The sequence below is a fragment of the Pelodiscus sinensis genome, chromosome 30, assembly GCF_049634645.1.
Source record: "Pelodiscus sinensis isolate JC-2024 chromosome 30, ASM4963464v1, whole genome shotgun sequence".
Classification (NCBI taxonomy): Eukaryota; Metazoa; Chordata; order Testudines; family Trionychidae; genus Pelodiscus; species Pelodiscus sinensis.
Genome location: NC_134740.1, coordinates 13,688,587 through 13,797,439, shown reverse-complemented (window position 1 = coordinate 13,797,439; position 108,853 = coordinate 13,688,587). Strand labels below are relative to the sequence as shown.

The 108,853-nt window shown below is 49.0% G+C and overlaps 9 protein-coding genes and 2 pseudogenes across 9 annotated transcripts; 7 read left to right on the top strand and 4 right to left on the bottom strand.

Annotated features, from left to right (window-relative positions):
• Positions 1-1,271: 1,271 nt before the first annotated feature.
• On the bottom strand, positions 1,272-11,390 carry LOC102463427 (olfactory receptor 10A4-like; annotated as a pseudogene).
• A 4,631-nt stretch (positions 11,391-16,021) lies between these two features.
• Positions 16,022-43,412, bottom strand: LOC102463195 (olfactory receptor 14A16-like). Its single transcript, XM_075912229.1, has 2 exons — positions 43,319-43,412; positions 16,022-17,856 (listed from the first exon to the last, which is right to left on the bottom strand). Exon 2 carries the CDS (start codon positions 17,828-17,830, stop codon positions 16,895-16,897), a length of 936 nt encoding a protein of 311 aa, XP_075768344.1. The 5' UTR covers positions 17,831-17,856; positions 43,319-43,412; the 3' UTR covers positions 16,022-16,894.
• On the top strand, positions 29,569-30,513 carry LOC142821312 (olfactory receptor 5AR1-like). Its single transcript, XM_075912187.1, has one exon. The coding sequence runs from the start codon at positions 29,569-29,571 to the stop codon at positions 30,511-30,513; it is 945 nt and encodes a 314-aa protein (XP_075768302.1).
• On the top strand, positions 33,373-34,317 carry LOC102447285 (olfactory receptor 5AP2-like). The gene has a single exon (XM_025189435.2). The coding sequence runs from the start codon at positions 33,373-33,375 to the stop codon at positions 34,315-34,317; it is 945 nt and encodes a 314-aa protein (XP_025045220.2).
• Positions 43,413-48,901: 5,489 nt separating the features above from the next.
• On the bottom strand, positions 48,902-52,456 carry LOC142821311 (histo-blood group ABO system transferase 1-like; annotated as a pseudogene).
• A 3,715-nt stretch (positions 52,457-56,171) lies between these two features.
• Positions 56,172-57,134, top strand: LOC102448276 (olfactory receptor 1f45-like). The gene has a single exon (XM_006132662.2). It carries the CDS (start codon positions 56,172-56,174, stop codon positions 57,132-57,134), a length of 963 nt encoding a protein of 320 aa, XP_006132724.2.
• A 7,992-nt stretch (positions 57,135-65,126) lies between these two features.
• Positions 65,127-66,089, top strand: LOC102448509 (olfactory receptor 1M1-like). The gene has a single exon (XM_006132663.2). The coding sequence runs from the start codon at positions 65,127-65,129 to the stop codon at positions 66,087-66,089; it is 963 nt and encodes a 320-aa protein (XP_006132725.2).
• Positions 66,090-74,087: 7,998 nt separating this feature from the next.
• LOC106732668 (olfactory receptor 1M1-like) lies at positions 74,088-75,050 on the top strand. Its single transcript, XM_014578337.2, has one exon. The coding sequence runs from the start codon at positions 74,088-74,090 to the stop codon at positions 75,048-75,050; it is 963 nt and encodes a 320-aa protein (XP_014433823.2).
• Positions 75,051-81,415: 6,365 nt separating this feature from the next.
• On the top strand, positions 81,416-82,396 carry LOC102448751 (olfactory receptor 1M1-like). The gene has a single exon (XM_014578338.3). It carries the CDS (start codon positions 81,416-81,418, stop codon positions 82,394-82,396), a length of 981 nt encoding a protein of 326 aa, XP_014433824.3.
• A 5,573-nt stretch (positions 82,397-87,969) lies between these two features.
• LOC102448992 (olfactory receptor 6C75-like) lies at positions 87,970-88,947 on the bottom strand. The gene has a single exon (XM_075911771.1). It carries the CDS (start codon positions 88,945-88,947, stop codon positions 87,970-87,972), a length of 978 nt encoding a protein of 325 aa, XP_075767886.1.
• A 15,563-nt stretch (positions 88,948-104,510) lies between these two features.
• On the top strand, positions 104,511-105,476 carry LOC102449233 (olfactory receptor 6B1-like). The gene has a single exon (XM_006132666.2). The coding sequence runs from the start codon at positions 104,511-104,513 to the stop codon at positions 105,474-105,476; it is 966 nt and encodes a 321-aa protein (XP_006132728.1).
• Positions 105,477-108,853: the final 3,377 nt, after the last annotated feature.

Sequence of the window (108,853 nt, the reverse complement as noted above, 5' to 3'; positions counted from 1 at the left end):
ATGATTCTATGATCCCATTCCATGCACTTCCCATTGTCCTGCTGCAACCAAACCCCGGCCTTGGTTTAAGTTAGGGTAAGACGAAGATGCCTCCGACAGTTGGTGGCTCCAGCTCTTACTGTTTAAGAGGATTTATTGAAGAAATAGACTCACAGATACACAAATACACAGAGTGAGAGAGATTATAGGGTTATTCAGGGAAAGAGGGCATATCATCATGAAAATGCTGACCTAGAGACCCAGGGTTTACAATGGGTATTTATTATATAGAGGCAGGAAGATAGGTAGACAAGCAAACAAAGTCATATTTGTCATGACCAGAATATAGAAATGTGTTTTATCATTATATAGTCAGACAGTTATGTACCATACACAAATGCATCACATGCAGTGTTGTCATAGATGGAAGGAACCTATCATTGTGATATGAATCCTTAATACAATATTTATTTTACAGATGTCATCTAAAATTTGCCCCATGTTTCTATGACTCAAGAGTCACCAGGTGAAATTTTCTGCCCTGTGTTAAGCTGGATAATCAGACTGGTCCCTTATGGCCTTTTAATCAATGACTAAGAACATAAGAATTGCTGTATTGGGTCAGACCAAAGATCCATCTAGCCCACGGTCCTGGCTTCTGAATGTGGCCAATGCCAGGTGCTTCAGAGAGAGGCCATATGATGCACCTTTATCTGTTAGCATAAGGCTCCGCACCTGCGCAAAATGCCATGGTAGCAAAAAACAATTTCCCAGAGTTGGGGCATGACCAGATGAGGCATTAAAGGTTTGTCCAATTCTGACATAGGAAGGTGTTCCAAAGTGCTGAGGAACGTTATAAATAGTTAAGCCAGAGAAAGTGCTTAGATAAAGCAATGAAGAGACAGCCCCCAAAAATCCAAACCAGTCAACATCAAACCTAAAATGCTGCCCTGGACAGCCAGATGAGAAGAAGGAAACACCCAAGTGGACTTTTATGTAGAGTTGGCATTTTTCAAGTTTAAAACTGTTGGCAAAAACTGTTAAATTTCCACAGACCATGGTGAACTTTCTATGCGATGTTTCTCATCCTGAGCTCTGTTTTGGCTTTGAAATTACAAATTTGAAAACTATAGAAACAGGACACTACTTCTAATCAATGAACTTTCTATCTGCTCAAAAGATATGTAACATTTGGGTTATTTTGGAACCAGAAGTTTCTCGTTTCCATTTTCCCAATCACTTTCCAGCAAGTCAAAGGGTAATTGAATCAATAAAAAGTTTATGAATTTACCTCACGTTCCACACTCCCTCCGCCCCGCTTTAACTAATGCTACTTTTTCATTCCTCCTTCAGCTGCTGGAAAATATATTTTTCTCCATGGTTTTCCTAAAGGCTCCCTTCACCTCCTTGTTCCTCAGAGTGTATATTATGGGATTTGACAGCGGTGTCACAGTTATGTGAATTAGGACAAGAACTTGACCTGTCTCTGGGCTAGAACTTGACCTGAGTCCCAGGTAGGTAATAAGGGTCAGTCCATAGAACAAAGTCACCACAATGAGGTGGGAGGAGCAGGTGGAGAAGGCTTTACGCCTCCCCTCCGCCGACGGCAGCTTGATTATGGTAGAGATAATGAGGACGTAGGACAGGATTATCAATAAAAAAGGACCCAATATGAACAGAAATGACACGGTGAAGACCATGATCTCATTTTTGGATGTGTCAGCACAGGCCATCTTCAGCACGGGTGGGATGTCGCAGAAGAAGTGGTGGACGTGGTTGGAACCACAGAAGGGCAGGCTGAAGATCCATGTGGTTTGAGCTACTTCCACCGAGATGCTGATGAGCCATGACACCCCCGCGAGCTGTGTACATGCCTGGCTGCTCATGATGGTCGTGTAGTGCAAAGGGTGGCAGATGGCTACGTAGCGGTCATAGGCCATGGCCGCAAGGAGGAGGCATTCTGTGAGGCCCATAATGGTCATGACATACATCTGGGCCGCGCAGCCAGCAAGGGAGATAAACTTTTCCTCCACCAGGAGGTGAACTAGCAGCTGCGGGAAAATACTGGTGGTGAAGCAAATTCCCACGCAGGACAGGTTCACCAGGAAGAAATACATGGGGGTGTGGAGGGAGGGGCTGCGCTTTATCAGGAGGATAACGAGCAGGTTCCCTATCAGGATGGCCAGATAGAGGACCAGAAGCACCAGAAATAGAAGGACTTGTAGCTCGTTCAGGTAGGAAAATCCCACCAGGATGAATCCATTAGAGACAGTCTGATTCTCACCAGGTTTGCTCTCAGAATAGGTTGTCTGTAGGGTGACAAAGAAAGAGACGATGGAGTTGAGTCTAAGTAATACGGAACAGGAACATGTGAACCAATCAATCCACACCAATACGGAACAGGAGCATGTGAACCAATCAGTCCACACTGGTTTCCTCTCTGTTCCCACACGTCTTACTAAAACCTGCTGACAATTCTGTATATAAATAGGTAACTGCACCCAATCTATATATCATGTGCACACTGGTGTAGAATTTTAGACTTCAAATAAGCTTTGCCAAAGTCAATCTGCTGGAGATATGAACTATCATTGATTTATTACAGATGGGGATCTGATGAATTCACTCAAAGGGCTTGTCCATGCCACGGAGAAGATCTAAGGCTGCCACAGTCGATCTTCCGGGGTTCGAATTAGCAGGCCTAGGGAAGACATGCTAATTTGAACTGAGAGGGCATGCCTGTTGGTGCCAGTATTCCTGCTCCTCATGAGGAGGAAGGGAATCGATGGGAGTGTGTGCTCCCCAAGATCTGCTGTGTGAATGGCACCAAAACAAGATTTAAGATATTTCGACTCCAGCTATGTAATTAATGTATCTGGAGTTGTTTTGTCCTGCTGGGAGGGCAGGGGACTGGATTCAATGAACGCTCAAGGTCCCTTCCAGTTCTAGTGTTCTATGATCTTAAGTTGACTTTCCCCTGTAGTGTAGACCAGGCCTAAGGGAATTATATCCACTTATACCAATGATAGAGGTCCACCAGTTTCCCATATCAAGGGTTGTATTCATGCTCCTCAAACACATTTTCCTTCTGTCTACATGAAAATCTTTTCCTTTCCTTTCCTTTCCTTTCGATAATGTATAGTCACATTCACAACACAGGAGACATTTTCTACAAAGAAAGTATTACTTCAAGGTCATTTGCCAAGGAAGAATTTCATAATAACGGGCATGACAGTGAAGTGACAGCATTGAAACAAAAATCAGCAACAACAAATATTGTATTTTGGACACCTTCAGCTCCTTCAGTGTGGGGCTCCCAATGCAAAGCATCAACTAATATTGAGCTACTGAGTGGGAACATGGGAATAATGGAGAGAAAATACATATTAAGCCAGCATTTCCAGACATGGAACCTGAGATCGCCTGCTATCTGAAACCCTGTCAGAACCAAAGGACATTTCTTCTCTCAATCTCAATCTCTCACACACACACACACACACACACACATTCCAATACGATCAAAGCAAAAAACCTACATGAAACAGTCAAAGCGAACTCTGCAGATGCAGCTTGCAAAGTGTGGTGTATAGAACAAAGGAAAACAAAAGGGAATTATGTAACTCCAGAGACCAGCAGAAGGGGTGTGAATTCTTCTTCCCCTCAGAAGAGCTCCTTTGAGGACCCCTTATTGACATTTGTGAACACTTTTCTCAACATGACCAGTGAAGTGAAGAGCTGTCCAGGAAACAGAATTTCCACTCACAAGCTCCAATATCTGTTTCCACCCTGAAGCGCTGTGCAAAGTGGAAACAGGGAACAACCCTCATTTTGATTCAGTAGTGTTAATAAAAAAATCAACTGGTTCAGTGAAAGCTGCCATCAGCATCCATGTTCTCTCATGGAAAATATTCACATTTTTCTGAATGGATTTTGGTTTATTTCTTCATCCATTGGCTGACATTTCGACCAGCTCCGAATAAATGGAGAAATTTGCTCACCATTAGCACGTGATGACTGTCTTGACTCCAGGGATATTTTCAGAGCTCTTCAAAGCCACAGGATACTCTGTGTATGAACAGGAACATGGGACAGGAAGTTAAAAAGCACACATTCTATGGTAAATTCCGGAGATGACATTTAACACTTGGGACAGAGAATGTGCATGGTTGGATTGTAGGTGGGGACACTCCTATTAGAAAAGATCAGACTGAGTGCACCCAGCCGAGTGTCTTCGGGTCCAAATACAGGACCCAGCTCAAGAAACAGCATTCCTGCTCAGAGTCAACAGATGAGGAGGAGGGTTGAGGAATAGGGGGTGGGGAGTAAAAAGAGATGAGGGAGAACCAAGAAACACCACCACCACCACCACAATCAGGAAAATAACAAAAAAAAAGAAGCATCTCATAACGAGAAGCACAGGCTTATGGCTCCTCTATCATGCTGTGGGGGGGGGGGGGGGGGCGCACCATGGAATGATGGGAACTAAACTTCCAGGAGACTAAATTAGCATAAGACCTCCAAAGTCAAGCCCTTGACCTGACCCATGGTTGTTACAGGACTTGAACGGAGAATGAGAATTTCAGAGGCCAAGAGATTAGTAGATATACTAATGGACAGATTGTCAAGTGGATCAGACAGACAGATATTGACAGACAGACAGACAGACAGATGGGGTGTGGGGGTATATACAGATAGATAGATAGAAAGACAAAGTCATGTGAACACACACAACCCCTGTGCTCACACTCACACAGATGAAAGATGATAGAGGGGTGTGTGTAGATAGACGGTCGGGCAGACAGACACAGACAGATGGATGGATAGACAGATAAACGGGCAAACAGATAGATAGACACTCAGACAGATGGATAGACAGAGAGATAGATAGACAGACAGACAGACAGATGTGAACACACACAGCCCATGACATCAAACCCAAACTCAGGTTCTCTGTGCATGTACGGAAAATTCAGATGAAGAAGCCAATGACATGACCTGACTCCCTTTCGAGAAGGGGAGCCCAATGCCAATCGGTGTCTCTTGGCGAATGGCTGGGGGGTTTCGTTGCTCATCCGTGGCCTACCTTGTTTGAGAAGAGCAGCTCCATCTCCTTGCTGCAGGCGCTGGACGTGCTGAAGGGAACAGAGGGGCTTTTATTGCATTCAAGGCCTTCTGGAACCTAGTCCCAACGGGATGTTTCTCATAACTTTCCTCGGAGGAGGAAGCACACGGCCTGAAACGGCAACAAAGCACAACTCCCCACGGTCTGTCATGTCACAGGGAGTTGTTCCACCAGCATAATCCTCATGCGTGTTTCCTGGATCAAAATCGTGAAGGGATTTACCGAATGTTCAACTGGATGACATTCTTTTCTTTAGGAGGAGGAATGATTGATCCAAGGCAACAAAACACAGAAGCAGAGGCAAGAACAACCCCCGAGGCTGATGGCTCTAGATCCCTGTGTCTCAGACTCTGGGCCCCCTCTTACTTAAGAGCCACAATAGGAACCTAGAAGCTGTGACTTTGCCAATGCTCTTGGGAATGCCCCACCCTGGCAGTAAGGGGCGCTGAGGGGCAGGGCTGGTCTGGTCAGTGCTGACCCACAGCAACCCACCACCAGTGGAGGGAACACTGGCTCTGGTGGGAGTGATATGTTTTATATTTGCTGCAAACAGACGTTCTGTTCCTCCTATCCGTGGTGGTGAACCAGTTCACAAGCAGCAGCAATGGTAAATCTACAAACACATTTAGAGTGACTTGTTCCCTCCAACAGGGGGTGACAGGCACAAACATGTACACACACACACACACACACACACACAGACAAACATAGAAACATATACACATACACACACGCTCAAATGCACTCAGCAGGGATCATTCTCTCCATGGGTACGTCTAGACTACATCCAGTTCTGTCGACAAAGCAAGCCGCTTTCTCGACATAACAGTGTGGACGCAAAGGACAGTGTAGATGCAATAACGCCTTCTATCGACAGAACTCTGTCAACAAAAGGCGTTATTCCTCATAGAATGAGGTTTACATACGTCGACAAAACTGCTGAGTTTTGTCGACGTTATGTCGACATACCTCAAAGGCAGTGTGGACGCAGGTATAGTTTTGTCAACAAAAGTCCACTTTTGTCGACAAAACCTTGTAGTCTAGACACACCCTAGGACTGGAAGGGACCGCGAGAGGTCATGGCAGGATGCAGCACTGTCTAGACCATGGGTTCCCAAACTGGGGGGCATGAAGAAATTCCAGGGGGGGCACGATGCAACCCGTCCCCTGCCCCCTGTCAATGCCCCCCCACTGGTCATGCTGCTATTTTTGTTTTTTGTCCCCGGTCAGTTCCTTCTTTTTTTGCTTAACAAGTTTTGCTGCTATTTGGGGTGTGTGTGAGGGTCTCTCAATAATCAAAAAGGGGGGTGTGATGCTGAAAAGTTTGGGAACCACTGGTCTAGACCATCCCCAATAGACATTTATCTAACCTACTCTTAAATATCTCCAGAGATGGAGATTCCACACTCTCCCTAAGTTACAGGTTCAATTACAGAACCCTAGAATGGGAAGGGACCTTGAGAGGTCACCAAGTCCAGTCCCCTGCCCTTAAGGCAGGAACAAGCACCATCTAGATCATCCCAACCTGCTCTTAAGTATCTCGAGAGATGGAGATTCCACAACCTCCCTAGGCAACTTATCCCAGTGTTTTACCACCCTGACAGGTAGGAAGTTTTCCCTATTGTCCAACCTAAACTTCCCTTGCTGCAGTTTAAGCCCATTGCTTCTTGTCCTGTCCTCAGAGGCCAAGGAGAACAATGCTTCACCCTCCTCCTGGTAGCACCCTTTTAGATACTTGAAAACTGCTACTATGCCCCCTCTCAGTCTTCTATTTTCCAAACTAAACAAGCCCAGTTCTTTCATTCTTCCCTCATAGGTCATGTTCTCTAGACCTTTCATCATTGTTGCTCTTCTCTGGACCCTCTCCAATTTCTCCACATCTTTCCTGAAATGTGGTGCCCAGAACTGGACACAAGACTCCAGCTGAGCCCTAACCAGCGTGTGCTGCTGGACCCATCTTTATACCCATATGGGCCTGTATCCTTTTTCTTATCTAAGATGCCAAATTGTACTGGTCTGTCTTTGTGGTGCCAGTACTTACAAGCAAGTTTCAATTTAATTTACACTTGCAAGAGAGAGAACTAAATTGTGAGCACTAGACATTTTTTACTGGGCGAGTAATTCCTCCCCCCGTGGACGGCTGTGTGTGCGTATCAATATGGGTTTCAGCCAAGGGCTCTCCTCGGCAGCCTCTTGGTCAGCAATTGGCATATCTCTGTTTACAGCCATTCAGGGTCACAGCATCCTGCCATATCCGGGCCCTCTGTTCAAGGCTTATTGCTCTGTGTGCCGTGTATGCTCCAGCCAAGCAAAGATGGATGTTACAGGGGGGTTCCTGTCTGGCGACAGGGAGGGAACAGAACAGGGAACCATCCAGTGACCCCTCCCTGGTCGCCCAAAGGTGGTGGGGCCTGGCAGAGCTTGACTGTGCACTGTGTGAAGAAAAACGTCCTTGTGTTTGCTTTAAACCTGCTGCCGATTCATTTAATTTGATGGCCCTTTTTTTGGGGGGGGGGGGAGCCCAGCGCTAGCATAGCTGCACTTTGTACCGATAAATTGTGTATCCGTTTATCCATAACTACCTCAGCACCAAGCAGTGTTAGAACCTAACTTGGCCTCTCATTTTTACCAGCAGAGAACTGTGTTCGTTGGTCTCTGCAAAACCAACGAGGAGCCCTGAGACACCTTAGAGATTCACCCATTTCTTTGAGTACAAGGTTCCATGCATAACAATCCACCTGGGCAGATGCATCTGATAAAGTGCCGTATTTACCCATGAAAGCTCAAGCCAAAGAAATCGGTTCATCTTTGAGGAGCTCCAGGACTCCTTATGATTTTCATGGCAGGTGCGGAGAAAGTGAATAAGGAAAAGTTATTTACTGGTTCCCAGAACGTAAGAACTAGGGCCCATCAAATGAAATGAATAGGCAGCAGGTTTAAAAACAAACCAAAGGAAGTTTTTCTTTACACAGTGCAAAGTCAACCTGCGGAACTCCTTGCCGGAGGATGTGGTGGAGACCAGGACTTTAACAAGGTTCAAAAAAGAGCTAAAGTCATGGAGGCTCCATCAATGACTATTAGCCAGGATGGGTAGCAATGGTGTCCCTGGCCTCTATTTGTACGGCACCAAAGTGGGGCAGTATCACTGACTGCCCTATGGACCCCGAGGCTCTGGTGGAGCAGGAGGGCGTGGGGTGTGGGGTGGGGCTGGGCCAGTCTGGGTCTGGGGGAGGGGATGGATGGACAGCAGCAGAGCTGTGTGTGGTGTGGGTGTGGGCCCAGAAAGGGGGTGCAAGGCAGGAGCTGCAAGTCAGGATGAATGGGTTGTTAGGGGGCAGGGAGGACCCCAGGGCTGGGATAAGAGGACGCTGTGGGTCGAGCTCTGTGTGTGGGGAAGGGCAGAGATGGCAGGGCAGTGTGGGGCGGAGCTGTGGGGCAGGCCTATGGGGCACTGGCAGGGCTCTGTGTGGGGAGGGGGCAGAGATGGCAGGGCACTGTGGGGAGGAGCTGTGGGGCAGGGCCTAGGGCAGAACTGGGGGCCGGGGACAGCACAGAAAAGCCTGTCACAGCCTAAGCACGTTGGCTGATCCCTGCCTCTCTCCCTGCAGCCGGGCTGCCTGGCGGACCCGGGGGACTCTCCGGTGTGTTTACAATTTGTTTTCCCACAATCCACCCCCCTCGCTAGGCCGGGCCGGGGGGGAGCGAAGGAATCGCCTCCCAAAGGGCCTCGCAGGCCTGACCCCGTCACTGCCCACAGCCGGGGCGACTGGCCACCGAAACCAACCGTCCCCTTCCCCGGCCTAACTCCGCTCAGCTCCTCTGACTCTCCTCTCTGATCAGCCCCCTGGGCCTGCCCCCCGCATCGCCCAGCAACGCTCCCGGCTAACGACCCCCCATGGGACCCACTTAAACACCCGGCAACTTTGCTTCTTAATTGCGGGCGAGGTTTGTCGGCTCCCCGGCCGGGCGCGGCTCCCAGCCGAGCGCGACTCTCCTCAGAGCGCTGATTAAGGCCGGCGGCGTTCTAACGACTTGTGCATCCTCCCGTCAATCCCTACAGAGTCCCGCTCGTTAGCCGGGCTACTTGGAGAGATTTCGTTTGCGTAAGTGTGTTGCTCAGAGGGATGGTTTTAACGAGCCCCTCACGAAGCAAGGAGTTCCTATTTGTTATCGGTGTCCTTCAGGAGAGACAATGAAATTAATGTTTCCATTACACGGAGCAGGGTGCCGTCATGTGGGACAGCCGCCCTGCCAGATCTGGAGTCAGATCTATAGAAATGTCTGTGCCTGTCAAGTCAAGCACTTATCCACCACTGAAAGACGGGCCCTTGTTATCTCATCATAAAACATTGAGGACTAGAACTGGAAGGGACCTCGCGAGGTCATCAAGTCCCGTCCCCTACCCTCATGGCAGGACCAAGCACCATCTAGACCATCCCTGAGAGGTGTCTGTCCAACCTGATCTTAAATATCTCCACAGATGGGGATTCCACAACCTCCCTGGGCAATTTATTCCAGGGTTTCACCACCCTGACTGGCAGGAAGTTTTTCCTAATGTTCAACCTAAATCAGTTGAAGCCCATTGCTCCTTGTCCTGTCCTCAGAGGCCAAAGAGAACAAGTTTTCTCCTTCCTCCTTGTAACACCCTTTTAAATACTTGAAAACTGCTCTCATGTCCCCTCTCAATCTTCTCCTTTCCAAACTAAACAAGCCCAATTCAGTCTTCCCTCCTCGCTCATGTTCTCCAGACCTTTCATCATTCTTGTTGCTTTTCTCCGGACCATCTCCAATTTCTCCACAGCTTTCCTGAAATGCGGTGCCCAGAACTGGACACAATACTCCAACTGAGGCCTAACCAGTGCCGAGTAGAGCGGAAGAATGACTTCGTGTCTTGCTCACAACACACCTGTCAATGCAGCCCAGAATCATGTGTGGATTTTTTTTTTAAAAAAATTTTGTAACAGCATTGCACTGTTGACTCGTATTTAGCTTGTGGTCCACTCCGACACCTCGATCTCTTTTTGCAGGACTCCTTCCTAGACAGTCACTTCCCATTCTCTGTGTGTGACAAGAGTGTAGCTGAGTTGGTTTAAGAGAACGTGTCTCCACCTGGCTTTCACTGCCCGTGCTACACAACAGGTCACAATTCTCACACAAAGAGAGGGGAAAGGTACTCATTCACATACACACACTCACCAAGCATTTGTTCACTTACAGGGATGGACACCAGCATGGGCACACACACACACGGAGCACACCTACACAATGCAAGCACTGCAGATACACACAGAGGCACCATGTTGAAATGTCCCACGTTGAAATGCATGCGCTCAAATACAGCCATACAAACCCACCGCACACACACATTTGCTCTCAAGCATAAGGCCACACACATATAAACCGCGATTTGAACCCTCCAAGTCACACCTGGCCTTTAAACTACACACAAAATGTCTGGTTCTCTGACCCACACATCATGTCAAATCACAGATGTAGTATGAGCATTTCATTCTCCATTCAGAGTAGTTAACAGCATTGTAACAGTACTCATACCGACATAATTGCACCAACACAACCGCACCGATACAACCACACCGACACAACCATTCTACCACTTCCACATTGCTACATCCACAATGCCACAACCGCACAGACACATCTGCACCTGTCACAACCGCACCACCACATCTGCACCGACACAACCACACTGCCACTTCTGCATTGCCACATCTGCAATGCCACAACTGCACCGACACATCCGCAGCGCCACTTCTGCACCGACACATCCGAACCAACACAACCGCACCGCCACAACTGCACAATTAAATTCTCCCAGATACTGACAACTGAACAAAAGGGACATCACATAAGCATGCGCTCAAACACAGCTGTACAAACCACTCGGCTATTTGAACCCTCCAAGTCACACCTGGCCTTTAAACCACACACACACACACACACACACACACACACACGCGTCTGGTTCTCTGACCCGCACATCATGTCAAATCGCAGATGTAGTATGAGCATTTCATTCTCCATTCAGAGTAGTTAACAGTATTGTAACGGTACTCATACCGACACATCCGCACTGTCACTTCCGCATTGCCACATCTGCAATGCCACTGCCGCACCAACACAACTGCACCGCAACTTCTGCACTGCCACAACCACACGGACACATCCACACTGACACATCCACACTGACACAACTGTACTGCCGCTTCCGCAATGCGACATCCTCAATGCCACAGCCATACTGACACAACTGCAGCTGCCACAACCTCATCGACACTTGCGCACCGCCACAACTGCACCGGCACATCCGCACAACTAAATTCTCCCAGATACTGACATCTGAACCAAAGGGACATCACGGAAGCTTCCATCCTGACCCACAACCTCGGCTACCCCGTTGCCCATTTCACCTGCTCCTTTCCCACCCCCATCCTCTGCTTCCCCTAGTGCCCTTTCCCCAGCTCGGGGGCTCCCGCCAACCCCATCACTCTCTCCACTTTCCCGAGGACGGGTCCTTGTCTTGTCATTCTGGGGGGTGGCAGGTCAGTGCAGAGTGACGAGTTACTGTCCCACTCCGCCCCCCTTGCACCCGGGCCCACTCCGTGCTGCTGCTGGCCTGTCGCTGTCCCTGGTGAGGAGCCCAGCCGAGGCGGATCGGCTCCACGTGACGACCCGGCGGCCAGGTGTTTGCGCCGGGGGGAGGGGAGGAGAACCACGGGTCTGGGGCCACGTCGGCTGCCCTGCACGTTTTGTGGCCCAGAAGGCACTTCGCTGTGTCCACAAACGGCGGCATCTGTGCCCCCCACCGACGTCAATCTGAAATGCTCCAGTGAAGCCGCTGAGACCCCCCACCCCGCCCAGTGCAAATAGGGACAGTGACGCTGCAGAGGTGGGCTGATCCTGGGCAGGGGATGTGAATGGACACAGCCCAGGGGACCTCAGGGGACTCTGATCCTGGGCGGGGGACGGGGCCAGGGGAAGGACACAGCTCAGGGGAGGTCAGTGGGGTCCGACCCTGGGGGGGATGGAGACAGCTCAGGGGACGTCAGTGGAGTACCACCCTTGCATTGGTGCCTGCGTCTCCCTTTGCATCTGAGTGTAACTTAGCCAAGGTACAGGCACTCGCACCTCGCCTATCGGTCATCGTTCAGGCCAATCCCAGCGTCTCGGAGCTGCGGCCCAACACAAAATTCGCCAGCCATGTCCGACCACTGGCACCCCGCAGCTCAGCGCCGGGGCTGGGCTCCCATCGTGCAGCTCAACTGGCTTGTAGGCCAGCGCTGGCCCATCCATGCGCAAGCCCGCTCCGTCCCCATGTCCACGGCCGTGAAACCTGCCAACCCCTTGGTTTCGCTCTGCAGGGCCTGCCTGTCTGCCCCACACTCCCCATGGGGGATTGGCAGCTCAGGAAGAAGCAGTCAAGTTAGCAAACCCATCAGGGGCAGCCACTGCAGGGAGGAGCCAAAGGACTTCCAGGCGCCTCTTGGTCGCTTTATTATTGCAATGGCTCCATCCATGGGCCATCGGCTGCCAAGTGCCAGACACTCAGCTCTTCTCTAGAGTAGAATAGAACTGGAAGGGCTGTCGAGAGTCATCGAGTCCCGCCCCCGGCCTTCACAGCAGGACCAAGCACCATCTAGACCAGCCCTGACAGGCGTGTGTCCAACCTGCTCTTACATAACTCTGGGGATGGAGATTCCACAACCTCCCTGGGCAATTTATTCCAGTGTTTCCCCACCCTGACAAGCAGGAAGTTTTTCCTAATGTCCAACCTCTACTTCCCTTGCTGCAGTTTAAGCCCATTGCTTCTTGTCCTGTCCTCAGAGGCCAAGGAGAACAGTTTGTCTCCCTTTGCCTTGTAACACCTTTTTTAGATACCTGAAAACTGCTCTGTTCCCTCATACAAACACAGAGTTGGAAGAGCCCTCAGGAGTCACTGAGTCCAGCCCCCTGCCCAAGGCAGGACCAACCCCGACTCAACCACCCCAGCCAGGGCTTGGTCAAGCCAAGACTTAAAAACCTCTAGGGATGGAGATTCCATCCCCTCCCTAGGGAACCCAGCCCAGCGCTTCCCACCCGCCTAGGGAAAGAGTTTTTCCTAATGTCCAACCTAGACCTCCCCCACTGCAACTTGAGCCCATTGCTCCTTGTTCTGCCACCTGCCCCCACTGAGACCAGCCTCTCTGGAACCCCCCTTCAGGAAGTTGAAGGCTGCTCTCAAATCCCCCCTCATACTTCTTTTCTGCAGACAGAACAAGCCCAAATCCCTCAGTCTCTCCTCGTAGGTCATATGCTCCAGCCCATTTTGGTCGCCCTCCGCTGGCCCCTCTCCAATGCATCCACATCCTTCTGTAGTGGGGGGCCCAGAACTGGACACAACACTCCAGATGTGGCCTCCCCAGTGCTGAATAAAAGGGAATAATCACTGCCCCAGATCTGCTGGCAATGCTCCTCTTAATGCACCCCAATGTGCCATTAGCCTTCTTGGCTACAAGGGCGCCCTGCTGACATCTCCAGCTTCTCATCCACTGGAACCCCCAGGGCCTTCTCTGCTGAAGTGCTGCTTAGCCGGTCGGTCCCCAGCCTGTAACAATGCTTGGGATTCTTCCCTTGTTGACAAATCCTCAGATTTTTCTGCACTTGTCCTTGTTGAATCTCCTCAGATTTCTTTTGGCCCAACCCTCCAGCTTGTCTAGGTCACTCTGGACCCTATCCCCTCCCCCCAACTCCTGGATCCAAAAGCTGTGGTAAAAATGGCTTTGGAGCTATCAGGGTTGAAAATAAACTCTGAAAACGTAGCAATGAACACGGCCTTCCCAAGAGACTGCGCCAAAGAATTTGACTTGACCCTGCAAGACTTTTTGATTAGGAAAAACCAAAGCACCACGTAACCGCCTCTTTCCTTGTGGGGTTACTCGGGAGCAGGCCGCACACCCCCTTGCGCCCGGGTTAACATCAAAGGGGATCCCGAGTATCCCAGTGCGGGGTGCAGGATAGGCGGGGCCCCCTCTTCACACCCTTGCTCCTAAAGCAAGGCTGGGGCAACTTTTTTGGGTCCGGAGGCTGCTGACTCTCAGAAAAATCAGTTGGGGGCTGCACACAAGTGAGAAGCAAAAACCAACCAAACACACAAACAAAAAAGCCTTTTGCTGCCATGGCCCCGACTGACCAGGAGAAAGCCGCTCCCCACATTCCCCTCCCACACTGGAGCCGAGGGGTCCCAGGCTAGTAGATTTTGTGGGCTCCAGCCCCAATGCTGTGGGGGGAGGGGGAGGCTTTGAGCATTAAGGGCCACATCCAGACAAGCCAGGGGCCACATTCAGCCCTAAGGTTCCCCACCCCTGTTCTAAAGGAATACACAATGGCGGGGCTTCCACCGGGCTGGCCCTGCGCACACTGACAGCTGTGCCTTGGGCGCCTCCGGGAAAAACCTTCTTCCCGTCATAATCCGGATCTGACTCCAAAACAACCTTCATCGAACTGAGTCAAGTAGAATCCACCTGCCTTGACTTACCCACTTCCTGAAGCAGGGTGGAACAGATCGAAAGTGAATAAAACCCGTTCACCGAGCACCCAGAACTAAAGGAAACGTCTCTCTCTGGCCTCCGTTTAGCCCAGAGTCCCAGCACATGTGTGCGTGTGCGTGCATGCTTGTGCGTACGTGTGTTTGTCCATGTGCGTGCATGTTTGTGTACACGATTGTGCATGTGCGTGCAAGTTTGTGTGTGCGTGCGTGCATGTGCGTGTTTGTGCATGTGCGTTCAAGTTTGTGTGCGCGCATGCATGTGTGTGTTTGTGCATGTGCGTGCAAGTTTGTGTGTGCGCATGCATGTGTGTGTTTGTGCATGTGCGTGCAAGTTTGTGTGCATGTTTGTCTAGGTGTGTGTTTGTGTGTCCATCCAGGCAAAGCAACAACTGCCCAATCCCTCTGCCACTGGGGCAGGCCCCCCCAAACACCAGCAGCTCTGCTTCCCTGGGCAGCTCACTCAGCCGCTCGTCAGCCCCTGAGGCCGTCTGGCTTCTGGGCTCCGTCCCAGGTGGCACATCCCCAAAAAGCCCCAGGTACTCACCGCACCTTCTCTGCGGGCTCGGCACCGCCCCAGGCACCACCCAGGCCTCTCCCAGCGAGATCCAAGCCGCAACAGGCTCCGGCTCCCAGTCGCAGCCCCTGGCTCCACCCGGCTCCTCTCTCCAAAATGGAGCCTCCAGCTCCCACCCTGCACTGCCTGGGAGAGAGCAACAGTTTCCCTCCCTTTTCCCAAGGGCTCATGGGAGTTGTAGTCTCCAGGGCTAGACTGCAGCACCCAGGATCCTCCCAGTCAAAGTATGACATCAGCATGACACTCTGATGCAAAGAAAATCTTGTAAGCGACGTGCATTGAAACGGGCAAAGGACGCTTTCAAGTATGTAGGAATTTAAAAAGAGCTGGAGGAATTAAATGAAAATGAACTCACGTTGGAAATGAAGACTGCTTCCCATAAGGTGGTACTTTTGTGGAGGCGAGTTGCTGTCGGGAGGCCCGGCGTGATGAGAAACAGAATGCAGGAAATGCTATTAAAATTCAGCTGGAAACATAATAGACAGTTCTCAAGTGTGACTAAGTGTGGTGGATTCTTTTCCCTAATTTGGCTGATGATTACTATTATGCTGCACAATTTAAAGATGTGATCAGCCAAGGAAGCAATAGACCAGCCAAACACTGGGTGAAAACTGGAACCCGGCTGGAATACAAATATAGCTGCTTAGCATAATCGGGGCGATGAAAAGAAATTTAAGACACCAATTTTTTTTTTTAAATCATGCATTCATCCAGACAGCCTTCACAAATTCCAGATTTCTTTTCCATTTGTTGCCACTGAAGGCTCTAGATGGCCTATTGCATTATTATTATTCTAGGCAATTCCCAATTTCATCAGAATTATCATCAGAATTGGAACTCAGTCATTGTCAAACTCACAGTAACTCTTTTCCACCCTTTGTCATTATGGAAATTTTGGTTCTCTAAGAAAATAAAATCATCCAAGAGGTGATGAAATTGACACCCAAGATTCATGCCCCCTCCCCTCCGAAAATGGCACAGTTATCTAATCCTAGACAGTATGTCGACTCTATGCATTTATTTCAAAATAAGTGTTATTCCTTGTGAAATTAGGGTTTACTCTTTTGGAATGGGAAGTCCGTTATTTCGAAATATTTTCGGAATAACGCGCTTGCTGTGTGGACGCTCGCCTCGTTATTTTGAAATAACTCTGGGGTATAGACCCGCCCATATCCCCCACCTTCCAAAAACCAATCCAGATATAGAAAAAGGAGGCAGATCCAACCAACAAATGAACTGAACATAAATACGAGAAAAGACGGCCATGCGAATCAGCCCGATCATTCATACCCCATGTAAAATGTTTACCTTAAAGTAGGAGGAGGGGCAGACAATACATCATGTACACTAGGAATTCTTGTGTAGCTAATAATTCGACATGCACGGTGATAGTGGCAGTATAGATCCCTCAGTTGGATACATGTGTATAAGGAGACAGCTCTTCCATTCTTACTTTCATCAACCTAGCCCTAAAGAAAGTCCATTGTCTTGACTGGACACAGTCTGGATTTAGTCTATTGCTCAAAGAAGAGCCCACTCATTGTCCTCGCACAGACAATTACAAGACTGGCTGCTTATCTCTCTCAGGAAACTCTGGATAAAATCACAGACCAGTTGTTTCTCTCTCCCAAGAAACATTGGATGAAATCCCAGCCAAGGGAGGAAGACAGACATTTCAATTCTTGGTCAGTAACCTTGACCTTGTGAGTTTCCGCAGGGCAACTTGGATCTCCTTGTTCCTCATGCTGTAGATAACCGGATTCAGCATGGGCGGCAGTACAGAATAGAGGACAGCTGCAGCAAGATCTGGGATAGATGTGGATCCAGAGCTGGGTTTTAGGTAGGTAAAGAACACGGTGGAAACGAACAAGGAGACCACAGTGAGGTGGGGGAGGCAGGTGGAGAAGGCTTTGCGCCGGCCCTGCTGCGAGGGGATTCTCAGCACAGCTCTGAAGATCAGAACATAGGATATAATTATAAAAACAAAGCAGCTAAAGACTAAGCAGGCACTAAAGACAATAACCCCATTTTCACTGACGTCGGAATCGGTGCAAGCCAGCTTGAGCAGCTGGGGGATTTCACAGAAGAACTGGGCCACCGCGTGGCTCCCACAGAAGGAGACGGCAAACGTATTCCCGGTGTGCAGGGCAGAATAGAGAAGACCGCTTGCCCCCGCGCCGGCAGCCATGTGGACACAAGCTCCCCGGTTCATCACGCGCTCGTAGTGCAGCGGTCGGCAGATGGCCACATACCGGTCGTAAGCCATGATGGTGAGCAAGGCAACATCCCCCGAGACGAAGAAGACGAAGAGAAAGACTTGGGCGACACATCCGGAATAAGAGATGGATCTGACATCCAGGAGGGAGTTGGCCATGGATTTGGGGATGGTGACGGAGATGGAGCCGAGGTCTAGAAGGGACAGGTTCACCAGGAAGAAGTACATGGGGGTGTGGAGATGGTGGTCAATGGCGATGGCTGAGATGATGAGAAGATTCCCCAACAGAGCAACTAGGTAAAGCACCAGAAACACCACAAAGTGCAGAATCTGCAGCTCCCGAACATCGGAGAACCCCAAGAGAAGGAACTCGGTCACGATGCTTCCGTTGGACATTGTCTTCCTCAGCACATTCCAGCTGCCTGCGGAGGGAAAGAGAAGGCGAATGGATTAGAGGGACCAGAGGAAAGGGGCCCGATTCGCTCAGGAACATCCCACAACACAACAGCAATTGTCACTTCCAGAGACTAGGGGCGGTCGGCGCTCCTGACCGCACATGAGCAGCTCTCTTAAGGTTTAGGGGGTTGCTGTCCCACCTGCCCCACGACAGGGCTTGATAAAATGCAGAATGCAGGACAACCCCAATCCACCAGTTTGAGCCAAGATGGCTCCTCATCGCTATAAAAAGCTGGCTCCTCATCTGGGTGTGAAACTGAAATTCTCAAACGCTGACACAGCCAGCATCCCAGGAAAATGTAACCAACTCACCCAGTTGTCCTACGGGTAGAGCATCTGGAATGGGTCCTCCTTAATACCTCAGAACGCATGCTACCTGGCTACTCACTGACCTACGGCCCCCCAGTCCCGTTTCCACTCCAGCTCCACTTTGGGATCTAAGAACAGAGGTCAGACCTCCAGATCAGGGGAGTCCAACCTGGGTCTCTCAAAAGACACGGGGGTTGTGATGAATGCTCATAAGAGCGGCCAGACTGGGTCAGACCAACGATCCATCCAGCCCAGGGTCCTGTCTTCCAACAGTGGCCAATGCCAGATGCCCCGGAGGGAGGGAACAGAAAAGGAAATCTTCACGGGATCCCTCCCCTATCATCCATTTCTAGAGAAACAGAGGCCAGGGACACCCTTCCTATCCATCCTGGCTAATAGACATCGATGGACCTAACCTCCATGAATCTATCTAGCTCTTTTTTGAGCCCTGTTAATGTCCTGATCTTCACCACATCCTGTGGCAAGGAGTTCCACAGGTTGACTATTGTGGGGAAAATCAAATAACTCCAATTGTGTCTAAGGGGGGACTGTGCAGAAAAAATAACTTTCTAAAAGAAAACTGCTGTAAGGGTTAAAAGTTTTCCAGGCCTCTCTCCTTGTATGACAGTGAAATCAAATTAACTGTAATCAAAGACCCTTACAAATGCCTCTCTCAAATTCATGGATACTCCTAGTCTGTCACAAATTATCATGTATACTCTTATCTTTGTCACAATTGCCTTGTAAGACTACTACTCCACATTCTCATGTGCCTTTGTTTTGTAAAACTTACTTCTAGCACTCCTGGGCTGTGTCCAGACTCAGGGGTTTTTCCGGGAAAAGTAGCCTTTTCCCGAAAAAACTTCCCCTGCGTCCAGACTCAAGCCACGTTCTTTCGAAATTATTTCGAAAGAACGCGGCTTTTCTTTCGATGGCGGTAAACCTCGTTTCACGAGGAAGAACGCCTTCTTTCGAAAGTTCCTCTTTCGAAAGAAGGCGTTCTTCAATGTAAATAGGGCTTCCTCGAAAGAGAGCATCCAGACTCGCTGGGTGCTCTCTTTCGAAAAAGCGGATTTCCTCTATCGAAAGATCCGCCTGCAGTCTAGACGCGATCTTTCGAAAGAGCCTCTTTCGAAAGAAGCCTGCAGTCTAGACATAGCCCTGGGGGGAACAGAAGTCTCAGAGTACTTCTGCTGAGACTTTGATATGTTAAAGAATAACAATCCACAACTGAACTGTCTAAGCATTCTGTATAAAGGATCCAAAACCCTGTAACTCAGGGCTGACTGCTACGGCTGCCAGCCTGCATGCATGCATCATAAAGTTTTTCCTTCTAGATTTCTCTCCTGCCTCACTGATTTGATTTGACCTCCGGCCTCGGACCCTTCTGGGGGCTCTGTACCCCAGGGGAGCGAGATTTACCCCTCACTATGCACCGAGTGAAGAAAAATTTCCTTTCGTTTGTTTTAAACCTGCTGCCTATTCATTTCATTCGCTGACCCCTCATTCTTACCTTGTGGGAATAAGTAAATATCTTATTCACTTTTTCCATTCCAGTTGTGATTTTATAGACCTCTATCCTGTCCCGTTTAGTCTCCTCTTTTCTCAGCTGAAAAGTCCAACTCTTTTTAATCTCGTTTCATATGGGACTCGTTCCAAACCCCTCAGCATTATTGTTGGCCTTTTCTGAACCTTTTTCAATGCCAATAGATCTTTTTGGAGATGAGGTGACCACATTTCTATGCAGGATTCAAGATATGGGCGTCCCATGGATTTATATAGAGGCAGTCAGATATTCTCTGTCTTATTCTCGATTCCTTTTTTAATGATTCTTAACATTCTGTTTGCTTTTTTTGACTGCCGCTGCACACTGAGTGGATGTTTTCAGAGACCTGTCCACAATGACTCCTAGATCTCTTGAGTGATTGTAGCTTATCTGAACATGAGCTCCCACGGTGGCCGGCAGAGCTAACAGGAAGCAAGAAGAAGGGGATCTCAAGCAGAATAGAGAAGTTCTAGCATGGGACACGGGTGCTACCACAGCTAGAATGCTGTGTCCCGTTCTGGGATCCGCAGTGCAAGAAGGATGCTGGTAAATTGGGGCGGATTCAGACAGAAGCCGTCAGAATCAAAGAAGGATTCAAAAACATGCTACACAGTGTTACACACAAGGCGCTCAATATATTTCTGCTACTGAAGCAACAGTTAACAGTGGTTCTCAACTGAAAACACATTGTCATTGCACAAGGAATAAGGGATGGCTCGAAATAACTCTTTATTTCAAAATTTGGTGCCATGTAGGTGTGCCAAATTGCAAATAAGCTATTTTGAAATAAAATCAAAATAAGATATTCAATTTGCAAAGTGAAATTGCATATCATATTGAGAGTTTAGGGTGCAGCATAGATGCACCCCTATAGGGCAAGCCAGATGGCTTGGGCCGTGGGAACATTCACACACAACTGCTTAGGCCCTGAGAGACAGCTACAGAAATTCAGACTGGAATAAAAAGGGGTAAACTTGTAACAAGATACGTGTGAAACCTTTTCTGTGAAATCACCGTTGCTGGTTGGTCTGTGGTATTTTCCTCTGAAATCTAGATAAGCAAAGAGATCATAGGATTAACGAGACACTCATTTTTAGACAGGGTGAATTGCCCGCACCTTTGTCTATTGTTGAAAACAGGTTGGAAGTTTTGGGTTGGTTTTGAATGGAAATTAGTTGTTTAAAGAACTTTCTTTTTTAGGTATCTGCTCTTCTCAAAAACTCTGTGGTGTTCTCCTGTAAACCTCATTACTCGGGAAGCAACCTTCCTTAAATACGACACCTTGAAATTGATCATTTTGGGTCATCCTACCCTAAAACAAAATTGGGTTGAGGGATGAAAATGTTTAATTTTCTGCAGGCAATTTTTTAAAATTTTATTTCCTGGCTAGCTGTAGAGGAGAAATTTGATAGTAAAAACATAAAAGAATTCAGATTATATTACTTATCCCTGCTCTTAAATTCACCCTCGATATTAAGCCTGAAATATATTAGATTAAATTTGCAAACGTACGGTACCTGTCTCGGTGGCTATGTTCCCAGCATGTAATTCATTCCGTCGAGCCGCTGTAGGATTATTCTGAGACTGAATTAACCGGATTTTATTCGAACCTGTGGCTCTCTGCAAATGCACAGTGAGTCACTGGCTTTGAATGTCACAATCGGGGCTGCCGGAAAGGGATTTATCTATTTCTGTTGCCTGAGCCCTTGTGTGGCTCCCTCCCCGGAGCCCTGCACAACTTAGGAGCAGGGACACCAAGGGAAAAAAAAGTTCAACAATGTGTGAACTTGAAAGTGAAAAACGACCTTTCCAATGTTCAAGTCTTCCTGCTTTCGTGGCATGAGCTTACCTCATTCCAGCCCAGCTCCTATGCTGTCTGTTGGCCAGAATTACAAAGGCAATTAGCCACCTTGGGTATGTCTAGACTACATGCCTCTGCCGACAGAGGCATGTAAGATAGGCTACCCGACATAGTCAATGAAGCGGGGATTTAAAAATGGCCGCCGCACTATGCCGGCTCAGCTGATCATCGGCACAGCGCGCGAGTCAAGATGCGGATCGGTCGACAGGGGAAGCCTTTGTCGACTGCTCCCTTATGCCTCGTGGAACGAGGTTTACAAACAGAAAGGGGGCCCGGCAGCCGTGTTTCTGAGTTGAGTGTGGAGTGGCAGGCCAGATGTGGACCGCAGGCCGTATTTTGCCCAGGCCTGACCTATCACCATCTGGGGGTTCCTACAGTCTTTCAGTTCTGACCGCGGGGCTAGCTTTTTATTTTACGAGTTGTGGGCCTCTGTTGAATTTCAGAAAAAAAAAAATATCAGCCTGGAATTTGCAAAACCCAGGCCTCATGGAAGCCGTATTCCCTTGAACAGCCCAGGTTAAAATAATAATAAGTATGGACCTAGGCAGCGGGGTGACACAGTTGCTGAGGCCCTGGGCAAGATGGGAGGGGTGGTGGCTCCATGCTCCTAGAGGAGGCGGGGCCTCAGATAGAAGGGGTAGGGCCTGGGGAAGGTACCCCCTTCGTCCCCACTTGTCGGCAGGCCGGGACATGGAGGGTGTCTCTAGACTACACCTCTCTATCAACAGAGAGATGTAGATTAGGCATGTCAAAATTGCTAATAAAGCCAGGATTTAAATATCCCATGCCTCATTAGCATAAACATGGCCGCCGCTTTTTTCGAAACTGAGGTTTTTTGGAAAAAACCCGGCAGTCTAGACGCGCAGCTGTCAAAAATAAAGCCGTTTTCGACAGATCCCATAAACCTCATTTTTTGAGGAATTAACATGGCCGCATCTTTATGCTAACGAGGTGTGGGATATTTAAATCCTGGTTTCATTAGCAATTTCAACGTGCTTGATTTGCATCACTCTGATGACAGAGGGATGCAGTCTAGACATAGCTGGAGAGAAAGTCAAGACACTTGGAGCTCCCGAGAAACAGGCCTGCATGTGTGGCTTGGGGCAGGTGCACATTACCACTTCCTTTGACGTAACGAGGATCAAGAGGGGAGCCCCCATGCTCCAGGGGGTGTAAGCAGCTCGGACTCCTAAAGCCCCTTCCCTACGGAAGCTACTCATGTTTCCAGACCATGCTTGCCGACCAAGCTGAGGGGAAACATGGCCACCTTCTTCACCTCCATGGGAATAATGGGATTTGTCTATGTGATGAAGGCCAGAAAAGGTTCAGAAAAGGGCAACAAAAACGATGAGGGGTTTGAAACGGGTCCCCTATGAAGAGAGATGAAAAGGACTGGGACTTTTCAGCTTAGAAAAGAGGAGACTAAGGGGGGATAGGAGAGAGGTCTGTAACATCATGACTGGGGCGGAAAAAGTGAATAAGGAAAAATTACATACTTGTTCTCATAGCACAAGAACTAGGGGACACCAAATGAAATGAATAGGCAGCAGGTTTCAAACAAGCAAAAGGAACCAAAAAACAGGACCATGTAGCACTTTAAAGACTAACAAGATGGTTTATTAGGTGATGAGCTTTCGTGGGCCAGACCCACTTCCTCAGATCAAACAGGGGATCTGAGGAAGTGGGTCTGGCCCACGAAAGCTCATCATCTAATAAACCATCTTGTTAGTCTTTAAAGTGCTACATAGTCCTGTTTTTTGATTCAGCTGCACCAGACTAACATGGCTACATTTCTATCACTAAGCAAAAGGACGTTTTTCTTCATGCAGCGCACAGTCAACCTGTGGAACTCCTTGCCAGAGGATGTGGTGAAGGCCAGGACTTGAACAGGGTTAAAAAAAAGAGTGAGATAGATTCATGGAGATTAGGTCCATCGATGGCTATTAGCCAGGATGGGTAGGAATGGTGTCCCTTGCCCCTGTTTGTCTGGAGGTGGGTGATGGGAGAATTCCCTGTTGTGTTCCCTCCCTCTGGGGCATCTAGTATTGGCCATTGTTGGCAGACAGGATACTGGGTTGGATGGACCATTGACTGATGGACCCGTCTGGCTGCTGTCATGTTCTTAACACGCTGGTAGCTCCAGGGAACTGAGCAGGGGACTTGGGTAAGTTTCCATCTCCTAGGTGGGTTGCAGGTGGTCAAACATTCTTGGGCATCCCAAGAATCATCCCAGTTACTGACGCAACAGCAGTCACCTCTCCCTGCAAATGGTGCCTTCCATCGGGGACAGCTGGCCCCAAGGTGAGGTTTGTGGGATGGGGGAGGAACAGCTCCGTGGCGGGACGTGCCATCTTGCCCTGGTTGCTGGGTGGCTACTGGATAATGTCGGTGGGCTGAATGGCCAACCAAGTGGGAAGAGCTTAGAATGGCACAGGGCAACCACTCGAGGACTGTGAAGGGACCATGCCGAGGCTGTTGGCTGTGAAGGTTTGGCCTCCCTGGCCAACTCGTGTCCAGCACAGCTGAAACCCAGGAAGGCAACAGCACCGAAGGACTGGAGGAGATTTGAAAGAGGCCCCCCTCAAGATCCACATTTGGCGGAACCAGACGGACATACCATCAGAGGGATTCCGAACAACTGGAAAGCTTCTCTCTTTTACCAGCCCAAAACAACCTATCACTTCACCTGCCTCGTCTCCCTCGTTTTCCCATTTCTGTTTTGGATGAACCCCCTCGTGGCCACAAAGACGCGGTGCATTAAAAACTAATTTCTCCGCATCTTCCTTGAAACGTGGTGCCCAGAGCTAGACACAATCCTCCAGTTGAGACCTAACCGGTGCAGAGCAGAGTAGAAGAATGACTTCTCGTGTCTTGCTCACAACACTCCTGCGAATGCAGCCCAGAGTCATGTTGGCTTTTTTTGCAACAGTGTCACACAGTTGATTCATATTTAACTGTAACATTTCCAGTTTTAATGAACTCCCTCTTGTCACAAAAGTAGTTTGTCCAAAAAAAATCAGCTTATGAGAAAGTTTAGTTTTGCTAAACGGGCTTGATTTAGGCCAGGTGAGGTTTTTCAGAGTTGCCTTATCTAGTTCCCATGGGTGTGTCTAGACTCCAGGGTTTTGTCACCCAAGAGGACTTTGGTCGACAAAACTATACCTGCATCTACACTGCCTCTGGGTTTTGTTCACGGCTGTAAACCTCATTCTGCAAGGAATAATGCGTTTTGTCGACAGAGTTCTGTTGACAGAAGAAGACATTGCATCTACACTGTCCTCTGCATCTTCACTGTCATGTCGACAAAGCAGCTTGCTTCTGTCAACAAAACTTCTGTCGACAAAAGCCTGTAGTCTAGATGTACCCCATTGATTTAATTGAAATGACATTGATTTTATCAGTGGACGATCTGACCCTATGAATTATGAATGGCCCTAAAACTTGGCTTATGGGGAAGCTAGGATTTCCAATTCTGCCTTGTGCCCTTCCACGCTGGAAATCACTGAAATTAAACCCTTGGGCTTCGTCTAGACTGGCATGATTTTCCACAAATGCTTTTAACGGAAAACTTTTCCGTTAAAAGCATTTGCGGAAAAGAGTGTCTAGATTGGCATGGACGCTTTTCTGCAAAAACATTTTTTGTGGAAAAGTGTCTGTACCAATCTGGACGCAGTTTTGCGCAAGAAAGCCCCTATCGCCGTTTTCACCATCAGGGCTTATTGGCGCAAAACAGTTTTTAGCTGTCTACACTGGCCCTCTTGCGCAAAAAGATTTCCAGAAAAGGGCTTTTGCCCGAATGAGAACGTCAAAGCATTTGCGCAAGTAGAACGTCAGTGCTTTTGCGCAAAATAAAGTGGCCAGTGTAGATAACTGGCAAGTTTTTGCGCAAAAGCAGATGCTTTTGCAGAAAAACTTGCCAGTCTAGACGCATCCCTGGCGTCTTCATTTACACCAGCTGAGGATGAAGGTGGAATTCTAAAGCATTTTCCTAAGTGCTCTGAAATCCCGCTGGTGAATCGTAGTGTCTTGGAAATTGCCATGTCTCCTTGGTGTCTCGCTTAGTCACGCGAGAGTCACTTAGAACAGGGGGTCCTGAAATGGGACAGACCTAAAGAGAGGAACTCAGAATGAGACCATGTGGTTCCTTTTGGCTCGACTCCTGGTCAGCTGTGGCTGTCTTTGCCCCAGGGTGCAGGTTGGAAGAGGCGGATTGATGCATGCAGGACTAGCCTGAGGCGATGTTTGCAGGCTCTCAACAAGGATTCCTGTGGGAGACAGCTCTGGAATAACTTGCCAGCCCCACGTCTCCGCTGCAGGGCTTGGTGGGGCGGGGGCAAGGAGATGGTTGCTTTCCAAAGCGCACATCAGGACAGAGCTCTGAAGAGCCCAGCAGTCAAGGACAATTCATGCCCTGAATGGGCGGCGGATTTCAAGCTGGAGTAGCAAATCGACTTCCTTCCACGAGAACACACGTCCCGGAAAGGATCGTCGCTCCATCTAACCTGGTACGCCTTGCTCTCTCGTTGTCCCCTGCCCGCTTTTCCGTTCGGTCCCAGACCAGACCTATGGGCCAGCCAGTCCTGCAGCTCCCGATATCTTCTGCACCCTGATAGACCCACGGTCTGGCTACTGCAGCCCTTCCTCGGGCCCATGCCTGGATGGGGTGGGCAGCGGGTTCTCTGAGCCTGGGGCCCGCTCTGCAGCCGCAGAGGATGAGGTGGGGCGATGGTCAAGCTGGGAGGGAGACAGCTCAGGCCAGCAGGCTGGGACCAAGGGTAGCAGATTGAGATCAAGGGTGTACGTGTGTGGAGCAGGGATGAGATAACAGAGATGGAGGTGGGGATGGACGTGCAGAGGCGGGGCAGTGCCAGGGAACCCAGAACTGAGGGGCAGAGGGAGACTCATGGGAGCCCGGAGCCAAAAGCCCATCTCCCTTTCTCAGTCTCCCTCACGACAGCCTCTCAGTGCCCCGACACCCTTAAGGGGCAGGGAAGGGAGCATCGGCAGAAAGGGACCTGGGGCCGACCGTGGAGGAGAAGCTGGATACGAGTCAACAGGGCGTCCTGGTAGCCAAGAAGGCTAATGGTGTATTAAGGTGCATTAGGAGGAGTGTTGCCAGCAGATCCAGGGAAGTGATTGTTCCCCTTTATTCGGCTCTGTAGAGATGGGCAAACGTTTTCCCATGTAGTGACAGGTGGCAGAACAAGGAGCAGTGGTCTCAAGTTATAGTGGGGGAGGTCTAGGTTGGAGATTAGGAAAAACTCTTTCCCTAGGTGGGTGGGGAAGCGCTGGGCTGGGTTCCCTTGGGAGGGGTGGTGTCTCCATCCCTGGAGGTGTTTCAGTCCCGGCTTGACCAAGCCCTGGCTGGGATGATTGAGTTGAGGTTGGTCCTGTTTTGGCCAGGAGTTTGGACACGATGACTCCTGTGGTCTCTGCCAGGCCTGGGATCCTGGGATCTGGTTTTTCCTCAAACCGCCCCTCCCAAGGCTGGGTAAGAATCCAGTATCCTACTCCCCTGCTCTAGACCATGAATCCGCACTCCCTTTGAAATGCCACCCGCCCTGTGGTCGTTGGCACGCCATCCTGCAAAGAGGCCGGCGGGTCACCTCGCAGATGTTTGGTTTTTATCTGGACTGATTCCGTGATAAATATCCCTTCAGACCCCAAGTCGTTCACCTCCCTCCGCTGGGGCAACCACGCCGATATTTAGACTCATCTGGCAACTTGCACTGAAAAAAACCCGACCAACACTATTTAAAGGACTTCCTCTTCATCTGACCTTACCAAGCCTGCTCTGGGAAGAGGGGAGGCAAGTTAGAGAGGTCAGGGTGGGGGGTCAGGACTCCTGGGTTCTTCCCCTGGTTGTGGGGGATAGTGGTTAGAACAGGGGGGCTGGGAGGTAGGCTCCTGTGTCCCATCCGCAGACAGAGCCTGGGTCCCCTGCATCCGAGCAAAGCGGCCCATCTCCCTCGCGGCTCTGCTGTCTGTTCGCTCTCGGAAACCGCTTCCTGGACAGGGAATTCCCTCCCAGTTGTATTTGTGGGAGCACTCCAGGGCAAGGGAGCAGCCTGATGACAAACTGTGCTTCCCCCTGCGCCCAACGTGATTGAACTGGATTTTGTTCTTAGAACAGATCTAACTACTCACTCCCAAGACATCGAGGTGCCCAACTCCCCTTGTTGTCAGATGCCTCAACACCTTTGATATTAAGGCAGCTTGAAAATCTGGTCCTGGGTCACTGAGGCAGAACAAGAAATTCAGCACGGTTCTCCCGTACACCTGACCCTTACCAGTCTGACTGTGACATATTAATATTGATGCAATAAATGGGCAAAAAGGGCCAACCAAATCCAATCACTGTCCAATCTCTGGCAATGTCTACATTGAGGAGTTTTTCCGGGATACCCTGGAGAAATTCCACCGCGTCCAGGGACCATGTCTGCTCTTTGGACACTCTTTGCAGAAAAGCAGACACGCCCTTTCGAAAGCCCTGTAAACTTCGAAAAAGGGCTCTTGCAAAAGAGGACGTTTTTCTGAAATTTGTCCCCGTGCCAACAGGCCAAATTTCAGAAAAGCCTCTTCTGAAAAATACAGTCGGAAAAAGGTATGCAAATTGGGCTGCGCAATTTGCATACCTTTTTCCGGAAAAAAGAAGTGTAGTGTACATGCAGCCTCAAACACTATTAAACAAAGTCCCAAAGACGGGTCGTTTGATTCACTCCCTCTGGGTACCTGGCATTGGCCACTGTGGGCAGAGAGGACACTGGTCTGGATGGACCTTTGGTTTGTCCGAGTCTGGCCGTTCTTACATTTTTATGTCCTTTCAGTGGCCCCGGGGAGGAGCTAGTTCGAAATAATTTCGGAAGAGACGTTATTCCTCGTGAAATGAGGGTTTATTATTCCGGAAGAAGCAGCCTGTTTATTTTGAAAAGATTTCAAAATAATGGGCTTGCTGTGTGGATGCTCCTCTTGTTATCTGAAAATAATGTCAGTTATTTCGAAATAACACTGTAGTGTAGACGTGCCCTTGGGGAATAAGCATATTTGAAATAGGTATTTCAAACTAATTTCCTTGTGTAGCCATGCAGGCAGTGAAGGCTAGGCCTATAACAGAGTTTAAAGAGAAGCTAGATAATTTCATGGAGGTTAGGTCCATAAAAGGCTATTAGCCAGGGGATAAAATGGTGTCCTCGGCCTCTGTTTGTCAGAGGCTGGAGAGGGATGGCAGGAGACAAATCGCTTGATCATTGTCTTTGGTCCACCCCCCTGGGCCACCTGACAGTGGTCACTGTCGACAGACAGGGTACTGGGCTAGAAGGACCTTTGATCTGACTCAGTATGGCCGTTCTTATGATAACCTTTCTGCCAGAGAAAGGAGAAGCAGCCAAGCCGAGACGGGATGAAATTCTTGCCCTTGCTGCTGTCCGAGCCCTTTTCATCTCAGGTGGTGGTTGGGATTTATCTGGAGCTGTCCAAGGTAGCATGGTGATCCCTATGGCCTGGTTGGGTCAGGGTGTAGGGAGCCCTGGTGCAGGGTGAGAAATGTCTGAGAAACGTCCCCGGAAATGGTGGTAGCTCTGTTGGTGAACCTCATCCAGTCACCTCTGTTGGTTCTTCCTCCCTTCCATGCCATCCCGTACCTAGCTTGAAAGCCCATAAAAAGATGTACTGGGGGAATATCCCATTCCCTCATTAATTTATCCATGGTCACGCATAGCTTCTACCTGACACTTTTCTTTTTTAACTTGGATGATCTTACCATCGTGCCGCAGTTTTCCCAGGAGATGTTTTATGTTGGACCAACTCCCTCTTTTTTCCCCATTCAGACCTTCTCCACAGTTGATTTTTCATTGTTGGATGTTGGGATATTGTTTTAACATGCATGCACTTTTTAGGGCTCAACATCAAGATAATTGTCTCGCTCCCAAACTCACACCACTGTCCTCCTTCTGCCCACAGGGGATGGGCCTCCTGGAGCCGACAGAGAGTCAGAACAGCACTTCGGTGACCAAATTCATCCTCCTCGGCCTCTCCAGCAACCCAGAGGAGCAGCTGGTCCTCTTTGGGGTCTTCATGGCCATGTACATGGTGGCCCTGGTGGGCAACTTGCTCATCTTACTGCTGGTCGGTCTGGACTCCCGGCTCCACACACCCATGTACTTCTTCCTGGGGAATTTGTCTGTGGTGGACATTGGCTACATCAGCTCCACCGTGCCCAAGGTGCTGGTCAATTACCTGACGCAGGACCAGTCCATCTCTTGGGATGGCTGCCTCTGCCAGATGTTCTTCTTCATCTCCTTCGGTGGGATGGAGTGCCTGATTCTGGGGGTAATGGCCTACGACCGCTATGTGGCCATCTGCCACCCACTGCACTACGGCGTGGTCATGAGCAGGTGGCTGTGCGCCCTGCTGGCTGCAGCCGCCTGGGCCCTGGGCTTGGCCAACTCAATTGTGCACTCATCCCTGATATCCATCTTGTCCTTTTGTCGGAGCCACGTCCTCCACCACTTCTTCTGCCACATTCCCCCGCTCCTACAGCTCTCCTGCTCCGACACCTGGATCAACCAGATTGTTACCTTTATCTTTGGTGGTGCCCTCGTCTTATGCTCTTTGCTGGGCACCCTGGTGTCCTACGTGTCCATCGGGCGGGCCATCCTCCGGATCCGCACCCGGGTCGGACGCCTCAAGGCCTTCTCCACCTGCACCTCCCACCTGACTGTGGTCAGTCTCTACTTTGGCAGCATCCTCTTCACCTACCTCCGCCCCAACACCACCTACTCACAGGAGCAAGACCGGGTGCTGCCTGTGGTCTACGGCATCATCATTCCCATGCTCAACCCCATCATCTACAGCCTGCGGAACAAGGACGTGAAGGGGGCTCTCCGGAAAGCCCTGAGCAGGGGCTAGAGTGGTGAAGGTGAAGCACTGTCTTCTAATGGGTTAAGATCCAGGATTACTGGGTTCTGTGTGCATCTCAGGAAAAGGAGTGAGGTCTAGTGAATAGAGCAAGGCGATGTGATTTAAAACTTGCATGCTTCTGAGGGAAAGGCTCTATGTGCATGTACAGAAGAGTTTGGTATTCCAGTTACCCAAGTTTTCTTTCTTTTAGTCTACACACTGGCTACGTCTAGAATGGCATGATTTTCCGCAAATGCTTTTAACGGAAAAGTTTTCCGTTAAACGCACTTGCGGAAAAGAGCATCTAGATTGGCACGGATGCTTTTCCGCAAAAGCACTTTTTGTGGAAAAGTGTCTGTGCCAATCTGGACATGGTTTTGCACAAGAAAACCCGGATCACCATTTTCACCATTGGGCCTTTTTTGTGCAAAACAGTTTTTAGCTGTCTACACTGGCCCTCTTGCGCAAATACATTTCCAGAAAAGGGGTTTTGCCCAAATGGGAAAGTGAAAGCATTTGCGCAAGAAGCACTGATTTCAGACAATAGAACATCAGTGCTTTGTGTAGAAGCTGGCAAGTTTTTGCACAAAAGCAGGTGCTTTTGCGGAAAAACTTGCCAGTCTAGATGCAGCCCTGGCGTCTTCGTTTACACCAGCTGAGGATGCAGGTGGAATTTTAAAGCATTTTCCTAAGGTGCGCTGAAATCCCCCTGGTGAATCGTAGTGTCTTGGAAATTGCCATGTCTCCTTGGTGTCTCACTTAGTCATGCGAGAGTCACTTAGAACAGGGGGTCCTGAAATGGGACAGACCTAAAGAGAGGAACTCAGAATGGGACCATGTGGTTCCTTTTGGCTCGACTCCTGGTCAGCTGTGGCTCTCCTTGCCCCAGAGTGCAGGCTGGAAGAGGCGGATTGATGCATGCAGGACTAGCCGGAGGCGATGTTTGCAGGCTCTCAACAAGGATTCCCGTGGGAGACGGCTCGGGAATAACTTGCCAGCCCCACGTCTCCGCTGCAGGGCTTGGTGGGGTGGGGGCAGAGAGATGGTTGCTTTCCAAAGCGCACATCAGGACAGAGCTCTGAAGAGCCCAGCAGTCAAGGACAATTCATGCCCGGAATGGGCGGCGGATTTCAAGCTGGAGTAGCAAATCGACTTCCTTCCACGAGAACACACGTCCCGGAAAGGATCGTCGCTCCATCTAACCTGGTACGCCTTGCTCTCTCGTTGTCCCCTGCCCACTTTTCCCTTCGGTCCCAGACCAGACCTATGGGCCAGCCAGTCCTGCAGCTCCCGATATCTGCTGCACCCTGATAGACCCACGGTGTGGCTACTGCAGCCCTTCCTTGGGCCCATGCCTGGATGGGGTGGGCAGCGGGTTCTCTGAGCCTGGTGCCCACTCTGCAGCCATGGAGGATGAGGTGGGGCGATGGTCAAGCTGGGAGGGAGACAGCTCAGGCCAGCAGGCTGAGACCAAGAGCAGATTGAGATCAAGAGTGTACGTGTGTGGAGCAGGGATGAGATAACACAGATGGAGGTGGGGATGGACGTGCAGAGGTAGGGCAGTGCCAGGGAACCCAGAACTGAGGGGCAGAGGGAGACTCATGGGAGCCCGGAGCAAAAAACCCATCTCCCTTTCTCAGTCTCCCTCACGACAGCCTCTCAGTGCCCCGACACCCTTAAGGGGCAGGGAAGGGAGCATCGGCAGAAAGGGACCTGGGGCCGACAGTGGAGGAGAAGCTGGAGATGAGTCAACAGGGCGCCCTTATAGCCAAGAACACTAATGGCATATTAGGGTGCATTAGGTGGAGCATTGCCAGCAGATCCAGAGAAGTGATTGTTCCCCTTTATTCCGCTCTGGGAAGGCCACATCTGGAGTATTGTGTCCAGTTCTGGGCCCCCCACTACAGAAAGGATGTGGGTGCATTGGAGAGGGTCCAGTGGAGGGTAATCAAAATGGTTCCAGGGTTGGAGCAAATGACCTACGAGGAAAGGCTGAGGGATTTGGTTTGTTTAGTCTGCAGAAGAGAAGAGCGAGGGGGGATTTGAGAGCAGCCTGCAACTTCCTGAAGGGGGTTCCAAAGAGGCTGGAGAGAGGCTGTTCGCAGTGGGGGAGATAGCAGAACGAGGAGCAATGGGCTCAAGTTGCAGTGGGGGAGGTGTAGGTTGGATATTAGGACAATTTCCCTAGGCGGGTGGGGAAGCGCTGGGCTGGGTTCCCGAGGGAGGGGGTGGAATCTCCATCCCTAGGGGTATTTCAGTCCCAGCTTGACCAAGCCCTGGCTGGGATGATTGAGTTGAGGTTGGTCCTGTTTTGGCCAGGAGTTTGGACACAATGACTCCCGTGGTCTCTGTCAGGCCTGGGATCCTGGCATCTGGTTTTTCTCAAACTGCCCCTCCCAGGACTGGGAAAGAATCTAGTATCCTACCTCCCACCAGCCCCCTGCTCTAGATCACGAGTCTCCACTCCCTATGGAATGCCCTGTGGTCGTTGGCACACCATCCCGCAGAGAGGCCGGTTGGTCACCTCGCAGATGTTTGGTTTTTATCTGGACTTATTCCCTGATAAATATCCCTTCAGACCCCAAGTCGTTCACCTCATTATTTTATCCATGGTCACGCATAGCTTCTACCTGACACTTTTCTTTTTTAACTGGGATGATCTTACCATCGTGCCGCAGTTTTCCCAGGAGATGTTTTATGTTGGACCAACTCCCTCTTTGTTCCCCATTCAGACCTTCTCCACAGTTGGTTTTTCATTGTTGGATGTTGGGATATTGTTTTAACATGCATGCACTTTTTAGGGCTCAGCATCAAGGTAATTGTCTCACTCCCAAACTTACACCACTGTCCTCCTTCTGCCCACAGGGGATGGACCTCCTGGAGCCGACCGAGAGTCAGAACAGCACTTCGGTGACCAAATTCATCCTCCTCGGCCTCTCCAGCAACCCAGAGGAGCAGCTGGTCCTCTTTGGGGTCTTCACGGCCATGTACCTGGTTGCCCTGGTGGGCAACTTGCTCATCTTACTGCTGGTCGGCCTGGACTCCCGGCTCCACACACCCATGTACTTCTTCCTGGGGAATTTGTCTGTGGTGGACATCAGCTACATCAGCTCCACCGTGCCCAAGGTGCTGACTAATTACCTGTCGCGGGACCAGTCCATTTCCTGGGCCGGCTGCCTCTGCCAGACATTTTTCTTCATCTCCTTCGGGGGGGTAGAATGCCTGATTCTGGGGGTGATGGCCTACGACCGCTACGTGGCCATCTGCCACCCACTCCACTACGGCACGGTCATGAGCCGGCGGCTGTGCGCCCTGCTGGCTGCAGCAGCCTGGGCCTTTGGCTTGGCCAACTCAGCCGTGCACGCGTCCCTGTTAACCATCCTGTCCTTTTGCCAGAATAACGTCCTCCACCACTTCTTCTGTGACATCCCCCCGCTCCTACAGCTCTCCTGCTCCGACACCCGGATCAACCAGATTGTTACCTTCATCTTTGGTGGTGGCCTCGTCTCTGGCTCTTTGCTGGGCACCCTGGTGTCCTACGTGTACATCGGGCGGACCATCCTCCGCATCCGCACCAGCGCCGGGCGCCTCAAGGCCTTCTCCACCTGCACCTCCCATCTTACCGTGGTCAGCCTCTACTTCGGCACCATCCTCTTCACCTACCTCCGCCCCAACACCACCTACTCGCAGGAACAGGACCGAGCACTGCCCGTGATCTACGGCATCGTCATTCCCATGCTCAACCCCATCATCTACAGCCTGCGGAACAAGGACGTGAAGGGGGCTCTCTGGAAAGCCCTGGCTAGGGGCTAGGTGGGTGAAGGGGAGTCGCTGTCCTCTAATGGGTTAAGATCCAGGACTCCTGGGCTCTAGGTGCATCCCTGGAAGAGGAGTGAAGTCTAGTGAGTAGAGCAAGGCGATGTGATTTAGAATGTGCATGCTTCTGAGGGAAGGGCTCTATGTGTGTGTACCCACGCGTTTGGTGTTCCAGTTGCCAAAGTTTTCTTTGTTTTAGTCTACTCACTGTGTTCCAGCAGTATTCGGTTTCACGCTTTGGGGGGCATAAAAACTGGGCTTTTCCTTGTGAAAAGTTTAAAATGATTCAAAAGTCCATTTTCAGTTTCCCAGTGTGATGTAGTGGGGCATCTTGCTGGTTTTTAGGCCGATTCTGACGGGGGGAAGGAGTTTGGAGCAAAGGAAGTACGTGGGGGGAGGAAGAGTGAGTCTGGGGCTGGAAACGTGATGGAGACAACCTAGGGAGGGGGCCTGGAGACTAGGGGCTCAGGCACCGCACTTTACGGGGTCTGGGGCATCCTCGCCCCCTCCTATTGCCACATCATGTCTGTGCTGTATTCTGGAAAATCAATACGCCCCTCCCTATTCTGCTGGCTGCTAGAGGCGGTTCTGGCTGCTACGGGGGTGCAGGATCGGGGGAACCCCGACTGCGTTGTCACACCCAGCAAAGTATCAGTAAGTTGTGAGCATCTTTTCCCCTTTGGGCATGGAGGTTGGTAGCACGTAGCGTCTTCGCCCTTCTTCCTTCCTCCTGTGTTGGAATGTGTGTTACATTTTTCTGAAAAAAATCTCAACCAAACTGCTTCCAAAGGAACCCCCAGCAATAAATTTTGGGGGAGGAGGGATAGCTCAGTTGGTTTGCGTATTCGTCTGCTAAACCCAGCGTTATGAGTTCAAGCCTTCAGAGGGCCATTGAGGGATCTAAGGCAAATTGCTCAGAGATGGTACTTGGTCTTGCTATGAAAGCAGGGGACAGGACTTGATTTGATAACCTTTCAAGGTCCTTTCCAGTTCTAGGAGATATACCTATCTCCATATATTAAATTATTATTTATATCTTGTGTGCATCATACACTGCTGGGCACCTGCTTTTCTCTCAGCAAACGCCACACAGAGAGGTGAAAAGGCCCTTTATTTTCACTGGAAATAAATTAAAACATCAATAAAAGTTTTATTTTCTAAGTAAATTGTACACAAGAACCTTTTGGGCCTCTGATTGGTTGGCGTGGCTTTTGCTGTAACAAAATTCAAAAAATCCTTTTTCAAAAAGATTTCTTTTTTTCTGGAAATACTCAGATCTTCTTAACATGATCCAGTATTTTTTTTTAAAATCGATTCCAAAAAGTATTTTGGAGTAATGTGTTTCAGATTTTGGTAAAAATGTTGGAGTTCTAAAAAATATTTTGAATAAAATGTCCAGGTTCAGAGAGAGAAAGAGAGAGGGGAAGGAAGGAAGGAAAGAAGGAAATGGAAACAATCATAAAGTTCAACAATAAGCAATAAAAAGGTTGTTTAAATATTTCCAAATAAAATATTTTTGTGTGTTTTTGAAAGGATATTTTGATTCTTCTTTTCTTTTTTCAACAAGTTCTGTGCTTTCAAAGTTCAAGTACTAAGGAAGCAGGAATATAAAGAAAAAAATATTGGTAATAATTGACACTACTTCCTGGACATATCTCCAGATGTATCACAATTGGATTCTTAGATCCAAAAATGAACTATAGCTATTTTCACTCCTTAAATCCTCTTGAAAACATTTTGCTCTACGGAAACAACTACAGGCTATTACTGGCAGTGATATCTTCCAGAAAACCCCACTTCCAAAGACTTTCAAATAAATTACACTTCTATAAATTGGAGGACCGGACCAAAAGAAATCTGAGGAGTTTCAACAAGGACAATGTGGAATACTGCACCTGGGAGGGAAAAATCCCAAGCATTATTGGGGACTGACTGGCTAAGTTTGGCAGAAAAGGCCCTGGGGGTTACAGTGGATGAGAAACTGGGTATGAGTCAAGAAGGTGCCCTTGTAGCCAAGAGGGTGAATGGCATATTAGGCTGCATTAGGAGGAGCATTTTCAGTAGATCTAGAAAAGTGACTATTCCCCTTTATTCGGCTCTGGGGAGGCCACATCTGGAGGATTGTGTCCAGTTCTGGGCCCCCCACTACAGAAAGGATGTGGACGCATTGGAGAGGGGCCTGTGGAGGGAGACCAAATGATTAGGGGGGTGGACCACATGACCTACGAGGAGAAGCTGAGGGATTTGGGCTTGTTCAAGCTACAGAAGAGTGAGGGGGGATTTGAGAGCAGCCTTCAACGCCCTGAAGGGGGGTTCCAAAGAGGCTGGAGAGAGACTGTTCTCAGTGGGGGCTGGTGGCAGAATGAGGAGCAATGGGCTCAAGTTGCAGTGGGGGAGGTCTAGGTTGGATATTAGGAAAAACAATTTCCCTAGGCGGGTGGTGAAGCCCTGGGCTGGGTTTCCTAGGGAGGGGGTGGAATCTCCATCCCTAGAGGTGTTTAAGTCCCGGCTTGACCAAGCCCTGGCTGGGATGGTTGAGTTGGGCTTGGTCCTGTTTTGGGCAGGGGGCTGGACTCGGTGTCTCCTGAGGTCTCTGCCAGCCCTAGGGTTCTAGGATTCTATGATATCTTTTATACTGACCCGATATAAAATAGGGAAAATATTGACCAGAACCGGCCCCAAAACAGACCCCTGCAGAACCCCACTTGTTCTGCCCTTCCAGCAGGATGAGCATACGTCGGCAGGGGCTGCTGTGTGGATCCATTTCACAGTCCTGGCTATTCAATCCATTGAAAAATGGATCCTGAGTTTTGGTAACTGAGGGTACGTCTACACTACAGCACTAATTCGAACTAACTTAGTTCGAACTAGTTAATTCGAACTAAGCTAATTCGAACTAACGCATCTAGACTTAAAAACTAGCTTGAATTAGCGTTTTGCTAATTCGAACTAGCATGTCCACACTGAGTGGACCCTGAACCGGGGTTAAGGCTGGCCGGAAGCAGTGCCGACAGGGCATCAGGTTAGGACTTAGAGCGTGGAGCTGCTGTCTCAGGCTGGCCGAGGGCTGTGCTTAAAGGGACCCAACCCCCACCCCAGACAGACAGTTCCCAGGGCTCCCCGCTTGCAAAGCAGTCCTGTCTTGGAGTGTCCTGAGTGCCCACACTCGGCACATCACAGCACTCGGCCATCAGCCCGGCTGCACTTGCCACAGGCTGCCATCCGGGGGGAGGGGTCAATCGGGGGGCTGCAGGAGAACTTCCACCCCGAGGAGCCCGCAGAGCCAGCCCAGTCCTCCCCATCGGGGGCTCGTACCCCATTCCTCCCTCACCTCCTTCCACTGACCCCTCCCTCGCCCCCCCTCCTGATGTACAAAATAAAGGACACGTGTGTTCAAAAATAGAATCTCTCTTTATTTAACAAAACTTGGGGGGGGGGAGATTAACCTTTGGGGACACTGGGAAAAGGAGGTGGGAGAGAGGAAGAGAGAGGGTGGGAGAGGGGAGGGCAGCTAACATGATCAGGGGTTGGGAACAGGTCCCATATGAAGAGAGGCTAAAGAGACTGGGACTTTTCAGCTTAGAGAAGAGGAGACGGAGGGGGGATAGGATAGAGGTCTATAAAAGCAAGAGTGGTGTGGAGAGGGTGCATAAAGAAAAGTTCTTCATTAGTTCCCATAATAGGAGGACTAGAGGACACCAAAGGAAAGGAATGGGTAGCAGGCTTCAAACTAACAACAGAAAGTTCTTTTTCACAAAGCAAAGAGTCAACCTGTGGAACTCCTTGCTGCAGGAGGCTGTGAAGGCTACAACTAGAACAGAGTTTAAAGAGAAGCTAGATCAAGTCATGGAGGTTGGGTTCATGAAGTGGTATTATCCAGGGGGTAGAAATGGTGTCCCTGCCCAAAGTTTGTGGAAGGCTGGAGATGGATGGCACGAGACACATGGCTTGGTCACTGTCTTTGGTCCATCCCCTCCAGGGTACCTAGGGTTGGCTGCTGTTGGCAGACAGGCTACTGGGCTAGATGGACCTTTGGTCTGACCCAGTACGGCCATTCTAAGCTCAGGGCTCAGGGTCGGGGGTCTCAGTGGACCACCTTGATTTTCATGCAAACCTGCTCCTGGGTGGCCAGGCTGGCAGCTCTCCTGCCCTAGATGGCCACTTCCCTGTGCTTAGTGCAGAGTTCGTGGCCGAGGTCCACGATGTCCGCACTAGCCCAGGCGGGTGCCCGCCTCTTGCGGTCTCGGGCAAGCTCCTGGGAGCCGCCAGCCTGGTCCCGGGAAGAGGGGGAGGGCTGGGGGGCAGCGGGTGGCTGGTTCGTGCTGTGCCAGGTGCAGGGTCTGCTGGCTGGGTGCTGGCAGGCTTGCACCTGGCACAGGCACCGTAGCCAGCCCGTGCCCCTTTAAGGGCTTAGGGGCCGTGAGGGGGGTAATAGAGTTTCCCTGGTGGTGCCCAGAGTGGCCACCAGGGCAAGCTGGGGAGGGCTAGCCTCCCACTAGTTCAAATTAAGGGGCTACATAGCCCTTAATTTGAACTAGTAAGTTTGAACTAGGTAAACCTCATTCTACGAGGACTAAGCCTAGTTCGAACTAAGTGCTCTGCTAGTTTGAATTAAGTTTGAACTAACGGAGCGCTAGTGTAGCGCCTATGAAAGTTAATTCGAACTAACGTCCGTTAGTTAGAATTAACTTTGTAGTGTAGACATACCCTGACAGATATTCCTTCTAACGCCACCCACAGCAAAGCCGGTGGGAATTTGGCCTGACAAGCAGCTCTTGGGATGACAGATGTTCTGCCAAGGTAGCTGTGGCCAGGGGGTAGACATTAACTACGGTTCTGTCTGTCCCCAGTGGCTGATCAAGGGATGAAGGGCCCGTCTATTGTGAAAGATGCTTGACCCTACAGATGACTCAGTTTCTCCACGTCTGGGATGGCACCTGGCCTGCACAAAAGGACCCCGATCAATTTCACATGTTCATTTCATTGACTCTGGTTTAGGGTAACAATTATTGGTTTAAAAAATATTAGTCCTGCTGCCGTTGTGTGCTCGTTAAAACCATCCCTGTTAGCCACCCAGCTACGAAAAAGAACCCTCTCCAATTAGCCATGTGGAACATGGGGGGCAGGAGGGAATTGGAGGTGGACACACACCTGTTGTTATAACTTCACAGGCCTTAATCAGTGCTCGAAGAAATCTTGCGCTCACCTGAGACCAGGCCCTGGAGATTTGCCAGATCTTGCAAGGAATTGCGGGCGAGCGGCAGAACCAAAGTTATCTGTGGTTTGAGCGAGTCCCGCAGGAGGCCATTAGCCGGGAGTGTTGCTGGGAGCTTCATGAGGGGCAGCGGGCCCCGCGGGGCTGATTAGAGAGGATAGTCAGGGGCGTTGATTAGAGTTAGACAAAAGACGTGTGTGTGTGTTAGAAGGGGTCACGCCTGTTCAACCAGCTCCGGTGAAAGGTGATCCCTTCCTTGGCAAATTCCTCCACAGTCCCACCCAGTGCGGGAATGCGAGGGGAGGGAGGGAGGCTGGGATGGGGATATGGAAACACACCAGGGATCCCTGAGACAAGCCAGCTGGGCCCAGCCGCAGGGAGAGACAGGCAACTCCAGGGGTGCAGGAACTCCGTGGCAGATCCACCAATGCGCCCAGGCTGTAACAGGCCTTGCCGTGCTGCATACGCATACGAACCCCAGTTCTCTCCTCCACGTCCCGTCGACCTCCCCACTGCCCCCCGTGACCCAGGGCTCCTCCCTGCCCCCCAAAGCTCTGTCAGTGCCCATTAATCCTGACTTGCAGCCCGTTTCGGGGTGAACACACACCATGGGCCCAGCTTGGATGCTGGGCTACTCCAGCCCCCAACCCTCCAACTCTTATTCTTAAAGCTTACTAAGGGTTCTCTCACCTCCCCCCCAGCCACAACCTCGGCCTCTCCTTGGGTATGTTAGACTACAAGGTTTTTCAAAAAAAACTTTCCCTGCATCTAGAGTGCTGCCGCGTTCTTTCGAAAGTAAATTGAAAGAATGCGGCAGTTTTTTCGACCACGGAAAACCTCGTTTTATGAGGAAGCACGCCTGTATGCGAAAGTGCTCTGTCAAAAACAGGTCCTATGTCATGCAAACTGCGCTTTTTCGAAAGAGCGCATCCCAACTGCCTGGGTGCTCTCTTTCAGAAAAGCTGCTTACTTTTTCGCAAGTACTGGTTGTCATCTAGACACTCTCTTTCGAAAGAGGCTTGCGGTCTAGACGTGCGGTCTTTGCGTCTCTCCTCAGCGGTAAGCCCCGTAGTACCCGCTGGGCCTGGGCGCTCGATAAACAGGCTGAGCCTCAGGTTGGCTTCCCTCCTTGAGGTTCACAAACTTGAGGTGCGACCAAGCAGGCGTCTTCTCCAGGCCAGAGGTGGCCAGGATGTTTGCTGAGAGACAGGACTCGCTCGCTTTAGCTATTCGCACAGGACACAGGCCAGTGGGTTTAGGCATTGTAGCTCCGTACCACAGATAACCACGAATTGCTCCGCCAGACATGGGACCCCTCCAATTCTGTCCAGGGACAGCTGGCTGGACTCACAAATTGAGATAAATCACCCCAGAAAAGCACATTATCAAGGGTCACCGGAAAGCAACTGAGCTGCGTTGGACAGGAGAGGGTGGATGACGGGACGGGACACGACACAGACAAATGCAGGCCAGCACGTATCAATCAGCAACCTGACCCCCAGACCCCGGCAATTTCACACCTCAGCGCTCAGCCCCCCAATCCTGATCTGTAACCCCCTTAAATCCATCTCTGGCCATCCTACCCACCCCACAGCTCTGCCAGTGCCCATTCATCCTTCCCCCGCCCCCCGCTCCCGTGTGACCCCAGCCCTGGGGCCCACCCCACAGCTCACTCACCCGGTATCAATTTGTACCTTAGAGCTCACCCCAAAACAACACTAGCATCCAACTCTATAGTCACCCAACTGGGGCCGGGTCTCCACTACAGCGGGGTTTTGAAGTAAGATACGCCACCCCACTTCAGTCAATGCCATTAAGGAGGTTAGTTACGTAGCTGGAGTTGACGTTGAGTTTCGAGTGGCTTTGAATTGAAAAATCATTTTGGGAAGAGGCTCAACACGAGGCGCTTGGAGAGACCTTGACAAGGGCAGGGCGTGTCCAAGGAGGTCCTCCAACCCAGGCCGTGGGCCAACCCCTGCTCCACCTAGCGGCCCCCAAATCCCTCCACTTCTCCCCTGTAGTCATAGAATCCTAGAACGGTGGATTCAGGGTGGCGGAGGGTAGGGATGGAGAGTTTAGGGAGTGGGGCAGGGTCAAGCAGGAGTGATCCTGCCTCAGCCCCACTGCACCCCCACCCAGAAGCCAGCTGTGATAAGTGGTGTCCCCGGCCCCTTTCCTGCACCCCAAACCTCTGCCTTAATCCTGAGTCCCCCAGAACCCTCCCTCCCAGAGCCTGTACCCTGAACCCCTCCTGCACCTCAACTCCCTGCCCCAGGCTCAGCTCAGAACCTCTCCCATACACCAAATGCTTTAGCTCAAGACCAGCGTCTCCATCTGCATCCCCCTCCCCGGCACCCCAGCCCTCTGTAAGGGAGGGAGGGCGGGAGGATGGAGTGAGCAGGGGCGGGGCCTCGGAGAAGAGGCGGGGCAAGGGTGCTTGGGTTGAAGTAGATCCTGAATTGCACTTCAATTCGAAAAAGTGATCGCACACTTAAAAAGGTTGGAGACCGCCGGTATACAGGTTTGGGCGGGGCTCCGGGGAGGCCGTCCATCCTGAGCCTAGCAAAGGCTAACGTGAAGCAGGTCTTAGCACGAAACCGCAGCCTAAGACTGAGAGCGCACAGTGCAATAGAGGGCAGCTAGTAGAGAAGCAGGTGGGCAGCAGGCAGACAGAACTGACGGCTCCGCGTCGGATTCGGTCATGGAAATCAGGACTTAATGGAGCAAGCAAAGAAGGAAAAGCGATTGACATGTTCCCATACCACAAGAGCAAAGGGTCACCAAATGAAAGTAACAGGCTGCAGGTTTAAAACAAACAAAAGGAAACATTTCTTCATACAAAACACAGCCAACCTGCGGAACTCCTTGCTGGAGGACATTGTGAAGAGCAGGATTTTAACAGGCTGCAGGTTTAAAACAAACAAAAGGAAACGTTTCTTCATACAAAACACAGCCAACCTGCGGAACTCCTTGCTGGAGGACATTGTGAAGAGCAGGATTTTAACAGGGTTTAAATGAGAACTAGACCAATTCATGGAGGTTAGGTCCATCCATGGCTATTAGCCAGGGAGGATGTTCCTACCCTCTGTTTGTCAGATGCTGGAAATGGATGACAGGAGAGGGATCACTGGATTCCCTGTGCTGTGCATCCCCTCTGGCATTGGCCGCTATGAGAAGATCACAATTAACACCTGGCTTCAGGGTTTGCAGAAGTTTCAAAGAGCTTGCAAATAAGATTTCATCCTCCAAAACAACAAGGACCACATCTAATTAATGCTGCTTTGGACTCATAGCAAACAGCTGGCCTTAAGGCAATACAATCTGCCGTGTATTAATTAGTGACATCACATTTAAAAAAATCCTTAAGCTCAGAGTTTTAGATTTCTGCAACTCTCCAAAACCCACCTGTGCAAAGAATTGTCTTCTTTCTTCCCTGAAGCCATTAATAGCGCTGGAAACCTGATTGGAAATGCAATCATGCAAATACCCTCCTGGCCTCCCTCTGCAGCCTGCTCCCCACTCCCTGCCCTCCAAACCAAGCCGAGAGGGCTACAGCAAGGGGGTTCAGACACCCCAGACAAACTTCCCCTGCCTCCACCTCACCCCAGTGCCAACACCCACCCACCTCCTCTTTCTAACACTTGCAGGCACAAACAGCCTACAGGACACAGCACAAACAAACTCTCCCCCCCACACACACTGCTGCCTCCACCTCACCCTAAGACAAACAGCACAAATCCCCCTCCCCAATGCCAGCACCCACCCATGCAATCACCCCCTTACCTCTCCTTACCCAGCCCAGGAGGCTGGAGTGCTGGGTTTCTCTTTCTGCTCCCCTCTGTCTCCTAGCACACAGGGGACTCAATAAACTCTCCTCTCCCCTTCTACCTCCTCACACTAGACAATTATTTCCTCCTTATTGCTCCCCCTGCTTACCGGCTCTGGCTCGGGGAGCTGCTCACTTCCAGCAGGCTGCTAGAGCCCTGTAGCTGCTGCTTAGCCAGATGCTCCGCCCCCTGCCGGCCAGCTGAGTGCCCTGCCTTGGAGGGGGCGTTGAAACTCTGAGCAGGGCTCAGCAAACAGCTGTGCAGAGCTTGCAGGGAACACTGGTGGGGAGGAAAGAAAACACCCTGGCTACCGCTACACTGTAGCTGTTCTTGTGCAAAAACTTGCCAGGTGTCTATACTGCATGCGCGTTCTTGTACAGTCCAGCATCTGAAAACAGGGCTTCTTTCAGAAGAGTTATTCCTCTCCCCATGACTATGGGTAGCAGGTTTAAAACTAATAAAAGAAAGTTCTTAAATTAATAGAGATTGCCTATCTCCTAGAACAGACCTTGAGTCCAGTCCACTGCAGGACCAAGTACCATCCCTGACAAATTTTTGCCTTGAATCCTAAGTGGCCTCCACAAGGATTGAACTCACAACCCTTGAATTAGCAGGCCAATGCTCAAACCACTGAGCTATCCCTCACCCTCTTCATAGAGTGTGTAGTCAACCTGTGGAACTCCTTGCCAGAGGAGGCTGTGAAGGCTAGGACTATAACAGAGTTTAGAGAGAAGCTAGATAATTTCATGGAGGTTAGGTCCATAAAAGGCGATTAGCCGGGGGATAAAATGGTGTCTTTGGCCTCTGTTTGTCAAAGGCTGGAGAGGGATGGCAGGAGACAAATTGTTTGATCATTGTCTTCAGCTCACCCCCTCCGGGGCACCTGGTGCTGGCCACTGTCGGCAGACAGGCTACTGGGCTAGATGGACCTTTGTTCTGACCCAGTACGGCCGTTCTTATGAATAAGCCCTCTTGCGCAAGAGCTGTTCCACAAGAAGACAGTGTAGACAGGTAACATGAATTTCTTGCGCAAGAGAGCGTCCGCACCGCTATGGATGCTCTTGTGCAAAAGCACATGGCCGTGTGGACATGCTCTTGTGGAAGAGCCTTTGCCTAAAGGGAGAGGGATAGCTCAGTGGTTTGAGCATTGGCCTGCTAAATCCAGGGTTGTGAGCTCAATCCTTGTAGAGGCCATTTAGAGATTTGGGGCAAAAATTTGTCAGGGATGGTACTTGGTCCTGCTGTGAAGGCAGGGGACTGGACTTGATGACCTTTCAACATCCATTTTAGTTCTAGGAGAGAGCCCATCTCCATTTATTTAAAATTTAACTCTTGTGCAAAACAGTTCTTGTGCAAGAAGCTGCCAGTGTAAAACAGTTCTTGTGCAAGAAGCTGCCAGTGTAGACGTAGTTCCTGTGTTCCTCTCCCTCCACTCTAGAGAGGGGAGGCAGGAGACGGTCTCCTGCTATAGTAGGGAATCAAGGGGGAGAGGCAGCCCCACAAAGGCACCCATGGGTGGAACAGAAGGTTTATTGGTTGACAGGGGCACAGCGTAGGACAGACTTGCCTGCACAGGAACAACACACCTTGGAGAAAGAATCAGAGTCCTCTCCCTGTCCACTGAGGGTGAGTCACACCCCACTCCTGCTCCCAGCCGGCTCCTCCTGGCTATTGTCCTGCTTCCTGGGCAAAAGGAGGCAAAAGGGGTCACCGTGCCACCCCCCCCCACCCAGGCTCGGGTTACAAAGGACGGGGGAAGCGATCACCCCAACATTCCCATCCCCATCCAGGCACTGGTGCAGCACCCCAGGAAACTGAGGCATGCACGTGCAACATGAATGCAATCCCCCAGTGGTGACAGGAAGGCGTTGGCCCGCTGTGCAGGGAACAAGCCAGGGGACAAAAATTCGGGTGGGTGATGCAGGGTTTGCCTCAGTGGGGTTGGTGTAAGCTCTGCCTCTTGTGTGAAGAGATTCAAGGGTGCAGGATTCAGGGCGGAGGGTGGGGTGGGGTGCAGGTATGGGGGGCTCAGGGCAGAGAGTTGAGGGAGGAGGGCTCATGGCAGGGAGGTGTGGAGGTGGAGGGGCAGGGCGGGGGGTGTGTGGGAGTGAGGGCAGGAGGTGGGGAAGTTGGGAGGAGATGCAGGGTGCAAGGTTAGGTATGTGATGGGGTTGAGGACAGGAGTGAGGGGAGCAGGGGGCTCCAGGCAGGGGACTCTCTACTTTTCTAGACCAAAAAAACCCAGAGCCCATTACGACTTTCATGCAGAAAAGCACATCTGGAGGAGGAGGAGGAGAAGGAGGAGGCGAGGGAGGATGATGAAGAGGATGAAGAGACAGATGACGAAGAGGAGAAGGAGGAGGAGGAGGAGGGGGATGGGGAGGAGGAAGAGACGGATGATGATGAAGAGAAGGAGGATGATGAGGAAGATGAAGAGGAGGAGCAGGAGGAGGAGGATGAAGAGGATGAGGAGAAGGCGGAGGAAGAGACAGATGATGAAGCGGAGGAGAAGGAGGAGGGGGAGGGGCAGGATGATGAAGAGGATGAGGAGAAGGAGGAGGAAGAGACGGATGATGATGATGAGGAGGAGGAGGTGAGGGAGGAGAAGGACGAGGAGAAGGAGGAGGAAGAGACGGATGATGAGGAGGAGGAGAAGGAGGAGGAAGAGATGGATGATGAAGAAGAGGAGGAGGAGGAGGAGGAGGTTCCCATGTTCCCCAACTCAATTAGACCCAAACATCTCTTCCAGTCCCCGTTTCTATTGGCCAAACCCCATTGGCACCAGATCCTGAAAGGAGATCCCCAATCTCAGTGATTCATTTGGATACCCAAATGATCAAGTCTCTTATGAGCCCAGAGTTTGATTCTCTTCCTCTCCCCTTCTGCCCCCGCACTATTTACATGTGTCTTGTCTGGGTGGTGCCCCACAGTTTCCTGCTGGACCTTGAAATAAAGCATATCTAGCCACAATATTTTTATTGTCTGCTGGAAAACTGAAGTATCTGTCTTAGGTCCCGTCTTGTTCAGGGCAGTAGTTCAACCCTTTTACATGTTCCCAAGTAATGTGGCGCACCTTGAAAAATACTATGGCAGTAACTGCTGATGGGGTTACTATTGGTGCCAGCTATTCAAAGAACCTGCTCCTTCTTTCACGCCAACACTGGCTTGCCCCATTGCAAACCCTCAAGGACCAAATTCCATGGGCTAGAACCAAACCCACACCCTTCCCCAGTGATCATAGAGTCTCCCTGATCAGTGGTTGACCATTTCAAGTTTCGTATCCTAGGCTGTCGCTGCCAGCATACGTGTTCTTAAGAAAACTGACATGGACATTACAAGGAGCAAGCCTCCAACTGAGCCCAAAGGGTTGATGGTCCACGTTGAGACCCGCCTTGCGACAAAAGCGGAAAAAAAGTCGGAAGATAAAAAAGAACTTTCTCCTAGCAGATGGAGCTAAGACTCCAGAATCAGGGTCCTCAGTCCCTTGGGGACCCACATGTAAGTCCTTGCCTGAGATCATGCTCAACTCGAGGGATTGCCATTGATGGATTGGCTGATTGAGTGACTGACATCACACAATTCCAAGTTCCAGCCACAGGAATGGGCTCACTGGTCCAAAAAAGGACTGCCCTGAACGATGCTCCCAAAATCCCTGTGCCAGGCAAACACGACTGCTCCATGAGGTTGTTGGGATACAGCCACCCTGCCCAAATCCATACATAGCAAACCGGTGTATGGCTTTGGATAACCATTGAGCCTACTGACAAAGGCCCCAGCCAGGAGGTGAGTCCAAGTTCATTAAGGTTGCCTGCAACACCATGGACCGCATCTCCTGTTCATCTGTAATGGGCAAGTCGGTGACCGGCCTTCCCACTCCTGTACCTGCATGACTCTGTGAACACCACAGCTCTGTCACAGGCGTGGGATCTCTGTTACCTGCACAACCATCCTACGCCAACGCTGCTCTAACTAGCGACAGCCGCTCAAGTTCTTGGCCACCGCCCAGCACCCGTGCGTCTCAAAAGGTGCCCAGTAGGCCACACACTCCTTAGCCCAGGTGCCCTGTCCTGGTATGAATCCCCTTGATCGTGTTGAGAGGCTAATACCCCAACTCTCACTGACCCCCCTAGCCCCGCCTTGCCTGCTCTGTTCAGAATGTGAATCCTTCCCTCCCACTTGTCTCCGGCACTAATGACGGGAAAGGGAGAAGCGAAACTTCATCTGAGGAAGTGGGTTTGGCCCACGAAAGCTCATGATACTGTATATTTTGGTTAGCCCCTAATGGCGCGTCTACACAGCAGGGCAAAAGTAAACTTAAGCGACACACCTTCAGCTACATCAATTGCATAGCTGAAATCGAAATAGTTCAGTTTGGTTTTTGGTGCTGTCTACATAGCAGGAAGTCGAAGGAAGAACGCTCTTCCTCCTTCCCTGACGCCGCATGAAATGAAGGGTACAGAGTAAGAAGTCTTCAGCTCAACATAATTTCAAAATAACGGCACTCAGTGTAGACGCGCTCTCTGTTATTTCAGAATAACGTCACTTATTCCGCCATAACGCTGCTGTGTAGACGTACCCTAAGGTGCTACAAGACCACTCTTTGTTTTCCATAAAACAAGATCCATCAGTGATCTAGCTGGGAACTTCCATATCTGCCATTACCAACACTCCCACTGATCAGTGTGTTCTAAAAAGACATTGAGGAGTAAATTAGAGTTAATTAATAGCACAGACCACTGAGAGCCAGGCCTGGGGGCTGTAAACAAACTCTATGGGACCACGGGAAACTTGGCCACACCCATGCTAAGTGGACATCTGGCTAACTAACATCATGCCAGACCATGGATGTTGCCAGACCAGAGAGTTCTGGACTGGGGAGGTTCAACCTGTATAAAGAAACTGACATAAACATGTAAGAAGAAGATGATCCCATGTCTTCCTTACCTTTTGTTCTTCATAGGAACGGAAACACAATGGCAGGTAACTGGGCTCTACCTCCATAACTTGGGAGTAGATAGAGAATTCTAGGCATATAGATAGTCTGTTCTCTTGGGATTTATTTTAACTAATCCATAATTTCAGCCTCTCGCCGACTGACTCTCTCAGCTGCAAGAGGCATCTCAGAGCTTTGGGGGTTTTTTTTAGGATGTTGTGGAAAAACCACCAGTGAAGAGATGTAGGTACCAAAACTAAATAAAAGAGTTGCAGAATAATGAAGAAAAAACCCACAAGAAGTAAATGGTTCAACTGGTGATGGCTGTGAATTGTCGGAAGTCGGGGAGGTACAACTAGGTACAACTATGCAACCACCTCCTCTCTGAGGATGGCTGGAAGTCACATGACTTTAGCATTTAATCCAACATACTCCAAAGATATTTAAACTTGCAGGAGATTGCCATATGTGTTACAGCATCCATCCACCCATCCGTCCATCCATCCATCCATCCATCCATCCATCCATCCATCCATCCACCAACCTGTCCATCCATCCACCCTCCCACACAGCCATCCACCCATCCTTTTCTTTTTCATCTTTCCTTCAAAACCTGACACGTTTCAGATTCTTGCGCACCGAGGACAATCACTCCACCTTAACAATGGGAGGTCGGGTCAGCTCCTCATCTCAGTAATACTCCAGGGACAGCAGGCGTTTGGGCTTGTGGTACAGGAGATATTTATTCCAGTGGATTTCCTCGTGCCACTTGGCTTCGATACCGTTGGCTCTGTCCTCTGTGACCCCTTTGAAGCAAGCGGTGGTCAACTTGTAGACCTCGGACACGGTCCCTCCGTAGAAGTTGGCTGCGTAGTAGAAATCCCCTTCCCCGTGGGGGATGGCCACTTGGGAGTCTGGCCGCTTCTCGTAGGAATTGTTTTCCCGTGGCTCCGGGTATTGCCAGGAGCTGATGGTTCCCACAAGCGTGTCCACGATCTCCACTCCAATGTGCATGAACATCTTCATGTCGATGTCCATGGAGTAAAGGTAGTCTACCTCGTAGCGCCAGCGGCTGTGGATGTAGTTGCTGATGATGTCCATGCAGTTCATGGAGATGTCCTGCCACCACGAGTAGTTCTGGACAGGGATAATGGGTGGGACAGACAATACGGGACAATTTCCCCTTTTTTAAAAAAGTATGCAGGAGGGCTTAAATATGGGACTGTCCCTTTAAAAGCAGGAACTCTGGTCATCTAGACGTACCCTTATAGGAGAAATACGGCCTAGGGGGCCAAAGTCCACACACAGGTCCTCTGTATCAGGGGCAATAAGGCCTAGTGGTCAGAGTCCATACACCAGTCCTCTCTACCAGGGGTAATGCAGCCTAGCAGCTAGAGTCCAGACACAAGACTCCTCTAATAGAAGTAAAATAGTCCAGAGGCCTAGTCCAGAGGCCTGTAGGAAAACTTCCTTCCTTGGGCTAGCTCCGGGTAATCCTGCCATAGCACGCTGAACGTTCAGAGAATAATATGGCTCTTGTGGGCAGTGAAATCCTTGACTTTTGCCCTGCTGTGTAGATGTCCCCAGGAAGTCTACTCCATGAATTTAAGTAAGTCTTCATCAGAGGATGTCATGGCTCCTTCTCCACTCTGGGAAGAAGTGGGGACTCGCAAAAGTACCCCAAAGCCATATCTACAAGGCTTTGGTATAAAGCTTCCCCCCAAAATCTTAACAATCTAGATTTTGGGGATAAAATCCATTGCCACCACCCAAGTAAAAATAAAGAAACCAGGGACAGACTACTTGGGAAATTTCACCTCCTAAAGTAAAACCAGGACACAAAATTAACCAATACTAGGTTAATAAAAGAAAAGAGAAAGAACTTTTATTATCACCACCATATTCCTGTTGCAAGCATAATGACTAGATGGAAAAGTCACAACGTAATACTCATGGGGAAACTCCACCATGGGCCTAGAACTTAGTTACAAAGGAAAACAAAAACATTTTTAACCTAAACTTTACCAGAAGAGTGAAGAGTAGCTGGAGTGAAACTTCCTCAGTAGCTAGAGTGAAACTGCCCAGAACAAAGGAGGGAAAACCCGAAATTTCCTTTGTCCCAGTTTGAAATTCCTACCTACATTCCTATTGGCCAACTCTACCTGGATTAGGTATGGTTATCCCCTTAATCCCCAGGCTGCTCATGACAGAGAAGTAACTAAAATACCAGGGAGATTTTGTTCTTTAATTAGATTTTTTAATTAAACTTTGATGAGAAATATTGTCATGCGAATGGCGCATTTGTGTCTGGGGGAAGGGAAACTCCTAGCACACAACCTCAGCTGAGATTTTCAAATATGTCCTGAGCTTTTGAGTGCTCATTTGTAACTCATTTTAAATTCATTCATGGCTTTTTATTTGAGTGGGGGACTCGTCTTATGAACTTAGAGCATTGTGGTCATACGTCTGATGGTTGCACTTAACATACCTGCATCAATGTCTACATTGCTCTCAGTATCGACAGACGTATAGGTATTTCAGTATTGCCTCGATCCTGAAAATGTGACTGAATAAGCAGCAAATTTCACATGGAAGGACACTAAGGGTATATCTAGACTGCAAGGCTATTTCAGAATACTGCCGGTATCTTGAAATAGCAATGTCACATCCAAGGAACGTGTCCACTATTTCAAATTAATTTTCAGAATAACAGATACCCTATTTTGGCATCCCTGTAAGCCGCGTTCCATGAGGAATAAGGGATGTCTCGAAATAGCCTATTTTGAAATAAAATTGAAATAAGATACGCAATTGGCGCAAATTGCATATCTTGTTTTGATTTTAGAGTGCATTCTAGACATACCTTAAGACGTTCAGCCTTCCAGATTTTCTTTTTTTTTCATTACCAAGCTACAGAACTACCCAGATTACAACTCGATACAAGTTCTCCGATCACCGTGGTGGCAACATTTGTGACTAACTTTCCAAGGCATAACTGAAAATAGAAAGTCCCAATCAGTAGAGAATGAATGCAGTTGGATTCAATAGGATTGACAGCAAATTAAGGAAGTATGGGTTAGATAAATGGACTGTAAGGTGGCTGGAAAGCTGGTGGGATTGTCAGGCCCAACGGGTAGTGCTCAATGGCTTGATATCAGGTTGGTGGTCGGTTTCTAGAGGAGTGCCCCAAGGTTCGGTTCTAGGACCTGTTTTTTTCAACATGTGTATTAATGACCTGGAAGAGGGGATGGACTGCACCCTCCATAAGATTGCAGATGACACTAAACTAGGGGGAGAGGTAGATACATTGGAAGGAAGGGATAAGATCCAGAGTGACCTAGAGAAATTGGAGGGTTGGGCCAAAAGAAATTTGAGCAGGTTCAACAAGGACAAGTGCAGAATCCTGCACTTGGGACGGGAGAATCCCAAACATTGGTACAGGCTGGGGACCGACTGGCTAAGTAGCAGTTCTGCAGAAAAGGGCCTGGGGGTTACAGTGGATGAGAAGCTGGATATGAGTCAACAGGGCGCCCTTGTAGCCAAGATGGCTAATGGCATATTGGGGAGTGTTAGGAGAAGCGTTGCCAGCAGATCCAGAGAAGTGATTATTCCCCTTTATTCGGCACCATGGAGGCCACATCTGGAGTATTGTGTCCAGTTCTGCCCCCTGCCCCCACTACAGAAAGGATGTGGATGCATTGGAGAGCGTCCAGCAGAGGTCATCCAAAATGATGAGGAGGCTGCAGCACATGACCTGTGAGGAGAGGCTGAGGGATTTGGGCTTACTCAGTCTACGGAAGAGAAGAGTATGTATTAAATGTAGAAAAAATGAATGCTCAAAATCCAGGGGAGGGAGAGAGAGGAAGAACGAACCAACTCTGGTCTCAAGAACTCAAATGGGATGCGTATTGTCGTAGGCCAGGACAGCAATACAGTAAATTCAGGATTCACTGGTGTGGTGGCCTGACATGTGTCCTGCTCCATCAGGGGTAATAAATATTCAGCTGCGTGCGTTTGTACCCAGGACAATGGACTTGGCTCAGTCACTAATATGGATTCACTATTGTTCCCAGGCCAGTCAAAGAGTGAAATAGAGGTTCCCCAACATTTATAGGGAATAAGCAGAAATGAACAATCTACGATACGCACCGTAGGTACCATCTTACGCATTGCTAACACATTGGGTGCCTCCCCTTGGACTTTCCTCCAAAACATCCCTATTCACCATCCCTTGTTCTGCTTTCTCTCTTGTTCCAAACTATTTTATCATGTGCTTAGTGGGGAGTCCTTGTACTGTGCTGATGGAATTGGAGCTTACGCTATGATTTTTTTAAAACTTTTGAGCATTTTAATTTTCTTCCTATCAAAGAGAATAATTTTCTCTTGTTCCAGCAGATGAAATACATCAGGTGAACAGAGATTTCCAAAGATCAGGAGGTCTTCCTACATTAATTCCCTTTCCAGTGAAATTTCCTCTATTGCTATGTTAACATTCCTCCTGTCTCTGCTATTTTCCCTTTTGAATCCATTGGGGTTTTTTGACTTCCCCTTTGAGTCTAGAAATAAGACTGTCGTCGTCGGATTGTTTTTCCATTTGAAAAATAAACTTCTTTCCTCAATGCCATAATTTCAAATTCCCACCAGCAGAAATCTCAAGAGAGGTAACATCAACTCACAGGAAAGAGAAAGACATAAATAACCGCCACACGGAAAAACAACGACATACAGCAAGAAGTGACGCATGCTCCAGACAGCCAGGTAGAACCCCAAAGCTCCATTGACTCGGATAATTGAAGGCTATAGGTAGTAGAAGGGACTGGGAAATGTCGTGCAAAGACTATATCTCACAAAATCTGAAGGAAGGGTTCATGGGATGGAGCAGATGTGAGAGAGAAAGGGGTTGTCTGCAGACTGTCTCTAGCAAAACATGCCCAAGAAAGAGCAGTGGACATCTCTCAGATTTAGAACATCAGAATGGACAGAGTGGGTCAGACCAAAGGTCCAACTAGCCCGGCATCTGCCCACCATGGCCAATGCCAGGTACTTAATGAGCACATGAGGTAATCATCAAGCAACCCATTTCCTTCCACCCATTCCCAGCTTTCGGCAAACACCCTGAAATTGGGCCCTACCATTCTGGCTACGAACCATTGATGGACCAATCCTTCACAAATGCATCTTGATGACTGGTTCCGTGGGTGTATCCTTTGTTTTCCACTAAGTGAGTTTTATTGCTCATAATTTTTTAAATGTCTCTCTTCTGAAGTTTAATACAGACAAAGGCAAAGTGCTCCACTTAGGAGGGAACAATCCGTCTCTCACACACAGAATGGGAAGCGACTGTCTAGGAAGGAGTCCTGCAGAAAGGGATCTAAGGGTCAAAGTGGACCGCAAGCGAAATATGAGTCAACAGTGTGATGCTGTGGCAAAAAAAGCAAACATGATCCTGGGCTAGATGTATAGGAGTGTTGTGAGCAAGACACGAGAAGTCGTTCTTCTGCTCTACTCTGCACTGATTTGGCCTCAGTTGGAGTCTTGTGTCCAGTTCTGGGCACCATGTTTCAGGAAAGATGTGGAGAAATTGGAGAGGGTCCAGAGAAGAGCAACAAGAACGATGAAAGGTCTAGAGAACATGAGCTATGAGAGAGGACTGAAGGAATTGGACTTGTTTAGTTTGGAAAGGAGAAGACTGAGAGGGGGCATGAGAGCAGTTTTCAGGTATCTAAAAGGGTGTCACAAGGAGGAGGAGGAAAAATTGTTCTCCTTGGCCTCTGAGGACAGGACAAGAAGCAATGAGCTTAAACCGCAGCAAGGGAGGTTTAGGTTGGACATTAGGAAAAACTTCCTGCCTGTCCGAGTGGTTAAACACTGGAATAAATTGCCTAGGGAGGTTGTGGAATCTTCATCCCTGGAGATATTTAAGAGCAGGTTAGACAGACACCGGTCAGGGATGATCTAGACGGTGCTCTGTCCTGCAATGAGGGCAGGGGACTGGACTTGATGATCTCATGAGATCCTTGCCAGTTCTAAGGTTTTATGTTTCTCTCTGTCCGTGTTCGTTACTCTGGATTTCTGTGTCTCTGCCATACGTTTATGTAGAACCAGTGTCATTCTACCATTGCTACTTCTGGTGCAGACACAATTTATATGACTGCACCAGAAATCAATGCATGAAAAGACCAGAAGGTTGAATGTATCTAGGGGTGTATCTAGACTACACGGTTTTGTCGACAAAAATCTACTTTTGTCGACAAAACTATACTTGCGTCTACACTGACGCTGAGTTCCGTCGACATAACATCAACAGAACTCAGCAGGTTTGTTGACATCTATCTATCTATCTATCTATCTATCTATCTATCTATCTATCTATCTATCTATCTATCTATCTATCCCCACACACCCCTTCTATCTATCTATCTATCTATCTATCTATCTATCTATCTATCTATCTATCTATCTATCTATCTATCTATCTATCTATCTATCCCCACACACCCCTTCTATCTATCTATCTATCTATCTATCTATCTATCTATCTATCTATCTATCTATCTATCTATCTATCTATCTATCCCCACACACCCCTTCTATCTATCTATCTATCTATCTATCTATCTATCTATCTATCTATCTATCTATCTATCTATCTATCTATCTATCTATCTATTCCCATACACAAATCTATCTATCTATTGTGTCTATACTGCCATCTTTTCGCTCCAGTTTTTAATTTTCTCCAAGCATATTCTCTCTTCTCCACAAAAACAACACTTTTATTTCTCTCCCCATGAGTTTTCATTTTTCTTTGGATACATTTCATGATGTGGGATTGGATTCCAGTCTCAGTAAATCCACACGAAGGTGATGATGTTTTTCCCTGGAATAATGGAGATCAGGGAAGAAAAACATGGGTGTGTTTGTCTTTGCTTCTCAGCTGCATTGATCAATTGCCGTACGTTATTTTATTGATTCTGTTGGGAGAGGAGACCTGCAGAGCTCTTCAAACAAGCCTCAGCCTGAGCCTCTTTGTTTTCATACTAAACTGCATCTGGGAAGCATAAGTCTCAGCTCTGGTAGACCTATCCACGCTATCTTTGAATCAGCTCCACCTCTTAAAGAAATGAGGTTTCCTCTGCTGATGGACAACTTCGTTTTCCTAGTGGAGTGACGCAGTGGTGAGAGACATGGCTGCCGGTTTCCCGATATTGCGCAGCATGGGGTTGGGTTGGGAGGGAATGAGGGTGATACACAGAGGGGAGGGCTCTGCGGTGGGGCTGGGGGTGAGGGGTTCGGGGTCTGGGAGGGGCTCAGAGCAAGGGCAGAGAGTCGAGGAGGACAGGTGAGGGATGCAGTGCGGGGCTAGGGCTGGGCCAAAGATTGGAGTTGCAGGGTGAGGGCTTTGTCTGTGGATTTTCCTCCAACCCTCTCCCTGCTGGCAACACTGAGTTCCAGGGTGGTCTCCCCCGCCAGCCAGGACTGTGAGTGCCGGGTAGGGGATAAATGGGGCAATTTCCCAGGGTCTGGGCAATTTGAAAGGGCCCATGTGCCAAGGCAGCCGCATCTACTGTGGGGAAAAGAGGCTTCTGATGTGCCCCATGCAGGACTGGGGGATATCAAAGGTGTCTCTGAATCCAGCCGGGCTGCACCTGCCCCAGGACATGTCTGGGAAGGTGTGCCAACAGGTGCTTGAATCTTCTTCAGGCTGGGTGGGAGCATTGGGACCCCTGGCTGAGGTGAGCCAGGGCAGGAGGCAGGGCCAGGAGAGGAGCCAGGCCAAGAGGTCCAAGGACACCTGCTCCAGGTTGTGACCACCTCAAATGGAGGATGAGCTCTTCAGCAATAACGAACAGTTTCCTTTTTCTAGGTACGAACGATGGAGAAAGCTGCAGGAAGAAATGGAACGCCCATCAATCAATTCATCCTTTTAGGGTTTGGGAACAGCCCAGAACTACAGCCCCTACTCTGCCTTGTCTTCCTAGTGATCTACCTTGTGACCGTGGTTGGGAACCTCCTCATCGTTGTGCTAGTTGTGACTGATCGGCACCTCCACACCCCCATGTACTTCTTTGTGGGAAACTTGTCCTGGTTGGAGACCTGCTACAGCTGCACCATCCTGCCCCGGCTGCTGGCCAGTCTCCTGACCGGGGACAGAACCATTTCTGTTCAGGGCTGCATCGTTCAATTATATTTCTTTGGTGTCACATCAGCTACAGAAAATCTGCTGCTCACGGCCATGTCCTACGATCGGTATCTAGCCATCTGCCATCCCCTCCGCTATGCTGCTCGCATGAACGGCCGTTTCTGTTGCCAGCTGGTGTCAGGATCCTGGATAAGCAGCTTTCTGGGCTGCACCATGGGCCATATTTTCTTCTTGCAATCAACGTTCTGCGATTCCAAAGAAATTGACCATTTCTTTTGTGATGTATCACCCGTGATAAAATTGTCTTGTAGCGACACCCGGACTCACCAAACCTTCACGTTTACTATCTCTGCCGTGGGGACAATTATACCCTGTCTACTGACCCTGGCGTCCTACGTTTGTATCATCACGGCCATCCTGAGAATCCCGTCCAGCACTGGGAGGCAAAAGGCCTTTTCCACCTGCTCTTCCCACCTCATTGTGGTGATTGTTTACTACGGGACCGTGATCGCTGTCTATGTGGTTCCAACAGATAATGCTCCCAAGATCCTACACAAAATATTCTCTGTCTTCTACACAGTCCTGACTCCCATGATCAACCCCATCATCTACTGCCTGAGAAACAAGGAGGTCAAAGAGTCCCTCAGAAAAACGATTGTGAAACTGGTGGCGCGCAGAAACTGGCATGGAGTCTGAAAGGATGGAGTTTGGTGTATGATAAAATAGAGATGAACTGATACAGTTTTTTTCCTCCCTCCTTCTCTTCCTTCCTTCCTATCCCCATTTCCCATCTCCTCCCTTCCTTTCTGGCCCTACAAAAGAAGTGGAATATTTTAGAGTGTTTTTGTTGTCGTCTTCCCCTTTCCTTCTTTTTTGGGTGATAAGGAAAAGGACAAATCTGTGAGACAATCTGGGGGGAAATCTTACCAAATACATCCCACGAATACTGGTGGATACGGGGGGTTCTCCAGGCATCCGCAAAGGGACATTTGATTGTGGGGCTGGTCTGCTATGTTTTTGCCTCCACTCTGTACTAACATTCCAAGGTGTGTGTGTGGGGGGGGGGGGAGTACAGCCTCTCCCCTAGCTACAAACGAGTTATGGAGGAAATGCTTGGCCCTAACGGGATTTGTTCGTAACTCAGACCCCATTGAGTTACATACATACCGCACTGTTCGTAAGCGCATGTTGCGTTCATCACTTGGGGACCACCTTTATGACCACTGCATGGGATCTTTGTTCGTAAATGCGGACGGTCGTAACTCAACCGTGCACAACTCATATGCTTTGTTGTTGTGACAGGAAAAATAAATCAAAGAAAGCAAAGGAAGCTGGAGAGCACCATTAGTTCACTTGGTGGTACCTGAAGGAGGTACAGGTTTAATTAAAGATGAGACCCAGTTCAGCGAGGGCTAACATAAAGGGAGACTTTAGGGCAGTAAAATGGAAGACAGTGAATGGTGAAGAATTTTGATAGATCACACCAGTAATACACTGTGGTGTATTGGACTAAGTACAGGGTAGTTGTGCGTAGAGACCCTCACCACCTCTGTGTCTTTGATACACTTGACACCTCGTCCTTGGAGAAGAGCGACATAAATTCAGGTCTGGGACGCCATGTGCTTGATCGACTAGGGTATGTCAAGCACCATCACTGCTCTTCAGAGCCCAAGAAAAGTGACGTATGTCATTCCATTTCTGCGAAGAAAGGAGGAACCATGCTGCATGCTGCTGAGATCCAGGAAATTTCAACACACACATGGCTAGGGCCCTGGGATCTAACACATCTGCCTGGGAAATCATAGCATCATAGAATCCCAGGGCTGGCAGAGTCCTCAGGAGGCATTGAGTCTGACCTCCTACCCAAAGGAGGAGCAACTCCAACGCAATTATCCCAGTCAGGGCTCTGTCCAGCCAGGACTGAAACACCTCTAGGGATGGAGATTCCACCCCCTTCCTAGGGAACCCAGCCCAGCGCTTCACCACCCTCCTAGGGAAATAGTTTTTCCTAATATCCAACCTAGACCTCCCCCATGGCAACTTGAGACCATTGCTCCTTGTCCAGATGTAGGCCTTCATGTTCTGTCATTGTTCCGGGACATTCTCAACCAGGCACACAACAATATTCACTCCTGAATACCCAGCCATGAGCCCCTAGGAATACAGAGACAATGATGAACACTCCCGTACACACAAGCGCTCCTAGATTAGGCACCAATGTACCACGTTCTAATCCACCAATGCGTGGCCAGTGACAAACTGTGAGACAATGACAAACATATTCACATCTTGTAGGTTCACCTACACACACACAAGGGCACAAACACGTATGCATACTGCTTTAGCCCTAGAAATAGTCCAAATAATGTACACTGGCAAAAACATATTCACATTTAGAATCCCAGGGCTGGAGGAGACCTCGGGAGCCATCGGGTCCAGCCTCCTGCCCAACGCAGGACCAACCCCAACTCAATCAACTGAGACTTTATTCCCACCTTAGGGTTCTATGATTCAATGACTCTTTGAAAATCTCAGCATAGCTTCTCTCACATGCCCCGCTGTCACACCAGACAGAAATACCCTGTATGCAGAGCAATCAAAGTTGACTCATGTTTTGGAGTGCTTATTTTCTGTACATTTTATTCCTTCATTTCATTTTATTTGGATGGCAGGCACACCCATCATTGAAACCCAAATATCTTTCCAGACAATAGGGCTATGTCGAGACTGAATTGCTTTTCCGGGATACCTGTGGGATCTTGGAAAAGCAATGCCACAAGGAACGCATCTGCTTTTCCAAAAAAATAGTCAAAAAAGCAGACACGCTTTTTCACCATCCCTGTGAACCTCAATCTATGGGGCACAAGGGACGAAAGAGCAGGTTTTTCCCAAGTGTGGCTGTGACGTAGTGTAGGTAGCTTGCTGGTTTCTAGGCTTGGGCTGTGGGTGACCCCCACTGGCTGCTGCCGGTACCACGGCCCAGCCGAGTAGCTGATGGGACAGGGAGGTAACCTGTTCTACCAGTTACCCCCCAGGTCTCCCTGGAACAAAGGAACAAAGGAACAAAGGAAGGTGGAATGCCACCCCTGGCTGGGGGGCAGAGCTGGAAGGGACGGTCTTTAGTTTCTGTCTGGGAAGCAGGGGAGAAGGAGCTAGGGAGGGGGGCTGTGATTGTATGGCCCAGCCACCCCCCATCTCAAGGGGGGGCACTGAGGCCTCTTAGCCCCAGTTCCAGATAACATCTGCGCTGTGCTGTATCCTGGAGAAGCAATAAACTCCCTCTATTCTACTGGCTGGTGGAGTCTGTCTGTGCCATTACGGGGATGCAGGGGACGGGAAAACCCCAATGCACCATCAAGTGGCTCCGCGTAGACGTGCCAAAATTCGGGAAAGCCTCTTTTGAAAGAAAAACGGAAAAATGACCTGCAATTTAACTCTGCAATGTAGGCGTCACCTAGATGTTTTTCTTTGTCTTCTACATGGGTGAAGATCACATGGGAAGGATGCTGATATACAAAATCCCAGCCCCAAAAGTCTGTATTTAACGTTCAATGCCACTGAAGGGGATTAGGGGGATATATCCATAGCTCCACTGGGTTCACCTCCATTAGAAGCTCCACCTCTTAAAGAAATGAGGTTTCCTCTGTTGATGGACAACTTCAGTGGAGTGACGCAGTGGTGAGAGACATGGCTGCCAGTTTCCTGATATTGCACAGCATGGGGTTGGGTTGGGAGGGAATGAGGGTGATACACAGAGGGGAGGGCTCTGCGGTGGGGCTGGGGGTGATGGGTTTGGGGTCTGAGAGGGGCTCAGAGCAAGGGCAGAGAGGAATCCTTTCAAGTAGGGATAAGAGATCCTCTGGAAAAGGGCTTTATTCCGGAGGATCGCGCCAGTCTAGACGCTTTTTTCCGGCTTTTCCCCAAGCCGGAAAAAAAGCGGCAGCCATGTTTATTTAAATCCCGCGGGGGATATTTAAATCCCCCACGGATTTCCCTATTCTGAAGTTGGAAATTAACATGCCTCTTCCGGAGAAGGGGCCAATGTAGACGTAGCCTACATGTCTCTGTCACCAGAGGCATGTAGTTTAGACATACCTATGCTGACCTATGAGCTTTATCCTAGGTTTATTTTTTTTAATTTGGGAGCACTGAATTCGCCCCTTCCAATGAAATAGAATTAAGATTGTTGAATTTTCATGTATCAGAGGGGTAGCTGTGGATCTGCAAAAGCAACAAGGAGTCCTGTAGCACCTTAGGGTATGTCTACACTACCCTCCTAGTTTGAACTAGGAGGGTAATGTAGGCATACCGCACTTGCAAATGAAGCCCGGGATTTGAATTTCCCAGGCTTCATTTGCATAAGCGGGGAGCCGCCATTTTTAAATCCCCGCTGGTTCGAACCCCGTGTAGCGCGGCTACACGGGGCTCAAACTAGGTAGTTCGGACTAGGATTCCTATTCCGAACTACCGGTACACCTCGTTTATTCTTTTACGTAGGGACTGTCCAGTTTGGCTGATGCATATAGCAGAGGAACATTGCTGGCACATGATGGTGTATATCTCATTGGTAGATGTGCAGGTGAATGAGCCAGTGATGGTGTGGCTGATCTGGTTAGGTCCTGTGATGGTGTTGCGGGTGTAGATATGTAGGCAGAGTTGGCACGGAGGTTTGTTGAATGGATTGATTCCTGATTTAGAGTTACCATGATGTGGTGTATAGTTGGTGGTGAGAATTTTCTTCAGGTTGGCGGGTTGTCTGTGGGCGAGGACTGGCCTGCCTTCCAAGGCCTGTGAAAGTGAGGGATCATTGTCCAGGATGAGTCGTAGATCACTTATGATGTGTTGGAGAGGTTTTAGGTGAGGACTATAGGTGATGGCCAGTGGCGTTCTGCTGGTTTCTTTCTTGGGCTTGTCCTGCAAGGAGACTTCTGGGTACACGTTTGGCTCTGTCAATCTGTTTCCTTATTTCCTCATGCGGGTATCATAGTTTCAAGAATGCTTGGTGAAGATCTTGTAGGTGTTGGTCTCTGTCTGAGGGGTTGGAGCAAATACGGTTGTACCTCAGTGCTTGGCTGTAGACAATGTATTGTGTGGTGTGTCCAGAATGGAAGCTGGAGGCATGAAGGTAGGCATAGCAGTTGGTAGGTTTTCAGTAGACTTTTATCGACAAAACTATACCACACTGCCTTTGAGTTATGTCGACATAACATCGACAAAACTCAGCAGTTTTGTTAACGTATGTAAACCTCATTCTACGAGGAATAACGCTTTTTGTCGACAGAGTTCTGTCCATAGAAGGCATTATTGCATCTACACTGTCCTTTGCGTCCACACTGTTATGTCGACAAAGCAGCTTGCTTTGTCGACAGAACTGGATGTAGTCTAGACGCTCTTTGTCGACAGAAGCTTTGTCGACAGTATCTGTTGACAAAACTTCTGTTGACAAAACCCTGTAGTCTAGACATACCCTCTGGGGCTACAGGACTCCTTGTCGCTTTTGAAATTTCGTATAATTCTAGCAGATCTACTCATCGAAAACCTCAAACAAAGCAAGAATGCCACTGATCGCAGGAGTGATGTGGGCAATAACTTCCTTCATAAGGAGACATTTAACTTTTTCCAGTTGCTTTGTCTTTGAGTTAATAGTTCTCCCATTTCTGTTGTTTACCCTTGGGCATCAGTTGCTTTCGATAACTTCTCCTGAGGGGGTTCGTAATGAGACTATCCTTGCACCATTGTTTTGCCCTTAAAAAGAAAATTATCTTCTTATGCAAAAACTTTGAATTCCCACCAGCAAAAATGTCAAAGGAGATGACTTCATCTCCCAGACAGAAGGAATTGCCCACCAGGAACGACATATATTTCTGTGAACAGCAATAACAAGAACACACAGCTAGAAGTTCTGTGAGATCCACACATCCAGGTAGGAGCCCAAATCTGCATTTGCTCAGATAACTGAGGACTAGCAATAGGAGTGGAAAATGTAGTGCAGTGTCTATAACTTTCTCTCTTAATGCATGACTGACGGGTTAGTGTGAGGAGCACATGGCAAATGATCACCGGTGAGAAAGTGAAATCAGCACAGTTACATATCTGCTCAGGCTTCCACCATGGGAGAGAGAACAGGACTGCGTGTAAATCAGTGTAGATGGGTTATAGGAAAACCTGGGTTTTATGTCGAGTATTGTGCCCAATTCTGGGCCTCCCCATTACAGAAATTATGTGGGCGCATTGGACAGGGTCCAGTGGAGGGCAACCAAAATGATGAGGGGACTGGAGCACATGACCTACGAGAGATTTGGGCTTATTTAGACTACAGACAAGTGAGGGGGGATTTGAGAGCAGCCTTCAATTCCGCGAAAGGGGGGTTGCAAAGATGATGGAGAGAAGCTGTTCTCAGTGGGAGAAGATGGCAGAATGAGGAGCAATGGTCTCAAGTTGCAATGGGGGAGGTCTAGTTTGGATATTAGGAGAAATGATTTTCCTAGGAGGGTGGGGAAGCAATAGGCTGGGTTCCCTAGGGAGGGGGTGGAATCTCCTTCCCTAAAGGTGTTGAAGTCCCGGCTTGACCAAGTCCTGGCTGGGATGATTGAGTTGGGGTTGGTCCTGCTTTGGGCAGGGGGCTGGACTCGATGACTCATGAGGTCTCTGCCCACCCTGGACGTCTAGGATTCTATGAATAAGAAAGGACATCAGCTGGCTCTCATATTAAAACATAAGAGTGGCCAGACTGGGTGAAAACAAAGGTCATTCTAGACCAGTGTCCTATCTTTGAACAGCGGCCAATGCCAGGGGCTTTAAGCGCAATGAGAAGAACAAGCAATTGATCCATTGCCAGCTGATGGCAAGTGAGATGAGGGCCACCATTCTTGTGCATCTGGGCAAATAGTCATGGATGGCTCAGTCCTCCCCAAAAGTATCGGGTGTGTAACGTAAGAGTCTCGTTTCTCGCCGTGTGAGCTCTATTGTTTGTAACAATTTTGAAAACCCTTTTTTCCTTGGTTGCTCTTTGTGTGTGTGTGCTATTCTGGATTTCCATTTTCTATCACATAGTTGGGATGGACCAAAGTCAACCCATTCTTTCCACTGCCGGTGTAGACTCAGGTTATATTAGTGCACCGTAAGACAGTGGATGAAAAGACTGGAATTTAGGATAGGTCTACAAGCGTGCAAGGGAAAAGGAAGGAAGAAATCACAAAACTATGTGTCCTGATTTAACAGTGAGGATCTGCTGCATCTCTTTAAACTAATCTGTAATTTATTGCCCAAAACCTTTGGATAAATAAACTCTCTCTCTCTTTCTTTCGTGCTCTGTATTTTTTTCTCATTCTGCCTCTTTCTTTCTTTCCTTTTTTCCTAAAATTTCTCATTTTCTCTCCCTTTTGGATGAAAATGACTCACCATTTCTCCCTTGATGAGTTTTCATTTTTATTTTTCTCCTATTTCTTTATACAGCGTTGGATTCTGATCTCAGCGGCACTTGTGTAAATCCACATGAAACTGACTCAATTTACCCTTGTGTAACTGACATCAGGAAAAAAGAACCCAGGGGGTGAGCTTTGCTTTTTGTGCAAGTCTCTTTGTTTCTCAGCTGAATCAATCAGCGCTCTAAATCAGTGTTTCTCAACCTTTTATTTAATAAAGTACCCCTTTTTCAAGAAACTAATTATAAGTAACCATTTTTTAAAAAAAATTATAAGTACCCTCTTTTAAAAAATAAATGTATATTAGTACCCCCAGTACCTACAGTTTTCAAACACAGAAAAAAAAATTCTATCATTGCAACACAACTTAATCGTAGATGGTTGGGCAATGAAATTTTTGGAGATAAAAAGTACCAAAATAATAAAGCACTGTAAAACTTAAAACAAACATTCAGTATTCTACAAATGTCAGTTGTGTTGACATAACCCCCCCCCCAGTCTTCTCTTGAGAACCCCTAAGAGTACCCGAACCACTGGTTGAGAAACACTGTGCTAAATTATTGTTTTAATCAGCTGGAATGAAGGGCAGCTGGTTAGAACTTCCTACACACAGCTTCTTTGGTGTTTTGGTTTGTGTTTTATGGGGGATGGTTATGCTGCATCTAAGCAGTGCGATTCCCTGCCTGGGTAAACTTCCCCACAATATCGTGGATGGAGTTATGGTGCTAAAACTATCAGCGAAGTCTCGGTAGCACAGACTAGCTGCCTGACACAATCGTATCTGAGATCTTAGGAACGTACACAAGTGGCCACTACAAGGCATTGTCTGGGCTGTCAAATTCAAATGGCTAATTTTATCCTGCTAGCGTGCTCAAACCTAGTGCATCTCCACCCGGCCAAGCTGGGAATTTCATCTCCTCTGGCTGAACGCCAAATCGCTTCCGTTTACAATCTATTGACATTTTACGTCTTTTAGCTTTGTTGATATGACACTGATGGGATAAAATTACTTCAAAACCCTGGTTAAAAGTCTTTATTGAATGTTCAGGGGAACTTAAGGGTCTTAGACTGGGCATTTCTGCAATTCATTAGGGTTCCAAACTCTTGGCTCATCTTGGCTGGAAGTGTAACACCTAAATGCAACACGTCTTCCTCTGTTTATTGACATGTTTCCAATGGAGAGATATAGGAGAATGATGTGTCCTACTCCAGGTTGGGTGCGCTCCATCAATATTTAACGGTTTTCTTTTCCTAGATACATTTTATGGAGACGGCGGAAGGAAGAAACCAAACGCCCATCTCAGAATTCATCCTCCTAGGGTTTGGGAACGGCCCCGAACTGCAGCCCCTGCTCTTCATGCTGTTCCTAGTGATCTACCTTGTGACCGTGGCTGGGAACCTCCTCCTCTTTGTGCTAGTTGTGACTGATCGGCACCTTCACATCCCCATGTACTATTTACTGGGCAACTTGTCCTGGTTGGAGACCTGCTACAGCTGCACCATCCTGCCCCGGCTTCTGGACAGTCTCCTGACTGGGGACAGAGCCATTTCCATTAAGAATTGTTTTGTGCAGTTGTATCTCTTTGGCGTCCTGTCCTCTACAGAAAATATGCTGCTTGCGGCCATGTCCTTTGACCGGTACATAGCCATCTGCCACCCTCTCCGCTACACTGCCCTGATGAATGGCCGGGTGTGTTGCTGGCTGGTGGCCGGGGCGTGGCTAGGTAGCTTTCTTCTCAGCACGATAGTAGACAGTTTGTTGTTCCAATTAACCTTCTGTGGTTCCAAAGAAATCGACCATTTCTTCTGTGATTTTGCACCCATCATAAAACTGTCCTGTAGCGACACCCGGACTCTGGAGCTGGTAACCTTTGTTGTCGCTGCCGTAGGGTTCACTGCCCCCTGTCTACTGCCCCCAATATCCTATTTTTTCATCATCTCCACCATCTTGAGGATCCCGTCCTCCTCCGGCAGGAAAAAGGCCTTTTCCACCTGCTCATCCCACCTCATCGTGCTGGTAGTTTTGTATGTGACCACGATCACCGTCTATCTGGTCCCCACAGCCAACACGCCCAAAGTCGTACACAAAATATTCTCTGTTTTCTACACAGTCCTGACTCCCTTGCTCAACCCCATCATCTACAGCCTGAGAAACAAGGAGGTCAGCGAGTCCCTGAGAAAAGCCCTTCTGAAACTCTCTGATTTTGGAAACAGGCATAGAATCTGAAAGGACAAACTTTTGCACAAACTAAATAGAGGTGGACTGATAAAATGTTTTTTTTTAAATACAGTCTATCTGAATCCTTGAGAACAGGGTTACTCTTTCTTTCTTTCTTTCTTTCTTTCTTTCTTTCTTTCTTTCTTTCTTTCTTTCTTTCTTTCTTTCTGGTTGCTCAGGGCTAGGGCTGGGAATTTGTCAGATGAAAGAGTCTCGGCAGGTGTTTGAGAGGTATGGGGGACTGAATGTAGGCTTTGGGGAAGCTGAAGTAAGAGCTGGAGGTGAGGGGTGCAAGAGTTGGACAGGGGGTGCAGGCCTCAGGGCAGACAGTGGGGAGGAAACAGCATCAGTTGGACTGGTGTGTGTATGTCACCAGATAAATACCTCCCCACGAGGCAACTTCCAACCTCCCAACGAATTCAATCCTCCATGTGTTGTCATCCTTTTAGTAGACACAACCTGGTGGACGTCACTCCGGTCATCTGAAGAAGTGGACTGTGCCCACGAAAGCTCATGATCCCGTCGACCTGTTTTGTTAGTCTATCAAGTGCTACCAGACCATTTGTTGTTTTTTCAGTTTATCTCAGTATAGTACAAACATTCCACCATCCTGCGTATCAGTTTAATCAGACACGCCCAAAGTCTTTGTAGTTCAGAGAAAAGTCTCTCGGTTATTTCACTACAAGGGGCTTTATGTCAGGCCCAATATGGGGCACAAGAAATAACTGGCTGCTCCACTTCAGACAAGGGCTGGCAATAGATTACCTGTGTGAAAGGTGAAGTAGCATCATTACAAGGAAACCATCTGACTTTGAGAAGAAATTTTCTATTTCGTCATCCACCATGTCGGAAAGAGTAGGAGTCCCTGTTCCTTGAAGGGGAAGACAAATGAATGTGCATGATGTGACCCCCATAGTCTTCATAGCGATATTACTATGATACCATCATGGGTCAGTGATGATATCTTGTGTGTAAGATGGGTCAGTAGAGGTGTCAGTGGCAAAGTTATGATTTGCTGAACATAATTATCCTACTTCTATGCCAGTGCCATAGTTGCATCTCAAGTTATGAAGAGTGACTATGTATCTGTATTTGAAATATAGTTACGCCTCGTAGTTCACTAAAGGTAAGACGTTTTCAGCCCAGGTAGATGCTGGAGGAGGACCTATTCAAGGTAATGAGCCACTAGAGAAACCAATAGGACTTAAGAGCAGCTGATCTCCCACCTTGGGGACCTTCCTTCCTTCCTTCCTTCCTTCCTGCCTGCCTTCCTGCCTGCCTTCCTGCCTGCCTTCCTGCCTGCCTTCCTCCATCCCATTCTTCCTTCCTTCCTTCTTTCCTCCCTTCCTCCCTCCCTCCCTCCCTCCCTCCCTCCCTCCCTCCCTTTCTTACTTCCTTTCTTCCTCCATCCCCCTCTCTTCCTTCCTTCCTTCCTTCCTTCCTTCCTTCCTTCCTTCCTTCCTTCCTCCATCCCACTCTTCCTTCCTTCCTTCCTTCCTTCCTTCCTTCCTTCCTTCCTTCCTTCCTTCCTTCCTTCCTTCCTTCCTTCCTTCCTTCCTTCCTAGCATTCATCTCACATACATTTCATACCCATTTCTTTATACCAATTTTCACACAGAAAGAGGCATTCTTGATTAAAAGTGGGCTTTTCCCCCCTCCCCCCAAACTCACATTTCAATAAAGCATTCTAATTCCTCTACCCAAATTGTGCAACAAATTCAGCATCTTTGGAGTAGTCTCAGGTCTCCTCCACTCCAATGGGAGCCAAAGCCATTTGCCCTTTAGTGATTAGGGTATTCTGTTTTCAATTCTGACTGAAAATTAGGTGGCAAAAGTTACCTCAGCAGTGAGTGGGCACTTTTAATTAGGCGGTTTTCTATGCCTCTGTTGCTGGAGAAACAAATATCAATTGTCATTCGGGGTTGGAAGTGTCAATGTTCGGCCATGGGAAATTCCTGTCTGTTGTATCTCTTTGAAGGGAGCAGGCAGCATTAGAACACCTGTATCTGTATTGCTATAATGTAAACATAAAGCTGAACGGCCAAAATGTGAATGTTCATGAGACCCGACTTCCCTCCCTAGCTAAATAGGAAGAATGCATGAATGAAAATGACAAGAAAATGAACCCCAAAGGCAGTAAGAAACAGTGCTTATCTCTGCCTACATAGTGTCACCTGGGTCTCCCTCACTACAGAGAGGAATGTGTTATGGCCAGAAAAACAACACTTTTGCCAGCAAAATCGAACACGAATGAGTTGAAGAATAAAATCTCTCCGAGTCCCCCTGGCATTTTTTGTACTGTCTGCCAAGTTTGGGGTCCTGCTTTTTTGAGAAAGTGGCTCGTCATTTCCCATCTCTCCTTGTCATTGGTTAGATGTGTATTGTTTCCCTGAGCACCCATTCCCCCCTCCTGCTGTCCCCTTATGCACGAGTAGATGGGGTGCACAGACAGACATACAGGGAACGTTGGGTCCTCTGGTGCCAGCTCTTTTGGATGAATGGCTGATTTGATCAGCTCCAAAAGATTCATGACCGGTACTCCAGGGGTCTGGATAGCTTGAACAAAAATCAATTTAAATCTCTCAGGACTTAGCATCCCACCCCATTAGAACTTTTTAGACTGTCTTTAGAGCACACAGTGTGTGTGTATGTGTGTGTGTGTGAGTGATACCCACATTGAATAACTTTCCTGGATGAGGCGGGCAAGATTTCATTCACCTACACTAAAAACAAAGATATTGTGCTACAGAATATCTGTCTAACTCTCTATAGATCTCTGCATCTGTCTATTTGTCTCTCTAGTTAAAGTTGTTTCATTTCATATGAATAATGAAATAGGCATTGACACAGTGGTCTCAAATTACAGTGGGGAAGGTCTAAGTTGGATATTAGGAAAAATTATTTCCCTAGGAAGGTGGTGAAGCGCTGGGATGGGTTCCCTAGGGAGGGGGTGGAGTTTCCATCCCTGCAGGTTTTTAAGTCTTGGCTTGACCAAGTCCTGGCTGGGATGGTTGAGTTGGGTTGGTCCTGCCTTGGGCAGAGGGCTGGACTCGATGACTCCTGAGGTCTCTGCTGGCCCTGGGACTCTATGGCTGCATCTAGACTGGCAAGTTTTTCTGCAAAAGCGGCCTCTTTTGCGGAAAAACTCGCCAGACATCTACACTGGCCGCTTTGAATTTGCGCAAGAACACTGACGATCTAATGTAAGATTGTCAGTGTTCTTCCGCAAATACAAGGACTCTCCTGTTTGGGAAAAAGCCCTCTTGCGCAAATGCTTTTGCACAAGAGGGCCGGTGTAGACAGCTGAGAACCGTTTTGCACAAAAAAGCCCAGATGGCAAAAATGGCGATTGGGGCTTTCTTGCGCAAAACCATGTCTAGACTGGCACGGACGCTTTTCTGCAAAAAGTGGTTTTGCACAGAAGCATCCATGCCAATCTAGACGCTCTTTTCCACAAATGCTTTTAACGGAAACATTTTTCCGTTAAAAGCATTTGCGGAAAATCATGCCAGTCTAGACGTAGCCTATGACTATAACTCTGTAAGAGCACCCAAAGCAACCTAGAGACGTTGACTACAAAAAGGAGGCTGCAAGTTGAGTTTAGAGGCCTACAGAGTTTTGGAGCAGCCAAGTGGAGGTTTAGCGAATCCCACTGAGGTAGAATTATGGGATTGCGGCTCTTCTAATGGTTAGGAGCCAAAGGCCATTTTTTGAGTATGTTGCCTCGCATCTGGGAATAAACAATCAGGGTTCTAACCCCAGCTCCCCAGATGTGTGTGTGTGTGTGTTTACATATTTACAGTGTTGTAATTATCCATGGGCAGCATGGATTGGTTACAAAAGAAGCCCAAACGTAGCGATTCTTCTGTGTGCTACATGTGATAGTAGAATCCTAGAATTCCTGGGTGGGCAGAGACCTCAGGAATCATCGAATGCACTCCACTGCTCAATGCAGTATTATTGCATGTCACATTATTTTTGAGATACTGGAGAACTTTCATGTCCACAATGGCCCAGATTGTCTTTTCGGTAATGCTGGTGTGAAAAGAGTAATTCCACTGACTAGAGTGGGCTTACCTGACTCACTAGCTTCATGATAAATACATTGTGCTGTAACCACAATGCAAAGAGAGGAGTTACACCAGGAAAAATTTGGACCATACCACTGAAAACTCCCTGCAACTTTCTAGCAATATTTCAGAGGACACGACACGATCAGTGTTGTGGTTAATTAATACCCAGAGGCCCTAATTGCAAACCCTTCATCCCCATTGGGACATATGAGCTAAGGCACAGTTTAGAGTCCATCGAGAACTTCTTGCGTTGTGTTTGTACATCAAGAGTTTATTACCAAATTCCCCAGTTGCTGCAAAGCAACAAACTGATCAGGCTTGGGGCAGTCAGCTGGGCTTTCCAATATTTCAAATTCAGTGACTCTGGCTACTATCTAAATGTTAGTAAAACATAAGGATAATTTGATAGCTTTGGCCCATTACTTAGTGGACACATGTCTAAGCCATGGAGACAGCTCCAGACCTAAGACCTGGGAGATATGTGTGAAGCTAATCAACGGAGCATCAATGTCTTCCGATGAAGAGAGACCTGTTACTTATCGTTAGTTTTGTCACCAGTTCAGCACTGGGGAGGCCACATCTGGAGTGTTGCTTCCAGTTCTGGGCCCCCCACTACAGAAAGGATGTGGATGCCTTGGAGAGGGTCCAGTGGAGGGCAACCAGAATGATTCAGGGGATGGAGCACATGACCTACGAGGAGAGGCTGAGGGATTTGGGCTTATTTAATCTGCAGAAGAGATGAGTGAGGGGGGATTTGAGAGCAGCCTTCAGCTTCCTGAAGGGGGGGGTTCCAAAGAGGCTGGGGAGAGGCTGTTCTCAGTGGGGGCAGATGGCAGAACGAGGAGCAATGGGCTCAAGTGGCAATGGGGGAGGCCAAGGTTGGATATTAGGACAAACGATTTCTCTAGGAGGGTGGGGAAGCACTGGGATGGGTTCCCTAGGGAGAGGGTGGAATCTCCATCCCTAGAGGTGTTTAAGTCCCAGCTTGACCAAGCCCTGGCTGGGATGATTGCGTTGGGGTTGGTCCTGCCTTGGGCAGGGGGCTGGACTCAATGACTCCTGAGGTCTCTGCTAGCCCTGTGATTCTGTGATTCTATGACTCCATATCTTTGGACTGGGGAGATGTGAGTAAACGTACAGTGGTTATGGAATGTACGTGGATACAGTGACTAGCAAGCTGTAGCAATAAACTTTACCGACACGGGTTACTTTGTCTCTTCAGTGTATTTGCTCATGAACCAAGGCGGGTGAAGCAATTCGCTGTATCATTCATCGACACAAAGTAACGTTGTTTTGATTGCAATATAATTAAAGAGAGACTGATGATTTAGACTGGTTTGTGCACGGTCTCCGCTCAATCTCTCCCCAGGAGACAACTGCTCATCATGAGCCAGCCCCTAAAATATAAGTTGTATCCAGTTAGTGGATACAGAACAGCTGCCAAACCGTTCTTTACCTCTCTACGCCTCCTTTGCTCCAACCTCGGATTCTGATCATCATGAGCCAAAGTCATTTGTAGATAAAGGGACAACTCTCAGGTATTGACTAGAAGGGGTCTTGTGACAGGCCCCACATGGAGCAAAGACAACATTTCTCTTCTCCTTCGCTAGAAGCTAGAATCCGTGTCTTCCCTGTTCGCTCCCAGAATCCACAAGGACCGGTGCAAATCAGGTGTCCAAGCAGGAATTTTCAAAGGAGCATAGAAAGATTGGGTGCCTAACTCCCTTAGGTTCCTTTATGATTCCCAGCCACTGTCAACACATGCATTGAAACTTCTTTCAGGTGGCAGCTTAGGGCATGCTTTTCAAGTTCCAGGTCTAGGACACATGCTGAGCCGTGAGCTTTATCTTAGATTTTTTTTAACTTGGGAGCACTCAATTCACTCCTTCCCCTGAAATACAATTGAGATTGTTGAATTTTCATACTATTCTAGGAGATCTACACCTCAAAAACCTCAAATGAAGCAAGAATGCCACTGATCGCAGGAATTCTGTGGGCAATAACTTCCTTCACAAGAATACATTTAACTTTTGTCTTTGAGTCAATAGTGTCCCATTTCTGTTATTTACTCTTGGGCATCAGTTGCTTTTGATGACTTCCCCTTAGGGGATTCGCAATGAGACTGTCCTCGCACTGTTGTTTTGTCTTTTAAAAATTAATAATAACTATTCTCTTACGCAATAACTTTGAATTCCCACTGGCAAAAATGTCAAAGGAGATGACTTCATTTCTCAGACAGAAGAAATTGCCAGCCAGGAACGACATATATTTCCGTCAACAGGAATAACAAGGAGACACAGCAAGAAGTACTGTGAGATCCACACCTCCAGGTAGGAGCGTAAAGCTGCATTTGATCAGGTAATAACTCTTCAGACTAGCAATAGGAGTGGAAAATGCAGTGCAGTGTCTATAACCTCTGAATGCGTGACTGACGGGTTAGCGTGAGGCGCGGATAGCAAATGATTATTGGTGAGAAAGTGAAACCATCACAGTTAAAATGCAATGATCTGATTTCGAAAAGAAAAGAAATATCTGCTCAGACATCCACCATGCCAGAAAGAACAGGACTATGTGTAAATCAGTGTAGATGGGTTATAGGAAAGCATGGGTTTTATCTGGAGTATTGTGCCCAATTCTGGGCCCCTCTATACAGAAATGATGTGCATACATTGGAGAGAGTCCAGCAGAGGGCAATCAAATGATTCAGGTGCTGGAACACATGACTTATGAGGAGAAGCTGAATGATTTGGTTTGTTCAGTCTGCAGAAGAGAAGAGTGAGGGGGGATTTGAGAGCAGCCTTCAACTTCCTGAAGGGGGTTCCAAAGAGGATGGAGAGAGGCCGTTCTCAGTAGTAACAGACGGGAGAATGAGGAACAATGGTCTCACGTTACAATCTAGATTGGATATTAGGAGAAACTATTTCTCTAGTCGGGTGGGGAAACACTGGGCTGGGTTCCCTAGGGAGAGGGGGTGGAATCTTCATCTCTAGAGGTGTTTCAGTCCCGTCTTGACCAAGCCCTGGATGGGATGGTTGGGTTGGGATTGGTCCTGCTTTGGGCAGGGGACTGGACTCGATGACTCCTGAGGTCTCTGCCAGCCGTGGTCTGGCTCTGTCATTAACATAAGAACAGCCATTCTGGGTGAGAGCAAAGGTCCTTCTAGCCCAGCAGTGCCCAATGCCAGATGCTTTAGATGCAATGAGAAGAACAAGTGATCGATCCATTCCCAGCTGATGGCAAAGGACTCTAGTGCATCCTGGCAAATAGCCTTTCATGGCCCAGACCTCCATAAATGTATCTGGTGTATAACGTAAGTGTCTCATTTTTTCACTGTGTCTAAGCAGTGTGATTCTCTGCTTGGGTAAACTTCTCCACAATAGCATGGATGGAGTTATGGTGCTAAAACTGTCTGCGAAGTCTCGGTAGCATGGACTGCCTGACACAATCCCATCTGAGATCTTAGGACCATACACAGGTGGCCACTGCAAGGCATTGTCTGGGCTGTCAAATTCACACTGCTAATTTCATCCTGCTAGTGTGCTCAAAGCTAGTGCATCTCCACCCGCCCAAGCTGGGAATTTCATCTCCCCTGGCTGAATGCCAAATCACTTCCCTTTACAAACTATTGACATTTTACATCTTTTACATTCATTGGTGTGACACGGATCTGATAAAGATACTTCAAAATCCGGCTTAAAAGCCATTATTGAATGTACGGAAAAACTTAAGGGTGTTAGACAGGGCATTTCTGCAATTCATTAGGGTTCCAAACTCTTGGCTCATCTTGGCTGGAAGTGTAACCCCTAAATGAGATGCATTTTCCTCTGTTTATTGACATGTTTCTAGAGGAGAGATGCAGGAGAATGACTTGACCTACTCCAGGTTGGGTGCGCTCCATCAATATTTAACGGTTTTCTTTTCCTAGATACATTTTATGGAGACGGCGGAAGGAAGAAACCAAACGCCCATCTCAGAATTCATCCTCCTAGGGTTTGGGAACGGCCCTGAACTGCAGCCGCTACTCTTCATGCTGTTTCTAGTGATCTACCTCATGACCGTGGTTGGGAACCTCCTTATCGTTGTGCTAGTTGTGACTGATCGGCACCTTCACATCCCCATGTACTTCTTTGTGGGGAACTTGTCCTGGTTGGAGACCTGCTACAGCTCCACCATCCTGCCCCGGCTGCTGGACAGTCTCCTGACTGGAGACAGAACTGTTTCCATTAAGGGCTGCATTGTGCAGTTGTATTTCTTTGGCGTCCTGTCCTCTACAGAGAATATGCTGCTTGCGGCCATGTCCTACGACCGGTACATAGCCATCTGCCACCCCCTCCGCTACGCTTCTCTGATGACCAGCAGGGTGTGTTGCTGGCTGGTGGCCGGGGCGTGGCTAGGTAGCTTTCTCCTAAGCACGATAGTAGACAGTTTGATGTTCCAATTAACCTTCTGTGGTTCCAAAGAAATCGACCATTTCTTCTGTGATTTCTCACCCATCATAAAACTGTCCTGTAGCGACACCCGGACTCTGGAGCTGGTAACCTTTGTTGTCGCTGCCGTAGGGTCCATCGTGCCCTTTCTACTGCCCCCAATATCCTACTTTTTCATCATCACCACCATTGTGAGGATCCCGTCCTCCTCCGGCAGGAAAAAGGCCTTTTCCACCTGCTCCTCCCACCTCATCGTGCTGGTAGTTTTGTATGTGACCACGATCACCGTCTATCTGGTCCCCACAGCCAACACGCCCAAAGTCGTACACAAAATATTCTCTGTTTTCTACACAGTCCTGACTCCCTTGATCAACCCCGTCATCTACAGCGTGAGAAACAAGGAGGTCAGCGAGTCCCTGAGAAGAGTCGTTCTGAAACTCTCTGATTTCGAAAACAGACAGAGAATCTGAAAGGGCAAACTTTTGAATAGAGATGGACAGATAATGGGGTTTTTTTTAGATACAGTTCATATGAATCCTTGAGAATAGGCTTACGCCTTATTTACCTTCCTTCTTTGTTCTGCAAAATATATGTTCAATTTTATGGCTCTTTCTTTCTTGCTTGCTTTCTTGCTTTCTTGTTGCTGGGAATGTGGGGGATGAAAAAGAAAAAGAGAAAAGAAAATTAATGCATTAAAAGGAATATAAATTGAACAGCAAAAAACAGGAATCAACTCTCTGCCCATATAGGCCAGGTCTTCCCGAAATTGAAGATTGACACTGCTGTGATCGATCTTCTGGAGTTCAATTGAGTGAGTCTAGTTACAACTGGCTAAAACAAACACAGAAAGTGCTCCTGTTGTGGACCGATACTCCTGCTTCTATGTGGAGTACAGGAAGCTCTCGTCAGCCTCTCACTGTGGGGACAGCAAGCTAGGTTGGAATTAACATAGCTGGACTTGAATATCTTTATTCAACCTTCCCTTTTAGTGTAAACCTGGCCTTCGCATCTACAAGACCCCTGTTGCTACAGGAGGAAATTTCTTTTATGCATAAAACATTTCCCCCAAAAATTTGATTTTTCTCCTAGGTTTTGGGGCCCCGCTTTCTTGACCAAAAAAGTCACCATCTCCCATCTCGCCTTGTAATTGGTGAGACAGCCTAGTGCCTCCCAGATCATCCATTCACCCTCCTGCGGTCTCCTGATACAGGACCGTAGGGGATGCACAGACAGATGTGTAGGTAGCTTCTCTTTTTCTGTATCAGGCTCTCCCCATCCCCCATCGTATTATTTAAGATGGTAGTTGGAGAGCTCGTATGGTATGTGTGTGTGTGTGTGTGAGAGAGAGAGACCCACATTTAATAACTCCCCGCCCCAAACCTGAGGTGGGAAATATTTCATTGTCCAACATTAGAACCAAGTTCATTGGCCTATGAAAAACTCTCTCCCCCGCCCCCTTTTTCTCTTCTTCTCTTTCTCTCTCCTCTTGGTCATAGAATCACAGAATCACAGAATCACAGTACTTGAAAGGACAAATATTAATCTATAGGAAAATAGAGATCAACTACTATTCTCTCTTAGGGTATGTCTAGACTACATGGCTCCATCGACGGAGCCATGTATAACCGATCCTGTAAACCTCATTTCATGAGGCATGAGGGGTCGGTTGGCAAAGGCTTCCCCAGCTGACAGATCCGCGTCTAGACTGCTGCACTGTGCCGGATCAGCTGATCGTCGGCACAGCATGGTGGCCATGTTTATTTTAATGAAGCGAGGATTATTTAACTCCCCGCTTCTTTGCCTATGCCGGGTAAACTAGTTTACATGGCTCCGTTGACAGAGCCATGTAGTCTAGACATACCCTAAGGCTGTGTCTAGACTGGCAAGTTTGTCCGCAAAATCATCTGCTTTTGTGGAAAAACTTGCCAGCTGTCTACACTGGCTGCTTGAATTTCTACAAAAGCACTGACAATCTCATTTAAGATCATCAGTGCTTTTGCGGAAATACTATGCTGCTCCCGTTCGGGCAAAAGTCTTTTTTCGAAAAACTTTTGCGCAAAAGGGCCAGTGTAGACAACAGAAATTTCTTTTCCACAAAAAAACCCTGATTGCGAAAATGGCGATCGGGGCTTTTTTGCGGAAAAGCGCGTCTAGATTGGCCATGGACGCTTTTCCGCAAAATGTGCTTTTGCGGAAAAGCATCCTGCCAATCTAGACGCACTTTTCAGAAAATGCTTTTAACGGAAAACTTTTCCGTTAAACGCATTTCCGGAAAATCATGCTAGTGTAGACGTAGCCTAAGAGAGAATAGCAGTTGATCTCTATTTTCCTGTATATTAATATTTGTCCTTTCAAGTACTGTGTTTCTTTCCGAAGTCTCACTGAGTCTCCCTGGTATTTTAGTTCTTCTTTCCCATTTTTGGGCCGTCTTTTTAACCAAAATATATTGGTCTTCCTGTACCTGGTGAAGTGTCTATCGTTCCTCCAATTGCCCTCCTGGGGGCGATACAGGACCAATGATACAGGGCCATACGGGCTGTCTAGACCATGGGTTCCCAAACTGGGGAGCATGCCCCTCTGGGGGGGGTGAAGAAATTCCGTGGGGGCGTGAGGCGACCCAGCCACACACACACCCTTGTCAATTCCACCCCAAGTTTTGCTGCTATTTTTTGTGGGGGGGTGTGTGTGAGGGTTTCTCAAAAATCAAAAGTGGGCATGATGTCAAAAAGTTTGGGAACCAGTGGTCTAGCCTGCGTATATCGTTTTTTGGCTTCATATATCACGTTTTCTTTGAATGGACAGCGGATTTGGACATTCTGAGGTGACCTATGAATGCGACTAAAATTAGGTAAATATTACAGCAAAACCAATCAAAATCTTTCAATACTTAAATGCGTTTAGGGACCCTAACATGTGACCTAGTGGTTAGAGCATTCCTGAGGGTGGGGAGTTTGTGTGTATTCACACATTTAATGGCAGTGTAAACAAGGAATTTGAAATTTGTTCATGCAGCAGTTTAGGGGCGTTCTTCCCTATGGTTTAGAGTTCGAAATGGAGTGCTTAGATTGACCTGAGCGCTTTAGACATGAATGTTTTAACTTGGGGATATTTAATTTTCTCCTTACTATAAAATGGTTCGTTTTAATGATGATTCTAGCAGGTCTGCTCATCTCAGACATCAGCTGAACAGCGATTTCCCTTGAGATCAGACGTTCTGTCTCCATTTATTTTCTTCCAAAGGAGACATTCCTTTTTTCTTTCTATTGCTTTGCTTTCGGGGCAACGGTTCTCCGATGTCTGTGATTTCTCCTTTGGAATCCATGATTTTGCCTTTGAGATTTGTCATAACACTGGCCTGGAATGGTTGTTTTTCCATTTGCGATTTAAATCTCAACTCGCCTCGATGTAATAATTGGAAATTCCCACTGGCAGAAATATCCAGGGAGATTATATCATCGGCTATAAAGCAGAAATTGCCAACGGAGAGAGACATTTATCGCCGTGAAATGCAATAACGGGCAATATAACATGCGGATTTGTAGGATCGAGACATCGAGGTGGGTTCAGTGAGATAACTGAACCCTACCAAGCATAGAAGAGAATGGAAAACATGATGCAAAGGTTATAATTTCTCCAAAAATCTCAGTCAAGGGTGAGTTTCCGGGGGGAAAAGGCAATAGATCATTCAGAGCAAGGTAAAGAAGCCAAGTTGCAACAGAAGACTCTGACACAGACTAGAAAAAGCCTTCTTTGGCATCCACCATGGTGGAAACCAGCAGGGCTTTTTCTAGTCTGTGTCAGTCCAGGGGGTAGCACATAAAAGCAGATGGGTTAGGGCAAAAGATTCTAAAGAAAGAACAGTGAATGGCTCTTTGATTTAGAACGTCTGAACTTAATAATGGCCATATTGGATCGGACCACAGTCCATCAAGTTTGGTATCATGTCTTGTGACAGTGTCCAAAGCCAGGTGTCCCATAGGGAGTGAACAAAATGGGGAACCCTAACCCCAACCCTAACCCTCCACTATCGCCCAGCCTGACCTCACCTCCATGTTTTTATTAAGTTCATCGGCACCATGTGCGTTTTATTGCTTGTAAAATCATTTTTTAAAAGTTTCACTCCCTCTTCTGTATGAGTGTGAGATTGTGAGTGTGAGATTTCTGTTTCATCGGGTTTAAAACAAACAAAAGGACGTTTTTCTTCACTCGGCGCACGGTCAACCTGTGGAACTCCTTGCCAGGGGATGTGGTGAAGGTTAGAACTTTAACAGGGTTCAAAAAAGAGCTAGATAGATTCATGGAGGTGAGATCCATCAATGGCTATTAGCCAGGATGGGTAGGAATGGTATCCCTAGCCTCTGTTTCTCTGGAGGTAGGTGACAGGGGAGGGATCATTGGATGGTTCCCTGTTCTGTTCACTCCCATTGGGGCACCTGGCATTGGCCACTGTCGGCAGACAGGGCACAGGGCTAGCTAGACCGTTGGTCTGACCCAGTACGACTGCTCTTACGTTCTTATGCCAACGTACCATTGCAGCTGGAGAAACAGACGATATGGGCACATTGTAAGTCAAAGGATGAAGCTATCAGAAGGTAGGATAAATGAAGAAATGTGCAGGGAAAAGCAAGGAAGAGATTTTCCACTTTTTGGCACGGATACCTTTGCTTTAGCAGCAAGGATCTGCTACTTCTCTTGAAACAGATCTGTATTTTTTAATTGCTCATCATTTTTTTCTGAAATAAACAATCTTTCTCTCTCTGATTTTCTCTTTGTATTTTTATCTCATTCCATCTATCCATCTTATCTTTGTTTCTCCACTTTTTCCTTCAGGCAACTTCTTCCTTCTGGATAAATATGGCTCTCTGATTTCTCTCTTGGTGAGTTTTCATTTTTATTTTGACAACTTTTCTTTGTATGGATTTTGGATTCCCCTCTGAGTTCCACTTATGTAAATCCGTATGAAGCGGACGCAAGCTGCCCTGGCGTAACTGAGAGCTGCGGGCCGTGGTTAGGTTTTCGTGTGCGGGCTGTGGTTAGGTTTTCATGTGTGTCTATTTCTTTTTCTTTCAAGTGGTACATTTTATTTTCATTGAAAACGCTCTGGCAGAAGTCAGCTGGTTAGAACGTTGTGTGGAACACGGCCGGGTGGGTGTTTTGGCTCGTGTCAGGCAGAGTGTGTTTATCCCATATCGTGGAGGTGTATTTCCCTGCTCTACACACAAGCTTAAACAGAGCTAAAAATAGCGGTGTAACCTGGGCACACACACTAGGCCTGAGCCCAAGCCCTTCTGAGACCCCAAGCGGCACATACACTGTGAATGGCTAGCCAACTACAAAAACACTTTCTCCTCTCTTGGGGTGCGTCTTGACTGGCAAGATTTTGTGCAAAAGCGGCCGCTTTTGAGCAAAAACTTGATGCCTGTCTACACTGGCCACGAGAATTTGTGCAAGAACACTGACTTTGTAATGTATGAAATCAGTGGTTCTTGCGCAAATACTCTGACGCTCCCGCTCAGGGATAAGCCCTTTTGTGCAAGTATTCTTGCGCAAGACAGCCAGTGTAGACAGGCAAGTTAATTTCTTGTGCAAGAGAGTGTCTAGACTGGCACTGACGTCTTTTGCGCAAAAGCAACTGTGCCAGTGTAGATGCTCTTTTGAGCAAATACTTTTAATGGAAAAACTTCTCTGTTAAAAGTATTTGCGTGAAATCATGCCAGTCTAGACGCAGCCTTGGTGTTCACACCTCCACATCAGCTTCTAAAACTGGGCCACATCCTCCCTGACTGAGTTGACTTCCTTATCTCTGGCCTTCCTCTTGATTGGTACTCCCTTCCTCTCATGTGCTTGCACATTTATACCTGCCTCTGGAATTTCCACGACATGCTTCTGATGAAGTAGGTTTTTGCCCACAAAAGCTTATGCTCCAATACGTCTATAAGGTGCCACAGGACTTCTTGTTGTTTATACAAAGGTGAGTAATCCAAGTGTCTGCCTGGGCTGACGTGTTCACACGGCTAATTTTATTCTGCTAGGCTGATCAAAACTAGTGCATGGAGGTCTCTCCAAGGTGGGAATTTCACCTCCCCGAAGCAGGGCAGGCATACCCATGGCTAATCTCTATACAACTTCATTGCCAACCTATTGAGTTTCGTGATGTTTTCTAGCTTAATTGACAGGACAACAATCTACTAAAGATATTTCAAATTCCCAGCCTTCTCGCTGTTAGTTAACGGTCAATGTCACTTGGGAAGTCCGATGGGACATTTCTGTAGCTCAATAGGTCTCCGTACTCTTGGGTCACTTCTACCACAAGCCCCAACTCACTAAACGTACGTCTAGACTACAGGCTTTTGTCGACAGAGGCTTTGTCGAAAAAGAGCATCTAGACGACAGCCAGTTCTGTTGAAAAAGCAAGCTGCTTTTTCAAAAGAGAGTGTAGATGCTCTCTTTTGAAAAAGCACAGTATGGATGCAATAGCGCCTTTTTGCGACATAACTCTGTCAAAAAAAGGCATTATTCCTCATAGAATGAGGTTTACTGTTGTCAACAACACTGCCGTGTTCTCTCAACTTACTGTTGACAGAACGCGGCAGTAGAGTAGACTCAGGTATAGTTTTGTCGACAAAAGTCCACTTTTGTTGACAAAATCGTTTCGTCCAGACACACCCATATGAAGGAAGCCTTCCTCTGTTGACCGGCAACTTCTTCTTTCTGGTGGGGAGGTGCAGTGACAGGAGGTTACCTACACCTGGTCTCTGCCAGTGTAGCCGACTGCACAACCTGACCATGTGCACTCCATTGTCCTTTAATGCTTTTTTCTGACCAGATACGTACTATGGAGGCAGCAGAAGGAAGAAACCAAACCGTCATCATGGAATTCATCCTCTTAGGGTTTGGGAACAGTCCAGAACTGCAGCCCCTTCTCTTCCTCGTGTTCCTAGTGATCTACCTTGGGACCGTGGCTGGGAACCTCCTCATCATCGCACTGGTGGTGGCCGATCGGCACCTGCACACCCCCATGTATTTCTTCCTGGGGAACTTGTCCTGCGTGGAGACCTGCTACAGCTCAGTTATCCTGCCACGGCTGCTGGCCAGTCTCCTGACTGGAGACAGAACCATCTCGGTTCAGGGCTGCCTTGTGCAGCTGTATTTCTTTGGCATCATGGCCACGGCAGAAAATCTGATGCTCTTTGTAATGTCCTATGATCGGTTTTTAGCCATCTGCCACCCCCTCCGTTACGCCGCGCTGATGAACGGCCGGGTGTGTGGCCAGCTGGTGGCGGCGGCCTGGGGGATTGCAGTGCTGCTCTGTACCATTGTAGACAGTTCCTTCTTCCAATTAACGTTTTGTCATTCCGAAGAAATCGACCATTTCTTCTGCGATCTCTCACCCGTGATAAAACTGTCCTGCAGTGACACCCGTATGCTGCAAGCTATGGCATTTGCAGTCGCTTCCATAACACTTGGGGCCTGTTTGTTAATCGTAGGGTCCTACGTTTGTATCCTCTCCACCATCCTGCAGATTCCATCCACCGCCGGGAGGCAAAAGGCCTTTTCCACCTGCTCCTCCCACCTCATCATGGTTGCAGTTTTCTATGGGACCCTGATCGCCGTCTATGTGTTTCCAACAGCCAGCACTTCCAATGTCCTAAGCAAAATATCCTCGGTCTGCTACACAGTCCTGACTCCTTTGATCAATCCCGTCATCTACAGCCTGAGAAACAAGGAGATCAGCGAGTCCCTGAGAAAAGCTCTTCAGAAACTGGCTTGTTTCAGAAACAGGCACAGAAGCTTAAGGACAAATTTTAACGAATAGTAAAATAATGTTGAACTGAAATCGTTACTTACTTTTCATCTATTTATCTATTTCAGTGAGGGGTGTAATTTTCTATTTAAATACAATCATAGATTCCCAGGGTTGGCAGAGACCTTAGGAGTTATTGAGTCCAATCCCCTGCCCAAAGCAGGACCAACCCCAATTCAACCATCCCAGCCAGCGCTTGGTCAAGCGCTTGGGACTTAAACTCATCTAGGGGTGGAGATTCCACCCCCTCCCAGTGCTTCCCCACTCTCCTAGGGAAATAATTTTTTCCTAATATCCAACCTAGACCTCCTCTGATGTAACTTGAGACCATTGCTCCTGTTCTGCCATCTGTAAAATAGCCATAACACTATGGCTTCTAGTGCGGACAGTGAATTGTGGTGATAAAGGTGTCTTATGTTGGTATAGCTGATTGCCCCTGATAGCTAATAGCCTAGTAGCTTCATACTGGGTATCAGAGCAACTGCTCTGAAGAAGTTGTACAGTTTGGACAGTACCAATACCACAGAAGTCCACAAGGTTCTACCAATACCATGGTACAATTTGTGTGGGACAGTCTCTCTCACTCAGGGTATGTCTAGACTACAGGGTTTTGTCGACAGAAGTTTTGTCGACAGTATCTGTCGACAAAGCTTCTGTCGACAAAAAGCGTCTAGACTACATCCAGTTCTGTCGACAAAGCAAGCCGCTTTGTCGACATAACAGTGTGGACGCAAAGGACAGTGTAGATGCAATAATGCCTTCTATCGACAGACCTCTGTCGATAAAAGGTGTTATTCCTCGTAGAATGAGGTTTACATACGTCAACAAAACTGCTGAGTTTTGTCAACGTTATGTCGACATAACTCAAAGGCAGTGTGGATGCAGGTCTAATTTTGTCGACAAAAGTCCACTTTTGTCGACAAAACCCTGTAGTCTAGACACACCCTGGCTACATCTACATTGGCCCCTTTTCCGAAAGGGGCATGTTAATTTCAGAGATCGTAATAGGGAAATCCGCGGGGGATTTAAATATCCCCCGCGGCATTTAAATAAATGTCCGCCGCTTTTTTCCGGCTTTTAGAAAAGCCAGAAAAGAGCGTCTACACTGGCCCCGATCCTCCGGAAAAAGCGCCCTTTTTCGGAGGATCTTTTTCCTACTTTGAAGGAAAGCTTTGAAGTAGGAATAAGATCCTCCGGAAAAGGGCGCTTTTTCCGGAGGATCGGGGCCAGTGTAGACGCTCTTTTCCGGCTTTTCTAAAGGCCAGAAAAAAGCGGCGGACATTTTTATTTAAATGCCGCAGGGGATATTTAAATCTCCCGCGGATTTCCCTATTACGATCTCTGAAATTAACATGCCCCTTTCGGAAAAGGGGCCAATGTAGATGAGCCCCCTCAGTGACTTCTTTATTCCTTAGTTCCATCTGTTGACTAAGAATTTATATTCTGCCCCCTAACATCTGAAAAGAATAGATCAGTTTTGGGGTCCAGAGTTGAGAAGCACTTAACCAACATAGATTGGTTTTGTCATCAATTAGTTGAATTTTTCTTTCAGTAGTTCTCCAGCCATGGGCAATGACCCCATTGTGAAGGCACTGAAGGGATGCAGAAAAAGATTTGTTCCTTGCTCCCAAGAACAGAATCCATGGGGTTCTTCGCAGTAGCAAAATTCAGTGTTTACAGCATTGGGGCATTAGGGTAAGACTGGGGAAGGTCTAGGTTGGAAATTAGGAAAAACTATTTCCGTAGGTGGGTGGGGAAGCCCTGGAAGGGTTCTCTAGGGAGGGGGTGGAATCTCCATCCCTAGAGGTGTTTAAGACAAAGCTTGATCGAGCCCTGGCTGGATTGATTTAGTTGGGGTTGGTCCTGCTTTGGGCAGGGGGCTGGACTTGATATCTCCTGAGTGCTCTGCCAGCCCTGTAATTCTATGATTCGATGATTCTAAGACTGGCAGACTTCAAGTCAATTCTGGTTGGTAAGAGACGTGCTCATTTTAAGTCATCCAGGGGTGAGATTTCTCCAAAGCACTGTTAATCCCCAAATGCCACTGACTTTGGAATTCCAACCTTGATTCAACGACTGTTATTCACTGAATCCTAGAAAAGTAAGACTAAATGGGCACGTTTACACTACAGTGTTATTTTGAAACAGCTCACGTTATTGCAAAATAGCACAGGAAGCGTCCACACAGCAAACTAACCCACACTCCCAGCAACTGGTCCCTCTGCCCCTAGTCAACCCTGCCTATACCTTGTATCTTTCTCTGGGAACAGAGTTATCTTCTCAGGCTGGCCCTTAGGCGTCTACGGCCAATACACACTCGGAGCGAGTCATCGGGAATCACACATCACACAATACAGACAGGCAGAAACAACGTTACACAGTAGACAGCGCCCCCACTACATCACGCCCCCTATCTTTGAAATTAACAAAAAAAGTTCACTTGGATTCTATGAATTGGCGTGTAGGTCTAAAATTGATGCACAGAACGTCTCGGGGCCGCCTTGTCACTTTTTATTTCAGGGATCGGACAGGGACGTCAGACCTGTGTAGAAGGGACAGAACACATTTGTTCAGGTCCCTCCGTGGGCTGGACTTTGCAAACTGCTACAGAAAAATTGAGCCCTCATGGTACAGCGTAGTGAAGAGGAGGTGGGCGAAACAAGTGGGAAAAATGGACTTTTTACACCTACCGGAGGAAGGGATTCTCAGGACGGTGAAGTAGGATGTTCAAGAGAACAGGGGAAGAATGCAAATAAGCAGGAAATGGAAAAGCTGTAAATTCTGACCCGTGGGTGCTGCTGCCGGGCAGTTTTGTCAGTGGGGATAAGTGGCAAAGAACATGATCAATTTCAGTGGGGAACCAGAACGGGAGGTTGTGCCATCGATAACGTTTTAACGTCCGTAACCCGCCAGCCACTTCTCCAGGATACAGGCGCTGGCTGTTGTTCATGAACTCAGCGGTCTACAGACCAGTAAATACATGCAGAGAGCTGTCTCCTCTCTCGTCACATCTGTCAAATAAGCCCAAGCCCTGGAATGCCCCTTCTTGATGGTGTCACCCCTGCGGGTACCACCCTAGCTTAGTGCCCTGCTCTCAGGGGTCTCCCCTCCCAGGGACCCCCATACCCCAGCCCTGCCTCCGTGACTCGCAGCAGGGGTCATCTAGCCCCTCTAGCAACTGCAGCCTGCTCCGCGTGGGCAAAGGGTGGGGACCTGCACTGGCTGTGTCCCTAGGACCCTCAGGCCTTGCCTCTGGCCCTGCTGCCTGGGAGAGGGGCCAGGCCAGGGTTCCCCTCCCCAGCTCTACCCTGTCTCAGCAGTCCTCCAGCCCCCCTGGCAGCCAGGTCCCTCCTGCCCCCCAGCCAGAGCGAGAGTGAATCTGTCTGTGCCCTTCCCTGAGCCCTCACTGATACAGCCCAGCTGGGCCCCCATTAGCTGTTGCTGCCCCAGCTGTGGGGCTCTGCTCTCAGCCTCGCCCCGGGCTGGGTGTGACCCTCACAGGGCTAGTGTGGGGTAAAAGGTCCCCTACCTTTGTCTCCCTTGCCTGTCTAAGTCTTGCATGTCTGGTGTTCCGGTTTGTGTGTGTTTTGGCTGCTCTTTCCTAGCCTGGCTAGTTCCCTGGCTAGTTTGTGTGTATTTTGTGTGTGTGTGTCGGCAGGGGGACCTGCTGCCCTTTCCTAGCCTGGCTAGTTCCCTGGCTAGTTTGTGTGTATTTTGTGTGTGTGTGTCGGCAGGGGGACCTGCTGCCCTTTCCTAGCCTGGCTAGTTCCCTGCAGCCCTAATGCGTCCATCTGGGGATGAAGCCAGAGCCCCCCAGCCCTGCCCTGTCTCAGGAAGCCTCCAGCCTCCCTGGCAGCCCAGCCCCACCTGCCCTCAGCACGAGCAATTACGTGTCTGTCTCCTCCCTCCTGGAGCCCTTATTTATACAGCCCCACCTGGGCCCACAGGGGCTGGCCCTGCCCCAGCTGCAGGCTCTGCTTTCCCAGCCCTCACTCAGGGCTGGGTTTGACTCCTACAGGGCCAGCCTAAGGCAACTCCCGGGCAGGGGCAGAAGCCTCAACTCAGGGAAGGCCTGAGGCAGTGGGGACCCAGACGGTTCTGGGGACCTGCCTGAGGGCTGGCTGGGTCTCGGGGGGGCTCAGGCTGGGAGAGAGACCCCCACCAGAAGGGAGAGGGCCTGGTGGGGACCCCAGGCCCTTGAAGAGAAGAGCAGGCTGCTCCAGAGAGTGGAAAGCAGCAGAAGGGGAGAGACACCAGCTGAGGGGGAGGCGTGTAGCACCCCATAGGAGATACTTAAGGGGGAGGGTGTATGAAGGGGTGTCTGCCCCACACTGGCCCTTTAAGGGTCAGACCCAGCTGGGGAGAAGGCTGAGCACAAAGCCCCACAGCTGGGGCAGGGACAGCTAGTTGGGGCCCAGCTGGGCTGTATGAAGAAGGGCGCTGGGAGGGAGGAGACAGACACACTCTGGCTGGCGGCAGGAGGGACCTGGCTGCCAGGGCAGCTGGAGGTTTCCTGAGACAGGGCGGGGCTGGGGAGGTCTGGCCAGGCAAACATCCAGGCTGCAGGGCCCTTGCCAATGTGCAATGGCCCTGTCAGACAGCAGGCTGGTCTCACGTTGCAATGGGGGAGGTCTAGATTGGATATTAGGGCAAACTCTTTCCATAGGCGCACAGGGAAGCCCTGGGCTGGGTTCCCTAGGGAGGGGGTGGAATCTCCATCCCTAGAGGTGTTTAAGTCCCAGCTTGACCAAGCCCTGGCTGGGCTGATTGAGTTGGGGTTGGTCCTGCTTCGGGCAGGGGGCAGGACTCAATGACTCCTGAGGTCTTTGATCACCCGGGACCTCTATGAACTCTGCTCACAAGGAGGTCACACAAGCCAGCCTGACTTCCGGAGAGCATTTCCTTTCTAGGGTGGAATTCAGACCCAGTACACACAGGAACACACACACTGAGAGGCAAAGCAGCTGCTTTCTGAAACGGGAGGTGTTGCTGTAGGCCAGTGTTTCTCCACCAGTGGTACAAGTCCCTCAGGGGGACTTGAGAGAAGGCCGGGGGGGTATGTTCACACAAATAGAATAGTCTTTTTTTGTAAAGGTATTATAAGTATCCCCAATACCTACAGTTTTCAGACACACAATTTTTTTCTACCATTGCAACACATTTGTTTAAACAACTTAATCGTAGCCGGTCGGGCGATGAAATCGTTGGGTGTAAAAAGTACAAAAATAGTAAAACGCTGTGAAACTTAAAACAAAAATTCAGTTTTCTCCAAACTTCGGTGGTGTTGACATACCCCCAGACTTCTTTTGAGTAACCCTAAAGGTACTCGTACCACTGCCTTAAAGCAACCCAGCACTCACGTCAAAATGAGATATAGATCTCACTTATCTCATGCACCAAAGTTCTACCAAACCAAAGAGATTGGACACACTACCTCCCAAGTCAATGCGTATTTCAGATCGGATGCCAAATACAAACTATTTCCAATGCTTATTCATGACACTAATATTAAGAACAAAAGAACAAAAGATTCAAATGGATCATGCGAAAGGAACTACATAAATTCATGTCTATTTTACCATACATTAAAATGTCTCTTTTGAACTTCCATAGCTGTTTCTGAAAACAACCAGTTTCAGAACAGCTTTTCTCAGAGACTCTTGGACCTCCTTGTTTCTGAGGCAGTAGATGACAGGGTTAATCAAGGGAGTCAGGACTGTGTAGAAGACAGAGAATATTTTGTGTAGGACCATGGGCATGTTGGCTGTTGGAAACACATAGATCATAGCCATGGTCAAATAGAAAACTGTAATCACGATGAGGTGGGAGGAGCAGGTGGAGAAGGCCTTCTGCCTCCCAGTGGCGGACGGGATCCTCAGGATGGTGGAGATGATACACACGTAGGACGCCAGGGTCAGTAGACAGGGCACAAATGTCCCTATGGAAGCAAGAGCAAATGTCACCAGTTCCAGAGTCCGGGTGTCGCCACAGGACAGATTTATCATGGGGGAAAAATCACAGAAGAAATGGTCAATTTCTTTGGAACCACAGAACTTTAACTGGAACAAGAAAATATTTGCTAGGGTGGGGATGAGAAAGCCGCCTATCCAGGACCCAGCTGTCAGCTGGCCACACACCCGGCCGTTCATCAGAGCAGTGTAGCGGAGGGGCTGGCAGATTGCTAAATAGCGATCACAGGACATGGCTGCAAGCAGCAGAGTTTCTGAAGTTGACAGGATACCAAAGAAATATAATTGCACCAGGCAGGCACTGATGGAAATGGTTCTATCCCCGGTCAGGAGCCTGGCCAGAAGCGGGGGTAAGAGGGCGGAGCTGTAGCAGGTCTCCAAGCAGGACAGGTTCCCCAGGAAAAAGTACATGGGGGTGTGGAGGTGCCGATCGGCCACCACCAGCACAACGATGAGGAGGTTCCCGGACACAGTCACAAGGTAGGTCACTAGGAACAGCAGGAAGAGAAGGGGCTGCAGTTCGGGGCCATTCCCAAATCCCAAGAGGATGAATTCCACGACGGACGTTTGGTTTCTTCCTTCTGCTTTCTCCATGAATCTAGACACAGAAGAGCTTTTCAATGTTGCTGGAGAGCAGCCCGTCAGGTTGTTCTGTGGGATACATGGACAGAAACCTGCAGAAGGTAACCTCCCAACGCTGTGTCTTTCCCCGGTGGAAAGGAAGTTGTCTATAAAGAGAAGAAGACTCGTAAAATGAAGTTACACTTCCACAATAGCTGAGCAAAGAACGCGGAATGCTACAGAATTACAAGAATGACTCATCGAACTCCTTTGAATGCCTCCGGTATCAAATCACTTTTTGGCTGGGACTGCAACCTATCGGTGTCAAATCAACACATGTAGAAGAAATGACAGAAAATCAGCATCTAGGTGGAATTTCCAGCTTAGGCAGATATACATGCACTAACTTGGATTAAGCTAGCAGGAGAAAACTGATGGAGAGAACACAAGAGTGGCAATCACAGAACCAAGGCTCCTAGACCTGGAAGGCACCTTGAGAAGACCTCAAGTCCTGTCCCCTGCACTCACAGAAAGACCAAGCACCGTCTAGACCAGGGCTACTCAACTTTGGAAGCCCCGGGGGCCACAATGACACTCAAAGCACATGCCGAGGGCCGCAATTTAAATGTGTTTGCATGGATATTTAAATAGATATGCAAATAGCTTCTTTCACACAATGCCTCGGTGCTTTGAGCACCCGTGTCCTAGGGGCTAGAAACGCCAACACCCTGTACCCCTCTGTTCCAGCCAGCCCATCCGCTTGCATCTTTCAATGCTCACCCTGCCTGGGAGACAGCTCGCCGTTTTGGAGTGTGTTCCCAGTGGAAGCCATGTTCAAAGGACCCCACCCGGGGGCAGCGTGTTGAGCCCCACGTGAACCCAAACTGCACCGTGGGCTGCAAACCAACAGGTGGCCCACAGATCGGGTGTTCAGTAGCCCTGGTCTAGACCTTCTCCGACAGGTGTCTGTCCAACCTGCTCTTCAATATCTCCAGTGATGGGGATTCCACAACCCCCCTCAGCAATTTATTCCAGTGTTTCACCACCCTGACAGGCAGGACGTTTTTCCTGGTGTCCAACCTAAACCTCCCTTGCTGCAGTTTAAGCCCATTGCTCCTTTTCTATCCTCAGAGGCCTAGGAGAACAATTTCCCCCCTTCCCCTTGTGACACTCCTGAAAAACCGCTCTGATGTCCCCTCTCAGTCTTCTCTTTTCTGAACTAAACAAGTCCAATTCTTTCAGTCTTCCCTCCTAGCTCATGTTCTCTAGACCTTTCATCATTTTGGTTGCTCTTTCCTGAACCCTCTCTAATTTCTCCACATCTTTCTCAAAATGTGGTGCCCAGGACTGGCCACAGAACTGGACACAACACTTGTGAAAACACCTTGCAGTAAGAATTGGTTACCCTGTTGGCCTCTGCCTCTTCATGGAGAGGAACGTGCTAGTGCTTAGCAAGGTGCGATTTTTCTCCAGTCACTTTGTTGCAGGGCACCCTGCTTTAGGTGAAGCTACACACAAGGCGAGATGCAGCAAAAGTGATGAATAGGATGAGCGAAGAGATGAAAACAGATTCATCAGCAAAGCAAAACGCAAGCTAAGCTGGACACACTAGTTAGATGGGCTATGAATAAACAGTTTCTCATCCTGACAGATCAGACCCAAATTTGCTTAGCAGCTTGAATCCTAGGTGGAAAGAGACCACAGGAAGTCATTGAGTCCAACCCCCTGCCCAAAACTTGGGTTTCTCCATTTTTTGTCTACAGGCTAGAAATATTTGTGCCTGGCTCTGGCTCTTCCTCAGGTTTATTCTTTGTTCCATCCAGGAGTCTTTTTGGGTGGGAGTGAAGAAGAACCGATGAGATCCCTCCCGGACTTTTATAGCCCCAGCGTAGGGTGGGAATCCATGGTTGTAAGATCATATTCATAGGGCTGTCCACAGGAAATCCTAGGGCTGGAAGAGACCTCAGGAGGCACCCAATCCAACTCCTGGAATCACCTGCCCTTGTAGAATCATCACAACTCTTATAGGTTCTCTGGAGAGCCATCAGAAACTCTGATCAGGTGGAGGATACACTTCTCCTAAGGTCCTATGGTTTTCCCCAATGGCTCGTTACCCTGAGTAGGCCCTTCCCAAACTACTGTTGAGGCTAAAAGCATCTTGCCTGGTGGGAGTTACCCCGGTGTGACTATAGATACATTAGTTTCAGGGAGGAGCCGAGTTAGTCTCTACAGGATACACTAAAAAAACAAATGGTCTGGTAGCACTCTATAGATTAGCAACATATGTAGCTGGGATCATGAGCTTTTGTGAGCACAGCCCACTTCTTCAGATGACTGAAGAACGCTCCCCTGAGCATCCAGAACTAAAATAAATAGGGGGGACAGGAAAAAAATGGGAGGGGGAGTAGGACAAGAAGAGGCAGTGGGTATACAAATATCAAGGGAAAAGCCGAGCTGGAATGTCACAGGAAAAATAAATAGCTGATAAGCACCTAAAGACTTGATAATCAAAAGAGGCAGATATGGACCATTAGTGGACAATAAGGATACGTCTAGACTATAGGTTTTTGTCAGTAGAGGCTTTGTCAACAGATAGGGTAGGTCTAAACTACATGGCTCCGTCGACGGAGCCATGTAGATTTGTTGTTTTGGCAAAGGCAAATGAAGCTGCGATTTAAATGATTGCGGCTTCATTTAAATTTACATGGCTGCCGCGCTGAGCCGACAAAGAGCTGATCAGCTGTTTGTCCGCTCAGCGCGCTAGTCTGGACGCTCCCCTGCCGACATCAAAGCCCTTTGTCAGCAGCCCCGGTAAACCTCATCCCACGAGGAATAACGGGGCTGCCGACAAAGGGCTTTGATGTCGGCAGGGGAGCGTCCAGACTAGTGCGCTGAGCAGACAAACAGCCGATCAGCTGTTTGTCAGCTCAGCGCAGCAGCCATGTAAATTTAAATGAAGCCGCGATCATTTAAATCGCGGCTTCATTTGCCTTTGCCTATGTGTCTAATCTACATGCCTCTGACGACAGACATGACAGCCGCTTTGTGGACATGACAGTGTAGACGCAAAGGACAGTGTAGATGCAATAACGCCTTCTGTTGAAAGAGCTCTGTCGACAGAAGGCGTTATTCCCCGCAGTTTTTGTCGACAAAACTGCCGAGTTCTCTTGACGTTATGTTGACAGAACTCGGCGGCAGTGTAGACGCAGGTAGAGTTTTGTCGACAAAAGTCCACTTTTGTCGACAAAACCCTGTAGTCTAGACACACCCTAAGAGAGCCCGGACAGAGAAAGATACTGTACAAACAAAGCACCATTGGCTTACTACTGCGCTGTTGTGAAGTGTTGCTTGTCTGTCTATGGGATGGTATAAGAAGTGACCTCAGGAAAATTGCAGAGGGGAAGGGTCCTTTCATTGACTCTGCGGGTATTGAAACTGTTGTCCTTAATCGCCCGGGATTCCTGGGGGCTTCCAAGCCTCTGACAGGCCTGAGCTCTCTTGCCTGAAGAGGACGTCGCCACCCCGGGAAGGCGGCGGCTCCACCCCAGCCCTTCCTTCGCCAGGAGCCTGAGGCTTTGGGGCACCTGGGATGGGGTGGAGAGCTCCACGCTGGACCCCTCTGCCCCTGCAGCCCCTGCTCCAGCCGGAGGACCAGCGCGGGGAAGCAGAGATAGCCACACAAAGTGGTGGTTAAGGAGCCTTTGGGCCCAGCTAGCTCTGCCCTGCAGCCCTGGCCAGGCCTGGAGAGGGGAGAAAAGGAGGGAGCTCGAGGCTGGCTGGTGCAGGGACTGGAGCCGGCTGCCCTCCCAGCGCTGCCTCTGGGCCAGAGCAGATGGAGAAAGAGGCCTTGGGGCCCTGGCCCCACTGGAACCCGGGGCAGAGCAGTGCAGGGACCTGGAGGGGGTTCTGACCCCCGCCCCCAAACTTAGAACTGCTGCACCTGGAGGAACATGAGAGCGTGCCAGGAGCAGCCGCAATGTGTCTACAGGCCGGCTGGGCAGCAGCGAGAATAGCAGCAGAGCCTCATCCAGTCCACAGTGGCTGTGATTAGGGGAGCTTGCACCGCACTGATCAGGCATGGGGGTGACCCAGTTTGGGACCAGAACCCCAGTCGACAAGGAATCCCCGAGGCCCCTGCCTGTCCGGTGTACACGTCAGGAGTCTACTTGCTAGCCACTGAACAGCCTGTGCAGAAGCAGCCATTTTCTTGAGCATGTTTAAAACCAACAAAAGGAAGTTTTTCTTCATTCAGCACATAGTTAACTTGTGGAACTCCTTGCCAGAGGATGTTGTGAAGACTAGGACTTGAACAGGGTTCAAAAAAGAGCCAGATAGCCATTGATGGACCTAACCTGCATGAATCTAATAACCAGAATGGGCAGGGAAGGAGTCTGTTTGTCCAGAAATGGATGCTGGAGAGGGATCACTAGGTGATTCCCTGTTCTGTTTCCTCCCTCTTAGGCACCTGGCATTGGCCACTGTGGACAGACAGGACACCGGGCTGGATGGGCCTTTGGTCTGACCCAGTCTGGCCATTCTTATGTTCTTCTGGCCTTTCAAATCTATGACTTTATCAACCTAGGTGGTATGGGAATGGGGACGGGGTGCAGGGAAGGCTAACCAGAGGGGCAGGGGAGCATGGGGGCACCCCACCCTGATGCTCAGTAACATGGTGTCAGGTGGCGCGCTCGTGACCGCCACCCTCCACTGTGCCTCAGTGCCCCAATTGACTGTCTTCACCTAGTCCACCGCTGGACCGCCTAGAGTCTGTCTCGGGAGCTCATCACTGGCATCACCGCCACCCGCCCCTGCTTCCGTCTTACCCTCCTAGTCCCTGCTAATAGTGCTACCCCGACACTCTCGATACGGCAGCAAGGGATACCATGGAAGGGAGAAGGGGGGGCCCGGGACGGATCCTGGTCCAGTCAGTGGGGCGAGCCGCCTAAACGCACTGACCCGCCAACCACACCGGGTTCTGCCCTGGGCTACTTCCCTTCCCCCAAGGGTTCCTCCACCCTGGAGCTCACCTTCCCCTTTTGGGACAGGATTGCGGATGAGTGAGCAACCGCTCTTGTCCGTGGCTGGCTGCTTTTCTCAGGGCCCGGCCCTCTCCTCTCCCAGGCTCAGGGCTCCCCTTTCTGGCTGAGCTGGCAGGGCTTTTGAAATGGCCACCGCCGCCCCATTCGCCCACTCCCCGGCGCGGGCCGTGATGATGTCTGGTCACAGCCCCGCCTTACGCCGGCGTCCCGGCATGACATCCCCGCTTCGGGATGTCCCGCACCCCACCCCCTTCCTGGGGTGGGGGGAGGGGCCTTTCCTCATTCCCTCTGCCCGCCCCGGGGCTCCCCAACGTCGCCCCGCCTGACGTCAGCCTGGGCAACGTCCGAGCGGCGCGAGAGCAGGTGGCGCAGGGGTGAGCCTCCCCACCGCCGCAGCTGCCCAGCGCTTCACCGGGAGTGGAGGAGGGACGGGACGAGGACGCCCCGTCACACATGGGCGCTCCATCTTGGAAGGTCCAAACAACCTAGAGACCGGATCTGGAGCTGTCCCACGACCGTGTGTGACCTTGAACTGCAGGACTTGGTAGAGACTCCCTAAGACTCCAATCCCTTACCTGGGTCCCACCGTGGTGGAGGGAACTCACCTGAGTTGCAGTCAGCACCCCCTGTTTGTGACCTGCCTTTAGTTGTGGGGACCCTTTTCATTCCTACGTTTCTAATCCCTGGGGTCACCGTTCGTCGACCGTGTTTGCCGAGTCATGACCCTGCCTGTTGGCACCCACGTTCTAGTTGGTTTTATTTCTCTAAAGGGGATGAGACACAGCCCCATGCTAGCAACAAGTTGGGGACGCTCCTCTAGGCTGGTTCCCTTTTGGCCAGGTATACCGGTCAGCAGTTAAAATTTTGGGAGGGGCTTGTTTGTGTTTGTGTGTGTGGGGGGAGAACACACCTCCTGACTTTAGCTACAAGACACTTATGTATGATATCAATGGGGCAGAGGGCTTCATATGGTAAAATTGGGGTGCATGAATCAGTGTAATTAAGCTCAGCCCCTTAAAACAAAAGTGAAAGTTCATTGGTTGGCTATTTAATAGCCTGTATCATATCCTAAGAAGAAAGAAATGTGAATGATTTTAAACAGGACGGCTTTGGTTGATACCATTCTTGGGAAGTGTAAAAATTGTGACTGGTGTTATTATATTCTCAGTACAGATCAGGTCACATCTGAAGAGCTGCTTGGCTGGAAGTTGAGTGCCCGGGATGTGAACTTAGCATGGCAAACTGCTCTGGGTGTGTAAACACCTCCCCGCCTGCCAGAACAAGAACACCGCAACCAACACAAAGCGTATGTCTAGACTACAGGGTTTTGTCGACAGAAGTTTTGTCGACAGATACTGTCAACAAAGCTTCTGTCAACAAAGAGCGTCTAGACTACAGCCAGTTCTGTCGACAAAGAAAGCAGCTTTGTCGACATAACAGTGTGGGCGCAAAGGACAGTGTAGATGCAATAACGCCTTCTATCGACAGAACTCTGTCAACAAAAGGCGTTATTCCTCATAGAATGAGGTTTACATCCGTCGACAAAACTGCTGAGTTTTGTCGACGTTATATTGACATAACTCAAAGGCAGTGTGGACGCAGGTATAGTTGATCATATAGATGATTTAGCTGTTGCTTGGTCCTGCCGTGAGGGCAGGGGACTGGACTTGATGACCTGTCTCCCAGTTCTATGATTCTCTACACAGTCCTGGATGCAGAAAATAAGGGCTAAGAAAGGGGGAAGCCATTCTAGCAGATCCATAGCTCTGTTTACGTTAATGGGACTTCACCTATTTGTATCAGCTGGAGATCTGGCCAGTTATCTCCGTGTTGGCCATGTCAACGTAAAACAGCTGGCAATCTGGCTTGGTTTCATCACTCCAACAGGTGAACTCGAGTTGCATCATGATGTGAAAGATTTCCCCCAGACAACAGACTCATTAAGCTGTGTCACTGAATGTAATTACATTTGGGAAAATATTAGTTGAGTGGCCCGGGGCATTGTGAAAAGAGAAGCTTTGGTGATCCAGAAGTTTAATGGTGGTGGATGGAAGGGAGAACTCCTGAGAAAGTTTTGGGACTCATTTGTACTTTTAATAAACTGTGAACTGGACTGAGAACAACTATCTCCCCTGAGGTTTTGTGAGAACAGGTTTATTCTTCCCAGTAGAACACTAGTATAATTTAGATAAAGGTGCGACAGCTTTCCCCAGAAAACATACCGAACTAAAGGCCAACTACAGGGAACCAGATGTGGACAATACACCATGATGCACAAATTCAGCAGTAACACATACTGTGCTAGAAGGGTTAAATGAATGGATTTCTCTATACACACACATAAGCATATCTGTAACACCGACCAGCAGAACCGAACCTGGGACCTCTGGAGCTTAGTGCGTGATCTAAAACCCAGCTGGCTCTCAGTTTGGGCTGTAGAGCAAACTCCTTCTTCTCGCTGTACGTGGTCTCAGTGCCCAGACAGTGCACAAACCCCTGTCGTCTTCTGTGTTGATTTAGATCTTCTAAACAGCGCTCTTGTTTACAACTTGTAGAACCGATTTTCTTGAGCTACAGTAATGGCCACTACTTGCAAACCCACAATAGTCGTGGTGGAAGGCTGGGATTTTCAAATGAAACTAAGAGAATGAGGCACCCAAATCACATTTGGGTAGACGTGTCTAACTCTCTTAGGGTCGTTCAAGAACCCCATCGCTTTAACCTGCACCGTTCATGGATTTCCAAGTCACGGTGTTGTTTCAGGTCAACGCCACAAGCCAAAAACACAGGGAGGGGTTGGTACTTAACTTCTTTTACAAGTTTGATTCTTATCAGAACGGAATGAACAGGGATCCGTTCTGGTTCGCACACGACCTTCCACGTCCCACTGACTTACCCAACAAACCAAACAATGGAGGTGCCAATTGTTCTTATCAGCCTCTTTAACAATCTATTCACTGTCTTCTTTCTCCTTTTTGTCCTCCTTCCCCCCGCCCTTCCCTTATTTATTCTTGGATCTGGACTTTTAATACTCAGGTCATCTGAAGAAGTGGGTTGTGCCCACTCACACTCATGATCCCATCAACATGTTTGGTTAGTCTTTAAGGTGCTGCTAGGGTTTTGTAAGTTTTTCAAGAATCCCAGCCAAAGTTCAGAGTTTATCAAGGATTAGTTCCAATATTAGCTCAACTACACAGCACCACGCTATATGACTGAGAAAACGGTCTAAGTTTCATAATTCTTCACAGATTTTTTTACCCTCCCTCCAACCTCAAATTCATGGTTACATACAAAGTTTAATGTGTGCGTTTTCTAATTTTGGGGAGGGATGTTATGTAGGTGCAGGTGGGGAGGAGGAGCTGTTATTGGGAAGATGAAGCGGGAAATCAAACATTTCAGAAATATCTAAGGCTGTTGGGTTTAATCACAGCCTCTCTTGGCATCTTTGAACTCTCTCCCCCTTTCTATTAACTCAGTCAGGGATGGTCTAGACAGTGCTGGGTCCTGTCATGAGGGCAGGGGACTGGACTCGAGACCTCTCGAGCTCCCTTCCCGTCCTAGTGTTCTATGAGTCTATGATTCTATGATTTACTTTTGTTAGAAATTTTTCATGGAATTCTTCTGCTGTTTTTATAGTTTTTTCACTGGAGGCGGAAGCGATGGAAAAACACACCTACACTCTGTTCAGCTTTAAAAACAACAATAAAAAAGGTGGGATTGGGGTTCATTTAATGTGAAGAATGTGGCAATGTGCCACAACACTCATTTATTTCTCATAATAAAAACATCATTTTCATAGAATCATAGAACCATAGCATACTAAAACTGGAAGGGACCTCGAGAGTCATCGAGTCCAGTCCCCTGCCCTCATGGCAGGACCAAATCCTGTCTAGACCATTCCTGATAGACATTTATCTAACCTACTCTTCAATATCTCCAGAGATGGGGATTCCACAACCTCCCCAGGCAACTTAATCCAGTGTTTCACCACCTTGACAGGCAAGAACTTTTATCAAAAGAAATGTTTAAAAATGCAACCAAGCCAAGACGCTGCCTTGTGGGTGTATTTAATCACAGAAAATCTGATACAGGTTCCAGTCAGGTGAGCAGAAATCTATTTAACTATTCGTATTTAGGGAATCATAGAAGCTTAGAGCAGGCAGACACCTCAGGAGACACTGAGTCCAGCCCCTTGCCCAAGGCAGGACCAACCCAACTCAACCAGCCCAGCCAGGGCTTGGTCAAGCTGGAACTTCAATACCTCTAGGGATGGAGATTCCACCCCCTCCCTAGGGCTGTGTCTACACTGGGCCACTTACTCCGGAAAATCAGCCACTTTTCCGGAATAAGCTGTGAGCTGTCTACACTGGCCCTTGAATTTCCAGAAAAGCAACGATGCTCTACTGTACAAAATCAGCCACTATTCCGGAAAAACCATTCTGCTCCCGCTCGGGCATAAGTCCTTATTCCGGAACACTGTTCCGGAAAAGGGCCAGTGTAGACAGCCCAGTAGTCTTTTCCGGAAAAAAGCCCCAATCGCGGAAATGACGATCGGGGCTCTTTTCCGGAAAAGCACGTCTACATTGGCCACAGACGCTTTTCCGGAAAAAGGGCTTTTCCGGAAAAGCAGCCTGCCAATGTAGATGCTCTTTTTCTGGAAAAAGTGAAAACGGAATAGTATTCCGTTTTAAGCAGTTCCGGAAATTCATGCCAGTGTAGACACAGCCTAGGTGTATATTTTCACTGAAGGCTATTGGATAGCTGACATGAGCAAAGCTAAGGCCAACGTCTACATGGCCATGCACTCCAAGGGCATTGCGCAACAGGTCGGACGTGCAAAGCCAGGACCTCCTACTGCAGGGCTGGGACCAGCAATCCCTCGGAGGCTGAGAGGTTGGTTGCATCAGGGCAGCCGTTGGTTTCTCTCTTCACAGAACACGCCGCGCTTGCTCAGCACCTTTGGAGGTGGACCCCAGGGAGACCCAGCCTGCTGCGGAGCAGGATACAAGTCGGAGGCTGACTCTGGACGGTGCCAACAGCAGAGGGAGAACATGTGCTAGGACCGAGTGCAGCAGCGGCTGGTCCACGCCAGAGGAGACAGGCGTCTTCACAGAGAAAATCCTGTTTCCAAGAGGAGAGACACGCACCTGCGCCGAGGCCCCCGGGTCCTGCCCGCCGTGCCTGCGAAGTAAGGACCAGTCACTTCGGTTGTTCCATGGTAACAGGTGAGCCCCTTTTTTTCCCTGGCTCTATTTCGATCCCACCTTCCAGAGAGGGACATGAATTTGCGCTGTGAATATTACCAGTGCCGGATGGCACGCATGGCACCATTTCACCAAGGGGCAAAGGGGATAACTCTCGGGAAGGCTCCCCACTGGACCCTGGCTTCTACTAGAGCGATGGCTGACTGCCACCCACGAGGGTCTGGCACGTGGGGTCCAATGGACCTACGGGCCATTCCCGCAAGCTGGGAACCTGGTTTGTTGACACCCTCTGGAGCGGGGACCAATTCACACTAGTGGGGGGCTGGATCCTTCACTCCCATGAAGCTACCTCTGGTTCAACCCTGCCACCGTGCTGGGCCTGTGGGACTAGGCCGAAGCCTTGGAATAGGACCAGGAGGACCATAAGGGTGCCGTGCAAAATATGAAGAGGATATTAGCAGGATATCCCAGGGGGTGATGGACCTTGGAAGGGACCTGGCTCGGCCAATAAAGCTGGGTGGCAAGATGGGAGCTGAGAGATGGGTTTTCCTAAATGAGAGAGGCGGGCGATTTCCCCTGCTCAGAGAGATGTGGAGAGCTGGATGTGGTTCGGGGGCTGGAGAGGCTGAGGGATTTGGGCTTATTTAGTCTGCAGCAGAGAAGAGTGAGGGGGAATTTGGTAGCAGCCTTCAACTCCTTGATGGGGGGCTCCAAAGAGGACAGAAAAGCAAGGTTTGGGGTGGAGGTTGACAGATCGGGACCCTCCTCGTAGTAACCTCCTGACCCCTTGAGGGTCCTGATCCCCAGGTTGAGAACCCTTGTTTTAAAGGCTGTTATAAAAATGATGGTGACTTATCCTGCCTCACGGCAGGGGGCTGGACGAGTTGACTCTTCGAGGTCCCTTCCAGCCTGACGTTTCTAGGAGTCATTTCTATGACCATCATTGTCCTAAAGAAAGATCACAGATTTGCATGACCTGACCTAAGAAAGCCTGGTCCACTTAGGAGGATGGAAATAAATATTGGTTTGCAAACAGAGCACTAAACATTAAGCCAGCAGGGAGATGTCGGGGGTGATTTTCATTAGAAGGGATGTGTTTAATCCAGGTAGACTCAACGGAAATATTTAATTCCACATTCTAGTTGATGTAGAGATTCGTTTTGGGTGTGTCTAGATGACAGGGGTTTTTCGAAAAAACTTCCCCTGCGTCAAGACCGTTGCCGTGTTCTTTCGAAAATAAATCGAAAGAATGCGACAGGTTTTTTGACCACGGAAAGCCTCGTTTTAGGAGGAAGAACACCTTTTTTCGAAAGTGCTCTTTCGAAAAACTGTGCTTTTTCGAAAGAGAGCATCCAGACTGCCTGGATGAAAATGCGGTTTGCTTTTTCGAAAGTACTGATTGTAGTCTAGACGCCTCTTTCAAAAAAGGCGCGTAGTCTAGACGTAGCCTTTGTTTCCCTCCATACTCAAATTTGTCAACAGCACAATGTTGCTGTGATGGGCCCTTCGTTCCCCATGCTTTATAAAATGGACGTGTGGACATAAACGCACCTCACTGAAAGGTGCTTGGAGAAAATTATTGCATGTGACCGTCCATCTTCATGTCATGATTGGCTGGGTCTGTTTCTCTTATTTTGGTGTGTGGATCCCTCTTGGGTGTGAAATCAGACCCATGGAGTGGGGGATACTTTATGGTTTTTAAATGTATAAATGGAAAGCCATCAAGTGGGGCCACAGTGTCTGGGCGGTCCTATGCAAACAGCCTTTGGTCCTTATGGCTTAGCCGTGGTCGGTAGGGACGGGACCGGTGACTCCCCATCCAATAAGGGAATCTGTAAAAACAATAGGAAATTTGGAGTCTTTTGTCTTTGGCTGGCTGGACACACCCGAGGAAGGTGAACCAGAGACTCCAGGGGAGGGGATGACGCTGTTTTTGAGGGTGCAGCTGGAACAAACACAGTCTGAGGTCGAGTTGATAAGAAATTTGTGATGAGGATTTTAGTGTCAAAATTAGTGAAGCGTTTTTGGTTACTTTTGAGTTTGTAACCTGCTTGGCTCGGCCTGTTCTCGCTTGTTCCCACTCGAATCCGACTGCCTGTGCTTCATAAAATCACTTTGATTTGCTATCAAGCCCAGTGTCAATAATTGTTGCCTGGAGGGGCAACCAGTGGGCACATTCCCCCGGCCTTTGCCAAAGGGGGCTCACTCAAATAATTCATTTGGGTTTGATCCCATGTGGGGAGCGGTATCCCAGAGAGATGGGCCCTAAACTGCCCTCACCTCGGACCTGAAGTGGTTTGGTGTCTGTGCTGTTTTGGGGGGGGGCAGGGATCTCAGCTTGGGGCCTCGGCCGGGGAAGACGAGCGGAGTTGGCCCAGCAGGACTGGGTGGGGAGGAGCCCCAGAGAGCGGGAAGGCGAGTGGTAGTGGCCGTGTGAGCACCCCGGGAGTTCCCCCCAGGGATCTGCTGTGACCACCCCTCATCACAGTTGCATTTCTGTATCGGGGGTTTTTCGGCCCCAACAAGACACTAGGTAGGTGAGAGCACAGGAACGGTTTTGCTGATATGTTGCGTCAATGTCTGAGTACCCGAAGAACAAACTGTCATTTTCATTCCTGTTGATCTGACCTGGCATGAGGTGGTTTGGGGGAGACCAGAGGTCCATCTGACCTGGCATGGGGTGGTTTGGGGGAGCTCAAAGGTTCGTCTGACCTGGCATGAGGTGATTTGAGGGAGATCGAAGGTCCATCTGACCTGGAATGAGGTGGTTTGGAGGAGACTGAAGGTCCATCCAGGCCAGAAGTCTTCTCTGAAGATGGCCAATGTCAGATGCAGTAGATGGAACTAGCCAACCAGGGGAGTTTTAAATGATCTGTCTTTTGTCCACTCCCAGCTTCTCTGTTATAGATTTAGGGACATCCAAAGCATGGCGTTGTGTATGTTGTGTTCCCGGACGTCCCATTGATGGACCTATCCTCCCGGAACATATCAATGTTTTTTTATTAATTCTGACCTTCACACCCACCCTGGCACCAACATGCATAGGATGGCTCTGCATCAGGAGAAGATGTACTTCCTTACGTAGGTTTGAAACCTGCTGCCTATTCATTTCATTGGGTGGCCCCTACGGATTGTGTTATGTGAAGGGGTAGACAACACTTCCACACTGATTTTCATCACCCAAGCCATGACTGTATTGACCACTTCCATATCCTCTTTTAGTCATCTCCTCCTTCAGCTGAACAGCCCAAGGCTTTTCAATCTCTCCTCCTTTAAAAGGGGTTCTCTTCTCCTAGGGTGTGTCTACACTGCACTCTACTCGAAATAAGATACGCAATTTGCAGTATGGAATTTGCATATCTTATTTTGATTTTATTTTGAAATAGGTTATTTCAAAATTCGGCACATCTCCAATGAGGCTTGCAGGGATAGCGAAATAGCATGTATGTTATTTTGAAAAATATTTCAAAATAACGGGCGCATTCCTTGGACGTGGGGTAGCTATTTTGGGATACCTCTGGTATCCCGAAATACCTTTGCAGTGTAGATGTACCCCTAATCACTTTCGTTTGCTTTTGCCGTAACTTCTCTCCTTCATATACATCCTTTGAGAAATGGGGACACGCACAGTATTTGGGGTGTGTGACGGGTTCTGTTTTATGATGGGTACAGTACGCCTACACTGCACCCGCAGGCCGAAGGAAGACACGCAATTTGCATATCTTATTTTGGTCTACTTTCGAAATAAACTGCTATTCGAAATAAACTCGAGGAGCAAGGGCTACAGGGACATTGGAACAGCAAGCCCGTTAATTCCAAATCTATTCTGAAATAACAGATTCAAAAGAGGTGGAATAGCTATTTCCGGTATCCCAAAATAGTGCCGCAGTCTAGACGTACCCCGGTCTGGCCTTTCCTAAAGGTTCCTAGCTTTCTTTGAATATATATATTTTTGACTCTCCTACGCACTGAGTGGATGGTGTCAGAGACCTCTCCACAATGACTCCATGGTGTGGTTTGTGAGGGCTAGCAAGCAGGGGTGATGTGTGGAGGGGCACAAGGAATCACATGTCCCCGAACACCATGCGTGGAAGGGGTTGGCCAACAGCCAGTGCTGGGAGATAGAGCCTCCAGAAGAAGTCCAGCCCTCCATGGTGGGGAAAGCAAGGCAAGACAAACCTGCTTGCTCTGCTCTGCTGAAACCCCTCTCCGGGACGGGAGGAGGACAGGAAAGGGAACGACAAGGCCAGAGGAGTAAAGCGAATGGGGACCGTTCCTGCACGCCCCTCATCACCTCCTCTTGCTGGTCCTGGCCTCACTATTGCCCCAGGCCCCCTTGGGGAAGAGGCAGGGAGGGGACAGAGCAGGGGCAGAGGGAGGTGAGGACAGGGTTGGGGGGTTGTGCTTCTAATTTTGTGTGTAGAACTGGGATTATTTGTGTTTCCAATTTGCATCCCAGCGGCCTTTGCAGGGATGAATATACTGGGCTACAGCTATCGTGTGCTCCGTTGGGTCCCATCTCAAGCCAGACCCCTGGGGGGGGGGGGTGAGAGCTCCTCCTGGCCGGGGGGGTCAGCTCAGGGGCCAGGGATCCTCTGGCTGCAGGATTGAAGCTGGGAGAAAATGCCCCTCCGGCCCTGGAGACGATCTGACCGTGACCGGGGCAGACAGCTCCTTCGGTCCCAGGACCATGGTAGGGGGGAAGCATACTGGACCCCAGGGATCCTTTGCCCCCTCCCCACCTCGCCCCAAGCCAGAAGAGTCCTGTTTGCTCCAGCCACGGTGACTGCAAACCCAGCCTCTTTCCCCAGCCCTCACGATAAAGACTGGGGAGACTGGGCCTGAGACATTTGCCCCTCGGGTCTCTCTTTAGATCCAAAACTAGGGCTGGTCAGTAGGCGAGGCAGCAGATTTAAAACAAACCAAAGGCAGTTTTTCTTCACTCAGTGCACCATCAACTTGTGGAACTCCTTGCCAGAGGATATGGTGAAGGCTAGGACTTGAACAGGCTTCAACAAAGAGGTAGATAGATTCATGAAGGTGAGGTCCATGGCCATTAACCATTGGAAGAGTGTCCCTAGCTTCTGTTTGCCTGGAAATGGGTGATAGGGGAGGGATCATTGGATGGGATCACTGTTCTGTTCCCTCCCTCTGGGGCATCTGGCATTGGCCACTGTCGGCAGACCGGACACTGGTCTGGATGGACCTTTGGTCTGACCCAGTCTGACTATTCTGATGTTCTTATGAGGAAAAAGGAGATTTTGGTGCATTTACGGACGGCACTTGACTATCTGTGAACTCTGTGGTCTTCTGGTTTGATGCACCTTCTGTTTTGTCTTCCTAGTCTCAACCCATGGCGGACCCAGAGCGGGGCAATCAAACAGACATGACAAAATTCATTCTCCTGGGATTCGGGGGTCTCCTTGACCAGAACATTTTTCTCTTTCTGCTGTTTCTAGTGATCTACGTCGCCACCGTGGCTGGGAACACCCTCATCGTGGCACTGGTGGTGGCCGATCCACGCCTCCACACCCCTATGTACTTCTTCCTAGGGAACCTGTCCTCCTTGGAGACCTGCTACAGCTCCACCCTCCTGCCCCGGGTGTTGGCCAGTCTCCGGACCGGGAACAGGACAATTTTATTTAATGGCTGCTTCACACAGATGTATTTCTTTGGTGCACTGGCCTCTACCGAATGCTACCTCCTGGCGGCCATGTCTTACGATCGGTATTTAGCCATTTGCAAGCCCTTGCACTATTTAGTTCTGATGAATAACAGGTGTTGCGTCCAGTTGGCTGCCGGGTCCTGGCTAAGTGGGTTTTTGGCGACTGCCGTCTTTGTGTTATTCATGTCCCAGTTGATATTCTGCGGCCCGAATGAAATTGACCATTTTTACTGCGATCCCGTCCCGCTGATACAGCTCGGCTGCGGGGACAAGCGTCTGATGGTGTTGCTGGATTTTATCATGGCCTGTGTATTCACCCTGCCTCCGTTTCTCCTGACCGTGTCGTCCTACGTGTGTATCATCGCCACCATCCTGCGGATCCCATCCGCCACTGGGCGGCAGAAGACCTTCTCCACCTGCTCCTCCCACCTCATTGTGGTGACTATTTTCTACGGGACCATCCTGGTTGCATACACGCTCCTGAAACTCGAGACGCCAAGAATCCTGAAAAAAGTGCTTTCCCTTTGCTACACGGTCCTGACCCCCCTGGCCAACCCACTCATCTATAGCCTGAGAAACAGAGAGTTCAAGGAAGCCTTGAGCAAAGCCATCGCTAAATACGTGACTTGCCTACAAAAATCAAGCAAGTCCTAGACAACAGTTAAGGGCCAGGTTTTGAAAGCTGTTTAGGTCCCAAGTAAAAGATGGGTATTGGGCAGGAAGACGCTCTTGAAACGCCCATTGGGCACCTAAATACCTTTGAAATCTGAGTTTTTCAGAGTGACCTGGGTGATTTGGGCAAAAAAGTCCAAAATTAAGTTGAAAATGTCCCTGGAGTCTCATCTTAAATGAGAAATGGGGATACTCTGTGTGGATTTGTTGACGTCTTGTCTTGTCTCCATATAGCACAGTGAGCAGGCCAGCACAGTGGTTGTAGAGATTTCTGTGAGCTAATGTGCCCGGTAATGTTGTCTGTCCTTGTGTGGAATAATTGTATGTGCACCGAGGCATGTGTGAATGTGCACCACACGTAGAAACCAAAAAAATGACCTAGCTGTAGGTGCTCTGCTAATCAGCTGGGTGGGATTTGATCTCTCCTGAGCAGCACTGGTTCTTTTCTCTTTCTGGGTATGTAAACCCTGACCCTGGATGAAGAGGGTGTTCCGCTCCTGCACCCTCCTATCCACTCCAATCCACCAACCCGCTCCCGCACCCTTCCTCCAGCTCCGACCCACCACCCCGCTCCCGCACCCTCTCTCCAGCTCTGACCCACCACACAGAGCACTGACATAGTGCCCAAAGTACAAAATCCACTACACATTTAAGCAGACCCCTGTGTTTAGCCCCTGTTTTAGCTTGCTTCTCTCCTCTTTGCAAGGCAGTGGGGGATGCGTTGGTCCCAGTAAATTGCTTCTCTGTGTTAGAAAGTGGAAGCTTGTAATGAAATGCAGAAAATCTAATAAAAATAAAGCAAAAGAGATGATGTCATAGAAGGTCATGTGTGTGTGTGTGTGTGTGTGTGTGTGTGTGTGTGTGTGTGTGTGTGTGTGTGTGCACAAATGCCATTTTCTGGGGCTGAAGATGCCTGGGAGGATCCGGTCGGAATTCATGTCTGCGTTGGCCAATTGAGGAGAAGGATGATGGTGAGAGGTAACTGCAAAGTTCCGGTGATTTCTAGGCTGGTGGTTTTCACGGTGTGGTCTGTGGAGCAGTAGTGATCTATGGTTGTCTTACAGATGGGCCACGGGCTCAGGGCTTGACCCTCCCCCACTACAGCAGGTGCTCCAGCCCCATGTCAACCCCTGCCCCCCTCGCTGGGGGAAGAGGTGGGCCTTGTGGGCTGCATCCAGCCACTTCATCCACTACTGCTCCCTTCGCCCTGGCTGGGGGAGGGGCAGAACAGGAAACCACTCATCTGGAGGCTTTCCAAACCGCTCCTATTGGCCGGAATCATGGCCAATGGGAGCAGTTGGTGGGTGGTACCTGGGAATGTCAGGAGGCCCAGAGCCAGGTAAATGCTCCCCAACCTCCTCATGCCCAGACCCTACACCACCGTTACCCTCACACACACCCTTCCTGCTGAGACGTGGTACACCTGCCCACTCCAGAACCTTCCCTCCCACCATGACCCGCACCCCGCTCCTGCACCCTCCCTTTTGCTCCCACACCCTTCCTCCTGCTCCAGCTCACCATCCCATCCCCGTACCCTCCCTTGTGCTCCGACCCACCGCCCCGCTCCCACACCCTCTCTCCTGGTCTAATCCACCGCTCCGCTCCCGCACCCTCCCTCCTCCTCCCGCATCCTCCCTTCTTCTCTGAGCCATCACCCTGCTCCTACACCCTCCCTCCTGCTCCAGCTCACCACCCCATTCCTGCACCCAACCTCCTGGACAGACCCTAACCCCTCTTGCACCCATTTTGTCATCGTTGGTGGTTTGCTGGTGGTCCGTGGAAAGGTCTGCATTGAGCTGGATGGGCCATGAGCCAAAATGATTGAGCAGCCCTGTTCTTGGGGAATTTGACACCTCTGGTGTGTGGGCAGAATTTCATTTTCCTCCACAGAAGTTGTCTGCAGAGTTGCTGGCCACCGATAGGGGCCGCTAGACCGGACGGAGTCCAACTTGCAAATAGAAGAATCCCAGAATTGGAAGTGGCCTCAGGAGGCCATTGAGCCCAACCCCCGGACCAAAGCAGGACCAATCCCAACTACCTCATACCAGCCAGGGCTTGGTCAGGCCAGGAGAGGGAGAAAATCACCAGAGGATTCCTGGCAGCAGCAGGTCTCAGCATGCCCTGAAGGATGAAGGGGAAAGGGAGAAAACTCCACACGAACAATTTTTCTCCCTCTTCCTTGTGACACTGGTAGAGGGATTGGGCAGTTGTAGCTGCCTGGACTGACACACACACACACACACACACACACACACACACACACACCCCTTGCCTGCCCCATGTGGTCTCCACTTCAGCGGCAGAGCTTCAAGTGCATCCCGGCCAGCCTGTGTCGGAGACTCTGAGATCCTGAGGGCCTCTGCCAATCTACCCTGGAGGAAAATTCCTTCATGACCCCAAATATGGCGATCAGCTGAACCCTGAGCATGTGGGCAAGACTCACCAGCCAGACACCCAGAAAGTTCTCGATAGTAACTCCTATCATCCCTCCATTGACCTATTTCCCACTGATAGTGAATGGTCAATTAGTTACCAAGATCATGTTATCTCATCAAACCATCCCCTTCATAAACCCATCTCATTTAATCTTGAAGCCAGATAGATCTTTTGCCCCCACTACTTCCCTTGGAAGGCCGTTCCAGAACCTCACTCCTCTGATGGTTAGAAACCTCCGTCTAATCTCAAGTCTAAACTTCCTACTAGCCAGCTTATATCTATTTGTTCTGGTGTCCACATTGGTATTAATCTCTCAAGGCTCCTTCCAGTTCTAGCATGCTATGATTCCATGACATCTACCAGGGATAGTCTAGATGGGGCATGGTCCTGCCGGGAGGGCAGGGGATGGGACTCGATGACCTCTCGAGGGCCCTTCCAGTTCTAGTGTTCTACAATTCTACGATTCCGTGCTTCCCAGGTGTGACGTGCCCAATGCTTGGAGGCTGCTTTGAAAATCTTGATTGCAGTGTCTAATTGGCCAATTCGGGCGCAGCTCTTCACTTTGAGAGCCCAGCCCATCAGACCTGAACCAGGCGCACTGTGCTAAGGGTGGGCTGTTCACTCACTGCAGGAGCCAGGATGGCTCCCCTAAGAAGGGGTAATTTATCTGCTTTGCGATAGCAGGATGAGGCCCTGGCTGCATCCAGCCGGACTTTGCAATCCCTTGGGCGGATTGCATCAGGATGGGTGTTTCTGCCGTGAGTGTGGCAAAGACAGTAGCAACTCGCCAGTGTCAGACAACAGAAATCCCCCTAGGAGCTAGCATCAGGGGAGACCCGCCACCTCCTGCAAAGGATACAAAAGTGTAACGGACGCTGCGGGGAGAAGGAACCGGTTTAGAGAGCAGCGTGGTTAACGATCAG

Bases quoted from the DNA above. Each gene is read 5' to 3' on its own strand.
- LOC102463195 (XM_075912229.1), bottom strand. From the start codon at position 17,830: ATGTCCAACGGAAGCATCGTGACCGAGTTCCTTCTCTTGGGGTTCTCC.
- LOC142821312 (XM_075912187.1), top strand. From the start codon at position 29,569: ATGGGCCTCCTGGAGCCGACAGAGAGTCAGAACAGCACTTCGGTGACC.
- LOC102447285 (XM_025189435.2), top strand. From the start codon at position 33,373: ATGGACCTCCTGGAGCCGACCGAGAGTCAGAACAGCACTTCGGTGACC.
- LOC102448276 (XM_006132662.2), top strand. From the start codon at position 56,172: ATGGAGAAAGCTGCAGGAAGAAATGGAACGCCCATCAATCAATTCATC.
- LOC102448509 (XM_006132663.2), top strand. From the start codon at position 65,127: ATGGAGACGGCGGAAGGAAGAAACCAAACGCCCATCTCAGAATTCATC.
- LOC106732668 (XM_014578337.2), top strand. From the start codon at position 74,088: ATGGAGACGGCGGAAGGAAGAAACCAAACGCCCATCTCAGAATTCATC.
- LOC102448751 (XM_014578338.3), top strand. From the start codon at position 81,416: ATGGAGGCAGCAGAAGGAAGAAACCAAACCGTCATCATGGAATTCATC.
- LOC102448992 (XM_075911771.1), bottom strand. From the start codon at position 88,947: ATGGAGAAAGCAGAAGGAAGAAACCAAACGTCCGTCGTGGAATTCATC.
- LOC102449233 (XM_006132666.2), top strand. From the start codon at position 104,511: ATGGCGGACCCAGAGCGGGGCAATCAAACAGACATGACAAAATTCATT.